General features: G+C 40.8%; 1 protein-coding gene across 4 annotated transcripts; it reads right to left on the minus strand.

The window, feature by feature from the left end:
• Positions 1–43,515: 43,515 nt before the first annotated feature.
• DNAJB6 (DnaJ heat shock protein family (Hsp40) member B6) lies at positions 43,516–119,279 on the minus strand. Of its 4 annotated transcripts, XM_089533559.1 has the most exons (10): positions 119,095–119,278; positions 100,111–100,202; positions 98,008–98,117; positions 95,761–95,817; positions 94,916–95,026; positions 89,501–89,632; positions 88,598–88,739; positions 87,531–87,601; positions 50,182–50,376; positions 43,516–45,198 (listed from the first exon to the last, which is right to left on the minus strand). In XM_089533559.1, exons 2-10 carry the CDS (start codon positions 100,173–100,175, stop codon positions 45,116–45,118), a joined length of 966 nt encoding a protein of 321 aa, XP_089389685.1. In that variant the 5' UTR covers positions 100,176–100,202; positions 119,095–119,278; the 3' UTR covers positions 43,516–45,115. The 4 variants fall into 4 exon arrangements, with proteins under 4 accessions (XP_089389685.1, XP_089389684.1, XP_089389683.1 ...); XM_089533558.1 differs by lacking the exons at positions 43,516–45,198; positions 119,095–119,278 and adding an exon at positions 118,757–118,853 and having other exon boundaries at positions 49,987–50,376; XM_089533557.1 differs by lacking the exons at positions 43,516–45,198; positions 119,095–119,278 and adding an exon at positions 118,753–118,853 and having other exon boundaries at positions 49,987–50,376.
• Positions 119,280–121,896: the final 2,617 nt, after the last annotated feature.

Consider the following 121,896-nt stretch of genomic DNA (forward strand, 5'->3'; position numbering starts at 1 on the left):
GATAACATTCCATGTATTGCATGAAATGTGAAATGGAAAGCTTTTGCCATAATAAATTAGCTTTCTAAGGTGCCACAAAGCACTTCTTTGGGTTCTTTTTTTATGTGAATAAATAATCATCCATAATATAATGAGAAAGAGCTTTAATACTAAACAACCAACCATCATGGATTGAGAAAATTATCCATCTCTCTATGTGGTAACACTGATCCCATGGAAACCTTTAAAGCAGCCTATTTAATATATACACAGTATCAGTATTACCACATTGTGAGCCAGATTATGAGCTGCAGCCCTCACTTCACCCGCTCCAAGTATATTCACTGGCCCTTATTCCACAGATTTAAACATTTTCCATTGTGAGAGATAATAACAACAATAATAAAAACAACAACATGAACAGTTCCTCCCCAACAAAAACACAGCAAAAGAAAACCACTGAAAAAGAGTCAAATATCAAGTTTGGAGAGAAATGGGATTCAGAATTCAGATATTAGCCTGTTCCAGGCTTGTGTTACACTCCAGACAGAAGTTCAGAAGCTATGCTACTCAGCTATAGAATAAGAGAATCATATAGAGATGGAAGAGACCTCAAGGGCCACCCAATCCAACCCCCTGCCATGCAGGAATACACAATCAAACACCCTGACAGATGGCCATCCAGCCTCTGTTTAAAAATCTCCAAAGAAGGAGATTCCACCACCCCCGATGGAGAGTATTCCACTGTCACCATTGTTACCATTAGAAAGTTCTTCCTAATGTTTAGGTGGAATCTCTTTTCCTGTAACTTTAGTCCACTGCTCTGTGTCCTAGCCTCCGAAGCAGCACAAAACAAACTTGCTCCATCCTCAAAATGACATCCCTTCAAATATTTAAACATGGGTATCATATCAGCTATGTAGTACAGCTATGCAGATATAGTTGCCCACTGATCCTCCACATCACATTAAGTTCCCTTTTACTCTGTGGAATTATAGCTCTGTATGCCACTTTAACTGCCATGGCTCCATGCTATGGATTTTGGGGACTTGTAGCAGGTGAGGAACTAAAGCTCTCTGGATGTGAATTTTATCCCCCCTCCAACTCCAAATCCCAGGATGCCATAGGATGTTGCCATGACAGTTAAAAGGGACTCATTGCACTATAACTGTATAGTGTGAATGGGCCTTAAATGCATTAGGGCAACAGCAGAATAGGCACTCTTTCATTAGTGCTTTTCTAGGGAATAATGTATTCTCTACAATGACTACAACATCAAGCTTTTGTTTTTAATAATGTCATTGTTTGAATATTCAGGGAGTGGGTGGATCAAGACCCCTAGATGATAAAACAAGGTTTGCTTGGATTTGTTTTGCTTCAAACACTGGTCTGCAAATAACATCTGAGGCTGAAGGGATCCAGGGAGCTCTTACATGTAAAAAAAGTGGTTAGCTGCCATAAGTTTAAAAAAGTATTTCCCTATCCTGGTGAGAAACGTGACCAGGCATAATTAGAGCTCATGAAACATTTTAAAGATTTAAAGTACTTGTTAGTTTTTCAAATGTCTGAATTTCCTTACTTTGGTTTTAATTGGCTTGGCTCATAACCTTCAATGTTCTCTCCCTCTATTTTTGCATGTGCCTTATTTCTTTGTAGGCAAAATGAAAATGCATCATATAAAGCGGCATGAATAACAAAACCCAGCACTCCATCCGAGTGGTGTTTAATTAAAGCTGCTAGCCCACTCCTCTTTGGTGATGCTTCCAGTTGTTCCTACTCACAGCTGCAACTCAAAAGGGAGCGTGTTGGAAGGCGAGAAATGAGGGGGGAGGCTACATCATCCTGCTTTTTTAAATTGTTGGTGGGGGATACATTTTTGACAGTGGAAGGGTATACAGTCCAATTCTTCTCTGCTGGACTATGAGAAATTATTTTTCTAGAATATTATTCTACATTGCACCCTTTGTGTCTGCTTTCACTCTGCCTATTTGACTATGCAAGGGTAGCAAACACAGAAGCTGGAAATCCTTCCCCACTAATTTCACAGCCAAAACTGACTGCCACATAGAGAACATAACCTGAGGTGGCTTCTGTAGTTGTTTGTAGTCAATGGCTTAGGACCATATGTATTGAATATTACAGATTTGCTCTTGGCATCCAGCATAATGAAAATCAGGTATACATCCAATATTATCCTGAAAGCAGATAATACTGTGCATATTGCTATTAATATATGCAACAGTGATGTGAAATAGGTCATAGATTTGGCTAGGCCAAGACATTTTACTGCCTAAGGCAAAAGATAATATGGTACCTGTAGTGCTGCCAGAAGCGTGACTGGCTATCACACCTTTGTGCTTCTGGAGCATTTTACTGGCATTTTAACTATGGTAAGCCTCCCATGTGATAATCCCCATATGATTATAGAATTGGAAGAGACCACAAGGGTCATCCAGTCCAACCTCCTGCTTTGCAGGAATACACAATCAAAGCACTCCCAACAGATGGTCATCCAGCCTTTATTTTAAAAGACCACCACCACACTCTTAAACAGCTCTTAACATCAGAAAATTCTTTCTATTGGAATCTATTTTCTTTTCTCTGGTTAGCAGAGTTACAGCTCGCTACAATTTGTCATTTGCATAGCCAAATTAATTTGTGTCTTCAGCCTGCAAACAAAACTAACTGAAATGCAGGTATGGAAACTGCATTGTGGAGGCTTAAGATTGTTGAGAGGGTGCTATTTACCAATGCTGAAGAGGAATCCATGGAAAGAGGGGTGTGGTTTAGATGGTGTCAGAGGGTGATATGGAAGAGGAAACTCTGGATGGTTGGAGATAGCTCTGGTGGTTGTTCATTGCAATCACAAACTGGACATGGAGGGGGGGTATTTATATCCTGTTTGGTGCTCTGAGGGGGTACTTAGTGTTCCCATACAAAGTATAAAGAGTGTGGTTGCTTTCTCATGAGATTAACAAAAGGGGCAATTTTGGCTGATGGCTTTAATTCTGGATTAACAAAACAGTGATTGGATCTGGGACAACCCCAAAATTGCTGGACAGGAAAGGTGGCTGGGAACAAATCTGGGATTAGGTAGGAGATATCACACATCTTAGTGCAATGGGACTGCCTTTGTCACCAGTGCAAGATGATATGCGGAAAGCCGGGGGGGGGGGGGAGAACAGAGTGAGCAGCAAACCCACTTAGTCTTTATTTTGGTATTATCCGGATCCTTCACATGTCTTTGGGTCAACATGCCTTTCTCAAGGAAAGCTTTTTGATGTTCCAAAGGTTCATTGTGACCTCTTAAAACATGCCAGGCTCCAGATATGAAAATATGATGCCCCATATACAACGTAAGGGGTGTAGGGGGTGCTAACACCAGTAAGTCACAGCAGATTTGATGGCACATAACAACAACATGAAGGCCATAGAGTAGGCAGGTCAGAGTAAGCAGGTCAGTCAGTCAGAGCTCTGACCAACAACATGTTGTTCTTTCTCCCTGTTCCCCAGCAACTGCTGCCTCTCTGTACTTCATGATGTTGGCTGGCCCTGTTTCTATGTATGAAAAAGTGAAAAGGCCCTCTAAGGAGCTGTGATCATTATGCCAGTGAATGTAAGCCTTTTTCATCCTCCTACAGGAGTGGTTTTAAATGAACTGCCTATGCAGGCACTGTAGATTTTAGATGGCAGGACTTTCTGTGAAAGGCAGCAGCAAAACATTAAGAGCTGAGGGAATCTGGAGGTATGCCAGAGCACCAGACACCAAACATGCAAGAGGCTCTGACCACATCTTGTTGCTAAAAGTTAAGGTGGGTTTTTCAATTCTGCCATATGTTCAAGAGGGAATGCCAAAAGGCCATTAGTCAGAGCTAATTCCCCATTACTCTGGCCTGTATATATACAGCCCAGTCAATATCCTTTCCTGGAGTACTTTTAAAAAATTGTTGTTTCTAATCAGCATTGCAAGGAAATTCATCTCACTTACTATACCACAGACTGTGCTGCTTAAACATGTAATGAGGTGCTTTTTAAAGTAAATGTGCTTCAGTCAAGCCCCTTTCACTCAGGCATTTATATCACTGACTTATAAGCTTCCTTTATGGATTTTTTTCTGCTTCTGATATATTATTCCTTATTCCTTGCAAAAGCTTCATCCCTTTCCATTAAAGCCACCTCCCCATGCTCCTTAGATTTCCCCCTAAAACAATTTCTTCCTTAAAGCCGTTCATTTTTGCTGAGCAACCTTGGCTCAGTGTTGGGTGTATTTTTTTTAATCAAAAAAGTAAAAATTTTGCACCAAGACGAGATCCATATTCTGTGAGAAAAACATTGCATTCTGAAACCTGATTATTTTCTACATAGCTAAAATTAAGTCTTCTTTCTATTTTCTATCATTCCATTACTTTTAAGGTGCAAGGAGAGGAAAATCTTCCATATTACCTTTGGTTTTTTAAATATATGTACCCAGACATTGACCACACATACTTTACAACACAGTCTTACAACAATGAAGACAAATAACTTGCTTTAAAAAAACACACACAGTAGAGAATGCATGTGTGTGTCATCCCTGGCTTTTGTGGAATCCCACCAGATGCATCATTTAGCCCTAAATTTTCTGTTCACTTTTGTACCGACCATCACATCTTAATATTCATACCTCACTCTGCCGTAAGGACTAAATTTCTATATTATCTCTAGTCTCTAATAAAAATGGTACTAAAATAAGTGGCAGTAGTATTAACACCTCTCCATTGACGCCCCCTTGTCGTGGGGGAGAGGCTTGCGTACCCTAATGAAGCTGTGAGCTATGCTGGCGGTGGTATAATAGCCACCGGCAGGGCCTCCCATGCCAGACAGGTCACAACCAAAGGGTCTGACCAAGAGAACCAAAGGGCAGGATGTGCTCTCTAGCCTTATGGCAACCATCCTAGGAGAAGGAAAACTCTAATCCCAAACCCGGGCAGATGGTGCTCATCTAACCCTGCAAGGTCAGCCATCTCAGAGAAGGAAACTCTAATCAAACCTACGACCCGAGGAACTCGCTGCCACTGTCCATGCTTGTCAAGGCCTCAGCAGACGAACCTCTGGTTTAAAGGGTGAGGCCAGTTCTGTGCACACTGCACTCCACCAGAAAAATCCATTGCACAGGCTCGAAGGACACATCCAATCTCCGAAAAAGCCCTGTAGCGATAGGCAAGGGACGAAACGGCAGGTGTAAAGATGCACTGGAAGCCGCAGACCCAACCCTGCATGCAGGCGGTTCAGGACTTTGGTCGCTCGAGACTGACCGGGGATGATAGTCTTGTTCGGCAGCATCCTGAATGACCAAGCAGCCTTTATTAAGGAGAGCACTGCTTGCTCCATATGGAGAGGGGCCTGGAAAAGGTGGCCTAAAGAAAGGTCATCCCCAACAACCCGGTTGGCTAGCCACGGCCAACGAGAATCTTCTGCTGCGGTCAAACAAAGACAAAGAGACAAAGGCACACACCAGCCTCCAAAGGTGCAAACAGACTAACGCTTGCATGCTGGAACATCAGAACCATGCTAGATTCTGCAGACAGTGGACATCCTGAGTGTCGTTCTGCTCTGATAGCCCATGAATTGTCACGACTTAACATCAACATTGCTGCTCTTAGTGAAGTTCGTCTCCGCGAGGAAGGCAGCCTTAAAGAACACGGTGCCGGCTACACACTCTATTGGTCTGGCAAACCCAAAACTGAAAAACATCTTTCAGGTGTAGGCTTCATGATCAAAAACTCCATCGCCTCCAAACTCAAAACCTTGCCAACAGGACACTCAGATCGCATTATCTCCTTACGCCTCCCACATGTATTTTCTCTTCAGTATATATGCCCCAACTATGCAAGCCGACCCTGTGGAGAAAGTCAAATTCTACTCAGACCTATGCCACCTTATACAATAAGTCCCTGCAGAAGACAAAATCATTATCCTAGGTGACTTAAATGCCAGAGTAGGAAAGAACTTCGAAGCCTGGAAAGGTGTTTTAGGCAAGCATGGTGTTGGAAACTGTAACGATAACGGACGTCTCCCGCTAGAATTTTGTGCAGAACAGCAGCTGACTATTACAAACACCATCTTTCAGCAGAAAGACAGCCTGAAGACAACCTGGATACACCCCAGATCCAAACACTGGCACCTCATTGACTACATCCTAGTGCGCCAGAGAAATATCCGCGTTGTCCGTCATACCCGAGTGATGCCCAGTGCAGAATGTCAAACAGATCATCGCCTTGTAAGACGTAAACTAAATCATTTTAAGTTTAAACCTAAGAGGGGTGGCATCCTAAAGAGGAGACTCCAAGTCACCAATCTTCAACAAGCTGCCATGAGAGACAACTTTCAGGCAAATTTGCAAACAAAATTTGAAGACCACCCTATAGACCCTTCTCCTACAGCGCTTTGGCAACATATCAAAAACAGCATCCTGCAGTCTGCGGAAGAATCCTTAGAGTTCTCCCTCAAGAAAAACCAAGACTGGTTTGATGAAAACAACCAAGAGATCCAGGAGCTGTTGACAAAGAAGAGAACTGCTCACCAGGCACACCTCGCCCAGCCATCCTGCCATGTAAGAAAAGCAGCCTTTGCCTCACATGTAGTCAACTCCAACAAAAACTCAGAGACATTCAGAACAAGTGGTGGATCAATTTAGCAGAAAAGACACAACGTTGTGCAGATCTGGGTGATTCCAGAGGATTTTACGAAGCTCTTAAAGCAGTGTTTGGACCTACATATCAGACCCAAAGCTCCCTATACAGTTCAGATGGTCAAACACTAATCACAGATAAAGCTTCCATTCTGGACCGATGGGCTGAACACTTCCAAAGCCTCTTTACTGCCAACCGAGTAGTCCAAGATTCAGCTATTCAACAGATGACATAACAACCGATGAAAAAAGAATTGGACATAGCTCCCACTTTGGAAGAAACCATTAAGGCCATACAGCAGATGAAAAATGGCAAGGCTGCCGGGATTGATGGAATTCCACCTGAAGCTTGGAAACATAGAGGTCATGAACTCCATGCTAAACTCCACAAACTCCTTGTGAGTTGCTGGGGAAAAGGTGAACTGCCATCAGATCTCCGAGACGCAGTCATCATCATTCTGTACAAGAAAAAAGGAGCAAAATCGGATTGCTCGAACTACCGAGGTATAACACTGCTCTCCATTGCTGGAAAAATCCTCGCAAGGATACTGCTGAACAGATTAGTTCCTGCCATTGCAGAAGAACTTCTTCCCGAAAGCTAATGTGGCTTCAGAGCTAATAGAAGTACTACAGACATGGTATTTGCCCTCAGACAACTGCAAGAGAAATGTAGAGAGCAGAACAAAGGACTCTATGTAACATTTGTCGACCTCACCAAAGCCTTCGACACTGTGAGTAGAAAAGGTCTGTGGCAGATCCTGGAACGACTAGGATGCCCCCACCAAATTCCTCCAAATGATCATCCTGCTACATGAAGGCCAGCAAGGTCAAGTCAAATATGGCGATGCTCTCTCGGAGCCCTTTCTAATAACTAATGGTGTAAAACAAGGTTGTGTTCTTGCTCCAACTTTATTTACAATCTTCTTCAGCATGATGCTCCAAAGGGCTACGGCAGATCTCAAAGAAGATGACGGCATTTATATACGCTACCGTACTGATGGTAGCCTGTTTAACTTAAGCCGCCTGAGGGCCCGCACTAAGACTCTAAACTATCTAGTCCGTGAGCTGCTTTTTGCTGACGATGCTGCCCTCGTTGTCCATACGGAAGCAGCTCTGCAGTGCCTCACATCTTGTTTTGCAACAGCTGCAGAACTCTTTGGTCTGGAAGTCAGTCTGAAGAAAACGGAAGTTCTCTACCAGCCGGCACCTCAGGAAGAAGACTACCATCCCCACATCACCGTAGGCACATCTGTGCTTAAGTCTGTCCAGCAGTTCACCTACCTGGGAAGCATCATCTCCTCAGATGCCAAGATTGATAAAGAGATCGATCACAGACTGGCAAAGGCATATAGCGCATTCGGAAGGCTTCACAAAAGAGTCTGGAGTAACAAACACTTGAGGTGAAGCACGAAAATCAGTGTGTAATAGAGCCATTGTACTGTCTATTCTCCTCTATGGGTCTGAAACATGGGTCACCTATCGCCAACACCTACGACTCCTTGAACGCTTTCATCAGTGCTGTTTACACACAATTCTAAATATACACTGGACTGACTATGTGACAAATGTTGCTGTCCTTGAGCAAGCAGGGATCACCAGCATTGAGGCCATGCTATTGAGGACGCAGCTGCGCTGGGCAGGACACGTTTCTAGGATGAAGGACCATCGCCTCCCCAAAATAGTATTCTACAGTGAACTCGCCATGGGTCAGCGTAAGAGGGGCGCCCCAAAGAAGAGATACAAGGACTCCCTGAAACAACATCTCAGGCTTGGCCAGATAGATTACCAACAGTGGTCCTCCCTGGCTTCACATCAGGAGGCATGGAGACGCACTATCCATGATGCTGCAGCCTTCTTCAAAAGCTCACGCCGAACGAGCCTCGAAGAGAAACAACAACGCAGAAAGAACCGCAACCTGGAAACACCACCCAAGGAGACTTTCTGCTGTGCTTTTTGCAGCCGGACCTGTTTATCCCGAATTTGGCCTTTTTAGTCACCAACGCGCTTGTACAAAGCGCGGGATGAGTCCTTCCTGAATCTTTGTTTGCGAAGCAAAGCCAGAGAGAGAGTATTAACAGCAGTTCCTCCAAAACGGATTTTAAACCATAGGTCAAATCGTAAACCGACCATAGTCAAGACTACAGGAATCAAAGAAATAAAACTGTTTAGGGATTCGACTGACTGCAGATGCAGCTACAGTGCTGAAATACTAGTTTGCCACCACTTTAACTACCATGGCTCTATCATACACAGTCCTAGGATCTGTTGTTTTTTTGTGAGGCACCAACATCCCACAGGATGAAACTAAAGTGGCATCAAATTGCATTATTTCTACAGTATAGAATCTTCTATACAGAGGAGACTGCCTCACTAGAGGCCACCTCCAGGCTCTCCCCAGACCCATTTGTGGACATCCGGCTGGTACAAACTAAGAAAAAGAGCTAGGCTGCATCAGTACTGCAGGGATAATCCATGTTAACTGCCATGGCTCCATGTTATGGGATTCTGGGAACTTTAGTTTTGTGAGACATTTAGCCTTCTCTGTCAGAGAGCATCGGATGCTAATTGCTCTAGGTTACACTTCTATAAGAATTATAGGTGAAAGAACCAGGAATATGTTGGTAGCCCTATATTCTGTCCATTCATGGAGCTTCACCTGTCTTCACCAATCCATACGCACCTAGCAAAATTATTTGCCAGCCTGTAACAAATAGTGGGAATGGAACGCATGATGATGTTCTCAGCCAAAAACATGAAGAACAGAAGGTAGATGGAGGTGGAAGACTCTGTGCCAAACATGAAGATTAACTTGCCCTAGTATGGTTATAGGCAAAACTAGCTGTAATTCCATTTTCTAAAAATTAATAGGTGGACATTAAAAGGTATTCTGGAAAGGAGAGAGAGAAAAATGTACTCTAATGTTAGGTTGGGTTTTGTTTTTTTAACGAGGCTTTTTCTGTTGCAGTTTGCCTTTTGTAGTTTGAATTCAAACATAATGTTCTTTGGATTTAAACATACAAGTCCAGTGGCTAGCAGCTGCAACATTTGTTTGTTTTTTTAAAAATCCATGTAAATATGAATATGAATTGTGAATATGAATTTTGCATTGGATCCTGTCAACCACCGCTATTTAAGCAACTGTCGTTTTTCATTAAAAGATCAAATTTGTTTCATCCACTGTACATCCATTATTTAATGCTACAGTGACAATGAATGCAACTATGTCTTATAAACACTAGTCATCGGTAACTCCAGCCCAAGTGGGTTATAAAATACTTTGTGGCAGACCCACAAAGAAGACGATCTTACTGCATTTCTTTAACAATCAGTTTTAGGAAGAACATGAAATTCATGGAGGAATGCGCACACACACACACACACACATCGTGCAAGAGTACGCGCACACGTGCACACACACACACACACACACACACACACACAGGGTTTCCAGGAGCCCTTATTGCCATTTTTAATCCATTATTGAACAGCTAAAGAAAAGCAACAAAATAGGATATTTGGGTCAGTGGAGACAGCTACCATTATTCAAGGGTAGGAGCATGTGAAAAGTTAAAGAGGGTTTAAAGGGATGTTGCTTTGTTGTACTTAACACTGATAAATGACATACAAGTCAGGATAACAGGGCAGAGCTCCTGTCAGGGAAATGATGATAAATGAGAAGGCTGAGACAGAAAGGTCTACTAAACAGAAATTTGTATATGACACCTTTCTCATTGATAGACTTGTCTGCATGGGCCAACTAACCCACAAACCCAGGCTTCTCTTTCCAGCAAAGTTCCTTATTGTGTCTGTCGTACACAACGCTCTGTCTCCTGTTGGGTATGGTTTCCCCCCCCCCTCATTTCCATTTGGCAGGGATGATCAATTGGCCTGAATGAGGACAACACACTAGTCCAGGAATTGTGGGGGTGGAGAAAAGAAAAAGCAGAACTACGACAGAAGGTAAAATAGTCGCTTGCAAATATGACTGATACCCATTTCAGGTGGCTAATCATAAAACGAAAATGAACCCCAAAGCAAAAACCATTTTGGGGAAGGGGTTATTACAGCTGCCCAAATAATCTCATTCCTCTTGAAAGCAATATGTTCATATATATTAAAAAAAACTTTGCCTCACAGGATAGAAGGGGATTGCTATTCTTTAGGGAAAAGGCACAGCGGCTGTGATTCATGTCCTGAAGCCATGCTCCTTAACCCACAGTGCAGCCTTCACCTTCCAGATGTCTTTATCTCAAAACAGGAAAGATGAGCAGCAAAATGACAAAGGAGAGTGAGGTCTAAAAGGCACTCTGTCACACACTCATACTAAGTTGAAAAGAAAATATCCAACAACAGTCACATGCAACTATTCCTCCCTTAACAGATGTCTGTCTCTTGGTCTTTCAGGAAAGGTGTTTGTCATTGAAAGCTACATATTATCATGCAACACACATGAAAGGAGGAGGTAAAAGCAAAACAAATCATCTGAGGGAAGGACGTCCTAAAATTCTGAAGAAAACATGTCATCTGAAATTAGAGACTTGTCAGGTAGGAATGTATTTTAAAGATCATCAGATCCAGTGATTTTCACATTTTCCATCTTCACAGAACACTTACAATTGGGGCGGCCTCTCCTGGAGGGAAAAGGCTGTGTGATGTTGCTCCAGGGCCACACGTGACGTACCACACAGATGTGACAATGAAGCCAGCCAAATTCACAGATCAAAACCAGGACAATGTGTGGCTGAGCAACATCAGAATGTGGTCAAAACACTGTGACCAGGCAACAAGAGGGCAAAAGTTATTAATGATGAAGAACACACAAACTACTATTTTAAGCAGAGAACCCCTGGAATTTTTGCATGTCGATTTAGGAAAGCCTAAAAAGAAGTAGACTGAGAATAAGCCTACTGAGAAGGGTAAGACTCTGTCCCCATTTAATGGAGTGGAAACTGCAGTCAGCCCTCCATATCCATGAATTATTTATCCATGGATTCAACCATCCACGACTTAAAGATATTAATATATATATATATATATATATATATATATATACATGTATAAATTTCAAAAAGCAATCCTTGATTTTGCCATTTGATATAAGGGATGCCAGAGCAGTGGAGGATAGGGAGTCTTGGAGATGTCTCATCCTCCAGGTCGCCATGAGTCAGGATGGACTTGAAAGCAGTTAACAACAACAACAAATATAATGGGATTGAATATCCACAGAGTTTGTTATCCATGGAGGCTCCTTGAAGTAAACTCCAGCAGATACCACTGTATCCACTGTATTTATTCACTTTGAACTCAGTTTGCAGCTTTTGAAGTAAGCTCAAGATGAAGGAGAAAAATGGGAAGCAACGAGAGAAACCGAGACATTTAAAAAGTAGCTGAGAAAGCAAGAAAGCAGAAGACTAACTAGGACTGTCTCTGCTAGCTCAGGACAGTTGAAGGCTGTGCAAATATTGTACCTGAGAGGAAGGCACCTTCTCCCCAAAACAGAGAAGCAACATGCTACAATCTCCCTGGCAATTCCCTGGAGCCAGCATGCCCTTGAAACTGGTTAAGGAAGGAGCAGGTACTACCACAGGGGATTTTCCAGCTTTCTTCTTCCATAGCACCTTGGCTCTGACATACCTCCAAGTCAGACTTTTTTAAAAGACATCTCTTGAGGGCTTCCTACAGCTCTTCAAGCAGACCAGGGCCTCCTAGGGTCACCAGTGTAAAAACTGGAGCAGGCTCCTTTAGTTTTAATAGTTGCATAGAAGAGGGAATTTCAGTAGGCTTTGCCTGTTACTTGGTTGTGTGATTCTGCAGGGTTACTACAGGCTGAGTCTCCTTTATCGGAGGTGCTTGAGACCAGAAGTATTTTAGATTTTGGCGCACTTGGGAATACAAAGGCTGACTGTGCAATATCCTGGAGATATCTTTAGAGTCCAAACATGAAATTCATTTATGTTTTGTATATATCTTACACACATAGCCTGAAGGTAATTTTATGCATAATAATTTTGTGCATGAAACAAAGTTTGTGTAAACTGAAACATCAGAAAGCAAAAGTGTCATTATCTCAGCCACTCAGGTTGACAATTTTGGATTTTTAGTGTACTGTATTTTGAATTTTGGCATTCTAAATAAGAGATACTCAACCTGTATTCTAAATAAAAAATATCCTGTGATGCTGACAATACACTTTAACCCCTTTTAATTTCCTGGTTGAGGAAAGGGATTTTCGTTAGGAATATGGTGAGTGAGTGAGTGAGTGAGTGACTATCTGCACACCGAGATTTCCGTTTCCCCATCCCTTCTCCCTTTTTCCTGGCTCTTTTCCAGCTTGATGAACTTGATGTAATCTTATCACAATTTATTTTCCAAAGCCAACAAGCTTTCAAGAATTGACATAGCTAGTAGCACAAAGCCAACATTCGGTTAAAAGGGTCAGTTTTCTGCCTTGGTAATGAGTCTTTAAATTAAAAACCCCTGACTATGGTAAAGCCCTCTTGTAGTAGTCCATGTTAATTTCAGTGGGACTAATGTGGAGTAAATTGAACTACTGATTGCAAGTTGAATTATCACTCACACTCATCTGCAATTTTCTGCTATTAGTTTGCAACTTTATCAAGTTTTTCCAGGTCTGGAGATTTTTATTACAATGTTTAGGATTGAGGATTGCCTAGAAATGCAAGATTTGAGATAAACCATCACGTTTAACCATTTTCATTTGATGCTTTTAGCTATCTTGCTTACAACTAGATCTAAAGAAATATGACAGGAATGTATTTTAAAAGTGTAAAAACAAAAGATAAAAGGAAAAGTCTTCCTGGTTTTTTTTAAATCTCACTGCATTAGTTTGTTAGCGTGTTTGTCTTTTTAATACCATTTGCAATAGCTGAAAATCGCCTAAGTCATCCTAACACCTTGATAGACAAATTGTCTGTAGAACTGCACACTGAATTAATGTAAATCTCCCTGGGGAATTATAGTATGTGTGTGTGTTCTTATATACACTCCTTCATGCTCTGAATCTTATGGCTATTTTATCATTGGAGCAAATGGATTTTTTCTCCATCCTGAAGAATACAGAGAAAATATACAGTACACTAGGGGCCTGCAGCCAAAGAACTGGCTAGTTCATTCAGATCAATATGTGATATTCAGTGTGTCGCTGCCCCTTAGGATGGTCAGGTCTTATTGCTTACAGTCTGAGCTAAATTGTCCATTGCATGTAATTATTCAAGCACAGAGGCTGTCCTTTCAAGGTCTAAAATATTATTTAACATATTTAGGCTTCAATTCTCTACTGAAAAAATGCCACTTCAAACTCAGTGGGCCTAAGAGCTTTATCACACTATCTCGTGAAAACGGGATTTAAACTAGAGTTAAATTAAATTCAAATTTAAACAGAACCTGCAAATTTGGGAAGTTTATCACACTGAATAGATGCTAAACTGAACTGACGCAAAGTTAAACCGAAGTTAAAGCGGAGAAAAACGCCACCTTTTTACTCTCAGAATTTCCATTTTTCTCCGGTTTAACTTTGGTTTAGCTTTGCATTATTTCACATTAACAGCGCCATTGTGTGATAAACTTTGGGCATTTCCAGGTTTTCTCTAATTTAACTCTCGTTTAAATCCTGTTTTCCTGTGGGATCTCGCTAGTGGGGTAAATTCCTAAGTTCTGAATATATGTGTATAGGATTGTAGTATTAGGACGTGATCTAGCCAAACCTGAGCCTAGCAATGGCCCCTGGTGATATCACTGAGCATGATATATTGAGCATCAACCATAGTTGCTCACTGTGGGGATAAAATGAGAGGAATTAGCAGTAAGATATAAAAATAACATAATCAGGAATCATGTAGTACTGCACTGAGTTTTTCCTGAAGCAGCAAATACCAAGGCAGTTCAATATTTCCCCATACTGTCCAATCCTATCCATGGAGCCCAAGCATCAGATGAAAAGATTAAAAGTTTATGGTTATTCCATAATATCCCAGCAACTGAATCAGTGATGTTAGAGGCTTTATGCAGTGAAGAAAACATAATACATGGTTTACCCATCGGTATCTAAAATATATACATGAATATTCCTTTTTATTTTGTTTTTAAATCCCTGACTTTAATGTTCATGTTTTTGTCTAAACAGTGAAGACTAAAACTGAAAAGTGACAAAAGCAAAGACCTTTCAAATACATTAATCCATAATACACAAAGCAAATTAAATATATCCTAAGTCTTTAGTGATTTGTTTTTTATATTAAGAGAAATTCTGCTTTACGATCTCAGTGTTAACATTTACACAGAACTACAAAACTGGAGCTTTTCGTATTGCATCCCTAAAAGCAAGTATAAGAAGAAATTAATATTTTATATTACAATTTGGTGCTTATCCATCTGGGAGAGGACCTGCTTCTTAGCCAGTACAATTTGTCTTCATACAATTTCATTTAACAGACTGGCATTTGAGTCATTTCTTAATCCACACACCTTCTAAAATGGCTGTGTTAAAGTAAAACTTGTACATATTGGTTTAGTGCTCTCATTTGGGGAAAACAATAACCATCAAATAGAAAATCTGCAAAATACAATTTAGGATGCTAATAATCAACTGTTAATTCCTAGTCAATCCAGCGTTGTGTAGTGGCTTGAGCATTGGACTATGACTCAGGGGACCAGGGTTCAAATCCCAGTTTGACCATGTAAACCTACTGGGTGACCTTGAGCAAGTCACATTCTCTCAACCTCAGAGAATGGCAATGGCAAACCCCCTCTGAAGGAGATTGCCAAGGAAACCCCATGATAGGTTCGCCTTAAGGTTGCCATACGTCAGAAACAACTTGAAGGCACACAACAACAACAATTCTTAACAGGAATCCCAACGATAAATGTTTTTATTGGTGTGTTTGCCTTAACTATTGTAATAATATGATATTGTCATGTGTCTTCAAGTTGTTTCCTACTTACGAAGATCCTAAGGCACTCCTACCTGAGAGTACATGACTTCCCCAAAGTCATTCAGTGAGTTTCCATGGCTGATGGGGGGGGGGGGGGAATTGAACCCTGATCTCCAGAGTCATAGCTCATCACTCAAACCATTATACCACGCTGGCTCCAAGTAAACTGGAGAATGCGGACAGCAATCCCACATGTGATATAGCTATGTGTAAAACTGGATTATAATACGCAGCCCATCTGAAGGCAAGGAACTGCAGTTCCACAACAAATCATATGCAGAAGTTGCCTAACTGAGGTCCTGGCATCTCAAGTGAAAATGTTCTCAGTGAAACATCTCCTCTTTGAAACACTATAGAGCTGCACCAGTACAGTAGAAAATAGTAATCTGGATAGATCAACATCCTGACCTGGCATAAGGCAACTTCCTACATGGATACAAGTGCAGTAGAAATCAAATCCTGTGTGAACTTGGACACTAAGCAGGGACCACGAACAAATACCAAGTGTTGCTGTAGGCTCTGTTTCAGAGGAAGGTACTGACAAAACCATCTCTGAGTATTCCTTGCCTAAGTAAACCCTATGAAATTCATGGGGGTCACCATGTCGACTTGAAGGTACATATATACACACAATCCAATCCCATTTTTCTGTTTCAAGAGTATAACAGAAAAATCTGTCCCATTCCTTGAAAACGTTGAAAGATTTGATAGCAAAAGAGTTGGCAAAGGATGTGTTTTTTTAAAAAAAATCTCATTGAAACATTGATTATGTTGTCTCTTTTCCTATTTTTCAAGTTACTCCCTTCCCTCTGCCAAATAACTGCACTGAAGCATGTGAACTTTTCCTGGAACTGATTCATTTTCAGTGTGATTTAAATGGAAATTTTGCATTGAAAATAACAGCAACAGATGGCTTTCTCCGAATTGAAGATTTGTATGCTGTTGTTGTTTGGGTTTTTTCCTCTTTTACAAGAAAAAAAAGACCTAAATTATATATTTATCCATTATGAGTGATTATGAGTGATTATGGCACGTGCCATAATCACTCATAATTGATAAATATATAATTGAGCTAATATTTGAGTTAAGGAGAGTCAGGCTGCATCCGCACTGCAGAAATAATCCAGTTTGACACCATTTTGTCATGGCTCAATGCTATGAAATTCTGGAAACTGTGGCCTGTTACAGACTGCCAAAATAAAGCTGCTTTGGGTCTCTTTGGAGGTATGCTGTTTAAATGATGCATGCATCCTAAGAATCTGGAAGCTGCATCCAAAGCTGCACTCTGGTGCTTAGGAATGGAGTGTGGCTCTGGTGCAACTTCCGGACTCTTAGGACCCCATGCATCATTTAAATAGCATACCTCCAAAGAGACCCAAAGCAGCTTTATTTTGGCAGTCTGTAACAGGCCTGTGGTTTGTTTTGGCACCAGAGCTCTCTGACAGGGAAGGCTTGGGAGTTTTCCAGCTTGGGGAAATGGCCAGCGGAGCACTTATGGAAGCGAGGATGGACCCAGACTGTATTGGGGGGCAAATTAGGCGGTAGAAACCATCTGATAATATCAGGATGCCACTCGAATTAAGGTGTAAACCAGATAGAGGTAAGCTGAATTAAAACGCCATGGGATAAGCTCCCATGTTGTGGCTGCAGTATCGGCATTTAACCACTGATGCTGAACCAGGGCTAGAGAAATACTTTTGGTGCCAGGTTGCAGCAGCACATCCACTGTAAACAAGGCAATAAAGCTTGAGCTGGGAAAGAATGGGATTTTGTTCTAGTCAATCTTATTGTTGCTGTGTGTGTCTCCCTACAAAAGGCAAAGTAAACAGCAGCTGCTGCCACTTAGTATGCATAAACTGCAAAAGAGAGGGAAAAGTTGAAAGCACATTAGAACTTTATCATACCAATCTGCTGTCCTCCCACAGTTGTGACAAATAATTGAAACATTGCTTATCACATTTCCCCTCACAATAGTGTTTTGGCAATTCATGGTCCTGTGATTTGTTTCCTGCATTGCCAGTGGGGAAGAAGGGGGAACAAGTGATTGCAGCTGCCAATCATCTCCTGAAAGTAAAACTTGTACATATAGTTTTAGTGCTTTCTTTAGGGGAAAATAATAGCCATCAAATAGAAAATCTGCAAAATAAATTTTAGGATGCTAATAATAAACTGTTAATTCTTAACAGGCATCCCAATTACAGTGCGCCCTTGCTTTATGCAGGGGATCCATTCCGGACTCCCCCACATAAAACAAATTCCGCCTATGCTTGAGCCCCATTTAAATGAATGGGGCTCATGCACACGGCAGTGTGGTGCCACAGTGGTGTGTGAGCACCATGGGCACATGCCCCATTAATCCCTATGGGATGCGCCACCCCTTCTCCCCACGCAGCTTTCAGCGTATGCTGAAAGCCGCGTAAAGCATGCCCGCATATGATGCAGGTGCACTGTATAAATGTTTTCATTGCTGTGTTTGCCTTCACTACTGGAATAACGTGATAGTGTTGTGCACCTTTAAGTCGTTTCTGACTTATGAAGATCCTTTATGGGGTTTTCTATCACTGAGAGTGCATGGGTACATAAGTGAGCCACATGCACACAGTAGTCGGTTTCAGGAAGGGGTTGGTGGCTATGATGGCTGCTCTGCCCCCTTCTCAGAGTTTGGCACTGCTGTCTGGACGTTCATACAGTAGCCCTGTGCTTTGGGCAGAAAAGCAATTGTGGCTGCCAACTACTTCCCAAAGCCGGCTGCTGTCCTTCAGGAAGATGTTGGCGACCACGATGCTGCAAAAGATTGCTGAAGAATCACACCCATTCACACCACATAATTGCTTGAGAAGTGGAATTGCAGCAAAAGGGACCAATCACACAAAGACAGTAATGGAATAGCACTGAGATTCAGAGCCTATTGATAGGTTTTGCCCATCAATTTAAAGGTGCACATCAGTAACAAATGGAATGCAAAGCAGAGGCAGGATGGACACAACATTGTGTAATAAGTACCAATCAAAGATGCTTTCATCCTGTTAAAATTCTGCATTTATAGCCTTATGATTCGTCGCTCCACCTTACATCTCAGGTGGATGCGACGGTCAGGAGCACCTGTTATCAGCTTAGGCTGATACGCCAGCTGCGTCCCTATCTGGGCCGGGGGGACCTTGAAACGGTAGTACATGCTCTGGTAACTTCTCAATTGGATTTCTGCAATACGCTCTACATGGGGCAACCCTTGTACCATACCCGGAAGCTGCAATTGGTGCAGAATATGGCGGCAAGACTGGTCACTAATACACCTAGGACCAGCCATATAACACCAGTCCTTAAAGACCTTCACTGGCTGCCTATTCGCTTCCGGGCGCAATACAAGGTGTTGGTTATTACCTATAAAGCCCTAAATGGCTTGGGCCCAGGGTACTTGGAGGACTCTCCGTACAATCCGCCCCGCACACTCAGATCAACCGGGAAGCAATTATTAAGAGTTCCGGAGGTCAGATTAGTTACTACCACCAGGAGGGCCTTCTCTACCTCGGCCCCCAATCTCTGGAACTCGCTTCCCGATGAGCTCCGCTTGGCCACCTCACTGAACCAATTTAAGAAGGGGTTAAAAACATACCTTTTCGAGCAGGCATACCCCTGACTCCTGACTCCCAATGTGCTCCCCCCCCCCCTCATCAGCACTGTTGAGCTGGCACGAGATGTGGTTTTATTGTTGTAGTTGGTGTTTTTGATGTTTTGTATGATGTTTTGTATTCTGATGGTTTTAGATTGTATTTGCACACGCTGTTAACCGCTTTGATTTTTAGAAAAGCGGTATATAAATAAAATTTTTATTTATTATTATTATTATGTGATAAAGTTCTTATGCTGCCTCACCAGCTCGCCCTGGCATGTTAAAAAAAATAGATCTTTAACTTTGGCCATCTAAACAGAACTCGGAAGAAAAGTGAAGACTGATGGAAGAAAAAAAATCATCCATTGGTACATTTTGAAAGATGCCTTCAGGTGGTATCTTGAAGGCTTGAAATGTTTATTTATTCAAGTAAATTATTCGTATCATATGTACATGCTGTCAGCTCTGAATGCAAACTTTGTTGAAACATGGTCAACTGCTGTTCCTTTTTGTGGTGCATGAAACTATCCTTACTACTTCCATTTTATTTCTGTCTCTTTTACCAAATTTTCTGTTAAAGAAGTAACACTCAGAAACACGTCTACTTCATTATTAGGGCATACCTTTACAGTTGGCTCTGCATATCCATGGATTCAGCCATCCATGGATTCAGCCATCCATGGCTTCAAAATATTTTAAAATTATATATTCCAAAAAGCAAACCCTGATTTTACCATTTTTGATAAGGGATGTTATTTTGCTACACCACTGTATTTAATGGAACTTGAGCATCCACAGATTTTGGTATCCACAGGGGATCCTGGAACCAACCCCCAGTGGATACCAAGAGCCCATTATTGTATTTTAGTTTTAATTTCTATGTTATAGAATAAAATGGACCAATCCCCCCCAATAGGCAGAAAAAGAAATCTGCCAAGAGAGACCCTTTAAGATGTATACATCTGCCACACAGCAACTGTCAGACTGCTTTAACTGTCATGGCTCTATCCTATGGAATCCTGGGATTTGTAACTTGTTGTGACACCCCAATTCTGTGATGGAGAAAGCTATTCTGACCAAACTGTGAATCCCAGAATTCCGTAACATTAGGCCATGGAAATTACTGTCAAACTGCCTTAATTCTGCAGTGCAGATGCAGCCTAGGTCAGTATATCAAGTCATATATTCTTACATATATAAACTTACATAGATGCATCTGAACTGCAGGAATAATGCAGTTGGCCACCACTTTAAGTGTTATAGCTCCATCCTATGGAGTTTTGGGATCTGTAGTTTTACAACATCTTTCATCTTTTCTGCCAAAGAGTGCTGGTGCCTCACAAAACTACAGGATTCTGTAGGATGGAGCTGTGGCACTTAAAGTGATGTCAAACTACATTAATTCTGCAGTGTAGAGGCATCTCTAGTTTGTGTAAGTCAAGTATATTGGGCCTAAAGCCAGCCAAGATATTTTGGCATATGAAGCAGAGAATCTCACAAGCACTGCATCCTACAACAAAAACATAAATAGCAAGCAATTTCTGCCCTTTCATGATATACAAAATCTGTTGCCTCGTTCTGTCGAATATTGAGGCCAGCCCTGCCTCCACACCACCTGTAAAGTTGAAATCTGAATCTCAGCCATGTTACTATTTGACAATAAAAGCTGTTAATGGAAGGTGGTGCTCCTCAGAAAGGAAACAGAAGTTCTGCTGCCCCTTGGAAATACACCGCAATAAACCTTGGAGGTTATTTTCTGTAGCATTCTGGAGAAGGTGCCTGTAAATGCAAGCTGAAATTACTATCACTTTATATAGTTCACGTTTTCACATTTAGTTGGCTCTCTTATTTTAAACATAAAAGGGCTAGAGAACTGTGGCGGCCTGCATCCTACTTTCCAGCATGGAGAAAATTACATTTTTGCCATACAGGATTGATGATGAAGATTTGGCAAATACATTCTGCAGTGTAGAAGAAACAAATGCACTTGATATATGCCTCTATAATTTGATATATGCCTCTGTTATTGGTACAGAAGAAGAAAAAATGGCATATCTATCTGCCAGAAATACAGCTTCATTATTAAAAGATGACTGGTTTGCCAAAATAATAGTCAGCTACTCTGAAATACTGTCACTTAAGGGTCAGGATTTGGTTTGAGTTAGGACTCAGTGTGGAACCAGTTTTTAAAACCTGTGCATTTGGTACTAGATTCTAGCTACTAGAATTTTATATTTAAAAAACAATACAAAAAGAAATCAGCATACAAGGAATGGTTTAGAGAAAAGATGAAAAAAATCTATCTATCTCTCCATCTCTCTCTCTCTCTCTCTCTCTCTCTCTCTCTCTCTATCTATCTATCTATCTATCTATCTATCATCTATCATACCACCTTTTCTCAGCCCTAGGACACCATGTAACTTGGGCTGCTTCCACATTTCAGAATTAATCTAGTTTGACACTGCTTTATAGCTCAAAGTTATGGAATTCTGGGATTTGTAATTTATTGTGGTACCAGAGCTTTCAGATAAGGAAAGGCTAAATATCTCACAAAATTTCAAATCCCAGCACTTCATCGCATTGAGCAATGGCAGTTACGGTGATGTCGAACTGTATTAGTTGTGCAGTGCAGATGCAGCCTTACAAATTTTTACAAAAGTATAGAAGAGAGTTCACATTGCTAAAAATATACAAAATTCAAAACAGAATTAAGCTGTCAATAAAATAAAAATCAATTTAAAAGCATACTTGCTAATAAAGCAAAACAAAATAATACAGATTATACTGCACACTATGCTGCTGGTCCAAACAAGTCAAAATTTTCATGATATAACTCCCTGGGTTTTGCTGGTTGTTGTCACCTTCGCATCTCGCATATCATTCTTCTCCGGGGTTATTTGTGGCCAGGTCTTGGATCTGTGCTGGAATTCTTCCAATGTTTTTATTAAATGGGGGCAGAGGTTTGTTAAAGTGATTCTATGGCTTGAAGGGAAATTTTCTCCCTTGTATTTTTTTTTTAATCTAAGTTCTGGGTAAATAAAAGAAAGGAAGAGAAACAAAGGAGTCTTTTTCTTGTTGCTGTTTTCAGACAGTCTCAGAAAATTTCAATTAAAGTTAAATCTGTTGCTGTTGTTATTGTGTGGCTTCGGGTAATTTCCAATTTATGGTGACCCTAAGACAAACCTATCGGGGTTTTATTGGCAAGATTTGTTCAGAAGATGTTTGACATTGCTTTCTCCTGAGGCTGAGAGTATGTGACTTTACCAAGGTCACCCAGTGGGTTTCATACTGGGAACTGAACCCTGGTCTCCAGAGTCATAGTTCAATGCTCAAACCATTACACAACACTAGCTCTATTTAGATTAAACTAAATTAAAAGTAATTAAAATTGAATTGAATTGAAAAGAAAAGAAAAGAAACTCCCTTGAAGTTGGGATGTTGAGGTTGGTATTGGGATTTGCCAGAAATGGGTTGTTTTTTAAATAGCCAAGAACTCCAACAACAACAAAAACAAATAGCCGCTCTGATAGCCTTTAGGTCTGAAGGGCAGGGTATAAGTACTCTAATAAATAAATAAATAAATAAATATCGCAACTTCATGAGACATTTGCCCTGCCTGGAAGAGCCCATTATTAAAAGCCCTTTCCCTATGAGCATCCAATTCTTAAAAGCCTATTTTTGCCTGCTTTTGGAAGAATATAAGGGAAGGAACCAGTCTAGCTTCCATAGGAAGGGACTTTTTGTGCCTGGGAGAACCACCAAGAAGGCCCTATTCCATGCAAAGATGACATTTTTAAATATGTCCAAAATGCCTTTCTTTCAAAGCAGATGCTTCTTTGCTTAAATTAAGATTAGATATTCCAGACCTTACCACACAGGAGCTCCGTGGAACAGCCTGAGAACAGAACGAAAGGGGCCTGGAACGAGTAGAAGATGCATTTTACTGCACACGGTCCCTCACTCGTTCTGTTCCCTTCCTTTCCATTCCCATTCCATTCCAGAGGACGTGATTTTTGAGAACTGTTGAGGGCAGTTCTCAAAAATCGCCTCCTCTGGAACGGAATGGGAACAGAAGAGAGGGGAATGCGTAAGGGATTTCCTTGTGTGCAGTAAAATGCATCCCCTACTCATTCCGTTCCCTTCCTGGCCCCTTTTGGACCATTCTCACGCCGTCCCAGGAGCCCTGTGTGATAAGGTTCTCCATCTGCATTGTCTTTGTAACCTAGGAGATACATCGAGGTAGAGGCTCAACTACCGTATATACTTGACTATAACTCGAGAAATTTATGCCCAGAATTTGACCCAAAAAATTTAGGTCAACATATACACAGGTCAATGTGGGGACAGCTGGGCTGGAGAGAAGGAGGAAGGGCAGGCCCTTTCCCCCCTCAAGCCTGTTGTCTGACCCTGGGCTAGAGAGAAGGAGAAAGGATGGGCTCTCCTCCAATCCAACAGTCCCACTAAGATTTATGCTCAATTTATCCACAGGTGATGTCAGAATCCATAATTTTGGCCCCAAAACCTGACCTCAATTTATACATGAGGTTGACCTATACTCGAATATGTGTGATATATCCTCCAACTGTCCTGATTAATCCTTTTCATTCAATTTTTTCAGCTCTTCTAAATTATCTCACCTTCTCTCTCTTCCTCCTACTTTCCCCTTTGTCCTCAGCAGGGCATCACTAGGAGTGTGTGGGAGGGTGTGGATCACACTAGGTGACACTTCAGGGTGGTGACACCTGGTCGAGTCCTCCATCTGCTGGGCTTACTGCTGGGGGTGTTGTACTCCTGCAACCCAGCAGCCCCTTCTGGGTCTGGTGGAGCTGCTGGCTGGTTGGCTGGTGGTGGCAGCAGTGGTGCCACAGACTCCTCTTCCTGCCACCATCACATCCAGCTCCCAGGTGGCAGTAGCAACTCCCTGCCATTGCCTCCTCCCATTCCTGCTTCTCTGCTGCCTTGGGCTCCCAAGGTGGCAGTGAGTCATGAAGCGGTGGCAGGAAGGAGCTGTTTGCAAGATGGAGAGAAGGAAGGGGTTATCAGGTGGCAGAAGCTGCCCACCACTGCTTCCCATCCCTTTTTCTCCACTGCCTTGGGACCCCAAGACTGCAGAGAGACATGAGGCACAAGCATCTAGAAACTATACCCTATGAGGATAGACTTAGGGAGCTGGGTATATTTAGCCTGGATAAAAGAAGGTTAAGAGGGGTGTCATATTAAAGATTGAGCAAGCTTGTTTGCTGCTGCTCCACAGAATACAACCTGGAGCAATGGATTCAAACTACAGGAAAAGCAATTCCACCTCAACATTAGGAGGAACTTCCTGACAGTAAGGGCTGTTCAACAGTGGAACAAAATCCCTCGGAGAGTGGTGGGGTCTCCTTCTTTGGAGGTCTTTAAACAGAAGCTGGATGGCCATCTGTGATGATCCCTGAGGGCAAAGCCCTCACCATCTGTTTGGGATGCTTTGATTATGAATTCCTGAATGGCAGGGGTTTGTGGTTTCTTCCAACTCTATTATTCTACTATTTTAAGGCAGTGGTAGCATTCCATGCCTGCCAGCATCTGCAGCAGGTGGAGTTGAACATGACACCAGCTTACTTCAGTTGCTGCATCTGAGTTAAAAGTACAAAAGTACTTTTCACTCAACTCAGTGGAGGGGGAGACGATGTGGCAGAATCTTGCCCTTCCCAACTGGCTCAGGCAAAAGCAAACTGCTCCATCCTCCCCTACCTTGTGTGTTCTTCCTCATTAATAACTTTTGCCATCTTGACCCCACTCTGTTGTTGCTTGGCCATATGTGTCCTGTGAAATGTTGGAAGATATGTACTACTTGGATGGGGAATGGCAAATGAATATCATATGCCTTAGGCTCTATTTCAGAGGAAAACAACAGTAATAATAATAATAATAATAATAATAATAATAATAATAATATATTTGTATACCGCCCTGTGGCGAACCAATCCGGGCGGTTGACAACAGTAAATATAACAAGAGTAAAATATAAAATTAAAAACATTATAATCCCTCCCCTCCTTAAGAAAGTATTAAAAATATGACAGATTAAAAACACAATATCAAAGCATAAAACATAATTAAAACAAACTAAAAACCCTGGTGTCCCTCTGGAGATCCTCAACCATCACTAAAGATGGGGCCACGAGAGGAAAGAGGGGATCAGGGAGCCCGGGCCGGGATGGTTAATCTGGAAAGGCCTGCCAGAAGAGATCCGTCTTGACAGCTTTTTTAAAGCTGTCTAATGATGTCAACTGATGGATCTCATCCGGCAGGTCGTTTCAGAGTTTGGGGGCGACAGCAGAGAACGCCCTCTGGGAGGTCGCCACAAGCCTAGATTTTAGAGGCTGCAGTAAGTTCCTCCCAGAGGAGCGGAGAGCGCGGGGAGGATTATACGGGAGGAGGCAGTCCCTGAGATAGCTTGGACCCAAGCCATTTAGGGCTTTAAAGGTAATAACCAACACCTTGTACCGGGCCCAGAAGCTAATAGGCAGCCAGTGGAGGGACCTCAGAACCGGAGTAATGTGGTCCCTCCTAGATGTACCAGAAACAAACCTGGCTGCCATATTTTGTACCAGCTGAAGCTTCCGAACCAAGCACAAGGGTAGCCCCAAGTAGAGTGCATTACAGAAGTCCAGGCGTGAGGTTACAAGTGCGTGCACAACAGTTTCGAGATCCCTTACTTCCAGAAAAGGGCGCAGCTGGCGTATCAGCCGAAGCTGATAGCAGGCGCTCCTGACCGTCGCATTTACCTGATTTGTCATCAGGAGAGACGAGTCAAGGAGCACCCCCAGACTGCGAACACAGTCACTGGAGGAGAGTGTGACCCCATCCAGGACTGGAGGTTTCAACCCAATTCTTGGTTTCGGGGCCTCTACCGTGAGCACCTCCGTCTTATCTGAATTCAGTTTCAATTTGTTTTTCCTCATCCAGCCCATAACGGTAAACCACCTCTGAGCATTCCTTGCCTAAGAAAACCTTATTAAATTCAATGGGTCACCATAAGTCAACACACACACACCTGGTAAACACTGCTTAGAGTCAGTCTGATCCAAGAGGTTTTGGTGTCAGAGCAGAGGAGAGATGATGCCATTCCAGATAAAGAAGTTTTACCTGAACATTGATGACTGTGCCTCCAAGACTAGCTTGATAGGGCATGTATAGCTTTTCCTACAAAACTGGAAATCCCAGATGGTTCAGAAGGACTGGCCACTGCTGCCCCTGCATCTGCATCCTTGGAGGTCTTCAAACGGAGGCTGGATGGCCATCTGTCGGGGATGCTTTGATTTGGATTTCCTGCATGGCAGGGGGTTGGACTGGATGGCCCTTGCGGTCTCTTCCAACTCTATGATTCTATGCTGTCTGATGAGTTTGCTTTATTTTGGCTTATGTTAGAATTAAAATACATGAAGACATAAGAGACTGACTTCTGAGCCTGTGCAAACCACTGTCTTTTTACCAGAGAGTAACTGGAAGTAGCATGCAATCATCTAGAACAGGGGTAGGCAATCTTTTTGAGCCGGGGGCCGGGTTGCTGTCCCTCAGAGAACTGGGGGGCCGAAGCCAATAAATAAATAAATAAATAATTAAAAAAATTTAAATTAATAAATAAACTGGGACAAATGTAGGACAACATTGTCAAATGGTAGACACTTTTTTTAAAAAAGTGGAGGACGTTAAAAAAAATTGCTGATTTTTAAAAAAATGTTAATATAAATGCATGTTTCTGAGGCATCTATAGACAATTGCCCCCCTTGCCCCTGCGCGCGAGAGGCCAAAGGCCCCGGCGGCAATCGGCAGCAGGACCAGGCTGGGGCCGGTCCCAAGGCCTCGCCGGGCCGCATCCAGCCCGCGGGCCGCAGGTTGCCTACCCCTGATCTAGAATCTGGGAGTGTCTTTGAAATTAGATTTGTTTCCACACGGTGACTATTTAGGATCTATTTGTAATTTTGGCCAAACCCAGGTTCTTAGACTCAGTAACAACAGCATTAATATCAAAATAATAAGTCCCATAATGAAATATCCATTGATCCACTAAAATGCAATTGAACTTAACTTGTGTTTACCCAACAATGTTGGGGTGGAGGAAGGTCCAAGAAAACTAATCACTTTGCTTTACACTGTATATTTATAAGAAGAAACTAAAGGCCTTAGCAAAAGATATAATGCAGGAATCTTTCCGTTATCCTTTGTTCATGTTTCTGTATGGACGTTTAGCTAATAACCAAGGTTGCTACACTCAGTTTTTAAACAGAACTGATGGATGGATTGTCTTCCATTCCATCATGGATGTAGTGAATGAATCCTTTCCCCCCTTCCTTTCTGCAGTAAACATGTCCCTCCAGTGGCTTCTTTTAAAATTGCATCATAAAATAACACATTGGTTATTTTGCTTCTTTTAGGGAAGAAAGGCAAGTATGGATTTTTTTTCCCCCCTCATGGGAAACTAAGGTTTGGAGTTTTTATTTTGTTTGTTGGCTTAAATCCAGGGTTGCTGGCTAATAAAAAAAGAAGTTCATCTTCCTAACAGGAGAAATGTCTTAGAATTTCATTAAAAATAACAAATGTTCTAATGGCTGGAGACAGCTTATAGGCAAACTGACACAAGCGTCCACATATTCACACACATTCAAATGGAGAGCAGTGTTCAGTGATGTGACCCAACAGTTTTAATGATATATCACCACAAGGGACTCCATCTTCAAAAATACACCTTTAAAATGGGTTTAACTCTTTCATTTCTTTCTGAGAACTAGACTTCAAGTTATAATGATATATTATGCAACTGTCCCAATTTGACAGGGACAGTCATCATCACCATCATCATCATCATTATTGATATCCGGCTTTTTTCCAAAGCTGAAACTCAATCAATCAGTCAGTCTTTATTTACAATCAGTGGACCCAACATGAGACGCTGTAACTTAAACAATGTAAAAATAGAGGAACTATATAAAAGATACAAATAAATTAGATAATATTAGGTTAAAAGATTAAGTTACAGCAAAATTTTATTAGTTATAAATCTGGGATAAATTACCATTAGAAAAATGGTAATTGAGTTGGAACTCAAAGCAGCTTACAGTTTAAACTAATACAATTAAAAACAAAATTAATTCTTTGATTTCTCCTCTGTCATCCCACTTTTTCAGCTGCTTTTAAAATATCCCAGTTTTCTCTCCTTCTCCCACTTTCTCTCTTTGTCATCAGCCTACTTTGGTTGCTCCAAACAGAGTTCAAAGTGCAAAAAGTAGGTTTTGCTCAATTAACAAAGCAGGAAAGGCAGGAGAGGAGAGGACAAAGCCTTGCCCTTCCCAGTAGGCTCAGGCAAAAGCAAACTGCTGCAGTTTCTACTAGCGTGTCTGTCCTTCCTCACTAATAGTTTTAGCCATCTTGACCACACTTTGAAGTTGTTTGACCACATTTGTCTGGTTTTTAATCTCTGAAATGTTAGTGAATATGTAATAGTGTATGGGGTGAGTGAAATGGTAGAGGTCAGTGGTCATGCTGGCTGGGGGATTCTGGGAGTCACAATCCAACACACACCTGGACTATCCCAAGATCTAGCCTAGTCAAAGTACCCTCTACCCATATTGGGGAGCCCTTACCTTTGGTGTTTTCAAGCGGTGAGAGTGGGTTGAGCAAAGCTTCATGTCCTAAGGTATAAGCATGTATTTTCTTTGTCCAGAGTCACGGCAAATAGGAGTGTTTATCTCACTTCAAAATCTTGCAGAACCTATTTGTGGGAGACATAAATGGAAACCACCATATATCAAAATGTTCCTCATGTCCAAGACTGATGCTGGTGTATTTCTGAGAATTGCCTGCAATAGGTCCTGATATATGCATTCATATGAATTTCTTAAAGGACAAAGGACATCCCTGGATGGAAGACAGATCATGGCACAGTGCAACTATTCCATCTTTTACTCCCTAACAGGTTTTCTTCAGGAAAAACAAAAATGAAAGAAGCAGTCGACAAACAAGGAAGGGTTATAAATGGAAGATGACATTGTATAGAGTCCCCACAAAATCAAGTTAATGAGACAGGGTAAGGACGGGACTCATCTGACATTGTTCTTTATGGATGCATCCACACTGTAGAAATAACCCAGTTTGGCACCACTTAAACTGTCATGGCTCAATGCTATGGAATTCTGGGATGTTTGTTGTTGCACAAACCAGATTATTTCTGCAGTGCAGATGCAGCCTATGTGCCCACAAAGTATTTGTAACAAGAAGCCTGTTAACAGCGAAAGTTGCCAATTCTAAGTATCAGCCATGGCCCCATCTGGAATACCTTGTATTAAGGATTTCAAAAATATGTATCCTTTTATTCTTTTAATCTTTTTCAACAGCTGGAAATGAATTAGGAGGGGTGCAGGAAGCCGAAAACCCTTTCAAGACATTGTGACAAGCCAAAACCCATACACAGGCACATATTGTGTGATAGGAGATCGCCTAATCCACTTCTTGCCTGAGTAGGCTCTCCAATTTCTGCCTTAGAACTGACAATTCCCTTTGGTTTTATGGAACGAAGGTTCTCGTTCTTTTTTATTTGCTGAATTTGTCTCTAGGGAAATCTCAGAGGATCAGCCTCTGTGCTATGAGCAATACCCCCCACCCTTTCCTCCCCTTTAGCTTTTTACTCATTTAGATAAGCTACACAATTCCATTAAATGTTGCTTTTGTTTGGGTTCCTCCTTTTTCCCCCCCATTTCAACTCCAAAGTATTTGGTGCATCTTTAACAGCATGATTTAGTTGGGCCACCTCTGCTAGGCTAGATAGACCTTGACTGACCCTTTAACAAAAATGGTTCTCATATAACTGCTTTTGCAGAAGGAGTTGTGGAAAGTGGGGTTTGATTTAAGGACCAACAAAAGTAGAAGTTGGCTGTTACCTTCACATCCAGGTATCTGTTTCTCGCAGTTGACTAGATAGGCTTTTGTTTGTTTGTTTGTTTGTTTGTTTGTTGTTGTATGCATTCAATTAGTTTCCAACTTATGGCAACCTGAAGGCAAACCTACCATGGGGTTTTCTTGGCAAGATTTGTTCAGAGGAGGTTGAGAGAGTGTGACTTGCCCAAGGTCACCCAATGGGTTTCATGGCCAAGCAGGGAATTGAACCCAGACCTCCAGTGCCCTAGTGCAACACTCAAACTGGATCTATAGGCCTTTGTATTTTCCATTATTCACAGCAAGGAACTGGGAACTTGTAATTCTGCCTAACAACTATTTCATTTAATCTCTCCCCCAACCACTAGCATCACTAGAGCTGGCATCACACAGTGCAGTAACTCATGATCTAGGCTGATCATATTTCCTTGAGACAAAAATAGGACATTGAAATAGCAAAAATGGGACGGGTTTGTGTAATGTTCCATATTCATGAAAAACTAAAACAATAACCTGAGTTTTATTACATGAACATATTGAGCTAACAATTATTCTTCAATGACAGAACTCATACAAAAAATTGGAGGGGAACTGTATTTCATCACAATTGTACCATTAATATTTCTCCAATGGAGTAATCTTATGTAGCAAATTTCAGTCTTTCAACACCTTATCATAAAACATCTTGCACTCCATGACACAATTTTGGGTTTTTTTGTTTTTGTTTTTGTTTTTTGCTTTGTTTTGTTTTTTGACAAAATCAAGAATTTCACACACATCATCTTGAATTCTTTATAATTGTTCCTAGTTGTTTAACTTCCTTACAATATTTTCTTCTATGCAAAGATATTTTCTTAACCATCTTTTCTCATTCTACTAGTTCTTAGTATGTATCTCATCCTTATGACAACCACAATTTCAAACAGGGATCACACTGTAACAGGGCATTTTCTTGAAAACGGGACAAAATTGACATCAATATTAAAATGACAGGGCAGCCTGGAAATATGAAAAAAAATTATACTGTCCTGTTGGAAATAGTCCATATGGTCAGCCTTTCATGGTGTCACCCCCACATTGGCCTCCTCCCATACCTCTCCATACAAAATCCTTAGTAATATTTTTTGTACTAATGTTACTCATAAATCGTACTTCCCATATATCACTGAATGTAACAACAGTCGGTGTGACATAAACAACTAGCAAAATTAAAATTATACCATTCAATTACGATATCATATGCACAGCCTAAATATATTTACATCTACATTGCTTCATGTAGTTAAAATGAAAATTTGGTAAAATGTGATGTTTTTACAGAAAATTTAAAGAGAATGAAAATGTAATGAAAACACTTAAGCAAACACTTAGAATATTATTTTGTAATCATTTGATGTACCTGCATCTCGTTGTTTAATTGTTCTTTGTTGTTGTTGGATGGTTGCTGTTATGTTAACGTGCTGCATTGTCTTTAATTTTTGGTATAATTAAAGCCTCACCCCACTCATACCATCTTTTCAGCATTTGAATGGGACACAGGTGAACATCACAGCTCACTTCTGCCCAAAAGCAGATGTTTAGGGAGCAGTGGAGGAATTTCCAAATGCCTTCCATATTGAGCATGACTAAGAAGCATGAATTTATATTTCTATGAGTGTTTTTAGTTTTTATTTGGTAATGTCCTACATTTTTCTTGAATGCCCAACATTTTGCGGTGCCTTGCCCTCCTTTGTGGTTAGGACATCTGATCATCCTGCCCTTGTCCCCAACCACCACACACGGAACAAAGGAAGCTAACTTATACAGTGGCCCCTTGTTATCCGCTGGGGTTTGGTTCCAAGATCCCCCGTGGATATCAAAATCCGTGGATGCTCAAGTTCCATTAAATATAATGACATAGCAAAATGGTGTCCCTTATAAAAATGGAAAATCAAGGTTTGATATTTGAAATTTATACTTTTTTGAACATTTTCAGACTGTGGATGCTTGAATCCATGTATAAAAAAATCCATGTATAAGAAGGGCCTACTGTACATGTCTGTTTTCTCCACTATTATGTACTCTGAATGCTGTTGACCATCAAGAGTAGCCGTCCCTTAACTGGTACTTTCCATATAATGAGCTACAACCCCAAACACCATTTGGACTGGGGATGATGAGGGCTGAAGTTATACACATCAGGTATATTAGGTCTGAGAAGACTGCTTTTGGTCTTTGCTTTTCAAGCCAGCTGTTGCCTGGTCCCATCATGTAGGGCTGGCACACGCAGCTGTAGCCAGGAAAGGCCAAATCAAGATAGTTTGCTATCAGAGCTAAAGGACAAGATAGTGCTTTCTCTCTCACACACAGAAGTTACAAACTGAGAGCTACATCTTACTTCATCACTGGCATCTTCCATCATATCTAAGAACAGCAAACTAGCTTAAGGTGTATGGCAGGGCAAGTGGCACACACACACACAATGATGTTGCCATCACTTTGCATTCCTCAGTATCTTCTGCTTGGTTGTCTCAGCACCTGATAATGTGTCAATTTCACAAATAAAAACTGGGAAATATGTGGCCAAGCCACATCAGAGCAAGGTCAGAATGTCAAGATTTGTCAGCGAGGAAGAATGAACAAGCTAGGAAAGGCTGTAGCAGTTTGCTTTTGCCTGGTTCTACTGGGAAGGGGGAGATCCCACTCCCTCCTCTCCTCAACACAATCACAAGATCAGTTAGTCAGGGAATTAGCTGGGTTGACTGTATTACAGTATGTCTAAAAAAATAAAATTGGTGAATTAGACCTGTGGAAAGCAGCTGAAAGTCCAAGATCATGGACTTGGTCCATTAGAATGACCAAGCTGTAAAATGGGTTCTCATTCAGCTCCACCAACACAACTCTGCACTTATCTGCACTAGTACAAATGATCAACAAAATTCTACACAAGAATATTAAGGTAAGGTTTTAAAAGCCAAATACGAAATTAATAACAGAAGTTAGGATGCCAAATTGCTGGCATCATTGTCTTTTCCACATAGGCATCCTGCACTTGAGTGGTTCCATTTTTGTGTTGGTACAATCTGTCATTTCTCTATCTTGCTCCTATTTTTAGTTGGTGCAGTTTCTCATCCAGAAAGTAAATGTGATTTCAGAGAGCAGCCGTCTGTATCTTCCAATCAGGAGGATGCATTTTGCAATGTTAATCGACAAAGAGAGAATGCTTCCATTTAGTGTGGCAGAGAAATTGAATTTTTAATCATTCTGTTTAATTCTAATTTTAAGAGGGTTTTTTAAAAAAAAAAAAACAGCCATGATTAAATAATTGTGTAACCTTAATGAATAGTTCAGAACATGAAAGGGCCAGATAACAACTTCTTTTTGCTAGCAAGTACTTTATCTATCTATTGAAGGTCGTTCCAAAAAATGTGGTTGCTGTAACTTCTAAACTCTTTGCCTAACTTTTTCCTCAGGTTGGTACTAGGAAATTCTGGGCTTGAGAACAATTGGTCCTCAGTTCTAAGACATTGACTAAGGCCTTGTCTGCACAAGCCAAAAGTCCCATCCCTCCCCTTATTCTTTTTGGACACCGCATGTCCCAAACTCTGATTCTAGGGAGAGCAGTCCAGACAATGTCAGGCACATTCTACACCAGAATAGGGGCATACCAGCCTTAAAATGGTGTAAAAAATATAGCTGTCATAAAGCAGAGTTGGTGATCCAAAAGCCAGACATAAAATGATAACATCAACTGTTGAGACCTCTGAAGGACTCTTGTGGACCTCAGAGGATAATATAATCATTTCATGTCTGGCTACAGGGACATAGCCAAACAATTCAACACTCCACTCTCCACAATGTATGGAATCACATGGGAGCTTTAGCAGTTGCACAGTAGGGTATGTGAGTGTGTGTGTGCCTTCAAGTCACCTGCTGACTTATGATGACCCAATCTATTGCATAGGGTTTTCTGCAGCAAGGAATACCCAGAGGTGGTTTTGGCAGCTTTGTTGTTGTTGTTGTTGTTGTATGCTGTCAAGTCATTCCCAACTTATGGTGACCCTAAGGTAAATCTATCATGGGTTTTTCTTGGCAAGGTTTGTTAGAGGAGGTTTGCCAATGCTTCATCTGAGGCTGAGAGCATGTTACTTGCCCAAGGTCACCAGCTTTGTAGCCAAGCTGGGAATCCCAGCTTTGTAGGGATTGTAGCCAAGCTGGGATTCCCAGCTTTGTAGCCAAACTGGGAATCAAACCCTGGTCTCCAAAGTCAGACTCCAACACTCAAACCACTGCACCATGCTGGCTCACCAGGGGATGGTAAATGATTCAGCAGAGCACCGTTCTGCAAACAGGACTACAACGCTACAGTGTAAAATGCAGGATTGAGGCCCCAGTCCAACAACATCTGGAGGGCTACACAAATGACAGTGTGGGCGATGAAATATGCCCCTGAACAGTATGTAGAGAGATACTGTAGCACCTTTGAGTCTAATTGAAAGAAAGAAGTTGGCAGCATGAGCTTTTGTAGACTTAGGTCTACTTCCTCAGATGCATTTAGAGCATTGGCCCTGAATAGGAAAAAGAAAAATTTTGCCACTCTTGCTATAGATGCATATTAGAAACAAAAGGAATTAGCATGCTCTCCTCTTTCCCTCCTTCTCTCTCCTCCCATCCTGTCATCTCCAGGCTCTAGATTATTCTCTTCTACTTAGAAAAGTCTGGCATTATTTTGTCCTTTTTGTCTTAGAATGTGTTCTTGACTCAGAGCCAGGAACATCGCACAGTGGTTTGAGTATTGAACTAGAACTCTTGGAAACCAGGATTTGAGTCCTCACTCAGCCCTGGAAAGCCAAACCTTCTCAGAATAATTCTTACCAAGAAACCCTATGTTAGGGTTGCCGTAAATCAGAGTTGACTTAGGACACATAACAGCAAATAAACAAACAACTGCTTCTGACTATTGCTGATACTCCTTTATGAACCAAAAACCACACACAATTTAAAATTAATTTTTTAATGTTAAGATATTCAAACAGTTACAGAATACACCACCATCTAGAGGGAATAGTCACAGTCAGACCACTGACTATCTCCCACAAAACCAAGTTAGCAGCCAGAAGTGTCTTTTAATTTTTACTTGCAGATAACACTCTCAGGTATTTGAAGGTATACTTCTCAGCTGTGCCTGACAAAGCAGATGTGACCAAAAGCTTACCTGGCAAGCTTCTTTCTCTAGCCCCTGCCCCGTCTGTACTTTCAGATGGCATCCATAATTCTGAGCCAATTTCATCCCTTCAAGTTTTGCAAACTTGGCCCAATCTTTTAAAGGGAGCTGCAGATCTTAGACACACATGAAGAATGGACGGAAGCAGCATATGGTCTGGGACATTTGGAGCAGACCTCACAAAGGAAGGACTGGTGCTTTCTTCTAGGCTGTCATTCCAAATCTGTTTTATTTGCTGCCGGTAAAAACAAGATTGGGCGAATGCCACTCCTTTTACCCTGCCAAGAAGCAGACTTTCCTCTTCCAAGAGAAAGTGGGAATGTATATTTCATGCCAAATACTGGAACTACCAGCAGTATGAAATCTAACCTGAAGCCTGTGATGTTTGTACCCATTATAGCTATGAAAATGAGAAGTGAGATGAGTGAGTGTTTATAATATTATATTTTTAACACTTTTATAAGATAGGAAGCCTAAACTTTACACTGTTCTACTCTGACATGCTTAAAAAATAGGAATGAGTATCCTGTGACTGAATGAGCAGAAACCAGCAAATATGAATAGAAATCAGAAGTACAAAGATGGATTCAAAAGAGTGCAAGGATTTAAATAAATGATAACTATTTGTATAGTTCCATGGTGAGGAAGGAATGAGAATGTCAACATGAGTCTCAAGCCCAGTGGAGATTGTTTTTAAAACATTTAATTTGTACATCACAGAAAACTGAAGCAAAAATTTAGGAGCATTAGATTTAGAACTCTAAATCCATCTGTCTTAACTAGAGTAGAAACACTGAACCAAATACTGAGTGATAGGTCAACACAGATGTAAATCCCTTTGATACAATTTGGGAATAACATTTTAATTTAGGCCAGGGCAGGAATCATATAACAGCCAGATGTAGCTGGACTGCATCTCCCAGCAGTCCTAGACAGCATCGCCATTGGTGAGGGATGCTAGAAGTTTCAGTCTAATAACATGACACCTGCCCCTGATTAATGCCATAGAAAGTTATTTTCTAAATCTATTGCATCAGACTATCTAGCCCAATACAGTCAATCTCAGAGAGACACTCTAACTAGACATAACTCTCTGAGGATTCAAGCAAGATTTTTTTCTTACCTGTACCTGGAAAATAAACCCTGGGAAACAGATTTTTGGTAAGTAGATTTATTGCTTTCACACATCAACATTAACTGACCACAGTAAAGATCTTAAAGACCTCTATAACTTTATGCAGCCCTTTAAAAATTTAGGACAAGGGACATGATTTACATCTTTCTGGATCTTATTACATTCTATCCCACTCCGACAATTGTAGAAATCTCCTTTATACCTGAAGCCTTGATTTGGTACTGCATCTGGTACTGCATCTGGAGAAGTGGATTTATATCCAGGAAAGCTCATGAAAAAATAAAAATCTGTTAGTCTTAAAGATGTTGCAATGCCTTTTTCTTTCTCTTTCTTTCTTTCATTTTCTTTTTTTTTTCTCCTCTCTTCCTTTTTATACTGCAAGACACTAACATGGCTGTTTCCTTAGAGATAGATTGCTGGTATTCCCCAGCAGGTCCCTACCCAAATATTAACCAGGCATGATCCTGCTTAGCTTCCAAATTTAGACATTTAGACAGGGTGGCATGAAGACATAAATATTAAATAAAATAAAATGGTGTTGTCATATCAGACCAGAATGACAGAATTATAGAATTGGAAAGGGCCTCATGAGCCATCAAATTCAATCCCCTGCTCAGTGCAGGATCTCCATATGTCTACCTTTACAGACTGTCTGGGATCCCATAGTACTAATAACATAATGTTATTATGGTTTGCATAGTGCATTTCCACTGAACCCTGGGGTTGTGGTGATAGCTTATTTTGAGGAGACAGGCATAAAAAGGACACTAGCCAAGATCCCCTAAGCCTTTTGAGGATGGGGTTATAATAATGAATCAAATGGGCCATTGGTGCTGGTGACTTTCAAGAATTTTTAATTCACAACGATGAACCTTTTAAGTATTGGTGTGATACTGTTGATACTTTACTCCTGAAAAACAAACAAGAGTGGGAGGGGGAACTATTAAAGTTAGAGGTTTAATTGCAGAGGCAACCCCCCCCCCCCCGTAAAATAAGACTTTTCCCTTCAACCATTTATTTCTATGTTTGTGGCATGTTCACTTTTTAAAAACATTTAGTTTACATCATTTTTAAAAATGAATATAAGCTTTATTTTCTGCAAATTGAAGCATTTGCTTTGGGTGAGGGGTAGGAATGTAGGGTTTTTGTTTTTTATTCCTACAAGGTATTTCCAATCAATACTTTGCACAGCTGGATAAGAAAATGATGTCAAGACACTTTCTGAAGATCGAGAACTAGTCAGCCATTATTCTGCACAGTCAGCTTCTACTTGAAACAAAGAAATCTGGACTGGATGTAAAAATCTGGAGGTCTGTTTCAACAGTATGGATGCAGTCTATGTGTGCAATGCAGAAAGAAACATTCTGTATTTCATTTTTCCCCATGATCTCATGCAACTGTCTGCAACCTACAGCTCATGATGACACTCCATGTATTTGATAAAATGTGGTATATTTTATGTTGTTGATTTGTAAGATCTTGGAAGACAGAGACTCATACCATTTGGTTCATAAAGGAGTATAGGCAAATCAACTGTTTCTGCTACATTCATTGGTTTTAAGAGCCTAATCTTCATTGGGAATATAATGTAGATTCTACATTTTTAAGCAGTCCCTCTTTCTGATAGCAAGATCCTGGATTCGCCTGCATTTCTCTTGTAAGTGATTGCCACAAGGGGGCGCATTTACACAAACCAAAAACTTGTAATCACAGAAAAACTACACCTTTTCCTTATTCCAGGAACTAACTGGGTAATCTGTACATATCACACTTTATCTTTAATCTAATGGAGGTTACAGACCATAAAATGGCAGCCAGTATGTACATTATGACTGTGTGTGCAGTTATGAAACCTCTGCAAGAACCCTAAGGTTGGTTCAGATTATGCGGGGTCATATATAATAATCACTTTCCATGGTCAATTCTAACTGTCCTTGGGTGCAAGATCACACAAAAATGAACACAGTATGCGAAATGGCAAAGATAATCACAGGTAACATCTTGTGTTGTTGGAGCACTGCAGCCATGGAAACCATGTCAAAATCCAACTTTAAATAATCCATTATTTGAGGTTTATCCCATCTGTCACCCAAAAATAGGACTCCAGGTGGGTCTCAATTAAATAGAACAAATACAATTAAAACAGAGAATGAATAAAAATATTAAAAGCTGAAACAATTTTAACTAAAAAGGTAATCACAGTGCAGTGTACATATCACTATTTTGTTGTTGTGTGCCTTCAGGTCATTTCTGATTTATGGCAACCCTACTGCTAATATCATGAAACCTAATATCATATTATCATATAAACCCTAGTATCATGGGGTTTTCTTGGCAAATTTCTGATCATATCACTGTATTTCTTCACAAAATCCCATACCCAAAATCCATCTCTTTAACCAACCTTAAAAGGTTCTCTTAGGCTGCATCTGCATTGCAGAAACAATCTGGTTTGACACCACTTTAACTGCCACAGCTCACTGCTATGGAATTCTGGGAACTGTAGATTGTGATGGCACCAGAGCATTAGGTATTTCTACAGTGCGGTTGCAGCCTTAGTAGTTTTGATTCCTCTATATTCCACAAACCAACATTCAGTATAAGTTCAGTACAGAAATTGGCTAGCCTAATTTGATATATACAAACCATGGTCTATGTCACTTGTCATGCATTCTTTTAAAAATACATATATATTAAATACAATAATATTTAAAAATATATTTTACAAAATTTCCCACATGCAATATGTAATAAATCACATGAATTATCCATTCTTTATTACTTTTTCTAAATCTTATTCATATTAAACCATCTTATCATGCATTCTAAAGTATTTTTAAGCCTAAATCCAGTTTCTAGTTCCGACCAGAATAGATGCACAGAATCAATTTCTGAATGGTGAACATTTATATAAATTTTATTGATTCAATGGGTTTACTTTAGCCCAGCTTCACACTGCATTTAGGCTTGCCACGGCTCCTCCTGTTTTATGGTTTTAAATAATTTGGGGACAAAAAAGTAAACTAAAAATGTAACAAGTTGCTTAACAGACAGTGTTCCTATTCAGAATACTATATTAACAGCATTCAAGATTGCATGGCGATTGTTCAATTCAGATGGCCCAGCTGTTACAGTGAGTCTGTTATCCCTGCTAGACCCATATGTGCTGAATCATTTTCAGGTGATTTTCCATTTTAGCATTCCACTAAACCACAGCTAGGAAAGGCAGGCTCATTACAATGTTGCAGGAAATTTCCACTAACATTGCCCCAAGGAGAAGTAGAACGTGGGTTAGAAGAATACACCCATTTCTTCTTCCCTTTCACGATGTGATCCTAGACTGATTCATTTGCATGTTCTTTCACATCCCTGTTGCTTGTGTCAGCAGAAACTTTAATGCAGCAGATAAACTAGATCTTTCCATATATTTTTGAGTTGACACTGCTTTTCAGGATATCCAAACTCAGGAAAAGCCACAGATCTCCCTTCTATCTGGATCCAGAAGGTGCCCTGGCAAAAAGAGTGTGTAAAGATATATGTGTAGTAGGTCAGACTATATAAAATTATCACTGAGTTGGTGGGTAACTATATTAACAATATGCAGTGATTAACAAAACATACCTATTACTACATGTGTAATAGACACATCTATGTTTAATAAGAGGGGAAACAATGGAAACCTATCTTGTATTAATGTTGATACAGTACTTGTAATATGTAATGGTACTGAAATTGAAAAGGAGTCATAAATAGGCAATTTTTGTAATGTAGTTGTGTAGAACTCTAGTAGAAGGTACAGGTTGAAGGTTGAATATTCCTTACCTGGAATTCCAAAATCAGAAATGCTCCAAAATCTGAGAGTCCCGCCTCTGCTTTCTGATGGTTCAGTGTACACATATTTTGTTTCATGCACAAAATTATTAAAAGTATTATGTATAAAAATTACCTTGAGGCTATAAGATGTATAAGGTGTAGAAGAAACATAAATGAATTTCATGTGTAGACTTGAATCTCATCTCCAAGATATATCATTATGTATATGGAAAGAACCCAAAATCTCAAACACTTCGAGTCCCAAGCCTTTCGGCTAAGAGCGATTCAACCTGTACTGTGTTTAGTTTGCCGAGAACCTTGCCTGTTTCCCAAATGTGAAATGGCATTTTCCCTGGAGCTTTCCCTCGCTTACACACTCCTAAATTAGACCCATCTGGACAAATTGTGAGAACTGCTTGGAACATTACATCTTTTCTATACAAATGCACAGGAAATATGTATATGTCAGCCTCTATAGAAGAGGAGATGAGGACTGAATTTCTCACTTTGTCCTAAAGATGTCAAGTATTTCCTTGAAACATACTTGGCTGGTAAAAGCAAGCAATACCTGCTAGTCAGCACATTGTGGGAAATGTCAGTCATGTTACTCACCTGTACAGACAGGTTTGTCAGAAGTATTTTATAGTGTGTGTGGGTTTTTCCAGTTGACTTACCTTTGGTTAACAGGAAATGATTAACCGTTGTTCTAAATCTCCAGAGCGGTTACCAATTTTGAAAGGAACACGAAAGTCTATACCCTGGAAGTAGATCTAGAATAAAAGACTACTGTGAAAGTGGTCTATAGTAGACTACTATGAAAATAGTTGAAATTGGGCATCATGTTGCCAATGGACTGTACTATGTAAATGCAGGTTTTTCTAAGCAGACATTGGGAGCTTTCAGCAACCAGGCATACTTTTGAAGATCTTAAAGATAGTTGAAAGAATGGCCTAAAGAAATCAAACTTGACTTGCCTCAATCCTGGAGGATGTACAAGATCTATAATTAAAGATAAAACCCCGAGTGTGCTACATATCCCTTTAGAAGCCCTAAAGCAGCAGGAGAGGTGGCTGCTGTTGAATATTGTGTATTTCATGGAGTCTTTTGTCTGTCTTTCGTAACAGGTATACCAATCATTATCTTCATTTTGTACCATAACAAGCAGGTGTCCACCATGGATTGTGATGCTTTGTTTCATTCAAACTGTCAAAGTTGTTGTTGTTGCATCTTCCAGTCATTTCCAACTTATGGCGAGCCTAAGGTGAACATATCACGGGGTTTTCTTGTGACTTCTGTGTCCTGAGAAAGCATGGCTTGTAAAACATTTTCCATAAAGACTTCCCTTCACTAAAGCAGATTTGTTTGCCCTCCTCTGAGGATGAGAGAGCATGACTTGTCTAAGGTCAACCAGTGGGTTTCCACGGCTGGATGGAGATTGAACCGTTCTCCAGAGTCATAGCCATGGCAAAGCTTTGTATTGATTTAAAACAGTTTTCCTTGTTTTTACATAAATATTCTATATAATGGGTTCTCTCCCTTACCCTCTAACTTTTTTCAAGATGCTATGCCTTAAATCTGTTTATATATTACCTGGTAGAATGGTTTTTATGTATAAAGGTATGCTTCTCTGGAGTATTTTAATGATTCCTTTAAAAAATATTGTAGTTGTAATTTGGCTTTTAATGTATCATAAGGTTACACTGCATCTAATCCCCAGTTACCTGTAGAGCTCACTTGAAACATGCTAGGTCTTGAGCTAGTTTTTCCTGTGCACATCTGGTTCAAAAGAACATCACATGCAACATAGTCACTGTTCAGAACACCAGTAAGATGCTAAAGAATATATTTGCACATGGATACTAAACCCATTAGGGGAAAATAATAGAATGTTACCTATTTGTCAAGTACAAAATATATTAGATGTTATTGTGTCTTCAAGTCATTTTTGACTTATGGCACCTTATCATGCTGGGGTTTATCTTGGCAAGATTTATTCAGAGGTTTACTATTGCCTTCCCCTGAGGCTATGTGACTTGTCCAAGTGAGTTTCATTTGAACCCGTGCCTCCAAAGTCGTAGTCCAACACTCATGTCACTATGTCACACTGGCTCTCCTATTTTAGATATAAAAGTGTCTATATGTTTTCTGATGATGGCTAAGGGGGGAAATCCTTTTCTGCTCATAGATTGCAGCAGCACTGAGTGTCTGCACACCAGGTCTCAAAATATACTCATAGCATGTTATGTTGTTGTTGTGTGCCCTTCTGACTTATGGCGACCCTAAGGCAAACTTATCATGGGGTTTTCTTGGCAAGTTCCTTTGGAGGGGGTTTGCCACTGCCATCCTCTAAGGTTGAGAGAGTGTGACTTGCCCATGGTCACCCAGTGAGTTTACATGTCTGAGCCAGGATTCAAACCCTGGCCTCCAGAGTCCTAGACCAACACTTAAACCACTAAACCATGCTGACTGTCTGTTACATATTTTGAATGAACTCGGATGCTACATTGCCCATTCTGAGCAAAGCATCCCAAATTACAGTATTTGCAGGCTAGAATTATGTATGTGATATAAATATCATATGTGGAAACTATTCATCAGGCTGCAGAGCGGGGGGGGGGGGGGAGCTGTTCCATTACCTCTCCAGGCCTCCTGAAACTCTTGCCTACTTTGCAGTCGTTCCTTCAAAGAACCTAGGTTTGCATGCCACCTGGTTTTTAAGAAACTGTGCCTGAGCTTGTTATTCTTCCTTTTCCTTGCCCATTCATTTTTCCTTGTGTTACCTCATTTTAACATATAAACCTGAGAGCAGAACTTTACTACCACTGATCTTTGTAAGCCACTATGGGAACCTTTTTGGCTAAAAAGCATGATAACAACATCCTTTCATAATTTACATAACTCTTACTTGAGGCAGATTTTCTGTTCCCATAACTGTTCTGATGTAAACTCTGCTAGAACTCCAATCTTTGGAAATCTTATCTTCAGCTAAAACTAAATGCATTTTAAGCTAACTGCTCTTGTCCTAACATTTCCCAGGTTTGTTGCTATCTCCTCCACAAAAATTGTAAATAATACATCTTTTTTTCCCAACTCTGAACCATCAAATGTCCTACTAAATAAAAAATACTCCCTGGTTAAGCAGAGGTTTCAAGTGACTTGATGCAGTTTATATTCAGATGCCCACAGTTTATATTCTGATGTTATTTTTTTGCGTTTCTCAGATTTAAAAAAGCCAAGGAATAAGGGAAGGAACGTTTATTTCTTTAAATATTAGTAACACTGCACGACACACTTCAGTGGTATTTATGTAACAAAAAGAAAAAATGGTTGTGCACCTTACTTCAGGCATATTGTATTTTAAATACCCAAATGATTTGCATTAAGATTACATTTTCATAATACAAGCATTAAAGATGAATCCCAGTAAGTACCCCAAATCCTCTTATATCACCATCTTCCTCACCTAAGCTATATTATTAGGGCCTGATTAAAGATTTCTCCAGGAAATTTGGGATTCCAACAGTGCCAAGGGGAATAAGTGTCACGTAATTTAATGGCAAAAGAAGAAAATACTGAGGGGACAAAAGCAGCTGACAACTTCAACTCATGGATTTAGCAGCAAGAAGGCAACTTACTTACAGTAACCATGCCAGGAAGAAGTTAAAAGCAATGGAAAGCTCCATCTTAGTATTTAGTTATGAGGTTAACCGAAGCTACGTACCATGCAGATTAAACACTTCTATAGAGGGGAATGAAACTATCTTGTTATATTCAAAAACTTACTTTTCCAGGTATACAAATGCCTTCACTCCCAATTTAACCCAAACAAGAATCAACACATATTGTGTATTCCTAATGTACAAAGTTAGCACAACAGATGGCAAGGACTGTAAAGCCTTAGCTCTTTCTGGCTAGTCAAGACTCAACCTGAGCTTCAAATGGTGGACAAGGGAAGGCGGATGAAACTGGGAGGTCGAGTTGGTATTGTGACCCTTAGGTTTAGCATGTAGTGCAAAGACATCTCAATGACAGCTGATTTCTAGTTAATGGAAACAATGTGTTATTTTAAAAATGCAATGGTCATTATTTGGCTTCTGCGGTTCTAGGGATCATTAAAAAATTCAAAAGGACCAATATCATAAAGCAGATCGTTCGGATTTTGTTCTCTCACTCCACTATAGTAATGGTATTCACGATGCAAATACATAAAGAATAGTATGCATATGCAAGGAAAACCAACAACTTTTTGCAATAGGGAAAATAAATGGAGAAAAATCAGCCACGTTTGCTCAGGTGTTATTAAAAAGCTGAACTCTCCTCAGAGGGAAATTTAAATGAAATATTACTGTTTAGTTTAGGCTAAGATGAAAGACTACCCTTAATAAAAATGCTCATTTCAAAAACTAAAGACATTCTTTACAACTTCATTAAGTTTTAAAAGACACTAGACTACAATAGCTTTAGCCCCAGTAAAGGAAAAGATCAAAAGGTTCCACATTACAATTTCTGAACTTCAAAAATACACACTTCTAGCCCCAAATCTGTTTATTTAACGTATGGAACATCCTGATCCTAAACTTGTACTCAGAAGGCACACCCACTGACTTCAATGGAAATAATTTCTACACAGCAGGTTTCTGACTGGGTGTCTTACAGAAACGTAAGCGAATCTGTGTGATGCTCAAGCATAACAGTGCAAGTTCAGTGTTGTTTAACCAAGAGTCATCATCACCCTTGCTAAGTGAGAACAGCTATAAGAAAGATATACACCAGGAATCTGGGGAAGGAGTCAAATAGTATGACATCAAAAGGTCAGTGTTTGGGGGCATCCGAGTCCATTTTAATATGGTGTCTTGGCTGACTTCTTCTTCTTCTGTTCCTCCCTCAGCTTCTGCTTCTTCCTCTTGCTGACTTCTTTGTGTCCTGAGGAGACATGGCTTGTAAAAACATTGTTCATACAGAAGACTTCCCTTCATTACAGCAGAAGTATCACACACTCTCTTAATTCGAGGCAGATCTTTGCTAAGGAGGCATATGCAAATTGCTTAAACAAAAATAACCCTTGCCCTGATCATTCATTCACCCCTTTATTAATTTCTGGTGTTCCACATTGGCTTTTCCACATGGAAGCTAATTCTCTAAGGGACTACACACATGGGTACTACAGCACAGGATAACCTTATGGAATCCTGCCTGAAAGTCTGGCTTGTTTCAGGTATGCTAATGGGTAGGTACTCACCTTCCCACATGCCCACCACTGTATTGTAGAGGCTCCACCATGTGCACACCTTGCCTGCTGCAACTGCATTCTCTCTGAAGGCCCCCCATTATGGCCCATAAGGGAAAAAATGGACCACCTGGTGTCACTCATATGACTTTTGGGCCAGCCTCAGGCCTGAACTGCTGGATCGATGTTTAGTATGGCCAATTCTGGTTTTGGACTACTGGTCTGGGCTGTCTATACAGGACACCAGGCCCAGGGAATCATGGGCCACATCATTACTATCATATTAGGAGTTTCCAGCCTTCCTGCCATGAAAGCTCTATCAGCTCTCTAAATATTATATCTAAGTCATGGAGACACTCTGTCATGTTGCAGTGGAGTAGTCCTGCCCTATGTCAGTCCAATACTATATGTGTACTTTGTGTGTTTTCCAGTAGATCAAGAAAATTGTCAACCCTTCTGTTTCTGATAAGCCTTGTATCCCAGAAACTGTCAAGCTACATTGTGAATTTTGCTGCCCCCTTTCGTCTGTAAGCTATTCCGTCTTAGTTCAGGACATGACTGCACACAATTTATTGAGGTTTGGGAAACTTTTGTTTAAAAACCCTTATCTGATTAATTCAGTTTGATTGTTACTATTACTTTTATTAAAGCTCCTTTGATAACACACACACGCACACACTTTTTCTAAAAGGTACATCTTTGAAGTTAGGAAAGATGTTACCAAAACATTCAAAGGACTTGAAGCTATTTTGGATTACTCTCTTTTCCAACAAAATAGGTAAAATTGATATGTGCAAGTATCTGTGTGTATACAAAAGAACTGTATATGAGAGGCCTTTGAATGATCTTATCCAGTATTTGTTACTGTGTAATATATTTATATGTTGCATACGTAATACAAGGAATTAACGTTTTAAATTAATCTCATAATCTCAAATACTATGTGTCCAAATTCAACTGGATGTCAGATTAACCTATACCAAACATCTTGTGCTGTAGGACATTCACAGCAGTTTAAGCTGATCCCACAGTTTGGGCCAACTGAAAGTCAATGCTTCATTCAAGGGAAACAAATGAATCTTGAAAGCTTTTCTGAAGAGGCTGCATGCACCTCAACAGTTAGCTACCCCTCTCTACATGCCGTCAAGCATTTTCCAAGGGTGAAACAATCCACTGTGTGTTTTTGAGGTGATAATTCACTTTTTGGTTCCCTTAAAATGAAGAAACTGCTCAAATCATTCACTCAGGATCCTACCCACTCACTTGTGTCAGTCACCCAACAAGAGAACCCAATCTGTAAGGTAGTACAATTATCATAGGTGAGTTGTCCCTAAATAAGATATTATTAAGAGGCTGCAGAAACCAAAGTACAGGGCAAGACTTTTAAATTATGGTTCAAAAGGATAATCAGGACTCAGGAGCCTTCTAAGTAGGCCACTAAACTACTAACAGAGATAACAGTGTAATAACATAGCTCCACTTCCATGTACAAGACTGGAAGAGACAGCTCAGCCTCATAAGGGAGGGGGGAAAAAACACCACAGGCTTTTGTCTCAGTGAAGGGTGAGGAACCCACTTGTGAAAGCAGCACTGAAGCTTTGTATCAGAAAGTAATAGCATATACCATGCTCATCTTAGCCAGTAGTGAGTATTCTAATGGTACTGACTCTCTAAATGAGATAGACATTTCCTGACACTTGCTACCTAAGAGGAGTTTTATCTGGATATCCCTAGAATTCAAAGATGTAACAGGGTTAGCTTGGAAAATAAGTATACAAAGAGATCTCATAGCAGGCTTGAGACAAACTGAAAGAAAGAAGCTGTAGCATAAGCTTTTGTAGACTTGAGTCGACTTCCTCAGATGCATCAAGTAGACACACGTCTAGGAAAGCTCATGCTATTAGCTTTCTTTCAGTTAGTCTCAAAGGTGCTACAAGACCCCTTTGTAAATTGGATATGACAGACATTAAACCCAGACCTCTGGATTAAAAGGATGTGCTCTGCCACTCAGTTAAGTTTCCCACCCACCCAACCTCCCAGAACTAGCCTCTGCAGAAAAGCTGACTTAATCTCTTCGTCCATTCTTCTCTTCCCAGTATGGGTAGCTTTCTTATCTGTAGTTTGCCTCTACCATGCAAAGTGATACTTACCTGAGAAAGCAAATTCTTTAAGGATGCACGAATCTAAATGATCCATTATTATTATTATTATTTTTGAAGCTGTATTTGATAGGCTATCATCTCTTTTAAAAGGAAGCAGGCAAAATCTGGTCCTCCAGATTTTGGTGGATTGAACTCCCTCCCTCTCCCATCAGCCCTCTCCAATATCTATACCGGCCCAGGGCTGGCATGTCTGCCTGACAACACCTGAAGGGCCAGAGGATGCACATTCCTACTTTAAAAGACAGAGCTTGTAAAGTATAATTTAGGCTCCACAGCACCGCCACAACCGCCACCTTGTTTTTAGAATATGAACAAACACACTAAACACAGTGTATAAACACTGGATTTGTTTTGTTTTTTCCTGTAGCCACAGCAAAGATGTGGCTCTCATTTGTAATGGTGTCACATGAACCCTTCTGGATTGCTGTTCTAATGCTTTATCTAGCATTTAAAAGGAGGGCACGCTAGGCTGTAGGGCAATTTTGGCAACTACTCTTTAAGTTGCCGAGCAAAAGCACATGCTGGGCGGGGGGGGGGGCATTCTGAGAGCTGTATTATTATTATTATTATTATTATTATTAACCTTTATTTATAAAGCGCTGTAAATTTACACAGCGCTGTACATACAATCTTGGAGCTGTAGCCTCCAGAAGTAACATTTCCAAGCTCTGGATATGTGCAGTATCAAATGCCAACAGCGCAGCTTGAACTAGGGTACCAATGGTCTCCACAAATATGAGGGCCTACCAGAGGGAAATAGGCAGAGGTGTGAAAGGGCCAACACAGCCCCTGGATCCGCTTTTGAAAAAAAAAAAAGGGCTTTCAAGTTTAATTTTAACGAAATAGATTTTCTCACACCTATTTTTGTATTTGTAAATTTAAAGAAACAAAAATTGTGTAAGAAGGTCACCAGTCACCACCCTGTGCTCTAGCTTCACTGAATCACTAGGGTTGGTGGAGGCCTTGAAGATTCAATCCACACCTGTATGTTCATAGCTTCTCCTCCTAGCAGATTAAAATTTCAATAGTCAGATTGCAGAACACCATAAATATAAGAGGCCAAACAAGATGCATGAAGCCAAAAGTGACTGTAGGCAAGGAATGGTGAGAGGAAGGAAAATGTGAGCTAGCACTTGACTCCTATATAAGAGGGAAAGGCTAGGCACGCATGTTCTGCTTCCTATGACAGAAACAAGGTGGACAGAGTTAAGCTATCACAGCACTACTTTCATGGCATTTTCCAATACAATGCTGGGCAACTGACTGAACTGATCAATCCTGGCTTCTCAATAGTAAGTGTTGACCACATTTACCCAGTGGGTTGGAGCCAAATATAGCCTTCCTCTGATCAAAGCAGCCCCTTCTCCTTCCACCAAAGAAAAGGCCTTTTTATGCAGCCCACCCTGTATTTATAGATTCCCACAATATAATGATATATGAAATGTCTCTCACATTCTCACTTCTTTTTAGTTTAAATTACTGTTGCTTGTTGAACTGGGAAACACAATAATTTCATCACTTTCTTCAGCTCGTCAGTTATGAAAATAGGGAAGGCAGGGAGTAGGAACCTGGCATAGGGAATGTGAAAGGTTTTTTTTAAAACACAAAATGTTTTAAAAGGAGGATTCTAAGCCATACTTGGGGGAAAACAGATTCAGGCAAGCGGTGACTGCTAGAGTATCACGATTTCTCATTTTAGCATGCACATGAAACAGACCAGATCAGCAACATAATGTACTTGCCTTTTCAATGATGACAGCCAGTAAAAACAAAAATAAGTATGAACATTGGATTATTCATATTAAGGTGCTTGTTAATACTGGATACCAAGGGAAGTGCGAATTTTGCAGTATTAATCTGCATATTAGATGCTTTAGATCTGGCACTAATTGAAATGAATGGAATGCTGAGTGGGCTGTTCCCAGTCCTCAGCTAAGTTGCTGGGACTTTGAAAAGAAAATGAAAGGGCGTGTTGTCAGCATTGGTTCCAAAGATTCCATCAGATCTTAGCATTAAAAATTCTAAAGTAATAGGGCAATGTAAATTATATCCTTGCAGCAATCCAATGAGGCTGCTAGAACGCCCTTGCGGTCTCTTCCAACCCTATTATTCTGTTATTCTATGAAATTAGCTAAAAACTGGAATTTGGAACAAGGAAAGGAAGTCAGACATCAGCAATTAAATAAGGTCTTGCAATCTGCAGTAAGTTTTGACCTTTTGGGCATAAGGCATGGATTTTATTTCAACAGCTTCTGAAGCTGGTATGATGATGTCTCCCAGAGAACTCAGAAGCTAATCTAATCGCAAAGAGAAAAGAGCAGCATGTGAAATATTAGGGTCAAATCAGCATGCAGCACCATGATCTCACTCGGCTCTTTGTCTTAGGCTTTTGGCTAACTGGAATATCTTTTTTTACTGGTCCTTGCTTTATCTTCACTTCCTTCTCTTTTATATTTTCCTGTTTTTTTACCAGTTCCTTCTTTTCTACAGGTTCCTCATTCACCCTCTTGTGCACACCTGATGAATAATGGGGACTCTCCCAGCCGGTCATAACCAAGTCATCATCCTCATCACTATTACAGTGAAAGACATGCTTGGGATAGGCAGCAGGCTTCAGGGACTTTGGAGAGCGGACACTAGTAGACTGGAAAAGCAAGGCGTTTTGTCCTCTGCGTCTGCATTCCTCTGCAAAAGCTTCATCATCAGCTACACCTGAGAGGGGGGAGAAAGCAGACTATTCAAGAAAGAAATGAGCGTTGAGAAATGAACTCAGGCTTTGTGTTCAATGAAAAAGTGAAAAATCAAAAGCAACCAAGTCTGCAACCCAATCTTAGATGTTCTTCTGGGGAAGTAACTTAAGCGGTTTATATTTTCATTTCTCCATGTGTAAGCACAGTTATGTGTCTCTATCCTATGGGCATCTTCATGCCTTTTTATACCACAAACTATGGCTGTGGAACTACATTGTTACAACCTATAGTGAGTTAAAAAAACAGCTACTAATTCTACACACAAGTCAAGCATTCTGACAAAAATACAACACAATATGCACAAAGGAACTACCATATCCTCCATATTTTGAAGGAATTTCTACAGAAAGTGCTTTTTATTTAAGAACTCAACAGGCACTACATTCCACAGGTTCGATGGTAGGAATACCATACTCCATGCCCATATTTGGAAACACCAAATTACTAGAAGACTTCTCAGGGAAATTTTGCTGCATAAGTTCACAGCAAGATTTGATCAAGTGACCTACCTTTTTGAATGTTCAGGAATAATATCAATAAATCAGCCATTTAATTGCTGTGCTAACTGGACGCTCCTAAAGAACACAATCAGTCCAAAGATAGCAAGGGTATTTTGGTAATAGTAAAGCATTAACTGTGGTGCAAAAGAAAATGTGAGGATTCTAAGAGTAAAGATTAATAAGAAAACCATGCAAAGAGAGAACAGACTTGCAGGAGACAGCCCATTATTAGTTGGATGCTTCATGTTTTAAGTAGAAAACATTAGCTTCCATTTATAAATCCCCATACATGTATTCAGCCTCTTAGCTGCACAGGATAAATAAAGTGTGTAGGCAACACTTAGTTGTGAGGAAAAGTACATGACATGCTTTCAGGGCTCTTTAGAGGTTTTTGCCTGTTCTCGAAAAATCAGTTATGAGTTGAGATGATATACTGTGGTTTACAAAATTCACAGCAGAAGTCTGACTTCTCAAGGCATAGAATTACATGATCCATCATGTCACTCCACCCAGATCTTTGGAGCAATGCTCTTACTTCCCTGCCATGTCTCCCTACATCCTTGCTTATGGGCTTAAAACACAGAAACTGGAGGATGATAGTAGACTTCTATATGAGGATATCACACCCAGTGTGATGTGTAAGACTGAAATTCTGAGAGCACTGCTATCTCAGTACATTCCCATCACTAAATTAGCTCACAGAAGCAAGCAATTAGAAAGTAAAAGGACAATCATTTATACAGACATGAAAAAATCCAGGTTTCTGACAGAGACTGGCATTGCAGGTATGTTCAAAGTTGCTGCTGTGAGGCAGTACAAAAATCAAAAGTACAAAAGAAAATAAATTGACTCATCCATAGTTCCTTTCAAAATCATGTTCCATTTCTAAAGGCACTAACATTGCTACCATCTGGGGCATGATTCATGCCCGAATCTGAAAAGGTGCTGTATTCCGTGGATTCCTTGCCCAGGAATATGCAACAGCTTACGTTTCAGGGTCCATGAAATACCCCCTACCAAATTTCAGAGGTTTTGTAAAAACCTAGGGAGGGGCACAAAATATCTCTGAGGGAAACACATGGTCTGTGGGCCTCACTGTACCCACCCTTGACTTAACTATTGTATGTAATGCATACCTGTTTACATCCCATCTCATGGAGCTGCCTCCTGCTCCTAAGTATTCTATGAGCCTCTGTGCTAGTAGTTTTCTTAGATGAGGGTAGCAAGTAGACACACTGCTTTGGAATTCTCTCCTCAGAGGCATGCATTTATTCAGCTCCTTAACTGCAACTTCTTATCTGCAACTTACTCTTTAAGAAGGCCTATGGTATCCAAACCTATGAGTTGAATGTATCATGTTTGAGCAACAAGCTGATTCTCTTTTATCTGCAACTGCAAAATCTGAAATATTACAAAATCCATTTTTTTTCATGGGTGGCTGAAACAGTGACACTTCTGATGGTTCAATGTGCACAAACTTTGTTTCATGCACAAAATTATTTAAAATATTATGTATAAAATTACTTTCAGGCTATGTGTACTAGGTGTGTACAAAATGTAAATGAATTTCATGTTTAAACTTGGGCTCCAGATGCAAGATATCTCATTATGCATGTGCAAATATTACAAAACCTGAAAAGCTCAGAAATCCCAAACACCTGTGATCCCAAGCATTTTGGATAAGAGATACTCAACTTGTACCAGTTTTTTTTTTTAAAAAAAAAATCACTTACTGCACTTTTTGACTCCTAATAATTGAAGTTCTTGGGACAGCATTTAAGTAAATTAAAAATATAAACTAGGAAATCACAGTAAAACAAAGATAACAAACAGCACAAAATAAATCTAGTTGTGAAGGATTAAAAAACAAAACAGCACAAAAAAATAAAGTGAATACTTCAAAGAACTCAAATAGATGTTAAAATGCCTGGACTTCTACTGACCTATTTTGTCACTATATAATCTGTCACTAAACAGATTGCAGTGACATTTCAACTGCATCACCAAACCATGGATGTTTTACTTCTGCAGGAATGCAATGCCCTCTGGAACAGGGTGAGCATCTCTTAATCAGACAGATGGGTCATATCTGTACAGTATTTCTATCTTATCTGGACTAAATCTCCACTTGGCTTTTGATCTATCATATTTTTCTCCCCAAGGATGAGTTCAGGCCAGCTATACCTCTTTACTGGAAGTACTGCTGAGTATCATCCACATACTGGTTACAGCTTCGAGCCATTTCATGTAGATGTTTGAAAAGTATAAAGGACAGAATAGAGTTCTGAAAAACCTCATAGGATCTGTGGTATGAGGTTCCTCAGAAATCAATCTCTCTACTTTATACCTTATGGAATCTGTTCTTCAAACAGGAGAAGTAGTAGTGCAATACAGGGCATTTACAGACCAACTCAAACAGTCTATCAAAGAAGTATATGACAGTATACAACAGTCACTGTTATCAACACCTGCTGTAAACTGTAAAAAAATTAACTGGATCAACTTCACCATCTTTTTTGGCATAGGATATCTCACAACATGACCACGGCATTTCTGTGCCAATACCAGGCCTGAAGCTAGACTTTAATAGATCTAGGAAATCAATGCCATCCAAAAGTGCCTGTACAGTGCGCCCACATCATACGCGGACACACTATATGTGGCTTTCAGCATTCGCTGAAAGTCGTGCAGGGCACAAAGGGTGGCGTGTCCCATTTAAATTAATGGGGTGCACGCCTATGGCGCGTGCACGCCGCCGCACCACCACCACATGCACGAGCCCCATTACTTTCAATGGGGCTCGAGCATATGCACTTTTTTTACCGGGGGGGGGGGTCGGGAACGGATCCCCCATGTAAAAAAAAGGGCGCACTGTACTTAGTGACCACTTGTGTGAGCACCTTGCTCAAAAAAGAGATGGTGGAATTGGCCTATAGTTGGTTACATCTTCTGGGTTCATCTTCACAAGTGGCCTGATCATTCTGTCTTTAAAGATGCTGATTTCACACCCACCCTCCAAGGGGATTTATATACTTCGGGACCCAACTAGGATTTTCCTGTAAGATGTCAGAGAAGGGAATAAGGACTGAATTTTCCCCTAACTTCCTGTGGGCAGAGCACTGCAAAGTACAAATGTAACTCTGATGTTACCACCGTTTGGTGTAAAAGCCTCAAGAAACAAATCATAAGCATTAAAGACCTCGAGGACTGCCCTAATCACAGGAGATGCCCCCAGCTGGATAACTCCAGTTTTCATGTGTGAATCCTAAAAAATAATACAAAGGGGGAAAAGGGGGGGGGGGAGAGCCTAACAAAGTAAAACAAGAAAGAAAACTTTACCAACACAAAACCATTAAAATAAAATGAAGGAGGTGCTGGAACTTCTTACACATTGTTTAGTTCATCTTGTTAATTACATTTAATAGATAGTTATTAAGCATGGCATCATTCAAGGTGGTGCCACATTCTGTGCATGTTTTCCCAATTGGTTCATGTATCAGCTGGTTAAGATGACAAGAAGGCTAGACGCAATTAATGACAAGGAAGTATTGTAGAGAACAGCACTATGAACTGGTATTAAGGAACATGAGTTAGTGCAAGAAGATAATAGGTCCTTTAGAACTATTTCCTGAATAAATCTTTCTAGCATACTTTCACACTCCAGCATTGGGAGAACAAGTATATTAAGAGCATGGTACTCAAACTCCACTGAGACCTCTTTTTTCAAGAAGGAATGACATGCAAAACTGGTGCATGCTAGTTCAAAACTAGGGTTCAGTTTTGAGATTAGAAATAACTTAAATCATTAAGCCATCTTCTCTCACCCCATTTTTGAGTTATGGAAATAAGTGATCTACCAAACAAGGAAGATCAGAACAGTGAGGAAATTTCCAAGAGAATTAGTCAACAGTATAGCATAGAAATACGTTTAAATTAATTTCAGAAATGATTCCTACTTCTCGTTCCACTGCCCAAGAACTCTTTATAAAAGGCCAGACATAAAAGTTGCAGTGAGAAAGTTCTCAACTCCTGGTTTTCTAGGATTAAACCAATGGATAGATTATTTGCTTCACAAGCTCCATTTATGACAGTGTTTCTCAGCCTTTGGCCCTCTAGATATCTTAGATTCCAACTCACAAAAAATCCTACACAGTATGTCCAATAGGTAGGAATTCTGAGAGCTGAAGGCCACAATATCTCAGAAACCAAAGGCTGAGAAACATTGATTTATGATGAAGTGATGATGAGACTGAGAGACTGTCTGGTGGAAAACTGGAATCAAGCTTTTTTTCATTGTCTTCTCCATTTCTCAGACAACCTTCTCCCCTGATGTCTGGGAGGGGGCCAACTGGAACTGGTTGTTGTTGTGTGCCTTCAAGTAATTTCCAACTCATGGCGACCCTATCATGGGGTTTTCTTGGCACAATTTATTCAGAGGAGGTTTGCCACTGCCTTCCCCCTGAGGCTGAGAACATGCGATTTTGCCAAGGTCACCCAGTGGGTTTCATGATCGAGCTGGGAATTGAATCCTGGTTTCCAGAGTTGTAGTTGAACACTCAAATCATTATGCCATCAAGGCTTGCTTACTTAGGCTTTTCCTGAATGTGCTGCCCAGTCTGAAATTTGTATTGTGAACTTTTGATTTTAAATGCATTAACTGCTGACTACATAACATTTTGTATTTTAACAATTTGGGGGGAGGGGGGGTTAACTGGTTTTTACTTTTTGTACACTCCTTTGAGATTATTTTAAAGGATTTGGTATCCTTAAAAAACAGGATATAAATTGCTGAAATCATTCAGTCAACCAAATCAGCAGAAACTAATTCACTATTACTTTCCCTCCTCCCCAAATTAGTTGGTTAGATGACTCAGGAATTACTTGGCTTAAAGAGAGAAAATACACTGTAAACATCACACTTTCCTAAATTGGTCTGTGGATTCCAATGTGTTGTAATGTATACGGCTGAAAGACCATTATTGGTAGGTCAAGGCAGAAAGCCATTGTGTTGCAACCCCAACCAGCAATGGCACTAGACAAAGTGACAATAATCCTGCAGTCTCCTGACTGCTTAGAAAATAAGAAACATATGTCCAAAACATTTTGTAAAGTGTGAGTGCATTACAGGTGGATATAAACCAGTGATGGCGAACCTATGGCACGCGTGCCAGAGGTGGCACTCAGAGCCCTCTTTGTGGGCACATGTGCCATCGTCCCAGCAGAGAGTTTGCCAGAGTTTGTTACTAGAAAGCCATAGGGACATGGCACTTTGCAATAAATAAGTGGGTTTTGGGTTGCAGTTTGGGCACTCAGCCTCAAAAAGGTTCACCATCACTGATATACACTCAAGGAAACCACAGCTCTGAGCGTGCAGGACCTGAGCAGGGCTGTTGGTGGCTGAGGATCTTGAGGGTCTCTGAATTATAGGCTGCAATAAACTGAAGCTGATTTGACAGCAACTAACAACAACAAACACACAACTAAGGACCATACAAGGATAAGACTACCACTAACAAAACTGTGTGTGTAAAGAATTCTTACTTTATATAAGGTGGGGAGGAGAAATAGTCCTTGGACTCTTGTGCTTCCTGGAGAAAGGAACTAGCACAGGGTTTGAATGAGCACTCTGACTTGTGCCTTAGGTTGGAACCATACTGCAAAAATAATCCAGTTTGAGAACGCTTTAACTGCCCTGGCTCAGTGTTAGGGCATCCTGTGAACTGTAGTTTATTGTGGCACCACAGCACTCTAACAGAAAAGGCTAAATGTCTCACAAAACCACAGTTCCCAGAATTCTCTAGCATTGAGTCAGGGCAGTTAAAGCAGTCTCAGACTGCATTATTTCTGCAGTGTGTGTTGGACTTTACTTAAGTCACTTGATTGGGACAATTTGCTGTGTGCCTTCAAGTAATTTTTGACTGATGGCAACCCTAGGGTGACCCTATCACAGGGTTTTCTTGGCAAGATTTGTTCAGAAGGGTTGCTTTTGCCTTCCTCTGAGACTATGAGAGTATGACTTGCACAAAGCCACCCAGAGGGTTTCCATGTCTGAGCTGGGATTCAAATCCTGGTTTCCAGAGTTGCAGTCTAAAACTGAAACCACTACACCACGCTGGCACTCTCAATGGTACTTGATAGGAAAAGGTATTGAGGAGTACCAGAAGCTGCTCCATTCCTCCTGTACCTTCTTCCATTGAGGGAAATGTATATGAGATTCAGCGGTTATCGCAGTCAAGACCTGAGCCAGTTCTGGCCTTTCCCTCTCCTCCTCCCCAGTCAGGAAATAGGAGGAAGGAGCAAATATAAATAATGCACAGCTTCAAGGCTGAGTTCCTTTTGTTCCTGCTCTTTCCCCCAACTAAAAATAGAATGGGCTGAGGCAACCCAGAAGTTCCCCTTCGTTTATCATCTCCTTCTTTAGTTACACATTTGAACACTTTTGTTCTACCACAGGAGCCAGCAGATTCCCTTATGTGTGCCCAACAAGTGCCCCAATTTTTTTTCATAAATAAATAAAACAAAATAAAAATGTAAAAAAAAAACCTCAGGTGAAAGGCCACTGATTACATGCTATCAAATGCAACCTAGCAGTACCCAGTATATCTGACACCCGGTATGGATCATTTTTTTAATACCACCCTCCTCTCTCCAACAACCTTTTCCATGTCTTGTGGAGCTGCTGGCCAGGTGGCAAAGAGAGGTGACTCTTTTTACTCCCTTGTCCTGGAAGGCATCCCAGTCTCACCAGTGCACTGGGTGAGACCTCCCTCAGTCACATGGTGCAATCCACACTCCCTGTCATCTCTAATGATGCCCCTGCCATTTGGAATGGCATCAGAACCCCAACAATCCCACATGCTCAGAAAGTAGCCCAAAATCTGCAGGAATTGTGGAAATGGGCTTCCAATCACTTTCAGGAGCATTTTCACCTGTTGTTTAGTGAACTTTGGCTCCTGCTTCAACTCACACCTGTTTCTGCCAGTATCATCACAGACCAAAGAAAAATAGTCTCAGATATATTGCCACATGCACAGGAAGGGTCATCAGATAAGATGACTATGCACAGGAAAATATTGTGATGTTCCTAAGTCCATTTCTTCTTTCATTTTAAGTGGGAGAAAAGAGAAATGGCCTATCAACTATTCTGGCACAAGAAAATAGGCAGCCAACCAATGGAAGCAGGTCAAGTTAGTATTCATTTTAACAGTAAGCATTTCTTTAGAATTTCAGGAACGGGCAGGGTTTGAAAACGGTATTGTTTAGAACAACAACGTCTTATCTGCATATAAGCATGCCTTATTTGCCATTCTGGGTGGGGGATTCAGAAAGTAACTTCTACAGCCTATCGGGTATCTGATTTTTAAAAAACAGATGCCAGGCTGCAACCAGGAACCCTTTGTATGCAAAGTATGTGTTCCACCACAAGTTATGGGCCCTCTCCTGCACATGTATATGGGGAATCTTCCCTTGAATTACTGCTTGTACATAACAAAATCTCTTAATATTGCTATGCCCATCAATATAAGCAAGGCCTTTGGTCACATTCACTCCCAGCTGCGTCCATGATTTAGATAGAAAAGCATTGGGGAAATGGGAAATAGGCAATTGGGGTACTGAAAATTACTCCTGATTCAGAGATAGTGGCTGCTCTGAACCACTTTCTAAATCAAATGCCAGAAAATCTCTTCCTAATGTTCCAGGAACTGGTGCCATACTTATGCTCATTGATTAGAAGTTATTCTTTCTTGGCTGAAAATTTGTCATGGACTGGCAGCCAGTGGCTTGTGAATCGACACTTAAGAGTAGCACTGGTCTATAGCAGATTTCTCCAAACTAGCGTCTTCTGTATGTGTTGTACTACATCATCCACAAGCATGAGCAATGGTCAAGCTGGTCAGAGATTATATTTGCAGTCCAATACATCTAGTCTAAGTAAAGATGGTACAAATATCGCCCCCATGAGCAGCAACCAACTAAGATGAAGTGGGATAGAGCAATGCAGCAGACATATTTCCCTTCTTAATGCCTTAATTGGCTGAAGCTACCTGAGGCTCAGTGCTGCAGAAACATTTGCAAGGCACTATGAGATACTGGATAATTTATTGAAATTTCTATTAAATGAAGCGTTAGTGTTGTCAAAGGCATGCCCTTAGGGTTCTAATTCATATTTTATGAATCAGCCTAAGTCACAGAAGTTACATTCTGGCATTTGATAGAATTACAAGAATGTGAATTAGCTTAGTGTTCTGTTGTAATGTACCACATAAAGCAATCACACAAGCAAAAAAATCCAAATCCCCTTATGATATTGTGTTTGAACACAATCCTCTTATCTAGAGAAGTAGGTGCACTGGAAAGGGGAGAAGAGAATGAGATTGAGAGAAAGAGAGAGAGAGTTGTGGATTTTTTTAAAAATGAAATATATATTCTAGCCAGTGGAGGGCAATAGTGTACAATGAGAAAGATCAACAGTGAAGTCATCTTTCAACACTTTAATAGGAATATGTTTTTTTAGGGATATGCCTAATAAAGGGATAAAAGGAGTGTTGACAAGGCAGTATGTTTGCAGAGGATGCCAGTTTCAATACTACTGGGAAGCCCTTGCTCTCAAAAGGAAAACTGTGTGTCATGCTATGTCATCAATGCCCATCAGCATTTGACATCAAACAGGCCAGTCCCTGCACCAGAGGATAAATGGACATAAATCAGACATTTGTAATGGGAATACACAAAAAACAGTGGGAGAACATTTCAATCTCCCCAAGCTTTCCATCTCAGACCTCAGAACAGCGGTCCTGGAACAAAAGAACTACAAAGGTAGATTGGAAAGAGAAACAGCAGTACTGCAATTCATCCATAAGCTGCAGTCCCTCAGCAACGGATTGCACAGGGATAATGGCTTCATGGCTCACTACACACACTTCAACACTATATCTGATCCTGTCTTCAGGGGCCAGCCTACACTCATCTATTCTATTTTCCAAAGCCAAACTGGTCTTGCCTCTTCATTTCCATACACACTGGCCAGTTCCCATTGTCTTTGTTCACTAATGACCATCGTTAAAACTGGACTTGTTACTTCATTTCCATACACAAAGGACTGTGAATTTAAATTGACTTTCTCACATACCAATGGCATATATATGTCTGTCCCTATTTTCCATTCCACTAAATGCATCTGAGGAAGTAGGCTGAAATCTATGAAAGCTCATGCTGCTAACTTCTTTCTTTCAGTTAGTCTCAAAGATGCTACAAGATCTCTCTACATACTGATTCTACAGACTAATATGGCTATAACTTTGAATGTGCACACGTAAGCTGTACTTTATACAATTGTGAAATGGCAAAAGACAGCAACTTACCTTTATTTTGTGATGAAGTGTGTCCTCAAATGGCAGTCAAAGCAGAATATAAAGTAAGGGAGGGTGTTTTAGCACCAACACTGCAGCATGTGGCAATAGTCTCATGCTTGCACAGTATTAAGAAAGGATTTGAGAACAGGTGAGGTAGATCTATCAGTCAACATTACACATTATGGTCAAATGAAATCCTGCATTAATCAGCTGTGGCTACCAAATACTGGGAAAACTTCCAGAAATAGCTATTTTCATCTATCTTCTGAATTTTTCAAGTCATTGCTGGAGACAAAGAATGCTGGATTAGATAGATGCCTCTTGGTCCAAGGTTCCTATTCTCACGTTCTGCCCAAGTGCTATTATTTCTTAAAGGAAAGCATCAACGTGGATCAAGTTTCTAATTAAAATAAGCTAACAAAGTTTGCCTTGAACAAACATATCTCTTAATTCAAGTTCTGTATCTAGCCATGAAAGATGAGGCTGTAAAAAACCCCTTAGTGTTTGGCATATTAGAGAACAGACTCGTTTTCCTTTCTAAATGGAAGCAAGCAACAAAAAGAGGAGACTCTGGTGAGAATTAATCCATGTATTCGGCTTTCATGTCCAAATATTTCAACATCCTCATGGTGTTAGCTTTGGGGTTCTATGCATTTTGGACAAGAGGTTTAAATGATCTGCAGAATCAAGCCTGGGATCTATTTTACAAAACAGACTGCTTATTTCTGCATGCATACGGTAAGGGCTTACAGGGCGAGTATTATCCAACTTCCAACCTTACACTCCCTGAATTATTTTTAGCACGGGCACTGGCTGACTTTTCAAAACAGATTTACCATCAACACTATATGGGAAGCTGCAGCTTCATGTTGTTTGGTGCCACTAAAACTGAGCATGCTACGAGCTTCACACAGGACATCTCACCGTTAAGAGAGAGGGTGCACACTGCCAAAACAAGACTGAGCTTGCAATTCTTTGGGTGAAGCAGCAATAAACTTACTCCTGCACAAGTCATGACATAAGCAAGTGATCAACTGGGGGGGTTGACACTTTCACAAGATGGCACACAGTTTCCTGTATCACACCCTGACCTGAGGCTGCATCTCATTTGCTAATGGTGATGTGTGTACATGTGTGTGAAAAGAGTGCTTGCTTTGTCTGTATTGGTTTATGCATTAAAAATAAATGCCCAACCAATGAAAACCACATTTACTTTTATGTGCATAAACAGCACATTTAAAGTGTTCTCGTTTCCAAAGGCAAGAGTGTGGCAATTATTTTGAATTATTTTCAAGGATACATCATTAATACTAACTTACAAGTGCCACCATACGGGTAACTCACAATGCTCTCCCTTTACCGTTCACATTTGTCCCAAAATCAAATCTGACTGCTTTGTTTCTGCCAAACACTGCTGCACCAATACTCCAGAGTTATCAGTAAAACTGAAAAAAGCTGCTGTAAGATTTTGAAAATTAACTTTTCAAATGCTGATGCTGGGTTTTGTGGACTTATGATTTGTACTACCCCGTAAGTACAAATCAATACAGGTATCTAATACCACTCCACATGAAACACTATTCATATACCGCACTGCAAAATTCCTAGCTATAGTTTATATATCTATCCTGATAAACAAAACTCAAAAGAAGGTAAATGGAGTTCCCCTATTCAGGTATTGGTCAGACTTAAGCCAGTTTGGGCCAGTAACATATTTAATGTTAGTCCGGCATGAACTACCCATATTATAACCCACAATTTATATAGTTTCGTCAAATTGATTATATCACAAGGTTGCTGTAACTCAGAAACAACAGCATCACTGAAAACTAAGGGCTACAATAGACCTGATCCATGCAATAATTCAGCACAAGTGACCATCAGAGAAGGAAAGCACTGTATTGAATGGTCTCAGGCATGAACACAATCCACATCAAGGCACAGGAGAATCAAGTTAAATGTCAGCTTCTACATAAAAAGAACCTGAAGCTCCAAGCATTAAGAACTGCCTATGCTTTCAGGCTCCTGCCCACAATTATGTAGGTTACAGTCTGTTCTAAGACGTAGTTCATGAGTCCAAACCATGATGTTCTGTGCCATGTTCTGTCCCATTTATAGAATCAAATATAGGAACATGCATTCCTAGATTATGGGACACAATCAGCAGTTAAGTATTTAGGAACACACAGTGTTTATTAAACTGGGAGGTTTGGATAATTGGGGGGGGGGGGACTATTTCTTAAATGTAGTGCTAAAGTAGTCATCAGTCCCATAAACAGCAGCTCCCAAACTTTATGTATGATTCGGCAGTATTGTCAGCAGGATGAGTGCTAGAAACAGGGGACCATGTTTTGTGAGATCTCCCCTTCCTCAATACACAATCACTCTACATCACTGTAAATGTTAAAACTCCTGGGCAGGATATAAATGCAGGATGGGAGAGATCCATGACAGATAACTGCCAAATCCTAAGCCTTGCTGGTGTATGCCAGCCAGCGTAGAAGCAGAATTTTAAATTATTCTGTCTTTTAAAATTATTGTAACCTGCCTTGACTCCCACAGTGGGAGAAAGGCGAGGTATAAATCTTGGAAATAAATAAATGAATGAATGAAATATAGGCTGTTGAGTTTTTATTTCCCAGCCTCTGTGATTTCTTTCTTTCTTTCTCCCTCTCAGGTAGAAAATAAGTTGTATCAGATTCAGGGCTACCATTGTTATAGATTCTGGCTTGTTCAGAAAATTCATACTTCGGAAGTTAAAAAAATTCAGTAAACCATTATTCAGTTATAAATCCACACTAGAAATGCTCATTGACAAAACTAAACAGCAAGTGTTAAAAATCCCTAACTACACGTCATTTCAAAGTGTGGGCTCACTATTCATTGACTGCCAATTCAAAACAATCTTAATCTGTCTCAGTTTCCATACCACCCCTCCGTATTTCTTTCATCCTTCCCAACACAATGACCTTATTTTAGTACAAGCTGGCCATTCTTGCTATGTTATTGTACCAGCTGTGAGATATCCATTTCCTTACAGTAACTGCTTCACTACAATGCCCATCACACTACATCCACCTACATTGCAACACTTGGCACTTGATGTGTATCAGGCAGAAAATGAGGGGGAAGGACCAATGTATTCTGCCAGCCCCATCCCTAGAACCATGAAACCAAGAGTTTTTTCACCCTTGGCACTAGAGAATCCCACAGAGGCCTGTGGACCTCCTTCTTTGCTTTGCATCACGATGAACCCCCTCCAGCACCCTCCCAGGGAGCACTGTGTTACTGCCCTGCGCATTTTTTCAACCAAAGACTACCCACAGATTTTATAATACTGCTAGCTCTATTGTTTTTTTGCAAACACTTCTGAATATTAATATTTCTTTCCAGCTAATGCTTGAAATTCCAAGAAAACCCACAAGCTTGCTGCAAGACCAAATAAGGCAAAGTTATAAAAATCAATTTGAGTTTTTTTTTTTAAAAAAAAAAAGCAAAACTCTCTTGTTAATGTCTCACTATATTACATATTTTTTAACAAGAATGTCAGCTTATATATGTCATACTAACAAAAAGAAAAACATTCCAACATTTAATATTATGTGAAAAATCATCTTTTCAGAATTTCCTGACCAAAACATGCTGACAGGAGGATGAAATCATCCAGTAATCAGTTATGGAATGTGAGGGCAGCTGCTAAGTCAGTAGCATTTAAATTGCATTTTTACAAACTAGGGAAGGGAGGAGGGCTACCAAGTTACAACACAATCTTGAGCAAGCTTGTTCAGATGTCCTACTGAGCTGATACCTTAATTATTATATTGCAAAATGTGAACAGTCAAGTTGCTGTAGCTGATACCATTACATAGACACATACTCATCCCCACAATTTTTGAATAAATGTTTTCCTTTCAGCTATGGCTAACCATAGGTTGAGTCTCCCTTATCTGAAATGCTTGGGATCACAAGTGTTTTTGATTTCAGGTTTGTTTTTTCAGATTTTGGAACATTTGTGTATATATAATCAGGTAACTTGGAGATGAGACCCAAGTCTTAACATGAAATTCATTTATGTTTTGTATGCACCTTATACACATAGTCTGAAGATAATTTTATACCTATTTTAATAACTTTGTGCATGAAACAAAGTTTGTGCACACTGGACCACCAGAAAGCAAACGTATCACTATCATAACCACCACTCATGTGGACAATTTTGAATTTTGGAGTATTTCCGAATTCTGGAGTATTTCCGAATTCCGACTAAGGGATACTCAACTTGTATTTTCTATAATCTAAATTCTCATTTCTCAACATGAGTTCTCTGGAACTCTAGGGTTCTACAAGAGGTTGCTAGGGGTTCTGTGAGAAATTGTGATAGGGGGAAATAAACTTTTTTTTTAGTTGTAGCTACAGCTTTTATGCAGCAGTTCCCTGAGATCTGAAAAATGTTTCAAAAGTTCCTCTAGGGTTAAAAAAAATTGAGAAAGGCTACTCTAGATTAACCATTGTGAGATGCACTAGTAAGTAATTTGGTGTGCATCAAGAGAATAAAATCATAAGATACTAAATTTATGTACAGTATAGTGAACAGGTGATATAGGCTATATACAGGATGATTAAAAAAGAATGGGGCAAAACTGAATTAAGAACAGCTTTATTTTTGCAGCATTTTTTGAATCACCCTGTATTTCAGAGGAATGAACTGGCAAAACCACCTCTGAGTATTCCTTGTTTATGAAACCTCTATGAAATGTATGGTGTTGCCCTAAATTGAAAGGCGACTTGAAGGTACACATAAACAAATACACACGCTCTTGCTAGTTCAGGGAAGCCTAACTGAATGCAACACTAATTAAAACAAATAAAAATTGAACATGATTGTGGATATCAGGCTGAGAGATATGGATTCTGTTTCGCAATCCAGCACCAGTTGTTCCATTGCACCCAGGATTTCTATCTTCTTTGACCTTCCTCACACTCTTCCAGTAACTGAACCAGATGCTTCCAGTAACTGCACCTCATTCTATCCCTATTTGCATTTCTAGACTGGGCCTCACCCTGGTTACAGCTCTTAAATCCCATGTTCATTAGATGAGAAAAACTCAAATTGCCTTCTTGTCAGACCTGAAGATGTCTAAGATCTATCATATAAACTTTCAATGTTGAATTTATTTTTATTGATTACCTATGTTTTTGCATTCCTTCCTCTAAAGAACACAGTACAAGATATATGCCACCCAACACTTTAGCTGCATAACTGCCCTAGGAGATTATGCTGAAAGGATCAAAGTCAGCCAAAGAGTTCAAGGCCACCTGATCCCATTTTTACATGTCTATAGGGTGCAACAGCTCTGAAATAAAAGTTGGGGAGATATTAGATTGAACTGTAGATGCCAGTGAGAACCTGAAGACAGCATGCAGACAAGAAAAGAACAACATTATGTGATAAGAGAAATGAAGGTGAGATGCACAACCATGGCAATGGTGGATAATTGAATGGCACAAGCTAGATGGGGAAAAATGCTGTACTTTCTGTGCCATATAAGGACAGCTGATGATTTGGGGAAATTCTTTCCTGGTGTGACAAATCTTAGTAACCTCACTCTTATTTCTCTGTACCTTTTAATCTATTTTTATTTCAGATCACTGTGTTCCAAATATGCCTGTGCAACACTGGGAGGATAAACTGGGAAATTCCCTATCTTCTCAAATTGTTCCACACCTTGCAGCAAGTATGGGGATCAAAGATCTCAGAGGGTGATGCTTGGGGAAAGTCGCTCGGCAAGGAAAGAGCTTAATTGTGGTGTCCCACAAAGCTTTAATTTTCAGTCTTCAGCTTTGACTTCAAATGGCATCTCTCCTCTCAATGATTGTCTTAAGGCAGTAATGGATGGATGAAGGAAAATAAATTGAAGCTGAATCCAGACAAAATGGAGATATTCACAATAGTGGCCCCAAACCCAGGTACTGGGATACAACCTCCAGTTCTATATGGGGTCACTCTCTCCTCCAAGGACTGTGTTCACAGTGTAGGGGTGCTCCTGATGACGTATCAGGTAAATGTGACAGTCAGAAATGCCTGCTATCAGCTTTGGCTGATATGCCAGCTGCGCCCTTTCCTGCAAGTTAAGGACCTTGAGATCGTGATACATGCTCTGGTAACCTCCCGTCTGGATTTCTGTAATACACTCTACCCCTGTGCTTGGTCCGACTGGTATAGAACATGGCAGCCAGATTGGTCTCAGGCACATCTAGAAGAGACCATATAACACTGATCTTAAAATCACTTCACTGGCTGCCCATTAGTTTCTGGGCTCAATACAAAGTGTTGGTTATTACCTTTAAAGCCCTAAATAGCTTCAGTCCAACCTATCTTTGGGACTACCTCCTTTCATATAATCCTCCTTGTGCACTAAGGTTCTCTGGGAGGAATTTACTCCAACCTTTAACAGCGAAGTTGTCTACGACCGCCCAAAGGACCTTTTCCGTGATCACTCCCAGATTATGGAATGGCCTGCCAGACGAGATCTGCCATATTACCACCCTGAACAGCTTTTTAAAAGCTGTTAAGACAGAGCTATTCCGTCAGGCCTTTCCTGAATAGATACCCAGCCACCAAATTAAAAAACCCAAGCTGTGACCTGACCTTGCCTTAGTCTTTGTTATTGTTGGTTTGTTATCTTTTTAAGTATGTTTTAAATTTAACTTGTTTTATTGTATCTTAAGGGGGGTGGGATTGACAGTTCAGGAATGTACATTTTAACTTTGTTAGCTGCCCTGATTGCATTTCGTAGAGGGGCAGAATATAAATAAATTTTATTATTATTATTATTTCCAAAAATTATTTTAATTATTTGCTAGGAAGTCAGTGTGGTGTAGTAATTTGAGTGTTGAACTACAACTCTGGAGATCAGGGTTCTAATTCCCCACTGCAGCATAAAAACCCACTGAATGACCTTGGTCAAGTCACATGCTCTCAGCCTCAGAGGATGAAAATGGTAGACCCCCACTGAAGAAACTTGCCAAGAAATCCCTATGACAGGTTCACCTTATGGTTCCCATAAGTGAAAAATGACTTGGAGGCACACAACAACAAGTATTGTGGTAGTATACCATTATTATAATACAGCAGTTAATTAGTAGTAGCAGCAAATCACAGTGACAGAAACTACAAACCACTGAACAGTAACAGTACGAGTTGACCCTGCAGAGCCCAGATACGTAGCATCTGAGCTCTACAGGGTATTGTCCTTCTGATCATTCCTGTAGCACTCTGTTACAGGTTCCTATTTTTAGAAAATTTGATCTGGCAAAGCTACACTTCAAACTATTTTTAAAACCAAGCTAACTCTGGCAAACTGCAAAGAATTCCTCAGCAGTCAAACAAAAGCTCCGTAGAAACAATGAAGCCATCTCCAACGGATATACAGCATGTGACTGCCAGAACACTACAAGTTTTGTTTCAGTTCATTCCTCTTAACTCAGTTCTTTTCAGATGCTGAAATCACTGTAGCAGCACAAACAATGGGTCCATCAGTCTAGGAACTACGGTAATACATTCTTGAACCCTTGTCCTATGTAATGTAAATGTGGATGATCTGGACAGAATGTACTTTGTATTCTAGTCTCCCACCTTGAGCCAGCTGTCCACTTCGCTAGGCCATGAGCACAGTGGGAATACTGTATATTCCTGCATGGCAGACGGTTGGACTGGATGGCCCTTGAGGTTTCTTCCAACTCTCTGTTTCTATGACTCTGAATCCTATGAAAGACCTAGTCTAGGAGACCAGATAGTGCCTGGTATAGAAAAAAAAACAGGGTATGGTAAGGTGGGTAGGAATCTACCCACTGCACCAAGACTGAAAACTACCCTTGCACATGGACACTAAAAAAGTACAGTTCAAAACACTTGTGCACAGCCCTGGTGAACAGTACAGTTACATCCACACACACATGGGGGTAGAGTAACTGCACGGTCATCTACTTTCCCTTGTTCTCCCCCCCCCCCCCCACACACATCTCACACGTCTTGACACAGCTACAACCAGGCCTGTGCTCTCTCAAACTCTCCTGCCAATACATACAATGTGAACAGATCCCTTTCAGTCTTGTGACAATACAACATCTAAGTCTGTGGTTTTCAACCTTTGGACCTCCAAATGTTTTGAATTCCAAAGTTCCAGCATTCCTCACCACTGGCTGTGATTTCCTGGAGCCGAAGCCCCAAACAGCTGGAAGGCCAAGAGTTGAAAACCACTAAGCAGTGAAACAAAACTGCCATAACCAAACATATGGAATAATATCTCAGCATCAGTCCATACCCCTCAGACAGAGAGATGTTTATCACACTATACTCTTAAAGTGCTACTATTCCACTTTGACTCCTCTAGCTGCCTCCTGTTGCATTCTGGGATTGGCAGTTTTAAGGAGGGGTATTTAGAATTCTTAGGCAGAGAACTTCTCTGCCTGAGAATTCTAAATACTCCTCCTTAAAACTGCCAATCCCAGAATGCAACAGGAGGCAGCTAGAGGAGTCAAAGTGGAATAGTAGCACTTTAAGAGTATAGTGTGATAAACATCAGAGTCTAACAAGCAACATAGCAACTGACAAAGCAAGAGGGGAAGACTATAGTAGCTTGCAGAGGTGTTGACTGGAATACAACAGTAGTCACTTGGGCAAAAGTGTAGGGTCAACAACCTTTTCCAAAATTGGAATCAAGAACTATCATGGCACTAACTGAAGCAAATCTGCCCCCCGGTCAAATTTCACCACACCAACATGCTCACTGCACAGGCCATAGGAAAGCCACTGATCTCTCATCTTCTGTTCACTCATCTGTAAAATGGTAATAACAATGTGGTCTGCCTTCTGTTACAGGATTACTGGAGGGATGATGTTTGTGAAGGGCTTTGAACACTTGGAATGTATGATATAAATGTTCAGTTATCAGTAGTCTGTGAAACACTGCCTTTTATGTGGGTGCCTGTGTTATGCTTAATTGTTTGCATTACTGATATTTGGCACTCAAGGGAGTACTCAGTGCCATGTCAGGTTGCCCAAACTTGTTTTCTGTGTTTACTCAGCAGACTACAAAATTTGCTGATTGCCAATTCATTGTTTTGCAAACGCTCGTGTAAGCCCCAGAAGCACCTCCTTTTAGACATCAAGAGTGCAACTCTCATTGTAACACTACGACAGGACTTTTGTAAGAAATTCTTCAACTTTTTTAGAAGAATGATTGGCTGTCTCAGGAATACAGCAAGATCACACTGCAATGAAGATCTCTAATTAAGGAGCAAGGGGAAATGGGAGTGCAGAGAAATAAAAGAAAAATAACACTGTACTGAGCCTTTGCATCACTTAAGAAATGTACAGTACAAGAATGTTAGTGTTGGAGCTTATGGTTGTAGCAAAAGTATGGTTCAGGCTGCATTTTACATTATAGACTGGTAGGCCTTGTTTACCTTGTTACAGAATGGATCAAGGAAAAGTTCTCCCTGCATCTGGATAGTACAGGGAGGTGGAGGAAATACATCCCAATGCCCAAAGATAAAGACGTTCCAGCTTTATCTTTGGCACCTGGCAAACAACTCAGTAACTAGCATGGGAATGTTTTCCCTTTGTTTGGCTCAGATGTTTTATGACATATTTTTCAAGAAGCTTCTGTACAAGAGAAAGAGATATATAAGATGCTGTCAAACACAGGTTTTTTACTTTTTACCCACTTGCAGCCCTACATAGTCAGTGTGTGTGTATGTTTACTTCCTTTTCTTCTTACGTGTCTATTTGTCTGAAGCTAGAGTGTATACGTATGCCTTGTCTTTCTTTTATTCTACTTGTTTAAATAAAGCAGCCTTTCTCAAGGCCAGGACTGTGTGGTAATTTCACCTGCCTCATACTCCGAACCAGCAGTATACCCAAGCCAGAGTCTTACTATTATTATTATTTATTGTATTTATATTCCGCTCTTTAGAAATCCTCTCAGAACAGCCTTTTGAAGACAGAGATAGAAAAACAGTATCTACCCATTTGGTTCCTTTTATGAGTCAGTGCGGCACAGTGGCTTGAGTTTTGGACTGAGACTCTGAAGACCAGGGTTCAATTCCTTGCTCGGCCATGCAACCCACTGGGTGACCATGGGCAGGTCACATGCTCTCAGCCTCAGGAGAAGGCAATGACAAACCTCCTCTGAACAAATCTTGCCAAGAAACCCCCACAATAGGTTCACCTTAGGGTCTCCATAAGTCCCCTTTCTGTGAAACACGTATGCAAGCCCTAAGCCCTATTAAACGTTTAGCTACCTGAAGGGACATCTCTATGAACCTGCCTATGCATTTAAATCTTCATCAGAGACCCTGTGCTTCTGCCTTATGAAATCAGTGAGGTAGACAATATTAAGGTATGACTTCCTAGCTACCGTATTTTTCAGGAATTCTCTTTCCAGGGAAACAAATTAAGTGTATATTCTTAGGACCTTGTAAGATGCTCTAATATTCCAGCCTTTTAAAAGCCGAGATTGAATGTTTTTAGCTAGTTGCTGTAGGAAACAATGTCTTCAGCCCATATCTGTGTTCATTCCTTGAGATGTCACACCTGGCCACTGTGAAACATGCATTAGTTACATCTCATTTGGATTACTGCCACATGCTCTCTTTGGAGTGTGTTCAGAAACTTCAGCTGATCCAAAGAGCTACTGCAAGATTGTTAACTGGAGCTGCCTACAGGGAACACACAATTCTGCCTGGAAACAGACAGGCATCCATTGTCTGCCTGTCCATTTCTGGGCAGAAGTCATAGTGATAGTGATGGCCTATATATTCGATCCTTCATATCTAAAGATTTTTTATTCACAGATTCAACCATCCATGGCTTAAAATATTTTTTAAAAATATAAATTCCAAAAGGCAAACCTTGACTTTGCCATTTCATATAAGGGACACCATTTTACTATGCTGTTGTATATAATGGAACTTGAGCATCCATAGATTTTGGTATCCACAGAGGGTCCTGGAACCAAGCCCCAAAGGATACCAAGGGCCCACTGTATGACTATACAGCTTGGGTCCATCTGTTTGAAGGATTGTATTCACCTGTATAAACCTGCCCATGTTTTGAGAACTCCTGGGTAAGCCCTGCTCTCAGTCTCACCATTCCCACAGATACATTTGGTGGAAACGTTGGAGACAGCCTTGTAAGTAGCTGCTACCTTGCCAGAAGGGCTAGAATGGCAACCTTCTTACTGTCTTTCTGCAAGCAGGTAAAACACTTTTTATTCCAGTAGGCCTTTGGAAGAACTGATTCCAGAAAAACTAGCCTTACTGTTATTTTTATTGTTGACTGTTTTATTAATTTAATTGGTTTCAAATTTAAATATGGTTTAATTGTTTTTTTAATTTATGTTGAGAATTGTAAACTATGGTTTAGCTGTTGTAATCTGTTGAGTCCCAAACTGGGGAAAAGGCTGGGGGGAAGGATTGGGGAATGGGGAGAGGAGACAGAGAGAGGGGGGGAGAGAGAGAGAGAGACTGTTGTTTTCATAGTTGCAATTTATGATTTAATGCTTGCCTAAATTGCTTTACTTTGATTCTGGAAAAAAATAATGGTAACGCTGGTAAGGGATAGTTGTTGTGAAATGCAAAATGGTAAAAACACTGGAGAAAGTCAAACTGAAAAGAGACTTTATAAATCTAGACCAATCCTAGAACAAGATTTTTTGCAGACCTTTGTGATAGCATTGGAAGAACAATTGTCCTTGCTTTAACAACAAAGAATGGGCAAGTACATTGTCTTAGGCAGACTACTTTGGTGAAAGAAAAACATATGCTGCCTGTATGAAGAGATAAATACTTGTGACACTTGCATGCCTCCTCATAACAACAAAGTTGTTAAGTGGCTTATAAAAATAAGTTCTCTTCCCACTAACTAGGGTGTCTTTTGATATTATGTTTTATGGAGCCACACCAGATGCAGCATAACTCTTTCCTGTATTGCTTGGCATGTCAAAAACTCTTTGGCTCTTTCCCACAAGAGTCACATCTCTCTGGCACTGGCAGCTGGAGCAATGTTGGCATTAGGAAGGAAGAGTGGCATTCTACTCTTCCCATAAAACATGTCAAGAGATGCAAAAAGGAGATCCTACTGCAATGGGAAATGTTGAAGGCAGTGATAAAGAGTTTTCCTACATGGTTCTGAAATAACCGAGTAAAAAATTCCCATGGATAATTTGGTATCTTTATAAAGAAGGTCAAGGGCCTAAATACACTAAAGGCACCAGATCTTATCTGATTTTGAAGTGAAGCAAGGTGAGCCCTAGTTAGCCCTGGATGGGAGGCTGCAAACAAATACCAGGTGCTGCAGGCTGTATTTCATAGGAAAGAACTGGCAAAACAACCTCTGAGTACTCCTTGCCTATGAAAACCTATACATTTAGAGGGTCGCCATAAGTTGACAAAAGACATGCACAAAGGTCATAGATCACTGTACTTCAATGAATTAAATAGACGTATCCATAAAATAGGAATAAAGGTTTGAGACAGCACAGATTTTGTCATAATTAAAACAAAAGCATAACCAGTGTCCTGGCCAGAAAAATCCCAAGACATATCCATGCATTCTAGTAAATACTGTTCTTCCTGACAGTATGCTAAAATAAATCAATTGTCATCCTTAAATGTTAACAGAAATTAAAGAAATCCCAAACATAATGCATAATTGAAACAATGCAAATAGGATATTATTTCGGTCCAATGGAAATACAAGTATTTTTAATTTACAGAAGTGCAAAAATAAAGAAAATGTCCAAAATAATCCAAGTATACTGTTCTGTTCTCTAGGGGAATATATACTATGATTACTCTCAATTATAGAAGACCCAATGAATCAATGGAAAATCAGTACAGTTGGCCCTTGGTATCCCACTGGGGCTTGGTTCCAGGACCCCCTGTGGATACCAAAATCTATGGATGATCAAGTTTCATTAAATACAATGGCATAGTGAAATGGTGCAAAATTGCATAAAATTCCAAAATCAACATTTGCTTTTTGGAATTTATATCTTTTTAGAGCATTTTCAAACTGTGGATGGTTCACTCTGTTGATAAAAATCTGTGGATATGGAGGGCCAACTGTACATAGGCAAATGCTGCTGATTCAATGAGTTGGGGGTGATAATAGAATTGAGACCTACCTGTGTTGAGACACTACTGTTGAAATCAATTTACTCTTTAGGATATCACTGCTAATCAAAGAGGCCTATTCTGAAACCAAAAACCTGATGAATCAGTAAGCATTTGTGAGCAGATGCAGCCCTCCAGGTTTTCCTAGAGGGGTAATGCAGTTTCCTGGCCTTCCACACTTGCCCACCCATAACTTACACCATATTTCCAAAACACAGGAAAAGATCAGGAAAGATGTTTGCTCTCCTCTAGAACAGTGCAAGTATGGCAAGACCCAGCTCTCCTGTTAAGCTTTGTGCTTTACCTGGACTGAAGAGCATCTCTTCAGAGGCACTGCACTGCTAAGGCTTGAGTGCCACGGAAGTGTAATACAGATGCTGGAATGATTCTCTTACTTATGACTCCAAGCTCAATAAGTAAGCTGGGTCCTGTACTTGATATATTGCACAGCTGTGAAGCTAATGCCCTGCCCTTTCCTAAATACTTAGTTGGAATCTGTCATGCTCCTAAGACAATGATAGAACACTCGTCATGGCATACAAATATGTTGAAATACAGTCAGCGCATAGTTCTGTGATTCCATATCCATGAATTCTGTATCCACGGATTCAACCATCCACAGCTTAAAAATCCTCCTCACCATTGCAAAAAGCAACCCCTGATTTTGTCATTTATATACAGGACACTATATTACTACCCCACTTATATAATGAGACTGGAAAATCCACAGATTTTGGTAGGGGAAAAATCCTGGAATCACACCCCAGAGGATAGCAAGAGGTGTATTTAGTGGCTAAAGACGTAAAAGAGACGCAATTCTTTTTTTATCCTATGGGAAAAACAAGTAGTAGACGCAGGACACCAAGAACGTATATGACAGCTCTTGGTTGTTTAACTGAGATCTCTGATTCAACCATAGGAACAACGGATCCAATACTTTATTTCTGCTCAATTAGTCTTTATTTAGTCCTTTCACACGAACTTCTTGGAAATGCTTCTTAGCAGTACTAGTGGTTGTTGTTGTTTTAAAATAAAAATATCTTCCAACATAAATTTTTATCTTGGTTTCCTTCACATTTATTATTACTGTTCTGGACAGACAAGCTTTTGATTTGTAAATAATCATGCTTGTTATAGGTCTTCCTGCAGAGTACAGGCAACTAGTATGGGTCACACTGTGAAGATGACCATTTGAGTGCTTTGACACTTCCCAAAAGCCAGTGGAAGCAAAAAGGGGGTTACACAATCTTCTAAAAAATACAACAATCTTCCTTTAAAAGAAAATTTCTTCTTTAGGAAGCTATATCATAATTTGAGGGCAACCAAAGTATCATTAGTGAACGTGGAGTTCTTAGCTGATCTTACAGAAAATGTACAGACATTACTGTCATCTAGTCTAGAAAAAAAGGCAATTTAACTTACCGTAAACCAGACACCAGCTGACAAGGCAGCAAGTCTTAGCTTGCAACAATTGTCCTAGATCACTCACTCTGCCCTAGCACACATTCTCAAATATTTTGCAAGCTGGTGGGGGGGGGGGGAGTATAGCAACCCCTGAGGACAGGATCAAACTTCAGAATGACCTTAATAGATTAGAAAGCTGGGCCAAGGCTAACAAAATGAATTCCAACACGAAGAAATGTAAGGTACTCCACTTGGAAAAATGAAATGCACGGATATAGGATGGGGGAGACCTGGCTGAACCAGAGTACATGTGAAAGGGATCTGGGAGTCCAAGTAGACCACAAACTGAACATGACTCAACAGTGTGATGCAGCAGCTAACAAGGCCAATGCAATTTTAGGCTGCATCAATAAAAGTATAGTGTCTAGATCAAGGGAATTAATAGTGCCACTGTATTCTGCTTTGGTCAGGCCCCACCTGGAATACTGTGTCCAGTTCTGGGCACCACAATTCAAAAAGGACATTGAGAAACTGGAGCGTATCCAAAGGAGGGCGACCAAAATGGTGAAGGGTCTGGAAACCATGTCCTATGAGGAACGACTTAGGGAGCTGGGGATGTTTAGCCTGGAGAAGAGAAGGTTAATGGGTGATATGATAGCCCTGTTTAAATACTTGAAGGAATGTCATATTGAGGAGGGAGCAAGCTTGTTTTCTGCTGCTTCCAAGTAAGGTCTACTCAACCTGTGAAACAACAGGCTAGATGGGACAGAGTTACCTGTTTATGACAAGAGATGTACATTAAGTGCACATTTGCACATAAAGTAATTTCTCTATGCCTATATGAATGGCTCTAGCCTTTTATTTTGACCAGTTCTGCTCGGCTAGGGTATATCAGAACTCAATAGTTGTATGTGTATCATTAAATACTTCCCTTTTCATTCAGTTGGGTGGTTGGGGTGCTGAACCTAGCCTCTCTTTTGCATTGTAAACCTTCATTCTGTCTGATAAATTGCCTTCCACTCCCTTACCTCAAAGCTAGGTCTCTGACTTAATGGAAGTTAAAGCATTATAAATGCATTGCATCCAACTGCCCGGCAGTGAGCAAAGTTTAGTCTTAGCATGAATACGCTGGGGAGAAGAATGTCTCAGAAAATACTGTCTCCTCTAGAAATAGAGAGGGGTAGATTTTAGCCCACTTTTTAAGTTGGACAAATCAATCTAATTTATAATTCCTAAACTAATCCACATAGACCTGTTACAGACAGCCAAAATAAAGCTGCTTCGAGTCACAGTGGAGGTATGGTGTTTCAATGATGCATGCGTCCTAAGAGTACAGAAGTCGCACCAAAGCCATGCTCCAGACTGGAGCATGGCTTTGGTGTGGCTTCTGGACTTTTAGGACGCATGCATCATTGAAACACCATACCTCCACTGTGACTCGAAGCAGCTTTATTTTGGCTGTCTGTAACAGGCCATAGTTATCTTTCTTACGGTTGAATCTGTTAAATTTGCAATGCAGTTCTCAAGACCAAAACTGAATACATAGGAGAAAGTTGTGTACAAAAATGCCTATATTTTGTGGACATTGCATATTTTACTGCATTTTTTAAAACAGAACTTCACAACTTGTTTTTTTTAAATAAAATTGAAACTCTCATAATGAAACCATAAATAAAGGTTAATAATAATAATAATAATAATAATAATAATAATACAGAACAAACTTGCATTTGAATACATAGTAAATTAACATGGACCAGAAACTGACTGATACTTTGGTCCTTCAAATCCTACCTCTACACTCATTTTCATTTTGTTCCTATGCACTGAAGAGTGAAATAGGTTGAATGCTAAGAAGTAAATGCGAACAGGTCTATCAGTAATGGTCAGTCAATATTCAGCTAAATGGATCACTGGTCTAAATTTAAGACCATTTTCTATTATCTCTGAAGGTACTGCATTTCTATAAGTAAACCTCTATCATTAATGTATCTGTGATAGTTACTTCACAGAATTAAGCCATCACAGGTAATGGGAGTTAACATTCTGAACCCTATCAACTTAGATTTAACTAAGACTCTGTTTTGTTTGACCACAAACAAATTAAATAGCTATCTGTTGCACCAAGATTGGATTAAATCCAAAGGAACTAAGAGGAAAAGTATTTTCGGAATGAATTAATGGGGAACATGAGAAATCTAATCATTAAATGAAAAGCAAATGTGTACATTTAAAGGCTGCTTTGTTTCCAAAACGCACAAGGTCAATTACTACTAAGACAGTTTCCATAAAATCAGAATCAAAAGCTTCCAAGAGAAAAACAACTGGTCCTTTGCTGCCTCTCACAACAGAATTACTTCTGCACCTACAAAAGCAAAATGAATAGATTTTGGCCCTGTTGCCACTGATGAATTCTCTTCAACCTCTGTTCAAAGAATCAACTCTTCCTGTACTTTTAGGTATTAGGACATGATTGTTGCCACTTCCATGTCCACCACAGTAAGCAATGCACGACCTGGTGTGATTTGTCAATTTGGTGATGCCACCCACATTTCTGATAGTCATCTGGCAGCATGCCTTTCACATTTAAGTCAGCTACATGGAGAAAGAAGGAAGTGCATTGATGGTTTATGGCCTTGTTCTGTTCCTTGACCCATGGGGGCTGTCTAGTTACCAAACAGTGCCCTATATTATCAGCTTCTCCAAACAAGCTGTCAGTTCAAACTCTCTTATTCTGGCTGCTGGTTATTAACAGACCCAAACCTGACTAATAAGAGAAAACAATTTAGGGTATATTCATAACCACACCCAGTAATGAATTTGGATCTCCATCCAGGACCTAGTAACTTGATAGGCTAGTACTATTTAGCTTAGGTACATGTCAAAAATCTAATGCACCATGGACTATTCCAAGGCTCTCATAACAGAAGGTATGTCGCTTGCCCAGGCATATTTGCGCATCTAATAGCTGTGATTTATGGAAGAGAAATAGTGTTACCATGGATTCAATCTTATGCAAACTTTCCAGGGAGGACAGACAAATGAAAACACAGTTGTCTGCCCTTTTAAGTATGAAACTGAACAGCAAAGTTTCCAAAGGCACATTAGTTCTTATTTTTATCCTAAGAGTAAGGTGACTTAAGTGGGAAAAGAATTTTTACAACTAAGACTTCTGAGCTTTGAAAATTTAGTCAATACCATATTTAAGCTATGCCTTATTAAAATTATATTAAAACAAACTTCTCAAACAGTAGAGTACCTTACTCAGCAGTTTTTACAGATATTTGGCCAATAGTTATGTCCAAAATAGAACATAATTATGAAAGACAAATATGAGGGTCATGAGGCTGTTAAAGAAATTAATAGTAAAATCAGCTGATGCATGTTTCAAAAATATGCTGATCTACAAGTTCTACACTTGAATAATTACTGTACCTTGCTGAATCTGCTCATTGTGCAACAGAACAGCATTCAGACATGAAGATAAATGTCTTTAGTAATGCCTTAGGCCAAATAAATATATGTTGAACTTGATTTCTGTGGCTATTATCACTTGCTCAATATTATAGACCTTCTTTCAGCTTTCTTGAAATGTGACGAAGACCTGCTCCTTTCCCACATCTGGAACACATCCCACAGATTAATCTTTTCTTCTTATAGTTACTAAATTGCTTTTTAAGTTTCTTGTTGTCAGCCACATGCTCTCATCCTCAGGGGAAGGTAATGGCAAACCTCTGAAGAAATCTTGCCAAGAAAACCCCATGATAGCCTTAGGGTTCTCATAAGCCAGAAACAACTTGAATGCACACAACAACAACATACTGTCAGCATTCACAATCATTGTAATACATTTTCTTATACAGTAACGGCCAGCATCTGATCAGGTATTTCTGCTGCTTTTGGAAGTGGATTAAGGGATTTTTGCCCCTTATATCCGTGATGCCAAAAGCCTAATGACTGTCGAAGCCTGCTCCAGAAAGCTTCTCTTCCACAGCACATTTTAGGGTTCACAGAGTATGCAGGAGAGATCAGCCCCTTTCAACTCTCATAGTAGAAGTAATGGAATCTAGTTGTTAATGCATAAAGTTTCCTTATCCATGCTGTCCCTATTAAAATACAGCATCCCAAATGCAGAACATTATGATCGAAGACTCTTTGCAAGATAAATTTCACTACAAATTCAGAAGTAAGACATCCATAGCAAGAAGGAAGATGATAGGTTTAAGAGTGCAGTCTGCACATCAAGTACCCTGCATAAAGAAGCAGAAATTATTTTACACTCTAAAGTCATTATCCATCATGAATTTAAAACAGAAATAAACAAATAAACCTAAAATATGATCTCTCTCTCTCTCTCTTCCTACAACTCATTGACATAAGAGTCTATATAAAGATAAAAAGGAGGAAAAAACTAGAGTTCTATCAGTGACAAGTGAAATATCTTTATGAGCAAGTCCAAGCTGGGGGCCTTGGAAATTATTTTATAAGTAAAGGACAAAGAAGTTTTGACCCAGACGCCAGATAAAATATAGTGGGCCCTCTAAAACTACAGGTTTCAGAGCCACAATTTTGAATGACTGTGGAAAATCATGCCCTATATGGCAGCAACGTGAACATGCAGACTTCAGTATGTATATGTTCATGTCGTTGCCATTTAATAATATGGAGTGTGATCATCTTTGTTTCTACCTATCACTAGGACTTCCAGAAAACAGCCCATGCAGATTCCAATGGCCCTCTGTATAATCTTGCTTGTGCAAAAATGCTACATGCCTTATATCTCATATGGAAGAACTGACTGCAATAACCATAAAGATGTGAAAAAGTGCTACTTGGAACAACAAATATGTGAACTACAATGGCGACATTACTTCAAGCATTTGTAGTTGTTCCTAGTTAACCTTGCAACAGACAAACACAGCAATCTGTCCTTTGTACCACCATTGTGACAAAAAAGCAACCAGCTCCCACAAACAGACAACTGTGTCAGACATTCCCATCAAATGGAAAATAAGATTACAGGATTTGTGGAATGGTAAAGTATACAAAGTTAACTGATCACTGCCAGATGACCACTCAAAGTTTTATTACATTAAAAAGTTTTGTCCCAAGATCATTGATAATATAAATGATAATACAAATTAGTGAACTAGTTCTTTTTATATTGTATTTTAATTACTGAAAACTAACCTCTTTGTTAAAGGCAATTTTTTCCCTATCTAGAGAATAAAAAGATTTTTCTTGGTGTACTGAATGGGTAAGTCATAAAGGTCTCACCATGATTAAATTTAAAGAGTGCATTCAGAAGACCAAATATTTCCACGAGATACGCTACAAAAAACAATTCTCTATGCCATGTGTCAAAATGTTCTCTCAGCCATTTGTTCAAAGGGAAACAAATCAGAAATCGCACCTGACTAGCATAAACTCCCTGGTATAGATCTGTTTGAGATCTGTGGCAACATTATTCATGCAAAGTTCATGAAACCATGTGTTTCATAACATTTTCAGATTTATTTACTACAAAGCAGTATTTTTACTATTTAAATGTGGCAGCCAATCAGTGGAACTAAGCAACTTTTTCAACTAACAAATTATCTGAATTAATTCTTATACTCACTTCCAAAAGCCAAACTGATATTTTGATAGACAAAAACCAGCAGCTGTTTCGTCCAGAAAAAAAAAACCATGGTTGCACAGCTTAGAATTCAACAACTGTAGAATCAACTTTTGCTTCTGGTTGTGACGATAGGTTTAGATGTAAACGGAAAAATATGTAGTATAGCTTGAGGATATGGAAAGAGAGTCAACTGGGAATTACACTAAATAGTCGAGCCTTGCAAGATCTTGCAAGAAAGACTTTCATATTTATCTATTTAGTATTTAGCAAAGATTAAGAAATAGGAAACTATGGTAAAATGAACACAGAATTCAGTTATTTATGACAAAAAATACCAACTGTGCATATGCATCCATGCACAGAAGAACACAAAACCATACATCAGACCAAAGTTTTGACAGAGCAGCCAGCAATGAATCCTTTAAATTAAGTTAGAGATCCTTTATCCTTGCCTTGTATTACATCGCTGTGAGGACACAGGTTGAAATTATACATTGCGACTGAGATACACAGCTACATAATCTTTTATCAAGCTTTTAAAAATCCACTAATTTCTCTCAAGTTCGTTTTAAATTACAAGACCTACTTAAAAATCCTTTCATTTTACACATGAAGAAACTCAGCTTAAGTGACTCATCCAATTACAGCATAATTGAATTTAGCAGACTTCATGCTTGAGAATTTGGATTTAACATGACCCTGTTAATATGATCAGTGAAAAGGAACACTGCAACACATACTGGCACATAACACACAACACAACTAGACAAATGCCACCTTCATAGAAACAAGTAAATTTAATCAAGCAAACAGACAAGAGAAAAAGTCCAGAAATGAAAATGGCAAGTGAGTGTCAAATATTTCTAATTTAAACATTAGGGAAAATAGCATTAATTATGCTTCCTTCACAAACACACCACTTAGAAATGGACATTTTAGCAATACCTTGTTGGAAATCAATCCCAAGGTACAAATGACAGCATTCAATCTAGTGACTAGACAGAAGACAGGTTAATGCATTTTTTAACTTATGTTAAAACTGCACTTTTGTTCACAATTTATAGAAATTAATATTAGAAAGCCTCATAATTTAATGTTACCATAAATGAACCACATTTCAAAGCAACAACATTTAAATAAATACTTCATTCTGATGCCAGAGAAGACTGCAGTCATTGTGACCTACCTCTGAATAAACCCATATACTTAAAAAAAAAGCAGTTACTGACCCCTGGGAACATTTGGGAGGCTCATCCAAAGTTTGCACAGATGTAAAGTTTGCATCATGCAAAAGCAGTACATAAAGTTAGAGAACATAACCACTTACCCATGAGATTTAAAACAATATATACAGTAAACAAAATAAGCTGGATTCAGGCAAAGTTAGTTGCATTTAGCTTCCATTGAAATCAATGAAAAAATTGTTTTCCAAGGAATCTACATGTTACTTAGCATCCATCCATCCATAGACTTCAATCCCTCAAACAGCTGTACAATTTAGCCCTCTGTGTTCTCTCAGGATTGAATAAGTAGCAGTAAGGGACAGTATTGCCTACTAATTTGAGATTGATCTACCATCACAACTCTTCTGCATAACTAAAAACAGGAATTGGGCAATAAGTGAAACGTCCACTGTATTAACCTTTCCATTACCACCCCAACAGTGAAGTCTACTGGTGGGTGCAGGCACAATGTAGACAAAGAGAAAGAAGAGTATCAGCATGTTTGAGTGATTCCCCATAATTTGGAGAAGCAGAAAAGTATCTTAAAGAAAATAAAGACAATGGCCTGTTACAGACTGCCAAAATAAAGCTGCTTCGGGTCTCTTTGGAGGTATGCTATTTAAATGACGCATGGGTCCTAAGAGTCTGGAGGTCGTGCCAAAGCCACACTCCATTCCTAAGCACCGGAGTGCAGCTTTGGTGCAGCTTCCGGATTCTTAGGATGCATGCATCATTTAAACAGCATACCTCCAAAGAGACCCGAAGCAGCTTTATTTTGGCAGTCTGTAACAGGCCTGAGTATGTTCAGGAAAGTGGGGTGGATGAAACAGTTATCCTGGAAGAGGGCATGGCTGGCACACTCAACAGGACCACTCCAAAGTGCAACACTTTATTGCCGCTTCTACTTGTTCCACCCTCAAGTGAATTCAGATGGCTGAGTGCTTATCAGTCTGAAAAAGAAACAGGGCAATTCTAAGATAAGGCACATACACATTCATACAAGACACACACTGGGAACTCCCTGTGCATGTCAATGAGAAAAAATGCACTCATTAACAGTTGTCAAATGACAAAAAATGCCCTCATTTGAACCTGTGTGAACTAAGACAACAAGCCTAGAGCATAGGGGGGCTGTGGCTCTCCCGACATTATTGGGATGCAACCACAACACTGTTTACTCTGGCTAGGACCAACAAGAGTTGCACATCATAACATCTTGAGGGCCCACCCCTACAAAGCAAGAGAAGTCTAAAGAAATCTAAGTGAGGCACACTGTGAAAGTCTATAGTGAAATTCTAGGGATGGCAAGGGACATTTGTGACAGCCACATGAAATGGACAGGGAAATGTGACTTACTTAATCCTGACTTTTATGATGAGCAGCTCAGAATGGAGGTGTCTAGAATTAGGCTGAGGAGATGCACACCTTACACTACCAAGGATGCTGGCATGTAGAAGGAAGAGACATTTTCCCCCTTCCTGCTCTCCAGAACAGCATAGGGCTATCCTTCCCCTACCTCTGAATACCTATATGATGCTTGGTTTTAAAACCTTCCAATGATACATAGTACAAGAGGAGAAGGCCTTAGGCAATGGGAGAAAAGAGGTGTTCTTTATTCCTTTTCTAGTCCTGCAATTACCCTTCCCCTCCCTCAGGCTGAAAAGCATTACAAGACTCCTATTCTGCTGTCTGGAGCCTGCATGGGAACCAGCAGTCCCCCAGATATTGTTAGAGTGAAAGTCTCATCATCCCTTGCCTTTTTGCTAGGTAGGCTTCAGCTAACAGAATTTGTAGTCCAATATGGAAAGCCTACAAATCCTCCACTCATCTAAGGCTTAGCAATTACTACAACACATGTGAGGACCAGGTGGCCCTCCAGATCATAGGAACAACACAGGAAGTTACTTGCACTGAAACAAACTCATCAGGGCAGTATCGTCAACTACATTCTCCTAGGCCTACCCAGAGGTCACTACAGTTCCCTAGTAATGTACCGTTCAAGGATTATGCCCAACCACACTTAGCTTTCAAAAGCAGTTAAGATTAGCTATGTTCAGGCTGATAACAGTGCTGTAAGACTGCAACTTCCATGAGCCCTAGGCACCAGTGCCAATTATGGGAGCCATATGTAAAGAGATCTTGTAGCACCTTTGAAACTAACTGAAAGCAAGTTGGCAGCATGAGCTTCATATACTCATGCTGTCAACTTCTTTCTTTCAGTGAATCTCAAAGGTGCTACAATATCTCTCTACATACTGATTCTACAGACTAACACAGCTGTATCTTTGAATTCTACCATTATGGGAGCTGTAATCTAACATCATTGGATGGGCTACATCCTCACACTACAACACTGTGAAGATCGTGCCTGTTCATTCTTAATCAGTAATGTAGCTATTCTTTGTCCATGACTTGTCAAACGAATTCATCTGAGATTTTCATTGTGATCAAGATATGAAAGAAGATGCAGGGGCAAATGGAAGCAAAAAGTAGAAGCTACAGCAAGAGCTACTGTCATAATAAGGGCTACACCCACAGCTTGGTACATAGTCATTTGTGGTAGAGAAACTGTGTCCCATTCCCTGGTTTCCATGATTGAAAGACCCTCACCTGTTTTTTCTATACAACTCAAATTCCATTTGTATTGGGGGGGACAGGTGGGGGACAATATGCAGGCTTTGTGCACATTCTGTAGCTCGGCCTGCAGCCAGATAAAGGTTTAGCTTAAGAATTGCTGCTCCAAATTCAAGTAACCTATGATTATGCCAACTTTCTGATTCAACCTATTACTCCTCATATATCCAAAATATGCAATGCTAAGCAGTCTCCCGTTGCTTTCATTGCACACCTTTAGCGCTGTACAGGCCATCCAGCCACTCTGATTCTCAGTGGCAATTACAATGAACACAGCAAGATAGAATTGTACTATTGTACATGCAAACAGCTGCTGGCAAACAGTGCCTCAGCAACACGTTCATTCAGTCTGCAAAAAAATGAATGTACAAACCAGGCAGATCCCTGTTAGTTTCCCCACCTTTAAGGGCTATATTTCAGTCCTATAAACAAGAACCAGGGACTGACTATGTTTAGTCAGATCAAACTGAATACCCTGTATGTACAGATAACGTGAAGTGCTGCTTTGTTAGCATTACTGGAAAGGTTAGCATCTAGCTCAGGGGTAGGCAACCCTTTTGAGCCGGGGGCCGGGTAGCTGTCCCTCAGACAACTGGGGGGCCGAAGCCAAAAAATAAACAATTAAATAATTTTTTAAAAATTAAATAAATAAATAAACCGGGACAAATGTAGGACAAAATTTTCAAATGGAGGGCACTTTTTTTATAAAAAATGGAGGACACATGAAAAAATTTGCTGATTTTTAAAAAAATGTTAAGATAAATGCATGTTTCTGAGGCTTCTATAGACAATTGCCCCCCAAAGGCCCCGGCAGCAATCGGCGGCAGGACTGGGCTGGGGCCAGTCCCAAGGCCTCACCGGGCCGCATCCGGCCCGTTGGCTGCAGGTTGCCTACCCCTGATCTAGCTGTTAAGATGTGAGATCCAAAAGATTAGAAGCCGGCAAGTAGGATGCGGTGCATTTGGATGAAGAGAGATTTGCCAGCCACACTGTACACCAGGGCTGTGTGCATTCTATGATCAGACTACAGAAATTGGTAAGTCATCTAGCACAGAATTTAGTTAAATAGCCTACAAAGTGTGTGCTGCATGTTTGGCAGTGATGATAGCTACATGTTTGTTAGAGCTCCCATTAAGGTTGCACCCTCACTCAAATCAGTTCTGAATGTGTTTCCACTAATCCACACCTAGTGACATTGAGATTTCAGGTGATATGTAAAACAGATTCAAAGAAAGAACATGCATATTGTACAATGGTATCAACTAAGGCAACATGTAGAATTTGTTGTTTCTTTCAACATTTTTTATATTTTTTTAACCACAGTATACACACAGCCCTGAGTTTACTTGCATAGAACACTCCAACAAAAGCAGGTCATACAATGTTTTTGCAATATATATTGTTCAGTAATCTATCCTGTGACAAAACAGTTTAGAAGCTAGCGAGCTAATCTTCACTCTTGTTAAATTTTGTTGACTAGGACAGTTTTACACTTAATTGTATATGAGGAAGAAGTAGCATGGGGGATAGTTCATTTGGTAAGAATACTAAGGTGACTAAGGGTCTGATTATTTAATGGAAATAACCTGTTCATGCTCTCAAATTGGATGGACTTGATGACTGAAATGGCTACTGATTTGTGTTTTATTTAAAGGCATCAGTGTATAAGACGTTGCCACGTTGAAATGTTCACTAAATATTCACTAAATATCTAATTCCATATTGCTTATCTTCATTCAAAAGATTGGTGGCAAATTCATCTTAAAATCTTAGCAACTGTAAGCCGGTGTTATTACAACACTCCTAAAAGCTCATAGCAGGAGTCTTTAATAACCTGTTTATCCTCCCCTATTTCTAATGTGAGCCACTACATATGTTTACTCTAAGTGTCATTGTCCCAAGTCTCAGATCCTATAACGAAAACAAAATTCAATTTGTTAAAATCTTACTTATCTATCTGACCTGAAATCTATTTATTGGACCCCCTGAAGAATGTATGTTATTTGTATATTGTATCTTTGTATACAATTGTATTATTTTACTGATGTATGTTGTTTGAAATTTTTGTACGAGCACTACCTATTTGCACATAATAATGCAGCTTTCTAAGTGAAGAGGCCGCCAAGAAGATACTAATGTAACAAAAATAAAAAATAAAAAATAACCCTGCTTTGTTTTGTTTTTAACCATGAGTCATTTACTGCTATAATGTCTATTAGGTCTTGTGTCCAATAGCACTGATCATTTAAAACAAAGTTTGGCAGGCACTGCCCCAAAGACTCAAGCTTAATCATTGGTGTCAATTCACATAAATTCAGAGTACAGCCATTTTATCATTCTTTTGATTACCCAGTCCATAGGAGTTATATCTTGCTAATTGAGAATGTCATGGCTAATGTTTCAGTAGCAATAAATGTTTATACAGATGAATGTTTGCTAGGAAAAGGTTTGAAAGAAATGGGTACTGAAAGCAAGGTATGGTTATCTTCAAAGTTACAGAGGCACGCAAAAAAGCTACAAATGTTACCCATGAAAGAATGCACCACAAACATCATCATTTATTCATTTTTAACGTTTTAGCAAAAATGACAAGATACCCAAGCTCACCAGATTTAACTTTTGTTAGCTTAGGCTTAAACATTACACATTAAATTGCCAGCATTCATGCACAACTAGAAAACATCCTTAAATTGTTTAAACCAGAAATGCACCATCAGTAACATATTAACATTATTCACTACTAAATACTGAAAGCTTGAAATTAAATTTGCCTCAGAAATGTTAAATTCACAGTAAACGTAAAACAACCAGTTGGCTCACATGTCAAAAAAAGGAAAGAAAGAAAATTAAGATTCATGCTAATTATCATGTACAATTTGGCCCTAGCACTAATGCAGGGTAACTGCTAATCTAGAATCATGTTTAATAAAAAGCAAAGTGCATACAGAAATTTACAACAATTTTAAGGACAAAAAATGGTCCTATTCATGTGGTCCCAGCAATTAAACGCAAAAGTCTGACATATGAGCTCCAATGAGCTGTTTATAAATACTTTAGATTACGTATAGTATAATGAAAGAGTTCGTTTGGAATCTTCAAAAAAATGTTCCTGTTAATCCTCAAAGGGTGCTTGTTATAGCTTAAAATCTCTTAAATGCGTGCGTTGAATTACTTGTTATCCAAGCGTAGCGGCTGCTCCTTACCATTTATTGTTAAAGACTTTAGCAGGCCATCTTCTTCAACTTCTACTCTCTCTTGTCCATTCTCAACAATTCTGTAGGAAAAAATCCATTATAATAGTGTGAAGTCGAAGGCTTTCATGGCCAGCTTCTATAGTTTTTTGTGGTTTTTCGAGCTCTGTGGCTGTGTTCTAGAAGAATGTATTCCTGAGGTTCCACCTGCATCTGTGGCTGCCATCTTCTGAAGATGCCAGCTACACATGCAGGCGAAACGTCAGGAATAAATTCTTCTAGAACATGGCCACATCCCCCCCAAAACCTACAATAAACAAAATGAAACATTTTAATAGTCTTTTTGAATTTTCTGAATAGCTATCATGTTGTGCATGGATTTTCTGCCCATAAAGTGATGGTTCCAAGTAGAAACAGCTAATCTGGAAAACTTGACTTTCTACAAAAGCTTGGAACAATTAACACAGCTATGTCTTTGAAAATTACTAGTTTAACAGGCTTTTCGGCACCGGCAGCTATGGCGTCTTTTCCCTAGTGCAGAAAGGAGACACTTCTTGTGGCTCCCTTTTGTACTGTGGACAGGCGAGATTGGGGCCATGGCGTGCTGTTGTTGTGGCTCCAATCTGGCGCTAAAAGGGTTAGCTACAAACTGCCCCTTAGGGGCGCTCTGTACAACCCCTAAGTTACTAAAATGTAAATGAAACCCTAATGCTAGCTTCTTCCAGATATAAAATTTTCCATGATTGCTACATTTCTAATCCATTATACTTAACCTAGGCACCTTTATCACAGGAATATGCAGCAAATTCAGCCCCACTCCCCAACACAAGGCAGGGGAATCAAATCTAGTAATCCAAAAACAGAAAACCAAAGCTTATAAGGATCGTATGTCATTAACGTGAATAGTTAATGGTATCCTTTCAAGAAAATTTTGATGAAAAGCTCAAGCTTCCTAACCTCCTTCTGCACATACTACTAAGAAAACAATTCATTGATATAGTTCAGTATTTAAAAATGGGTTAAGCAGATAAAACAACTGCACAGTTAACAAGCAAGCATTTAAATTTAAATCACTGTACCTCTTTGTAGTAATTTTTCTGCCATTAACTATTTTGGTTGAAGTGGATACTGATTTGAAGTTACCCATCCCACTGCCACCAAATGACGTGGAGGAGAATGAAGTAAGACCTCCGTGTCCCAAAGAACCAAAAGAAGTGAAACCTGTAAAGGAAGTGGTTGCACATATTTGATTGAGGAAAATGTTATCTTATTTATGAGTAACTGATTTTATTTTTCACCTATGTTTTCTTTTTCAGAGTAAGATAAATGTTAAGGATTCAAGGTGGTATCAGATCACCACTAAATGCATGTTTGCTAACTATAGCTACCAGTTTATATCCCAAATTTTGGTAATTCTAAATACCAACCAATCCTACAAAGTTTAACCATGATTGTCTTCAGTTTTTGACAGCCTACTCAAGGTGAGCTGTGTGAGTACTTGATTTTCCCAATATAAAAATATGAAGAAATACAGAGAGGATATGTCAGAGGTGATATATCCTCTGTGTAACTGGAAACTCTGTTTTACTGTCTTAGCCAAAACTGTGAGCCTTTTGAAGAACTAGATAGCACATACTAACCCAACTTCCATTTCAGATACTCTTGCTAGAATCAAAACAGGTAATTCCTATGCCATATGGGAAACTACTTTTGAAACTGAGATACGTTCTAAAACAAACTATGAGTAGGAAGTTCAAATTAAAAAATATCAAAACATTCAGTACATATAAGGTAGCTTTCTGACCTCAGCAATGTTGCCTCTCAGCTACTTATCTCTATATTCTTAGCTCATGCATATTGGGTTCCTCAAAAGAGATCTGTGCTTGTGAATCTACATAGTCTGAACATTATTTTAAAAGGTACTTGAGTACTTATTCAAGAAATAATTTATTACATTTCAAATTTAGTGCAAATTCACCAACCTGTATCAAATGAAGAAAAGCCACTTCCAAAGGCAGGAAATCCACCAAAAGCAGAGAAAAAGGATCCTCCACCTCTATTTCTGTTTCCACGTGGCCCCCGCCTATTACCAAAGAAGTCTTCAAAAGGATCCTCTGCAAAAACAGTGAAAGATTTTAGAAATTGGTGGATTTTAATGTTCTTATGTTTCATAACTCATGTAATCTCCCCCATAAGGAAACATACATGGGGCATGCTACACATACACACTTGGTATCCAATCTGCATTCCTTGAGTAATATCTGAATGCTGAACTACAAGTTTTCCTCTCAACACTTTTTCAGGTACAGTGCAAATTAACTGTGCCAAAACATTGTTCAGTTTTATTCACATATGGAACATTAAAAACTAAACTTTCATAGACATGGTCCAGAAAAAAAGAGAGTGAAACATTTAAAATAAAATTATCCAAGGCTAAAGAAAAACTGCTTAGCTAATGCAATTATGAGTGTTTTTATGAAGATGAATGTTTGAACACAGAAGACTAGAACCTAAGTGAGTTCCATTCATTCAACTGATGTATTGTACCAATTCATTAACTGGGATGCCAAATGTGGCTACAGATGTGAAATGCTCCACTTCCTGAAACCTGCTCATCCAAAACATGTTTGTTAAGGTCTCCCTCAAATTATGAAATTAGTCATCACTAAGCAACTCACATTTATTTCAATATGACACTAAAACAACAAACAGTCTACAGTATACACTATATGATACATAGCATTCAAATATAAATACTACCAAGCATCCACTTTCAAGATTATACAGAAATGAAGAGACAGGCCTATATGTTAGGTCAATTCAATCCCTGAGGCATAGGAGAGATACAATATAACAAGATGCCATAAATCATCAAATTACAGTACTGCAATTTCCAGTATGACACATTTACCACTTCAAACATATCAACTTCAAAAGCATCTATGATGCTTACATTTATCAGAGTGTAAATAAGAAAGAAATTCCAAGTACTATGATGTTTACATTAGAATCTACTCAAACAATGTGGGTTGGATTCAGACACACCTGTCTAGAAACAGAAGAATGCCTTGGGAAGAGAGAAGAATCTAGTCTAGTGGAAGCTACCACTAGAAAAAGAGGGATGAGGAAACTTCAATCCAGTCACCTTTGATGCTGCTTCAAAGTTTTGGGGACATCCTGCAGAACACTAAGGGAAGTGGCATATGTGGCTGAAGGGAGAAGGAAGACTGTGTAAATACTGTTACCCCACTCCACCAGAGCCTTCCATGAGAGAAAACTGGATCATATTCCAGGTTTACAGTATTGCAGAGATAATAATTTTCAAGCAACACCTAAAATGTGACAAATGTATTATACCAATTCGCGAATTGGGATGCCAAATGTGGCTGCAGATATTCAGTACTTGCTTCCTGAAACTGGTCATCCAAGACATGTTTGCTAGGGCTCTGGTTGTAAATATTTATTTTCCTTCTTTCACCTACAGTTTTATGGGAGATGCATAACTTCACAAAATTAATAAAACTGAAAACTCGGAAACAGATCAGTTTTTGTTCCCCAGCAGCTCAGCTACTCCCCTGCTCCTTAAATCATGTATCATCTGGAGAAAGGAAAAGATTATCTACCTGGGAAAGTCAACCAAAAATATTACAAATAGAATAATTAATCCTTTGGATTGTTAATGTTAGAAAGCAATAAAATATGTTTGTTCAAGCTTTCTAATACATAAAATCTTTCACAGTATTGACATAAGCAAGATTTTTAAAAATCCATTTTTTTAAAAAAAAACTGGTTTAAACAAAAAAGTAAATCTGCATCACATTTCCAAGGACATTAATGGTGTTACTGAAGTTGAAATTCAATGAGACATAGCTGCAAATGATGGAACTTCACCTTCCACCACCCCAACCCTGCAGCCCTAGGAGCTTCCCAAAACAATGGCCTAAGAGGAGGTTTCCCAGCCCCTATAGCATTTTCTGTCATGCTGTTTCACCCAATGAATGTCATGCAATGTATAAAGACCTGAATATACACAACCAACACTAGATGACCTTTATACCAGACTTGTGCAAATTGGCAGGGAATAAACCTGATGCTCTGGATGGACCAACTAATTACAACAAAATCACAATTCAACATTCTGCCTCCTGTTATACAGTACTTCCTTTGGGGCAGTACACAGATGAAAGTAAAGATGAGCTGGAGTAATCTCTTAATCCTTTTTCATTATCTATCTATTTATAGGCTATATATGGGTAATAGAGATGATGTGAACTTAAGCCTACCCATCCAAAGAGCAGAAGTAACTAAGCTATTTCTTGGTTCACATACCTGAAAGAATAAGGGGAGGTGTCCAATGTGCTACGTTTCCAAAAGTTAGGAGATCATGATATCAATTAATAAGTTTTTATTACTTTTAGAATTTCTCCTTTTCTGCAAAGAGCTCAAGAAAGCACCCATTTTACCCTAACAATTCTGCAAGGTCACCTAGAAGGCGCCACAGCTGAGTAAAGTTTTGATCCTGGGCTTCCTGTCATCCAGTCTACAGCCCTAATTCTACCACACTGCTTTCATTTTGATTAAACTCACAACCCAAAAAGGGGGGAAACAGAAACAGTCCCTATTGGTTTCACTGTCACACACAGATGCATGAAAGTTGGATCATCACTTAAGCTACCTTTCTGCTATCCATTCATATAGGCCAATAACTCAATTGAGAAATTAAACCTGAGAGGAAACCATGCAATGCCCAACTATAAGAAATTAGCTGTGAGTTCCATCTACTAACATCCTAGACTATGAAGCATAATTTTAGGTCAGTTAACTAAGCTCTCCTTTAACAAGAAACAGTGTTTTGACATTTTGCCCAACTATCGATCAGAAAAGACATTACAATTTACAAGTAAAGTATTGTTCATGTATAAAAATGCCTGAATACAAGCACCTTTAATTTGGCACATTATCAGGTAAGCCACTAATGTAACAGTCTAAATTCTTATTGCAAGTTAAGAGTGTGAGTCACAAGCAAACTATGAAGGTCAGTTGTGCACCCATGAGTTATATTATATTACTGCCCACTATTATGCATCTATACATAAGTCATTTTTTAAAAAATATATTAGGTGTTTTATTAAACACATTTTGTCAAATTGACCAAATTGACAGGATCATGAAAGCACCATGGAAGACCAAAGATAACTCTATATTTTAAAATATTAAACTTTAAAGAACAAGACTTCATCCCCAAGGAACAGAACATTACCTTCTACTAATATTTAGCAACACTGAGTTCTCAAAAGATTTACCAGTGCCAGGCTTTTTTTTAACCCTATCCATGCAGTCCCATCATTACAGACATTTATACTATATTGGCGTATAAAGAATTGAATTATTATATGATACAGAAACACCAGTCCTTATTCTCACAACACATTTCTACAGAATGATAAATGTACTGTTAATTTTACCTTTTTTTGTGTTTGCTTTAAGAACTAGAATTCTCAATTTACACAGATCAGCATGTTCTAAAATCAAGCCTGTTCAATAAGGAATACCATTCTGAATTTGAACACAATACTGCACTTCAAATGAGGAATTCCTAACTTTAATATGCCTACACTGAATACACTGAAATTTGTAAAACAAAACTAACTGAACACAGATATAAGGTCTTCAAGTTATTTATGGATTGTTTTATACCTCCTACCCTATTTTTCCATTCTCTCTGCAGAACTAGAGGCATTAGAGAGGAACCTGCAGTTACAGAAAACTATCACAGAAAAGTACAAATAGAGGAAAAGCCTTTACAGCAGGACTGGGGAACCTGTGTTCCTCCAGACAATATTGGACTTAGTCCCAGCCTGCAGGGATAATAGGCAGGGGTGACGGAAAATGAGTCAAACAACATTTAGAAGACCAAAAATCCCCTATTCCCATCTCCTCTGTCAATGAGATCTTCCATGTTTTGAGATTTATGTATATGTATGAAGAATCCGAATATTTATGTTTGCTGATTTCAAACTTGTCCGCACTTGTTCAACAAACTTTAGTGTTTAAACCAAAACTAAGGGTGAAGGGCAAGTGAGCCAACACCAACTCCTTGCCAGCATAAAGGTGCCATAGCAGCCAACTTGTTTAATCAATTTTGATTAAATTTGCAAGTGAAAGCTTGTGACACATCAACTGAAAAAATAACCAATGGCAACAAACTGAAATTTCCTTTGGGCAACAAAGTAAACAAACCTCAAATAAGACCACAGAATGTTGGCCACAGAATATTTAATGGTACATAATTCTGTACACAGACATGCCTTCTGTGCCATGATGATGAGAAAAACACATTTTAAGAAAAAAATGAAATGAACAAATTAATTTGCAATCAAAACAATGAAAAAATTCCAATAGCAGAAATAGTGCCTGACATGGTCTCCTTCTGTCTTGAAAGGTGCTTGGAGAAAACATTCTCATCACAGATATTTCCATAAATAAAGGCAGTCACTTACACTGAAAGGATCAAGGTCTGCTTCCTTTGTGTATGTCGAAAGAGTAAAAAGCAATTGCATGCACAGCTAAATTTGACACACTTCTTGCTCATCTATGCTTTGGTTGCTAATATGGGAGTAGGTGTCAGAAGAAACAATGATCAATAAAATCACAGAAGAATCCTGTTACCTGGCTACCCACACATAGAACTTTAAAAGCATACCATTCCCCCAAAAGATGCCAATAAAACTGCAATATTTCAACTCCTACTTTTCAATCATCCAGCTAGTGAATGTAACAAAGCTAAATATTCAGAATACAATACACATTTAGTCATTCAGAAATCTATTTGCTTTCCATGTTATCTTGAATCAATAAGGTCAAGCTTGTTCTAGTCTAGTCTTTAGTAGACAGGATTAGCTTAGAGTTTAACAGATGACTAAGAATAGTGAATTTCAGAGGGCAAAGAAAATATAAACCTGAAGATGCCAGCCAGAGATGCAGGTGAAACATCAGGAATAAATTCTTTTAGAACACAGCCACACAGCCCGGAAAAATGCACAAAAAGCTATAGATGCCGGTCATGAAAGCCTTTGACTTCATAAAGTATAAACCACTTTTGAATCCTTTGGTATCTATGTAAACTGCATCATATTAAACAAACCAGCAGTAATCCAAAGGTATCCCATTTAAAAAAAGAAAGTCAGATTTTTATCTTCTTGGTAATATGCCTTTGGCAATACCGAAAGTGAACACATGGCAAAAGAGTGATGTATGAAGGATGGAAAAGTTTGGAACCACAACCATAGAAAGAACTTCACAGGCAAGAAAATTAAATGCAAAGCACCTTGTATTATCACCATAAATTTCAGTATCTTATATGCTCATATTTCCCTGCAGCTCAATATGGTACATACCAAAGAAATCAAATGAAAATGGGTCTCTTCCACCAAAAAACTCCCTGAAGACATCCTCTGGGTTCCGGAATGTAAAACCATACTCAAAGGGACTGTCGAAATGACTTCCACCTATAAGAGTACATTCAATATTTTATTTCGAGCTCTTAAGGATATTAATGCATTCACATTTCAAATATTTATATCCATTTATATGCTCTCTGTAACATATTCATGTGAAGAACCTTGCAAAATTATTAATTAGTTTAATTCTTTTTAAATAAAATCTTAAGAGTTGCCACACAAAATACCTAAACCAGCAATTTTAGAATAATTTAAAAGTTTTCTACCACTCTTTACCGAATGTATTTAACAACCACCACCACCACCACCATCATAATCTCAAAAGAGTCTTAATAAATGCAGCTTCCATCAATCAGTAAACTACAGCTTGAAATTGTGGTAAAGAATATGACTAGGATATTTTGATTATTTTACTCATTGTGGACATAGGGCTGAGAAACTTCCAAAAATATAAAATGTTAAGTGAATTAGCAAGATATAGTTATCCCTATAGAACAAATTAGCACGATTTTAGCTATCCCAATAGAAAATTACAAAATATATTATTTTGATCACAATTATCTTGTCATTCTGTCAAAAAGTAGCAAGTGTGGTCCTCTCATTTTACCTTCTCACTCTTAAACTAGGTTAGGAAAAGAAAGGTCAAATGAGTGTCATGGTTGCAAGGGTTTTTAACCTAGTTCTCCACCATGTTAGTCCATACTAGCTACTACATCATCTTATGTGCAATACTAACAACAATACATATACATAGGTGAATGTAGTGATAAATGCCAACATACCTCCTCCTCCATTTAAGCCTTCTTTTCCATATTTGTCATAGATGTCACGTTTTTTAGCTACAAAGAACAAAGAATAGTTAAAATTCAAACTATTTTGTCATGAGATGTATCTTGGCACATTTGTCTTGCAAATTTTTCATACATTTATTTCTCTGAAAGTCAGGTATTGGGAAATAGTTGCAGGATAAGCTGCTCTCTTCCACTGGAGAATATCTGCTGTTCCTTGGGCCTTAACCCTACGGAGGATCCCTTAGCCCTAGAATGATACGTAGAAGGCAAAGGAAGAAACAGTGCAAATTCTTTCTGCGCACGTTTCCTTGGACCCACTCACTAATTTGCCACAAACATGAAGACTTCAGTAAAAGTTTTAATGCATTCCATTTAATTCTTCACAATGAAGGCCTCAAGGTGTGCAATGTAACTGGACCTTCAAGATACAGAGTACATATACAAAACTGACTGCACAACTTTGGAAGGGTAAGTTGATTTGAAAATCCTTGACTAAAATATATATTTTGGTATTAACATTATTCTACTTCTGCACAGCCTCCTCCTCTGCTTAGCTCTTGCTTGGTTTAGGAATACAGTGGGCTACCTGTATCCACAGAGGATTGGTTCCAGGAGTCTCATCCACAGATGATCAGGCCCTTTATATAAAATGGAGACATGAGACAAGAGAGATGTGAGGCTAGAGAGAAACTGAGGATCTGTGAACTGGTGGGTGACATGGATTCAGCCCAAGCACTATGTCTCTCTCCAGCCTTAAGTGTCATTTGTTGGCTACTTATGTTGTCTACTGTGTACAGTATTGTGTTGTGTAGTTGGAATCTGCAACTGGTTGAATCTATGGATACAGAGCCCATGGATACAGTCGCCCACTGGTAGTCATCTGTTCTCAAAAACAAACAGATGAAGCTTCATGATTTAGCAATTTGAAGTCCATTCAAAATAACCTGTAAGCATTTGACTTTTTCCTTTACCTATTACTCACTGGTCTTAGATATTCTTATACCATGAACTTTATAATCAGATTGAGGCTCCTTCAAAATCTAATAAATTAACCACAGGACATCTCATGTTCACATTTAAAGTAATCCACAAAACGTCTACTGAAAAATTACACTAAAAGTTTCAGCAGCTATTGAAGGAAAAAAACATGGCTTGAGATAAGCAAACAAATCTTAAATTAGGAAACAGGGCACAATCAAAGGAACCATTTCTGTAATTTCTAGTATATGCAGAAGCCAAAGTGGAAGAATGATAACCTAGCAAGTCTACTAGTTTTCAAATTTATTTTTATGATTATTGGTAAGCTTACTGAGAACTTATTTAGGGAGCAAATGAAAATCAAGTGTGTTGCATTACATTTGGAAACAGGATCTCTTACCAGATCCTAAATTCATAATAAACTTGTTTAATGAACAAATTGGCTTTCTGTGTGATAAAAAACCAATTTTATACCGTAAAAGTCATGACTATTAAACAAAATAACCAATATAGGTCAAAATAAACATGGTTCTACAATTAAGATTATGGTTGTGTGCCTTCAAATCATTTTCAATTTATGGTGACCCTAAGGCATATCATGGAGTTTTCTTGGCAAGATTTGTTCAGAGGAAGTTTGGCTCTGCCTTTGAGGCTGATTGAGTAAGACTTGCCCAAAGTCACCCAGTGGGTTTTCATGGCTGAGAAGGGATTCAAATCCTTGTCTCCAGAGTCATAGTACAACACTCAAACCACTACACCATACTGGCTCTCTACAGTTAGTATACTGAGTGGGATTTTTTTTTAAACAGATAACACGTTTTATCTTTGTGTCTCAAATTTCTCATGCAGTTTCTATACCAAAACAAAACCCAGTTCCACAACACCATAATAGGACACTGCAATTTCATTTATACTAGGGGAAAATTCACATCTATTTTATGCTAAAAAAGGCTGCCAGCCAGCTTTGAGGTAGGAGTCAATGGAAGCAGTGAAGGCTATATCAAAGCAATTGGGGCAAAACAGCTGTGAGAGGAAGTGCTTGCAAATGCTTGCTACTCTTAATCCAACAGCATTTCTAATCTTCTCTGTTGTGTTTTCTTCTGGCAGCTGATACAGATCCTAATTTTTGATCTCTGAAGGTGAGAACACGCCCAATAAATACATATGGCAGCTTCCAAAAAGAAAAAAGGACAGAAATATCTGTTTCAAAGCTATTCTTAAGAACAGATGATTTGCAATATTAAATACTGTACTACTCACCATCTGACAGAACTTCATAAGCCTCAGCTACTTGCTTGAATTGCCTCTCTGCTTCATCCTTATTATCTGGATTTTTATCAGGGTGCCACTTTAAAGCTAGTTTACGGTACCTGAAGTCAAAGCGGAAAGTTACAGATCTTAATAATTAGTTTATTCAAGAGACACACAGTATACAAAATAAGAGGAATTACCAAATTACCCAGTTGAACTACGATAATAAAATGTATAGTCAACACACATTTGCTTTAAACACCACTGTAGTTACTGCATTGCTCATATAAATGGAAGGACATGCCCAACTCATCCCTAAGAGGGCAGATATCTTTTGAAAAGACCAGTGAGATATATAACTAGAGATGTAACTGGGGAGGAAACAGACATAGGCAGTTTGCGAGAGAATTACTAATGTATTTATATCTTCCCTTTTCTGTGACCAAAATGGTGTACACAGCTTTGTTTTTGCTGTTAACTCCCATCAAGTCAATCTCAACTTCTAGTGACCCCATGAATAAGAGACTTCCAAGTTACCCTATCCTCAAAAAGCCCTGCTCAGGTCTTGCAGACTCAGGGCTGTGGTTTCCCTGATTGAGTTTTGGCATCTGGAATAAGGTCTTCCTCTTTTCCTAATGTCTTCTACCTTATCAAGCATTATTGTATTTCCTAGTGAGTCATGTCTTCTCATAATATGGCCAAAGTATGATAGTCTCAGTTTAGTCATCTCGGTTTCTATTTTAACCTCCAAATCACTCTTGTAAGGTAGGTCAGACTAAAAGTCTCTAGTGTGTTTTATGGGGGACAAGAACCTGGACTTCCTGAGTCCAATTCAACATTCTAATCACTATACTACACCTGCTCCCAATCTCATTACAACTATGTTTTAAAAGTTAGACTGTGGATTGATCACACAGTGCGCCTGCGTCATACGTGGGCGCGCCATACATGGCTTTCAGCATATGCTGGAAGCCATGTCAAAAAAAAAGCCTCCCGCACCCCGGAATTTTCTCTTACCGGGGGGGGGGGGGAGGCGGATCTTCCCACCTAAGAGAAGGGCCCACTTTAATTTTATTATCAAAACAAGATTAATATCAGGCAACATAATATCTACAAGAATTAGAGCAAGGACTGACAACCAACACCACAACATTTTGGAAGTGGAGGAGACTATATAGCACATGCAAGTCAAGTTGTTTCATCCAGTTGCTGCCACATTTGCTGGGATTTCTCTCTCTTACAAGATTTCCAGCAGGCTCTGAAATGGCTTCCTTGCAGGCTAAAGACCAGGAAGTGCCCCCACTCCAGCTGTAACACTCCTGGGAACAAACTGATAAAAGCAGAGCTTCTGTGGGGGCAGTCCTTTGTCAACATGGTCTGTACCCAAAGTAGTGACACCAAAGAAGGTGGCCTCTTTAGGGGAAAGAAACTGTCTCACTCTTCAAATAAAGCGAGGAATGTTCAAGTTCTACACAATGGCCTGCTTGAATTTTTGCACGGGGAAGTTGTTAGCTTTATTTCCTGCCTGCTGGAACTGTAGGAAATATCCTCAAACAGTCCTGCACTTCAAACAGACTGGATGGCCTTGGCAGCAAGACCCCAAGTCAAAAATACTGTGCTGAATAGCAGGTTGGTCAATGACAAAGCAGCAATTCAAGATTTGATCCTGGATGAGCACACCAGCCTGGCATGTATTATTGAGACCTGGCTGCATGAAGCTGATGGAGTTTATCTCTCTCTCAGCTTTACCCAACAGATTTCTCTGTACAACATCAGGCAAAAAAAAAAAAAGGGGGGGGGCAGATGTGTTGTTCTGATCTATCTTGATTCCATCTCTTTCACCAGGGCTGTGGTACAGGTTACCTGTACCACATCTACCTTATCAACTGAGTTGGAGACAACACAAGTTTTATGATGTCATTTACAATACATTCAAATAATCTCAAGGAGTATCTACAACTTGCCATAGAAGCATGGGTGGGTAAATGTGGCCTTCCAGGTGTTTTTCACCAACAAATCCATCACCATGTTGTCAATAATAAAGGATTATGAAAGCTGAAGCCCAAAAACAACTGGAGTTTACTCCTGAAACTTTTAAAGATTAGTACTTACGCTTTTTTAATGTCTTCTTGAGAAGCATGCTTGTGCACACCTAAGACTTCGTAATAATCCACCATGTTTTATACAGTTCTTATAAAAGAGTCCTGTAAAGAAAGCCTTATTTTAATATTTATAACTACAAGTTCTATTGACAAACAAAGCTCTGGACTCAAACTATATAAACTCCAATCAGACTTGGAGCTGCCAATTAATGAAATCAGAAAGCTAAGCAAGATATATAGCTATTTTTCAATACATCGGAATGATTTAGCTTCCTTTACCAGCTTTCTTTCGAACACCAGTTTAGAAAGACTTTAGGCACACTTTAGGCTCAGCTGTCTAAAAAGAAAAGCAGTAGTATCCCCTTCATCCACATCCTATAGGAAATGCTGCTTCAATTTCTCTTCTCTCTAATAGGTACAGGACCATTAACCCTACTTCCACGCTGGTTTCAGCTAAAAACTGGAACAACGCTTTGACAACGAACTCCTTTGCTATATTATATAAGCCACACACAATTTTATACATTTTTGTAATCCTATTGTTAAAACAGCTCCTAAAAGATTGTTTTTAAAAAAGGTATTTTAATTTTTAAGTTATTATATGGCCAAATTAACCAAAACATCTGTTAACAAAATTTACAAATAAGAATCAAAATAGAATATAAAATGCATGGGGAGAGAATGAAGATGAAACATAAAATACTGAAGAAGAATTGTTTTATTAGCCTGACATAACACAGTATAGAATATCAAAGATATATTTATGTTAGTCTGTAAAATCAGGATGTAGAGAGATCTTGAAGCATCTTTGAGACTATCCAAAACAAACTGCAGAAATAATCCCATTTGAGACTGCTTTATCTACCCTGGCTCTATGCTACGGAATTCTGGGAACTGTAGTTTTGTGAGACATTTAGCCTTCTCTGTCAAGAGAGCTCTGGTGCCTCAATAAACTACAATTCCCAGGATTCCCTAGCACTGAGCCAAGGCAATTAAAGCAGTCTCAAACTATTATTTCTGCAATGTGTTTTGGACCTCACTGAAAGAAAGATGTTGGCAGCATGTGCTTTCATAGATTTATCAGTAAATCTACTTCCTCAGATGCATTTTGCCTACTACAGTATTTCTTAGGAAAATGGACTGGATAAGTATGCTGGTATTTGCCTTAATAAATGAAATGAAAATGAAATGACTGGAGAAGTAATTCCGCATACTATACCGTGAACAGATTCTTTTCAACATAACCATTTTTGCTCTTTGGAAATCCAGCTGGAATATTGTTGCTTCCTTTTTTAACTAATTCTATTTTATATTACTACCTATTGTTTATATGCATTTTGTAGATTGTATGTCATTGGCAGGTTTTATATTTTTATTGATTTGATTATTTGTATGTAAAGCGCTGTATTCATTTACAGTGCTATAGAAATAAACTATAATAATAATATTAATGATTTCCAGCTGTCACTAGGTTCAAAGATTAGAGAAGTTGTGTAATGTCTTGTTATTGTCTTTTCTCACAAGCCATATACTTTTATCAGACTGAACAAAAGACAAAAGAAAAATTGAAGTTCAGGTCCCACCACACCTTGCAAACTGATAGAACTGAATAGAATACTTTATAGAAGCTCCTCCAAGTTACTAGAAATCATAACTGTATCAACATAAGCACTGGCAAGTTTAAGTAGACTGCTAAAACTTCAGCAAATATAGGGAGGGATAAACTCAAAGGTACCGTATGTACTCGTGTACAAGTCGACCTCATGTATAAGTCGAGGGAAGGTTTTAAGATCAAAATCTTGGATTTTGATATGCCCCGTGGATAAGTCGAGGGCAGAATTTAGGAGACAGATTTTAAGATTGGCTTCGAAGTGGAAGTGGAGGGGGGAAATGAGAAGCTTGGTTTTCAGAGGAAACACGAGGAGGAGGAGCAAAGGTTTGGAGATCAGCTTGCAAATGGAGGGGAAATGGGGAAATGCAAAGAGGAGGCAAGGTTTGGAGATCAGCTTGCATATGGAGGGAAAATGGGGAAATGCAAAGAGGAGGCAAGGTTTGGAGATCAGCTTGCAAATGGAGGGAAAATGGGGAAATGCAAAGAAGAGGCAAGGTTTGGAGATCAGCTTGCATATGGAGGGAAAATGGGGAAATGCAAAGAAGAGGCAAGGTTTGGAGATCAGCTTGCATATGGAGGGAAAATGGGGAAATGCAAAGAAGAGGCAAGGTTTGGAGATCAGCTTGCATATGGAGGGAAAATGGGGAAATGCAAAGAAGAGGCAAGGTTTGGAGATCAGCTTGCATATGGAGGGAAAATGGGGAAATGCAAAGAAGAGGCAAGGTTTGGAGATCAGCTTGCATATGGAGGGAAAATGGGGAAATGCAAAGAAGAGGCAAGGTTTGGAGATCAGCTTGCATATGGAGGGAAAATGGGGAAATGCAAAGAAGAGGCAAGGTTTGGAGATCAGCTTGCATATGGAGGGAAAATGGGGAAATGCAAAGAAGAGGCAAGGTTTGGAGATCAGCTTGCATATGGAGGGAAAATGGGGAAATGCAAAGAAGAGGCAAGGTTTGGAGATCAGCTTGCATATGGAGGGAAAATGGGGAAATGCAAAGAAGAGGCAAGGTTTGGAGATCAGCTTGCATATGGAGGGAAAATGGGGAAATGCAAAGAAGAGGCAAGGTTTGGAGATCAGCTTGCATATGGAGGGAAAATGGGGAAATGCAAAGAAGAGGCAAGGTTTGGAGATCAGCTTGCATATGGAGGGAAAATGGGGAAATGCAAAGAAGAGGCAAGGTTTGGAGATCAGCTTGCATATGGAGGGAAAATGGGGAAATGCAAAGAAGAGGCAAGGTTTGGAGATCAGCTTGCATATGGAGGGAAAATGGGGAAATGCAAAGAAGAGGCAAGGTTTGGAGATCAGCTTGCATATGGAGGGAAAATGGGGAAATGCAAAGAAGAGGCAAGGTTTGGAGATCAGCTTGCATATGGAGGGAAAATGGGGAAATGCAAAGAGGAGGCAAGGTTTGGAGATCAGCTTGCATATGGAGGGAAAATGGGGAAATGCAAAGAGGAGGCAAGGTTTGGAGATCAGCTTGCATATGGAGGGAAAATGGGGAAATGCAAAGAAGAGGCAAGGTTTGGAGATCAGCTTGCATATGGAGGGAAAATGGGGAAATGCAAAGAAGAGGCAAGGTTTGGAGATCAGCTTGCATATGGAGGGAAAATGGGGAAATGCAAAGAAGAGGCAAGGTTTGGAGATCAGCTTGCATATGGAGGGAAAATGGGGAAATGCAAAGAAGAGGCAAGGTTTGGAGATCAGCTTGCATATGGAGGGAAAATGGGGAAATGCAAAGAAGAGGCAAGGTTTGGAGATCAGCTTGCATATGGAGGGAAAATGGGGAAATGCAAAGAAGAGGCAAGGTTTGGAGATCAGCTTGCATATGGAGGGAAAATGGGGAAATGCAAAGAGGAGGCAAGGTTTGGAGATCAGCTTGCATATGGAGGGAAAATGGGGAAATGCAAAGAAGAGGCAAGGTTTGGAGATCAGCTTGCATATGGAGGGAAAATGGGGAAATGCAAAGAAGACGCAAGGTTTGGAGATCAGCTTGCATATGGAGGGAAAATGGGGAAATGCAAAGAGGAGGCAAGGTTTGGAGATCAGCTTGCAAATGGAGGGAAAATGGGGAAATGCAAAGAGGAGAAAGGACAGGTTGCTTACCTGTAACAGTATTTCTTCGAGTGGTCATCTGCGAATACATACAAATGGGTTTCACTGCGCCTGCGCAGTGCTGCTCGGAACCTACTGGAATCACTGGGCAGAGTTTTACTCTGCAACATATTGAAACTTTTTGGCGGTAACTCCGCCCACCCGTTATAAGGCCCCTGCCTTCCCGCTCTTTTCCCCAGTTCCGCAATTTTTCCGCCAAGCAGGCGAAGGAAGAGAGCCAATGAGAGCAGGACACTGAGGGGACGGACGGGTGGGATTTGTATGTATTCGCAGATGACCACTCGAAGAAATACTGTTACAGGTAAGCAACCTGTCCTTCTTCTTCGTGGTCTCTGCGAATCATACAAATGGGTTTAGACTGACAAGCTTAGGTATGTGGCGGAGGGAGTGTCCTGAGACCAAAGCTATGGTAAACCAAAGGTATATTTATTACAAATAAACATCCTGAACCATAAAGAGTCAGTCTTTTTGTTCATGCATAGATAAAATAGCAACAACTTTGCTAAACCTGAGAAGGGAGCAGAGGTCATGCAAGACCGATCCCATAGGAGTTGTGCAAATCAACATTCAACAGTATAAACAGTGTAAACTGTATAACACAAATACATCAGTAGTGCAATCAATGCAACCCTGAAACCAACACAGCCCTCCCGAAAGCTGCGTCTCGGATGGCCCTGGTGTCCAACCTGTAATGCTTAATAAAAGTGAGAGGTTGGGACCAGACAGCAGCCTTACAGACATCCTCCAAAGGAATCCCAGACAGGAATGCTGAGGATGCCGCCACAGCTCTTGTGGAATGTGACCGAACCCTGCCAGGGAGAGGTTTGCCCAGCAGTTCATAGCAGAGGTGGATGGTACTGGCCACCCATTTGGAGAACCTCTGCGTAGACACGGGCAACCCCTTCTTCGGTTCCGAGTAGCATTGAAAGAGTCTCTCGGACCGGCTGGAGGCAGCAGTTCTGTCCAGGTAAAACGCCAGCGCCCTCCTGACATCAAGGGAGTGTAGGCGTCGCTCCTCGTCCGACGTCGGATCGGATGCTAGAGTGGGCAACACAATGTCCTGGCACATGTGGAAAGCAGACACCACCTTTGGCAAGAAGGTGATGTCCATACGGAGGACCACCTTGTCCTTGTGGAACCTCAGGAATGGTTCGTCCCTCCGTAAGGCACAGAGTTCGCCCGCACGGCGGGCAGAGGTGATGGCCACAAGGAAAGCGGTTTTCCAAGTCAACAGTCTCAAGTCCGCTGAGGCCATGGGTTCAAAGGGCTTGGATTGGAGAGCGGACAGTACCGACTCCAAGCTCCAAGCCGGTGTTGGTACCGACACAGGAGGATATAGGTTGGCACAACCCTTCAGAAAGCCCTTCACCAAGGGATCCTTAAAGAAAGACACCCTCCCCCCGAACTGATATTTTGCACAAATGGCAGAAAGGTAGCCTTTGATGGATGTGAGGGACAGCCCTCCGTTCAAAAGCGCCATCAAAAACTCTAGCACCACTGGAGTGGAAACCTGTGTAGGAGACAAGCCCTTCTGGTCAAGGAAGAGGCAAAATCTCCTCCATTTCAGGGCATAAGAACGCTGGGTGGAAGGTTTTCTGGCAGCCAGGATCACCGTCCTAACCGATTCCGGCAAGGCGGTCAGGGCCGGATCTTCCAGGCCACCAGCGGCAGGCTCTCGATGTCCGGGTGGAGAATTCGTCCGTCCTGGATCGAGAGCAGGTCCGGACGCGGGTCGAGACGGAGGAAGCATCTCCCGGAGAGGTGGAGAAGGGATGCGAACCATGGTTGTCTCGGCCACCACGGGGTGATCAGGATCGCCTGCGAGCGGTCCATTGTCATTTTGGACACCACCCTGACGATGAGAGGGAACGGAGGGAAGGCGTAGAGGAGCTCCCCCGTCCAGAGGAAAGCGAATGCGTCTCCAAGGGATCCGTCGAATCGCTTCCTGGAGCAGAACTGGGGACAGTGGCTGTTCCAGCTGGTCGCGAAGAGGTCGATCCGGGGGGTTCCCCACCGATCGAAGAGGTCGCTGACCGTCTCGGGATGGAGCCTCCACTCGTGGCACACCGATGGAGATCTGCTGAGGCGGTCTGCCAGCTCGTTGTCCTCTCCGGGAAGGTGAATCGCCTGGAGGAGGACACGTCTTTGGATGCACCAGTTCCAGATGCGGAGCGTGAGGTCGAGCAGGGTCCTGGACTTGGTACCACCTTGCTTGTTGATGTAGTACATTACGGTGGTGTTGTCCGTCCTCAGGAGGACCACTCTTCCTGAGACAGCAAACTCGAATGCCCTCAAAGCCTTCTCCACTGCGAGCATCTCCAAAGCGTTGATGTGGAGGAGCTTGTCTTGTGCGGACCACCTGTCCTTGACGACAAGGTCGAGCAGGTGGGCGCCCCATCCCTCCAGGGATGCATCGGTTGTCAGCGTCAGCTGTGACTGAGGCTGATGGAAAGGCATCCCGGTGCAGACGTTGGAGCCGTCTAGCCACCATCTGAGGGAAGCGGCTATAGGTCTGGGTACCGTGAGCCACTTTGAAGGTGGGTCCGTCAACGGAGAGAAGACGGAGAGGAACCAGGATTGGAGAGGACGAAGACGCAGTCTTGCCCAGGGGGTGACGAATGTCGTCGATGCCATGTGGCCCAGGGCGACTTGGACGTCTCTGGCTCTTATCCTTCTGTGTGAGATGCACGGCCTGAGGGATGTAGCCAGGGCCTGAAACCGGTCCGGAGGAAGGAAGGCTAGGCAGTTGTCGGAGTCGAGGATGGCCCCGATGAACTTGACCTGTCTGGTCGGCGTGAAGTGGGACTTTTCCCTGTTGACAACCAGCCCAAGGGAGTCGAAGAGGTGCAAGGCGAATGAGACTGCCTCGTGCAGCTCTTCCTGGGATTCGGCTGCAAACAGCCAGTCGTCCAGGTAGGGAAAAACCATGAAGCCCTTCTGATGAAGGTATGCCACCACCGGCGCCATGCACTTCGTGAAGACTCGTGGGGCCGTGGCCAAGCCGAACGGGAGCACGTTGTAGTGGTACGAGTCGGAGCCGACAGCGAAGGCGAGGAATCTCCGGTGGGATTCTCGGATCCCGATGTGGAAATAGGCGTCCTTCAGGTCGACAGTCGCGAACCACAGGCCCTGGTGGAGGAGAGGCAGAATGGAGGCCATGGTTACCATTCGGAAGCGACGGTAGTTCAAAAACAAGTTCACTTGTCTCAAGTCCAGGATGGGCCTAACGCCCCCATCAGCTTTAGGTACGGTGAAGTACCTGGAGAAAAAGGCCCGAGGATGTTGGTCGGGCGGTAAAGGGGAGATTGCCCCCTTACAAAGCAAGGTGCGCACTTCGTCGAGAAGGGTGTCCGAGGGGGGAGTGGACATGAAGGCTCCAGTTGGAGGGAGCTCTTGGAACTCGAGGGCATAACCCCTACGGACGATGTTAAGAACCCACGAGTCCGATGTTATAGAGGCCCAGGCGTTAAAATAGGGCCTCAAGATGTCCATAAAGAAGAGGGGTGAAGGGGAGACGAAGCGCGCTGCGTCCTTTCAGGCTCTCTTCTTCCCCTGGTCGGTATCCTGCCGGCGGGACTTGCGGTACCGAGGCGGGAAGGTGCGACGGCCAGAGGAGGAGGAAGACTGCGAAGGGAAGCGCTGTCTCTGAGAGCCTTGGTGCTGGGGCTGTCGGTCCCGGGAGAAGATCCCTTGTGACTGACCTTGCGGCTGCCACGGGCGCTGTCGCTTCCGGAACGGAGAAGCTGGTGCTGAAGACATGCCGTGCTTCTTCGCCGCCGCCTTCATCCTGAACTTGCGGTTCAGGCGGTCGTCGGTCTCGGCGTGGAAGAGGCCGGTCCCGTCGAGCGGCATGTCCTCAATGGCCGCTCTAACCGTCGGGTTGAGGTCGGAGGCCCTGAGCCACGCGTGGCGCCGAAGAGCCATGGCAGCTGACATGGACCTCCCGGAGCAGTCCGCCATGTTCCTGGAAGTGGTGATTAGCCAGCTTCCGATGGAGTGCGCCTCGTCTCTGATCTCCACCAGCTGCCTCTGGATGTCATCTGGGACGTCCGGAACCATGGGAGAGATCCGTTCCATGAGGGTTTGAATGTAGGCCCCCATGCAGGCGGTGTAGTTGGCGGCCTTGACCCCAAGAGCCGAAGCCGAATAAGCCTTTTTTGCCAGTCCATCGATCTTCTTTGCCTCTTTGTCGACAGGGGAAGTAGCCTGCTTCGGAACGAAGCTGTGCTGGGCCCCCTCCACAATGGCCGAGTTTGGTCTGGGGTGTTCTGCCAACCAGGAGCAACTCGCCGGGGCGACCCTATAGAGGGATTGGACCTTGCGGGAGGGTGCCGATAGGGCGGCCGGAGCATCCCAGGACCTTTTTACGATGGTCTGGAGAGAGGGGAGGAGAGGAAGGCATGGCGGAGTGGGGACCCGTCCATGCACCCTACGCTCGACCGGGTCCTCTGCGTCGTCCTCCGCAGCTGCGAGCTCGATGTCGAGGGCCCGTGACATCCTGACCACGTGCTCTGTGAAGGCCCTGACGTCGTCCGACGGCGAAGACGGCCCTGGGTTGTGCATCCTCTGAGGGGAGGCCGAACCCGAGAGGACATCCTCGTCCGAGGGTGCCTCCGAAGGTGGCAGCGGTTCGTCCTCAGAATCCAGGTCGGAGGAGAGGGGGTCCGTCACCCTGACCTGGGATCTCGGGCGGACGAAGTCCACTGATGATCGGGAGCGTCTGCGGGTTGAGGACGGCGACCTCTCACGAGTACGGAGTGGAGACGGCGACCTCTCGCGTCTACGGGGCGGCGATGATGACCTCTCGTAGACCGACACGGTGGGAACCGATCTGGCCGGGTCGGCTCGGTCTACGGGGTGGGGGTTCAGTCTGGTGAACTCCCTCAGGGCTCTGTCCTCCGGCACCGACATGTAGTAGCGGCGCGACTGCACGTCGTAGAAGAGGTCCGGGATCCCCTGTATGTGGGCCGAGTGACCTTCATCATCGGTCGCCGGATGGGAAGGAGACCGATGATCAGGAGAGCGAGGGGCGTCATCCGTCCCGTGGATGAAGTCCAAGGCCGGGGGAGGCAGGGATGTAACTGGGGTCCCCTGGTCTACCGGCGTCGGCTCCTGGTATGGAGCTGGCAAGGCGGAGGCGCGGGCCTGTCTGGAGTGGGAGCGCTCCTTGTCCTTTGCCCTCAGCGGGTCGGTGGTGGGCCGGTCCTTGGAGGGCTTGGCCTTCTTAGGGGCCGGATCACGGTCAGCCTTGTCATGGTGCCTCTTCTTCCCAGGCTTGGGAGTCTCCTCCGATGGGAAGAAAGGGTTGTCCGGGAGGTCCAGGAGGACAGCAGTCGGTGTCGATGACGAAGGCCTCGGGGACCTTGTTCCTTGCACCGGTTCGGTATGGTCGCTAGGCATCGCATGCCGTGATCCCTTGGATGCCTTGGAGGACAAAGGCGAGGCGAGATGGACCTCCGGTTTGGGAGCCTCCTTGGAACGGGGGCACTCCGATCCCTCCTTTGGCTTGGAGGCCCGTTCGGTACCCTCAGTCCCCGATGGCTTATGGGGGCGCTTGGAGGGTTTGTCGGTGGCACTGGGCGGTTTGGAGCCACGGGCCACATCGGAGGTGGTGGAAGGAGTCCCGGCCGGGACGCACACCACGCTGGGGACGGCGGCTCTCCCCGATCCCACGCTGGAGACACTTGCCCGAGAAGATGAAGCGGGGGGTGGCAGAGGCGGGACAGAAGAAGACCGCGGACCCCTTTCTTGCAATTTCCCCAGGGCAATCGCCGAAGTAAGCCGGGACTCACGGTTTTTCCGGGCCTGGGAAGAGAGGGATCTGCAGAGTGCGCAGGCCTTGGGATCGTGGCTTGGACCAAGGCAAAGCAAGCAGGTGGAGTGCGGGTCCTGAACGGGCATCTTGCCCTTGCAAATGTCGCACTTCTTGAAAGCCGCAGGCATTTCAAAGTCGCCAAGTCGATGGGAGATCCGAAAACGAAGTCAACAGTCCGAAGGTCCGAAGTTACCAGGGGCAGGAGACAAAGAATGGTCAAAACGAAAGTGATTCCAAGCAAGCAAAGCAAGCGAAGGTTCCTCTGAAGCAGCTAGCGCGGCGGAAAAAAGGAACTGGGGAAAAGAGCGGGAAGGCAGGGGCCTTATAACGGGTGGGCGGAGTTACCGCCAAAAAGTTTCAATATGTTGCAGAGTAAAACTCTGCCCAGTGATTCCAGTAGGTTCCGAGCAGCACTGCGCAGGCGCAGTGAAACCCATTTGTATGATTCGCAGAGACCACGAAGAAGAAGAAAAGTTTGGAGATAGGATTGAGAAGGGAATCACTACATGCAGCACACTCACACTGGTGCTTCGCAGCTCTTTCAGCAAGCGCTGCCAAGGCACAGAGAGTGGGACATCAGGGCTACTTTTTAAAGGAACTTTATGAGCATTATTACTGGTTGTTGTTGTTGTTGTTAACTGTCCTCCAGTCGATCTCAAACCATGGTAACTGTATTGACCCTTGTATAATTCGGCCCCAGATTTTAGAGTCAATATTTGGGCATAAATTTCTCGACTTATAGTTGAGTATATATGGTAGTTGAAAACAAATCTTATGTTTGCCAGGTTAACACAGAATGTTGTATCCAACTGGCCAGTAGAATGGACACCGTTGTAGGACAGGTTTGAATTCCCACTTAGCCATGAAACACAATGGGTGACCTTGGTCAAGTCACATTCTCTCAGCCTCAGAGGATGGCAATGGCAACCCACCTCTGAAGAAATTTACGAAGAAACCCCCATGACAGTAGGCTGAACAACGAACTAAATAAATAAAAATAATGACAAAGGGACATGAATTTGCATTGCCCATGAACTAGAAAATTCATACCTATGAGGATTCCTAAAAAGACTCCAATATTCAATATAACTTTTAAAATTAAAACATTGTCAACAGCTCACTGTACATTCCAAAGTAAAGGGGCATTTATTCATAAGCAAAAAATTTGAACTCTAACACAGAAGCAGTTCATTATAAATATGCCAGTTTTATGTCATCAAGAAAATCCTGGTTAATTGCTTCATTAGAATTTGAAATGGTCAGTGCTTTCAATAAGCCAAGCACCACTGTCATTTGCTAACATTGAGAATAAAGGACACAAGGTAATAATGTCATCCAGAAAGTCCCAATATTTTTGTCTTCCTTGTCATCTAATACATGTGGGATACAATTATAAATCAAGTGCAATGTAGTAAGCAATTAGGCTAATGCAAACTACTGACTGAAAGCAACACCAATGCATCAATAATGACCATACAATTTATGCAATGAAAGCAACCTTTAAACCAGTAATTGGACGTTGTAAAAATCTGCTCATCCAATTTTAGCATCATGTTTTTCATCTTGCTTTAACAGGTACTACAAAGCTAGTGATTCTATGGTGGTATGTGTGGGGGGAAAACAGGGAACAGCAAGGTTACTTCCACCACCACTCCAGACTTAATTTCCTGGAAAAATTGAAAGGACTGAATTATGGAATATTTTATTTCAAATTGACAAATAAAACGCTGAAGGTTTCCACACATTTGATTCCCCCATCATATCTAAGAACTATGCAGCAGGGAGACTTTTATGTAGGACTCTGTGCAACAGTGCTATTTAAAGTGGTAATCCATAAAGCTGATGTAAAAGCCATCAACAGTGAGTTTCCAGGAAATAACAAAGCTTCTGTAGCCAATGCATACAAATATGGCCCCTATCCCTGGCACAGACAAAAAGGCCATTTTCCCCACATGAGATGCCCTGAGAAGCATTGATATACAGTGTAAAACTTCTTTAATTCATTTTCTTAGTTCCTTCTATGGTAGTCGGTTAAGAACTAGAGGCAGGTGTATTATTATTATTTTATTATATCCCACCTTTCTCCCAATCTATAGCAATAGCAAGTACATTTCTATACTCCCTAAGCGGTTTACAAAGTGTAAGCTACTTGCTCCCAACAATCTGGGTACTATTTTAGTGACCTTGGAAGGATACAAGCCTGAGTCGAGCTTGAGCCCTTTTGCTAGTATTGAATTTGCAAACCTACGGTTTGTGAGTGAGTGGCTGCAGTACAGGCATTTAACCACTGCGCCACCAGGGCTCCAATCTAGGGACACACACACAAAGGGACACTCACATATATAGTGTGCATGTGTGTGGTTGTTTTGCTAATGTTAATATTTCCTCTGGTTTTTTTTAAATTTATTCTCATAAACTGGCACATCCAGTAATTGTAATAATTGTAATAAAATTTACTCGGTCTTTGACCAGTACATCCAGTTTATGGATCCTTACAGTTCAGCACTTATTAGTTCTATTTGTCAGTAACAATGCAATTTTAAAAAGCAAATTTTCTGAATAAGCTGTAGTTTTGGTATACAAAATGTGACAATTTTGGGGCCAAAGCAAATTTTATTTCTTTGAACTTAACATATTTTATGTTCTTAAAGTAGCAAAGTGAATTTCAACTGGTAATATTTCATTTCTTTCCATTCCTGAACGTTTGTTTTCTCCCCCCAACCCCCCCCCCGTGTCTTTGAAAATTCTGGAAACTGTAACTGCACATTCAAGTCTGCTTCATTCAAACATGCATACTGAAACTAACAAAGTCTCTCCACTTTCACACCTCCCAGTGTCTAACCCAGACCATGAGCCTTACTCGTCTCCCTTGAGTTAACCCTTCTTATAACCTGGTCACAACAACTAAAGAGGCATTTTCTACTGCACCAAAGGACACAGACCCAGAGGGACCAGAGAATGCAATGTGGGTGCCATGGGGCATACTCAATTCAGTTCAGCATCTTGCTACTTCTTCCTTTCCTTCCCCAACTTCCATGCCTAATAGAAGTGCCAGTCCTGGATCCCATTATTTCTTCTATCTCAGTCCACCACTTACCACCTCCTGTACTATTTCGTGAGGGTCTCTGAACCCTTCAGAGGGAACTGTATAGATAACCGTCCAGAGAGCCTACAGATCAGAACTCCAGTTCTTATGCTCAAATCCCATATATATCAATCCCTGTAGAATAGTGGTTCCCAAACTTTGGTCCTCCAGATGTGTTTTGGACTTTAGCTCCTAGCATTCCTGACCAAACTGGATGGAATTTCTGGGAACTGAAGTCCAAAACACCTGGAAGACCAAAGTTTGGGAATCACTGCTTTAGAGCACAGTTTCATGCATCAGTGCAAGCAATGTAAAGTAAGAGCCAGGTACCAGCAGTTCCAGCCTTTTACAAACTTGGAGAAGCAGAAGGTTCATCTACTCTTTCTTTCCTTCTCAGAACTGCATCACGAGTGAGATAAAAGTTTAAGCCCAATGAACTAGCCAGGGAACTTAAGAGGGTGGGAAAGGGTGCACTTATCAGCAGCATTATTTACTTTCCCTGTACTTTAGCTGAAAAGGTGGCTAACAGAATAACCAAAAAATGGCCTCTTACTTAAAACCTTTTACTGACACAACAGAAAAAGAAACCGGTATGGGGCAGGAAAAAGTAAACACAACAATTCAGGCAGCAGCTCTTAAAAGTTTATGTAACAGTCAGTTTAGATGGAAACATTTCTGGAAGAGAAGAGCAAAACAAAGCTGGTTTCTCAGCTGAGATGATGCTGTGGACCATGACCTTTCTCTAAAGCAATCAAACAGAATTGCTTTTAGACAATTAAAGACTCTATAAGACTAAATTTATGGCACAGTAACAGCTATGGCATACTGCTCTACATCTTATTCTTGTTAAAATGTGGACACATCACTTGTTCCCAATAATCTTAATACTATTATGTACACCACATGAACGTAAAGAAATCTTGTATATCCATGTTGTCAACTAGAACTGATCTTAAGCTTGGAGCAGGGAATCAAATCAGATGTCAAGGCTTGGAAAAAGACCAGAAAAAATCAGGGGAAAAACCTTTCCCCTGGTTTTCACTGGAGCAAAAATGAAAAATGGAATATGGAATACTTTTAGAAAGATCAATGAAAAATTAAATAGGTGTCCCTTCATTTGTTCCACATTATTTATAAAAACTAGGTAGCAGGTAGGTTTATGTAAAACTCCTAGTTTATCATAACACTGTAATTTTTGGTCTTCATTTCCTTTCCTGGAAATTGGTGCTTTGTGTCTGCTTGGAACAATGAGGGCTAGAAGAGACAAAGTAATTTTGCTTTAATGATGTTGATGGTTTCTTTTGGGGTGGATGGGTAGAGACAGGGGGAATTGCCTGGTTCTCATAAATGGTAAAACCAGATACGTTCTCATAAATAGCGAAGCCAGAGAAGAGCTCAGATGACTCTTACAAGACAGAACCTTGTAGCTCAATCTCTGTGGGGCCGGGGGTTAAAAAAGGAAATTCAGTTATATATTCTGAAACACATGTAAGTATGCTAAAAATTTTATTGTATGCCAAACCAAGTTATGTATAATCTATTTTGTATTTCTAAAGCAACAAAGTGACTTTCAATCTGTTAAGCTCTACTTGCAGTGACCCAGGGTCTTTCCTCCTCCTCCTCCTGCCACTCCATTGTTTAGAAATAACACTTTTAGCTGAAAGATTTCAACCAAGTATTTCTAATTGCCAAGGAGTCATCTACGTAACCTAAGACCTCGAAAGCCTTATTTTCAAAATATTTTCCCAATAAATCCTTGTTACTGATTACAGAGGACTTTTTCAACACCTTCCCCTGCAATTTTAACTGTACCAAGTGGCACTTCTTTCCTAGGACAGTAGGTAATGTTCATCTTGCTTTCAGATTAGTTTCTGGCCTCAATTCAGATCATGACTCACCACAGCATTTCAAATGAAAACTATGACCTACACTTTTAAATTTTTCAGAATTTAAGACAGAAATCATTACACACTATTTTCAGAAAACAACTGTTTCCTTTTTAAAGACAGGATTATTTCCTGTAAGGTACAGTCAGCAGAAACCATGGAGGAGGGGGAGCAAAGCAATGCTTCTCCTCCCATTTACATGTTAAAAAACAATGAATTGAAGCAGGAAAACTGCTATCACTTTCAGATTTGATTTTAAAAGCTGAGTGTGTGCGTCATCCCTCCCCAATTTAAAGTGACCCCATGAATTTCTTAGCCAAGGAATAATCAGAGGTGGTTTCCTCCGTATCTTCCTGCCTATAGCACCTGGTATTCCTTGGAGGTCTCTCATCCAGGGCAAACTCTGTTTAGTTTACAAGATCAGACAGGTTCACCTGCCTCTGGGGTATTTATATCCCTTTAGGTGTATTACAGCACATTAAAATTGTTCTGGCATTTAGGATTAGCATGTAATAAGCATATATTGTAGAATAGGCTTTTGTGGATCAAAGTTTTTCTTTCATGGAGCGCATGAAAGCTTTTCCTCCAATAAATCTATGCAATAAACATGGCTTACTCTCATTGTTAACTCATGTTTTATACAACTATCTGATTTAGACTTCTTTGAAGGGGACAGGGTTAGATTTCTGTTCGCCTTTAAAAAAACTACATTTCCTCCTTTGTGTAGCAGCTATGCATGTGTTGTGTGTATCTATTTATCAAGGCCCCAATGTATTCCAAAATTGCATCATTATACGTCTTCCAGACCTCCCCTTTTGTAATTTTGTTAATCTGATCACATTTTCAAAGGTATTGCATGTGCTTATACAGCTGACTGCAAATATTGCTCAGCCTAACTAGACTAGAACCAGTGAATCAATTACCGAATGAGGAGTCAACATATATGTAAATTCCATTGCTTCAGAACTAACTCAGACTAAGCTTGAAACATTAGCTTTGAAAATTAGTTCAAAAATGTTCACTGTCAAAAATTGTAAAATTAATCACTCTCTGATGTGACTGTGAAGATATTGCAACTCTGTTGAAGAGCTGAGAAGACCAAAGGAAATATGTCCATCGATAATGAACTAAAAGAACTCAGATATCTATCACCCCATATTTCCATTTACTCTTATGTAATTGTGTGTAATCTCATTTTAAATCAGTAAAAATTTAAAAAAATTAAAAATTGTAAAATTAATTCACTACCATAAACTCTGTGAAATCTCTTAATTAGTTAAGGCAACATCAATTTAATCACTGATCAAAATGTTAGTGTAGGGCCAGACTATGGGACTGACACAGAATAGCATGGAGATTGGTCACTATTGACACCAAAGAGTACAATACAACCCCTGTATTCACAGGGGATAGTGAAAATCGTGGTTAATAGCAAACCCTGTATTTCTGGTTGTTGCTGGCCATACAGTCACACTGGAGGACCTCCACATGTTTAGAGAGACTGTATTTTTGGATGTGGGTAAGGGAAACCATGGGTATTTTTATTACCACCTTCTAAAAGGTTGTTTTAAAGCTCTCTCCCTCCAACCTGGATTTGTTACTCACACGGACTACTGTGCACATAATGTGATTTGTTTTCTGGGAAAGGTTGTGAAACGCTGTCCCACAGCATAGTGTCTCATCTTACAACCTCTTCAATTTACTTCATCACTCAGCTGTGTGTCTTTTCTCCTCTACCCCCCCAAAATTCAGCACTGATCCTCTACAAACAGAGCAATAAGGTTGAAGAGCTACAAAGATCAGTCAAGGCTGGAAAACGCTCAATCAGAAATGGTTTGAGAGCTTCTGATTATACGCAGCAGAACGTTTCTCTATGCAACTGAATCCTATCTGCCTCCCAGCTCCCAATCAAGAAGTATGGTCTGCAGATATCAGGGGTAGAGCACATGTTTTCAATGCAGTAGCCAAATTCAATTTGCAGCATCCCTAGATTAAAAGGTCACATATATACCTACTTATTCTCTGCACCCATGTTACCTTAATTTGTTTTTAAATCTCAAGCCTGATTTGTAAGGCTAATGAAATCAAAAACAACTAGATCAAGTATGCAAAGGAATATACCTCAGAGACAAAGGAATTTCTCTGTTGAGCCAGCTTGGAAAATGCACTTCTTAGAAGTAGATGGAGCAACCCTAACTACTCACGTGGAAGTAACTGCCACTTAACTGAAATCGAGATTTATTCAGAAGACTTAATTGTAAGTATTTTTAATTAAAAATATTAAAAAGGGTAGTAAGCCATAAACTTTGACAACTTTATCTTTTCAGTCTAGACTACAAACTTACCAAATCCCCCAAAGTGTGTAAACAGACACAATGAAGCAAAAAGCAAAACAAGAAGGGACTGGGGAGAGGAAAAAAGGAAAAGGCAAGCAACAAGTAAAAGGGGAAGGCATTTGTTGACAATGTTTTACTTAATTATTCAGTAACCTAGCATTGGGCAAGTAACACATTAATAAGCTACAAGGAGGATCACTGCAGTCCTCCCCAAATAATATTAAACAATAGTTACTGTATATATCATAGAACAATGTTTCTGATTTATGATGAAGCTATCATGGGGTTTTCTTGGCAAGGTTTGTTCAGAGGAGGTTTTCCGATGCCTTCCCCTGAGGCTGAGAGTGTGTGACTTACCCAAGGGCACCCAGCTAGGTCTGGGCTGAGCAAGGAATCACCAGCGTTGTAGTCCAATACTTAAACCACTAGGCCACACTGTCTCTCATCATAAAATACACAGCAGAAATCATCCCACAACAGAGGAAGAGAAAGTGCAGAAGAAGGCCAGAGTATATCTCCCACTTCACAGAAGGAGCGTTGATGGAAGGAAATGAACGCTCTGGAAGGGGATCTTGTTGGAAGATTTTTGCACTCTCTTTCCCTCTCCTTAGAGAGATGGGGATTTCCTACATGCAAACTCCTCTCTCTCTCACACACACACAAACACACTCAAACTAACCATGTGATTTAGGCCACTCCCCTAAAATCGTGGCTCTATGATTTTCTACTGAACTGTTGGTTTTCCACCTTCCTCCTCCCTTAACTCTCTTTGGAAAGAGGATCTCTTTTTACCTGAACTATTCTTTAGCTAGATGAGGATATAGCTTCTATGTGTGTTTTTGGAGTCAGTCTCAGTGTTTAGGGCAGCGCCATTAGACAAAGGCACATCCCTGTGACTCTGCTGATTTAGACCTAGACCCTCACAGGCTTGGCCTTGATGTTAGTCAAAGCAAAGGCCAAAGCCTTAGGAAGCTTCAATGGCTCCATAGGCCTGCCTTTCAGGACTCTAGGGGCTATCATCCTGACCTCCTTCTAAGTCAGTAATTGATCTCCTGCTGCTGCCTACTCCATTCCCCTTCCTAGACCCATTTCCCCGTCTTTCCCACTCTTTCTCTCCTTTCCTTCCAAACTATTCCCTCCGCTTCCTTCTACTTCCCTGAAGAAGTCCTATGAGCTTCGCAACAGAGCCAAGGGCTGCAATTCCTCCAACTCCAGCAGCGCTTCCTCTCCTGAGTCAACAGGCCTTCCTGTTTTCCTGAACAAAGAAGCCTCCAAATCCTAACAAACCTAATTCTCTGACTGCAGCTTGTGCTACATTTCCGTACTGAGAGGGAACTGCTGCCTAAATACCTGAAAGGCAGTGAACCTCGACAGGGTCAGTCCTGGTTAGTCCTTGGATGGGAGGCCGCCAAGGGAGACCAGGTGCTGCTGTCGGCTTTGTTTCGGAGGAAGCAACTGGGAAAGCCTCCTCTGAGTATCCCTTGCCTAGAAATCCCTTCCAGGCCGCTGGAAGTCAGCAAGGAGACCGGAGGCCCAGATAAGCGCCCGTGCTGTCAATCAATCGGCGTAAAAAGAGGAACCATTTTGCTGTAGTCAGCATAAGACGAAGCAGCACAAGTGTAAGTTAAATGAACAACATAAGAACGATAAACGAATAAAACAAGGGCTTTGTGGGCCGCCTTGGGAGAGCGCAAGGCGGAGTATATCTCTTTTTAGGAAAGGCCACTGCTAAAAAATTAACTACATTTAAAAATAATTATAATTATATTAACAGTAATTAAATGATACTACTGCGATATTAATACCTACGAAGCGAGGCGGGGTTGGTCCGAGGCGGTGGAGGAGGGAGCCTCCGATTCGCAGGTTAAACAGAGAGAGAGGGAGGGAGGGAGAGAGAGGGAGAGGGGCAGCAGCTGAGTTCAGCAGACAAGGAGCTCCAGAAGATGGAAGCCACCGCTCAGGACTACAAAAACGTCACTCCGGCTGAGAAGCCGCCACCAGCCAATGGGCGACCACCCTGGGCACCTTCCTCCCGCCCCCTGCAGTGCCCCTCAGCCAATCAGGAGCCAGGAAGGGGCCCAACCGCGATGCGAGGCCAAGAAGACCCTCCGCCTCGACGTCCCCGTCTTCCAGAGCCACTCACTCACCCGAGGAATCCGCCTTCGAAGCAGCAGCGACTGTAGCGCTACGATGGTTTCCCCCCCTCTTCCTTCCTTCCTTCCTTCCTCGCTTCACAGCCCGCTCTCTCTGAGGGGAAGCGTCGTCCGAGGCAAACTGTGACGGCGACGACCGTATCCGCTTTCTCTAAGGGCCGCGGGCCGGAAGTACGTCATGCGCAGGAAGCGTCCGAACAAGCGACGCGTGGCCCCGCCCCCTTTCTCCTAGAGGGAGGAAAATTGAAGAGTGATACGTTGGTTATGGATATTCCGGGTTCGCGGCCTTGGGTTTCCTCTCTCCCTCACCTCAGATTACAGTTTATATATATATATATATATATGTTTAATAAATGTTTTATGGTACTGTATGTGTGTGTGTGTGTGTGTGTGTGTGTGTATACACACACACACACACACACAGAGATATGTACATATATGCATATATAGGTATATAAATACACACACACACATATATATACATTATTAAACATTTATGTATAAACAGAACGACCATTACTATCTCGCAGCCCAAATAAGTAAAACACATACAAACAGATACAGGCTGCATCCACACTGCAGGAATAATCCAGTTTGAGTCCACTTTAAATGCCCTGGCTCAGTGCTAGGGAATCCTGGGATTTGTAGTTTGTTGTGGCACCAGAGCTCTCTGACAGAGAAGTGTAAATGTCTCACAAAACTACAACTCCCAGAATTCCATACCACCGAGCCATGGGCAGTTAAAGCAGAATCAAACTGGATTAATCCCGCAGTGGAGATGCGGCCTCTCTCCTATTTTTAATTTCTATTCATCAATGCCCCCCCCCGCAAAAACCTGTGCCCTTTAAGAGATTTTGGACTCCAGCTCCCAGAAGCCTCAGCCATGTTGGCCAATAGCCTGGGATTCTGGGAGATGAAGTCCAAAAACCCTTAAGGGGCACAGTTTGGGGGGGAGGACACTGCTATAAATAAAACACACATCTCTGTGTCTTTCTCTCTTCAGGGCTGCTTTTTAAACAAGATCATTCCCTCAACAAAAACTTTTATGAAAATAAAAATGGCGCGTCCCTCTATACTTTTATATCTCTGTGACCACTTCCTCTGTAGAGAGTTATCGCGAGATGACGCTGCCCCAGTTCCCGAGGCTACGAGATTCCGGATGTTTCTAGAATAGGTTCTGCTTCTCTCTCTCTCTTTTCTCCGCTCGGCTTTCAGCCTCGGGCGCGCGCCACCTGGTGGCTGCTCAAGGGAGCGATGATGGTGATGGCTGCTTTGTCTTGCTTGAAGGAGGAGGAGATGATCTGGTGCAATTGCAAAGGATCCCTGGGTCCCTTCCCTTAGATCCAAAAGGATCTGCGAACCCCAGCTCTTGGATTATGAACTGAAGCACCTAGACTGGGCTCTATAGGCTCATGGTTGCTCCAGCCCAGACATCAAAAGGGCTGCAAGACCCAGGAACAAAATGTGGTTTGGCCATGGGGGGGTTGTTCAGAGGAGGAGGTTTGGCATGGCCTTCCCCTGAGGCTGAGAGAGTGTGACCTGCACAGGTCAAAACACTGTTTGAAGGCACTGAAATCCTGGACCATGTCAGGATGCACAGAGAAGCCATTGAGATCCACAAACACCTGGACAATTTCAACAAAGAAGAGGAAACCCTTAAAGTGAACAAAATTTGGCTGCCTGCCAGTCCTGAGGAATAGCAAAAGTAGGGCTCAGCAAACGCAAATGGGAAACCACTCAGAGTCAGGGGCCTTTCCAGCAGATATCCAAGTATTAACCAGGGCTGACTCTGCTCACCTTCTAAGCCAAGACAAGATGGCATCTGGTACCTTCGGGGCATTTAGGCCTCTCAAAAGAATGATAGCCCAAACTTGTAGGATTCGAAACAGGTTCTGAAGCCCAGAGGATGAGACCTAGAATGAGTTAAAAACAAAGGGAGCAGGAGTTTCTGGCTAAAGGGGTCAGGGATGACCTCCCTTCTCTCTTGCACAACTTTGAACGCTTTTTTAAAATCTTTTTAACTATGTTTTATTCTTTAATATGCAATCTGTATTAATATTGTAATACAGTGGCCCCTTATTATTTGGTTAAAGGACCCCCGTGGATATCAAAATCCGTGGACGCTCAAGCCCCTTTAAGTACATTCAGGTAGTAAAATGGTGCCCCTTATAGAAGGTGGAAAAGCAAGGTTTGGATCAAGAGGGCCGACTGCAATTTGTTATTATTAAATGTTGAAAATGGGATGCTAGAAGATAGGTCCCTGCATCCCGGTGGGTGTGGGTGTGGGTGTCTATACGCACATTTGTATTTTAGCCAGTTTTACTTTGGTGTGCAGGCATATTTGTAAGTTTGTTTTTACTGGTTAATACTAATACTAATTTTGAGATACTTTGGTTGAAGACTGTAAATAAAATCGATTGATTGAATTCTGTTTTAATGTAACACTTTTCTATGTTTTTAATTGTACTGTTTTTAAACTTGTAAGCCACTCTTGAGCCCGTTTCGGGGAAAGGGTGGGATATAAATATAGCAACAACAACAACTGTTATCTGCCTGTTTGGATTAATGCAGTATTCAAAAGCAAAAGGTGTCATCAAGTGTTCTCAGGTAACACTTGAACCTGTTGATCTATGCCAGGAAGGAAGGCTTCAGAATAGGGCCATTGTAATTGCCCAAGTCCAAAGATATCCTTGTAGATTTGTCAACTGGGTCATGGCATAGCAATCAAGCTTGGATTGTTGGTTACAGGAAACAACTCACCTTTTAATGAAGGAGTGTATCCTGGAACCCTTGTGC

Source organism: Sceloporus occidentalis, unplaced genomic scaffold, assembly GCF_023333645.1.
Source record: "Sceloporus occidentalis isolate IW3139 unplaced genomic scaffold, rSceOcc1.0.p SCAF_7, whole genome shotgun sequence".
Classification (NCBI taxonomy): Eukaryota; Metazoa; Chordata; class Lepidosauria; order Squamata; family Phrynosomatidae; genus Sceloporus; species Sceloporus occidentalis.

Bases quoted from the DNA above. Each gene is read 5' to 3' on its own strand.
- DNAJB6 (XM_089533558.1), bottom strand. From the start codon at position 100,175: ATGGTGGATTATTACGAAGTCTTAGGTGTGCACAAGCATGCTTCTCAA. The intron at 98,118-100,110 runs GTAAGTACTAAT...CTTTGACTTCAG, and splicing joins CAAGAAGACATTAAAAAAGC to GTACCGTAAACTAGCTTTAA. The intron at 89,633-94,915 runs GTATGTACCATA...CTGTTTTTGCAG, and splicing joins ATTTTCATTTGATTTCTTTG to AGGATCCTTTTGAAGACTTC.